The sequence below is a fragment of the Astyanax mexicanus genome, chromosome 3, assembly GCF_023375975.1.
Source record: "Astyanax mexicanus isolate ESR-SI-001 chromosome 3, AstMex3_surface, whole genome shotgun sequence".
Classification (NCBI taxonomy): domain Eukaryota; kingdom Metazoa; phylum Chordata; class Actinopteri; order Characiformes; family Acestrorhamphidae; genus Astyanax; species Astyanax mexicanus.
In genome coordinates, this window is record NC_064410.1 from 59,774,973 (window position 1) to 59,919,151 (window position 144,179).

General features: G+C 38.6%; 2 protein-coding genes and 1 long non-coding RNA gene across 5 annotated transcripts in view; all 3 read left to right on the top strand.

Annotated features, from left to right (window-relative positions):
- Nucleotides 1-13,096: 13,096 nt before the first annotated feature.
- Nucleotides 13,097-102,440, top strand: LOC125799404 (uncharacterized). 2 transcript variants are annotated; one of them, XR_007438297.1, is made up of 2 exons: nt 13,097-13,153; nt 101,676-102,440. It is a non-coding gene; the product is annotated as an uncharacterized LOC125799404 (long non-coding RNA). The 2 variants fall into 2 exon arrangements; XR_007438298.1 differs by lacking the exon at nt 13,097-13,153 and adding an exon at nt 86,772-86,901.
- On the top strand, nt 71,099-98,763 carry gpr146 (G protein-coupled receptor 146). Its single transcript, XM_007240025.4, has 2 exons — nt 71,099-71,404; nt 93,552-98,763. Exon 2 carries the CDS (start codon nt 93,593-93,595, stop codon nt 94,592-94,594), a length of 1,002 nt encoding a protein of 333 aa, XP_007240087.1. The 5' UTR covers nt 71,099-71,404; nt 93,552-93,592; the 3' UTR covers nt 94,595-98,763.
- Nucleotides 102,441-137,760: 35,320 nt separating the features above from the next.
- Nucleotides 137,761-144,179, top strand: part of gper1 (G protein-coupled estrogen receptor 1) — a 9,959-nt gene continuing 3,540 nt past the window's right edge. For both annotated transcript variants that reach the window (XM_007242536.4, XM_007242537.4), the window contains exon 1: nt 137,761-137,975. The gene's annotated coding sequence lies outside the window, so the exon portion shown is untranslated. The remainder of the gene's footprint in view (nt 137,976-144,179) is intronic.

A 144,179-nucleotide genomic window follows, 5' to 3' on the forward strand; every position in this document is an offset into this window, starting at 1 on the left:
TAAGGAGGACGCTGAGGAGGATTAACCCCCGGAAAGCTGCCGGCCCGGACAACATCCCCGGACAGGTGCTAAAAGACTGCGCAGACCAGCTCTCGGACGTCCTGGCCGACATTTTCAACGCGTCCCTCATCCAGGCAGCTGTCCCCACTTGCCTGAAGACCGCCACCATCATCCCGGTCCCCAAGAGCTCCACAGTGACAGGTCTGAATGACTACCGGCCAGTAGCCCTCACTCCGATAGTCACAAAGTGCTTTGAAAGACTGGTTCAGACCCACATCAAAGCCACCATCAACATCACTGTGGATCCACACCAGTATGCATACAGGAAGAACCGATCCACAGAGGATGCCATTTCCTCCGTGGTCCACACTGCCCTCACCCACCTGGAGCAGAAGGATTCCTACGTTCGGATGCTCTTTGTGGACTTCACATCTGCTTTCAACACCATGATTCCTCAGACACTGATAACCAAACTCTCCTCACTTGGACTGAGCTCTTCCCTGTGCAACTGGGTCCTAGACTTCCTGACCAACAGGGCGCAGTCTGTGAGGATTCACAACATCTCCTCCCCCACTATAATCCTCAGCACTGGCTCCCCTCAGGGCTGTGTGCTGAGCCCCCTCCTGTTCACACTGCTCACATATGACTGCTCACCTCTCCATCCAGGCTGTCATATTGTGAAGTTTGCGTACGACACGGCAGTGGTTGGATGCATCACGAACAGAGATGAGTCCAGCTACAGGCAGGAGGTGGAACACCTGGAGGATTGGTGCAGAGAAAACAACCTCTGCATCAATGTAAAAAAGACAAAGGAGATGATTGTGGACTTCAGAAGGGGCAAGCATGCCCACCTCCCCCTGCACATTGGAGGATCTGCGGTGGAAGTGGTTGACAGCTACAGGTACTTGGGTGTGCACCTGACCAGCAACCTCACCTGGAGCAACAACACTTCCACTCTGGTCAGGAAGGCACATCAGCGGCTCTACTTCCTCAGGAGGCTGAGACGAGCTGGACTCGGGAGCGCAGTCCTCTCCTCCTTCTACAGATGTGTGGTGGAGAGCGTCGTGTGCTCCAGCATCAATGTGTGGCATGGAAGCTGCTCTGCTGCAGACAGGAAAGCTCTGCAGAGGGTGGTGAAGGCTGCACAGAGGATTGTTGGAGTCAGCTTCCCCAGCACCACAGACATTTACACCTCCAGGTGCAGGAAAAGGGCCACCTGCATCAGGAAGGATCCCACCCACCCAGCACACGCACTTTTTGTCCCACTCCCCTCAGGCCGGAGGCTGCGGAGCATTAAGTGCAAAACAACAAGACTCAGAAACAGCTTCATTCCGGAAGCTGTAAGACTCTTAAACTCCACTTAACAACACACTGCACTGACACCAAGGACAAATTACTGTTTACTGTTTACCAACATGGTCACTTTACTTGCACTGAGACACTTTATCTCCACTGCTCTAATTCACATTATCATGCTGCTATAGCACACTTGCACTCTGGACTTCATGTTGCTGAACCTTCTACTCTCTATTTATTTTTTTTATTCTTGGGATATTTATCTATCTATTTTGTATATTCTATTTCTTTTATTGTATTCTTTTTTTTATCTATATATCTATTAATAACAGCTCTTTGGGTGTAAAACTGGATCGTGAGATCACAATTTCGTTCCACCTCATGTACCACATGTGATGCGAATGACAATAAAATCTCCTTGAATCCTTGAATCCTTGATGCTGGAGAACAAAACTAAAACTCCTGTGTACTTCAGCAGAGTGTCATTTTTGGGAAAATGTAAGGATTTAACCTTTTTTATTATATTTTGGCTTCTTTATCTTTTATCTAATTCTGTGTTTTTTATGTTTGAAATAGTGGTATATTCATTTACACTTTGGTTTTCTTTCTTACTAAACAAATCTTAATATGTTAAAATGAATGAATGACATTTACTCTAACTTTAATTTGATTGCAGACAGTATGAATCCAATTTATATTCATGTTTAATCTGTTCAGCTTAGTTTCATATATGACTATTTGTTTATTTTGGAGTATTTTAGCCCCTTCAGGAACACAGATGTGGTGAATTGTCAGAGATAATTATCTTCACAGTATCTACAGGATCGTCATCTTATTATCGTGGCCAACATATCGTGATAGTATCGTATCGTGTGATGCCCTGTGATTCCCAGCCCTACACTGCAGTGTTGAAATTCAGTAGTAAACAGTGCTAAAACATGGATAACTGCTGTACATGTGTCAGGATCAGGTTGCCTGCTCTCGGCGTGTGTTATGAGATGTGAAAAACACATTCTGATGGTGTTTTTAGTGGAATAATCCTGGAACCCTTTCATCTGCTCGCTCTGAGCCCTCAGTGCCAGACTGATGTACTTTTCCCTCTCGCCTTCTAAGATCTGCTGAGGAATGCTGCTTAATTTCTAAGTATGCTTACATAAAAGTACAGTTCTGTGCTTATCCAAGAACTCCAGAGAAAACTTCTGATGAGAGGCCAGAGGAGCAGGGCTGCTGCAGGCCAGGGAATTTATGATGAAGCTGGGGAAACCTTTCAGACGTTTTCTCTAAAGCTTTGGAAACACTACAGAACTTTTAAAGTGGGATCAGATTATAAACAGACTGGATATGTTACACTACATAACTGTTTTGTTTTTAGCTGTTTTTACTGAGAGAATCACTACACACTACACGACTGAGCAAGATCCACTACACCACCAGACCCCTGACCCCACCCCTCACCATGCATGTGACTCATGTTACCTAGGAGATTCAGATTCAGCCAACATGGAGGTACACCAGCTTGTTGCAGTCATTGATTGGGGTGTTATTTGAATGTTGAGTAAAGTAGTGGGTTGGGTAATGCGGTGGGTTGTTGGGTAAAGTGGTGGACTGGGTAAATGTCTGGCTTGGGTAAAGTGGGAGAATGTTGGTAAAGTGTTGGGTTGGGTAAAATGTGGGGATGTTGGTGCTGGGTTTGGTAAAGTGGTGGGTTGTTGGGTAAAGTGGTGGGACGTTGGGTCAAGTGCTGGATTGGGTAAAGTGCTGGCTTGGGTAAATGGTGACTTGTTGGGTAAAGTGGTGGGTTGGAAAAGTTCTGGGTCAGGTAAAGTGGAGGGTTTGGTAAAGTGGTGGGTTGTTGGGTAAAATGCTGGATTGGGTAAAGTGATGGATTGGGTAAAGTGGTGGGTTGGGTAAAATGTGGGGATGTTGGTGCTGGGTTTGGTAAAGTGGTGGGTTGGGTAAAGTGGTGTGTTGGGTAAAGTGGTGGGTTGTTGGGTAAAGTGATGGGTCAGGTGAAGTGCTGGTTTGGGTAAAGTGGTTGGTTGTTGGGTAAAGTGCTGGATTGGGTAAATTGATGGATTGAGTAAAGTGGTGGATTGGGTAAAGTGGAAAGTTGGGTAAAGTGGAGGGTTTGGTAAAGTGCTTGGTTGGGTAAAATGCTGGCTTGGGTAAAGTGGAGAGTTGGGTAAAGTAGAGAGTTGGGTAAAGTGGAGGGTTGGGTAAAGTAGAGAGTTGGGTAAAGTGGAGGGTTGGGTAAAGTGCTGGCTTGGGTAAAGTGGAGGGTTAAGTAAAGTGAAGAGTTGGGTAAAGTGGTGGGTTGGGTAAAGTGATGGATTGGGTAAAGTGATGAGTTGGGTAAAATAGAGAGTTGGGTAAAGTGGAGGGTTGGGTAAAGTGGAGGGTTGGGTAAAGTGCTGGCTTGGGTAAAGTGGAGGGTTAAGTAAAGTGAAGAGTTGGGTAAAGTGGTGGGTTGGGTAAAGTGATGGATTGGGTAAAGTGATGAGTTGGGTAAAATAGAGAGTTGGGTAAAGTGGAGGGTTGGGTAAAGGGCTGGGCTGGGTTAAAAAATTAAGGTTTGTGAACCTAAAACATTTCAGTAACCTTGAAATTATCCTCAAGTGCAGTCACAAAGATCATCAAAAAGGTTAAGATGAAACTGGCACTCATCAGGACTGCCCCAGGAAAGGAAGAGAGAAAGAGCGAGAGTTACCAGCCTCAGAAACCACAAGCTAACAGCTCCCCAGATAAGATCACGGACTAAATGCTTTACAGAGTATTTTGGTTTGTTTAAACACTTTTAAGTTATTACATGATTCTTTATGTGTTCCTTCACAGTCTGGATCACTTCACTAATCATTTACTTTGTAGGGAAAAAAAAGAATAAATAAATAACATTGCATGAGAAGGCGGCTCCAAATTGGACTTGTTTTCTTAACCCTATGCTTGTTTCTAGTATATATATCCACAGGCAGATTGAAACACCAGTATTTTATGGAAAACAGAATTCAAATTAACCTGAACTGATCAAGCTGGACTGGAACCATTTACCCTCCAACCCCACCTACAGGATCTGACGGGTTGCGCCCCTGCGCCTGGGCCGTTTCAGAACTAATGGCTCCGAGTGTGTGCTGTGTAAACACGACATGTGATACAGCGGTGGAAGCACATGGAGGTTTTCTTGCATGCTGGTAACGCGATAATGGGTGGTAAAATGTTGTTTGTTTAACTGCCCTCATTTTGGTGCACCACAATGTGCATGCAAGTTCATACAGGAGCGGATTCCTCGTAAAAAGAAAGGAAAGAGCCCGGGTGGGTTAGATGTGATGAGATCCAGAGAGAAGGCAGGGCATAACTGATAACAATCAACACAGAGCGGCAGGAATTCCTACAGCTCTACAACACGCAGCTGTGCTCACAAGTTCACGTACACTCAATTCGGCATTAGAGGGCTTTCAGACAGATGTTACAACATAATGTATATCTTAAATAGATTTTAGGAAATCGACCTTAAAAATATACATTCAAACCACCTAATACAGGTGCATCTAAACAAAAATCAAATACATATATATATTACACACAGAGTGATCTATTTTAAGCGTTTATTCTATTTATTGTTGATTGATGATTATGGCTTACAGCCATTGAAAAAACTCAAAAATCAGCGTCTCAAAAAGAAAATAGAATAAATATACTGTAAAAGCAATTGATACTTTTGGCAGTGTGGGCACTTTGCCAAGTCCTGCTGAAAAATGAAATCCTCATCTCCATTAACGTTGTCAGCAGAGAGTGCTGTAAAATCTTTGGAAATCAAGGGATCAGAGTCTGGAGGAAGAGTGGAGAGACACACAGTCCAAACTGCTCGAGGTCTAGTTTGAAGTTTCCACCAATCAGTGATGGTTTGGATAAAGAGACATGTCATCTGCTGCTGTTGATCCACTGTGTTTTATTATCAAGTCTAAAGTCAGTGCAGTTTTGTTTTCCCACAAAATCTTACAGCACTTCATGCTTCCCTCTGCTACTGACAACTTTTATGGAGATGCAGATTTCATTTTCCAGCAGGACTTGGCACACTGCCAAACACATGTTAGCCACAATGCTAACAGCAGGCTTCACTGGGGTTGATGCATGTTAGCCATAATGCTAGCAGTGGTGCTCAGCAGGGTTGAAGCAACTATGCTAACACTTACCCATTGTTGTTGTAAGTGTTTAGCATCTTTGGACTTTACAACACTATTTTGAGAACACAGAAATCACATAATCCTCCTTTCAAATTGACTTTTTTAATTTTATTTAAATTATTTTTCCATTTTTCTCCCAATTTTAGCTAGGCCAATTGTCCCATCTATTTAGCTCCTGATTATCCTCAGCTGTATCCACCTCCTCCAATACATGTGAAGTCAGACTCCACCTCCTTTTGAACATTGCAGAGTAGCATCACAGCGATAACGCTCGTAGGAAAGCGCAGCGACTCGGTTCTGATATACATCAGCTCACAGACGCAGCCTTGTGCTGATCCACATCACCCTACTATTGATGAGGAGAAAGAGCGCCATCTACTTTACTCACCCCAAAAGAGCAAGGTCAGTTGTGCTCTCTCAGGGCTCTGGCTGCTGATGAGAAGCTGCATGACCAGCAATCTCTCTATCATACTTGCATTATTAGCAGTACTCTTTTGATTCAAAAAACAAGAAAGAAAGAGCAGAAGTGGGTCACTGCAGTAAATCTACACCCCCTGAAGACAGGAAAAAGGATGGAGTTTATTCAGGAGAAATCTGATTCACTCTGACAGCAACAGGTGATGCTGGAGGAGTATATGATAGCCTGCCAAGAGGCAACACCTTTGAATCTGCAGCCAGATGGAGCGATGCCAGGCTTGGGCAATAGTGAAAGATTCCTGGGCAGACGCTCTGCATTGCTTTGTTCTTGAGCTGAAACCAAAAACACATGTCTGGAAATAGACTTTTCCCCTGTCTGGAACATGTCATGCCGTCTTATCTGGAGGATGTCACTGCTGACTGTGGTAAACTTTTTTTTTTTTCATAACCACTGTCTGTCCTGAATGGTTTAATGGCAGCTTTTGTCAACTGATGAGCTAAATAAAATAATTTCCTACACAGCAAAGACTAGACAAAATATTTAAAAACTGTATTTACCAATGTATTTACTCACCCATCTTACAAATTCAGGTTCCAATCACCCCCATGGCAACATACTGTATGTATAAAACCAAGCAGCTGGTCATTTCTCATAAGCTCAGTGAATAAATGAATGAATGAATGAATTAAATTCAACTTATGTAACGCCTTTCAGAAAACCCAAGGACGCTTTACAATTTACATGTTTTATGTACAACCATTTATACTCAGCACTCATTCACACTCATCCGGTAAAAAGCGGCAGCCAATAGCGCACAGCATACTCTCAACCGGAAACCACCGTCCACCTGGAGGACTGCATCGGGCACTACAGCATTTACCCAGGACAGAGTGCCAATCTATATCTGGGCACAAACATACATACATTTGTACATACACACAATCTTATGTACATACCACACACTTTACTCATACACACAGATCAATTTAGAGTATATATATATATATATATATATATTTTTTTTTTTTTTTAGCAATTGAGAGCATCTTATTAACCTGATCTCCATCTTTTTGGACTGTGGGAGGAAACCCACGCAGACACAGGGAGAACATAAAAGCTCTACCCAGATAGGGACTTGAACCCAAGACCCCAGTGCTGGGAGGTGAACGTGCTAGCCACTAAGCCACCCTGTCGCCAGTGAACTCCAGCACTGTGGTACCATGATAGGATGCAGAGTCACTACATCACCTCACACAGATTTAATGGAATCGAGAGTTTACATGGCTAAAACACACTCAATACACACTTAATTAAGAGAATTATAACACGCCTTTTGTGTGTTTCGAGACGCGCAAAGCATACTTTTCCCGTCGTTACAACAGCAAAGACACACTGACAAGCCCTAAATCAAGATGCACAGTGCTTAGTTGACAACTCGCCTATAGATTGCTAAAATAGGGAGACGGGGGGACCTTCACTAGCATGCATAATCAGGGTATAGAGTTACTTTTTACTATAGTTTTAAAAAGAATATATAAAATATAACTTAAAAGTCTTAAAATATAGTTTTAGTGTGTATCTGAAGCAGTGACTAGGCTTGGCACAATAATTACCTCTCATCTATACCTCTCACTATAGCTTCCCCTCACCACTCCTAGGGTGATGTGGATCAGCACAAGGCTGCGTCTGTGAGCTGATGTATCAGAACCGAGTCGCTGAACTTTCCTCCAAGCGTTAGCACTGTGATGCTACTTGGTAATGCTGCATCAGCAGCAGTTCAAAAAGAGGCGGTGGCTGAATTCACATGTGTCGGAGGAGAAAAATCAGAAATAATATTATATTGAATATATTGTCCAAAAAGTAGATGACTGCAGCTCTAGTAGAGACTTCAGTAAAATTCTGAGAACAGTTCTGAGTTGGAGTTAAGAGTTGTTGGTGTTATCTGATCAAGTGGCCCCATGGCGTCTCCAGTCCAGTGGAGCTTGAGGATCTTGAGTGGTGGTGGTGGGGGTTGGAGGGTCTGCATGGTCTATTTCTGCTCCATTAAGACTGCATGCAGAAGGAGGCCCTACAGCCCAGCCCAGCGCCAGTCTGAGGACACCCCCCCCCCCCTCTCAGACGACAACCCCCGCCCCCACCCCCCCCCCCCCCCCCCCCCCAACCCGCCGGAGCTTTTCATCTCGAATCGTGCAAACCAGCACCAACAGCCTGAGGGCCTGAGAACCTGCTCCAAACACAACAACACCAACAACAACAAACACAACAACAACACCGTCTGCTCTGGAACAGGACGAGGGGCTGGGCCTGTGGGGACGAAGGTGATCCAGGTGGGGACACAGGTGTAGACTGGGTTTCGGGGGGGAGGGGGACGCAGTGTTCCTGCCGCCTTTCATACCCTGCCAGAACAGAAACCGGTCCTCCACGACTGGTGAACCAGATCTAAAGAATACATGCAGAGTAACGAGAAGGACGGTAGTTTTTTTTAGACCAAATAAATAAGAATAAACTAATTTTACTTGTTTGTTTATCTGTGTTGCACTGTTTTAAACATTTTGTCACAAAGTACGTTTGGAAAGAGCAAAATAAAAAAGAGTATTTCCTAAAGAAACCGAGACAATTTGAAAAGACAGGACAGTGCAGTACCGATACGGTATATTAATGTGCATAGTGAGGATAAGGTGCAGAGATGTGTAACATACTCTAACATATAGAACATATATAATCACAGCAGTTACTGACGTAGAGAGTTTATACTTTTTGAGAGTAGCAGCAAATATTGCTATTAGGAATAGACACATTTCAGTCTCTGTGTGCTGAGTGCGTGTGTGTGAAGTACAGTCTTTGTGTGTGTGGGGGGGGGGGGGGGTTCAGCTCTGTCTCTGTGTGTTGAGGAGTCTTACTACCTGGTGGAAGAAGAAGCAGTTGCAGAGTCTGGTAGTGGAGGCTCTGTGTGTTGAGGAGTCATACTGCCTGGTAGAAGAAGCTGTTGTAGAGTCCGATAGTGGAGGCTCTGTGTTAAGGAGTCTGACTGCCTGGTAGAAGAAGCTGTTGCAGAGTCTGGTAGTGGAGGCTCTGTGTGTTGGGGAGTCTGACTGTCTGGTGGATAAAGCTGTTGCAGAGTCTGGTAGTGGCGGCTCTGTGTCTTGAGGAGTCTGACTGCCTGGTGAAAAAAGCTGTTGCAGAGTCCGGTAGTGGCGGCTCTGTGTGTTGAGGAGTCTGGCTGCCTGGTGGATGAAGCTGTTACAGTTGCTGAATATAATATAGGATTCGGCCTAAGCCATTTTTGCCAATGTTTCGTTGCCAAGTATAGATCACATTTTGCACACCTTATGCTAAGTTTGAGCTGATCTTGCCATTTCCCAGAGTATTTGATTCAATTTACATGCATATTTCATTAAAAAATCTAATGAAAACTCGTATACAGAAACCAGGAGAAGTGAAATCAGGACGGGGATGTGAAATTGGGAAATTGGGCGCCACACCAGCCAGGAGGTAAGCTATGTTCAGTTCTTCCTCATGGTCCTCGGGGGAGGTGGGGGGCTGTTCTCAGAACAGAAAACAGAGGAACACAGTGGTGTTTTCACAGCGTCGGGTCACTTCAGGTCTAAACACGGTTTGACATCAGGAAGCTGTGGATCAGAGCCGAGCCCACGCACAGCAGAGCCCATTACCCCCATTAATGCCCCCCCTTATGGGCACCCAGACACTGACACCTCTCATTTCCTGTGTATGTAAAACACTAACTCACTAACACTGCGCTTCTACACAGTTTTCCTCACTTACCGTTTTATTATATTAAAGTTTCCCTGGTGAAAATAAAATATACTTAATTGTACTTAAAACATATTGAGAAATGTCTAAGTATGCTGTAAATATATTTAAAATATATTAAAAGTACATTAATATTATGCTTTCATCAAATGTTTGAAAGTAAACTTTGACCATACTTTTTAAAAAGTACAATATAGTGTATTTTAAATAAATAGACTACTATGAAGTACACTTTTAGTTTAATGTAATTTAGAATACATCTTTTCAATTCTTAGTACATTTCTAATATACCCGGTGTATAATATATAGTGATGCAGTTGCAATACTAATTTACTATATATTATAATTTTACTATAAGCATATTTAAAATATATGGGGTTACATACATGAAGTAGTTTAAATGTTTAAATGTTACTTAATATATTTAAAATTGTTCTATTTTAGTACAGTTAAGTACACAATTTAAGTAAGACTTTTGTACTATTTTTATACAATTAAAGTATAATAAGTACAAAAAAGGTTGCTCCATTTTAGCACTCTTTAAATATACTGATTAATAATAATGTGGCTACAAGAACACTTTAGTGCACTATAGCATAATAATGCTTAGTATACTTTAATCTACCTTTTTATTAGGGTTAAGTCTTTGGTTTATGTTTTATTTGATTTTAGTTTACATTTGTATGATTTTGGTTTGTTATATATATATATATTGCTGCTCTCTCACTTCTCATCATTTTTATTACTGTCATGGTTTGTTTTCTTTAGATTCTTATTTTGAATTGAACCAGTTTACTGTATTAATATGTATCTTATTTGTTTTAGATCTTATTTTAATAGTGGTGTCAATCGATTAACAAATGTAATCAGTATGTAAATTTGTTCTTCTTAAGATGCTTAAGTTTTTATAAGGGATATTTTAATGTAAATAAAAAAATGGCTGTAAAAATTGTAAAATGCAATTTTATTTATATTTGTGGTGTTAATAAAAATATTAATATATACTTACTTGTATGTTTGAGGGAAGATAAAGGCGTAACATGTGGCCCTGGATTAAAAAAAATAAAGATAAATTAGATATAGAGGAAACTTTTTTACTTTGTTGTAAAACATCTCAGCTTGGTTGTAAGGATTTCTGAATTAGAACTTAATTTGCTAAATATAAAATAAAAAAATCTTAGAAAGTGTTTGGTATTGCACACATGCTCACAATGGGGGGATGACCATTTAAATGGCCTGGAGTAAATATGTAACAGCCAGTATTCGGTAATGTGTACACTGTCCCTTTAAGAGACTTTTGTGTATGTAAGTAACTTGCATTAAAATAATAATAATAATAATAATAATAATATCGTACTGATTCCAAATGAATTGCTTGTGTTACATAGATTTTTTACGTAGTTATTTTATATCTTTATAATGTTCTGTCTTTTTCTACATATAATATCAATCAATATTAAGAGTATTATCTTGTCTACATTGTAAATGAGGGCCACCATTAATGTACTCTGAGTTTAAATAAAGCTTGCTGTGGTGCTGCTGAGTGTGTGTTTGCTAGGTCGAGTTACTTGACTGTTGCTTGAGTTGCTATGGTGTCCCAAGGGGTTGCTATAATGTAGCTTATAAGTGTTTGCTAGATAGCTGCTATGCTGTAACTAGCTGATTGGTTGTTGTGGTGTTTGCTATGTGTTAAGCCTTCCAATTCCTCTACAGACTTTTCCACCTTCTCACTTCAACTCCAATTCCCAGAATGCACTGCGCAGTCATGTGACACAGCCAGCCAATCAGTAGCAGATTGGCAGATCAGCCTTACCTGTGTTTTGATTCTTTTCAGCTGTTTTCCTTTGTGTATATACTGGTCTGTTTGATCTGATTTTTGCAAAGTATTGTTTGGCTTATTTTGCGATGATCAGTGATGGTTTGGAGAGACATGTCATCTGCTGGTGTTGATCCACTGTGTTTTATTATCAAATCCAAACTCAGTGCAGTTTTGTTTTCCCTCAAAATCTTACAGCACTTTATTCTTTCTTTTGTTAACAACTTTTATGGAGATGCGGCTTTCATTTTCCAGCAGGACTTGGCACACTGCCCACACTGCCAAAAGTACCCACTGGTCTTATATAGAATATAATATTCTACTTTTCTGAGACACATTTTTGGGTTTTTATTGGCTGTAAGCCGTAATCATCAACAATAAAATAAATAAAAACACACTAACTGAAATAAATAAAGGAATAAACTTTTCAATGCTATTCAAATTTTTTTGAGATGCACTAGTATATCCTGTGTACTAGCTCAGGTCCGTAAATAAAAGTTGATTAATTGATTGAAACACTCCAAAACAGAATTGGAAAAAAAAATAAATATAAATGCCAAAAAAGCCAAACCCTCCTCCATGTTCAGTAATAGCAGCTCTGCTTTGGGTTTAATTTCCAAGGAACTGCAGACGAGAGCGTCTCGAGGCTGTTTCAAATAAACAGGGCGAATCAATACACAGCCAGTACATCTATTCTCGTTAGAAGTGCCGAGCTCTCGGCCCGACATGACAATTGGCCAATTTAGCGAGACGTAACAGCAGCACACAACAGGAGCACAGAAGGTAATTGAGTCTGATATCAGGGCCGCGCTGCACCCGGACGACTCAGACTTTATTTTTCTTACTGTGCGCCTCTAACAGCACCTCATTACTCCGGTGGCGGCGTCCGAGGCGTCCGAATAAAGGCCTCCTGTTCCTCCGCCTGCACTACTGTCTGCTGCTCATAATGCACCATAATTATTTTCCTCCATCCCCTCGTTCTGCAGCTGTTTGTTCAAGAGGACAACGCTCCTACCGTGGATTTAAATGGAAAGACATGGATGTAAACAAAATCCGAAAAAGAAAAAAAGAAAGAAAGAAAGAAAGAGAGAGAGGCTACTCCCTTCCTTTCTCTCTCTCTCTCTCTCTCTCTCTCTCTCGCGTCGTCCTTCATCACATAAACTGTTTACCCTACACATACAGTATACGCAGTCTATAACAATAGGCCTACACAAGCCCTGCACTCTAATGATATACTGTTTTAATCACAAGCCACAGCTCTGATTTTGCTTAGCTATTTATAGCTATATGTTTGAGTAAAATTAACATTGTTGTTTTGTTCTATAAACTACAGACATCATTTGTCCCAAATAAATTCCAAATAAAAATATTGTAATTTAAAGCACTTATTTGCAGAAAATGAGAAATGGCTGAAATAACAAAAACCTCAAATAATGCAAAGAAAAAAACAAGTTCATATTCATTAAGTTTTAAGAGCTCAGAAATATTCAATCAATATTTGGTGGAATAACCCTGGTGGTTTTTAATCACAGTTTTGTTCATGCATCTTGGCACCATGTTCTCCTCCTCCAGTCTTACACACTGCTTTTGGATAACTTTATGCCTGCATTCAAGCAGTTCAGTTTGGTTTGATGGCTTGTGATCATCCATCTTCCTCTTGATTATATTCCAGAGGTTTTCAATTTGGTAAAATCAAAGAAACTCATCATTTTTAAAGCCCCACTAGGTAGGATTTCCTTGATTTTTGATCTTTTTTAAAGGAGTAAAATTACAGCTTGAAAGTCACTGCAGCGCTGCATTGAGGTGTAATAGGAGGAATAGCGGTGCTCTCGTGTCTGTGCCGGAGCTCCTCTGAGCTCAAACCAGACTCTGTAAGTTTTCAGAGGCGGCCGGGACCAACGCTCGCGAGAACTGCAACCTGCTTTCCGACCTTTAGTTCTAACAGTTCTACAAGGACTACTGGTTCATTCTTTACAAACTAACATACAGACACTCTGGCAGAAGCTGGAAAGAGACCGAATATGTCTGTGAAAGCCAGAAAACGAGAGAGAAAATAATCCGCCTGAAACATTTATTACACTCTACAACTGTAGGGGGAGCTCACGAGCACAAAATCTCAATCCTACCTAGTGGAGCTTTAAGTGGTCTCATATTTTTCCCAGAGCTGTATATATTCGTCTTTTTGTGTGTCTGAGTAAAAGTATAGTTTGCTTTTACTTTGCATCACATTAAAGATTCTTATCACAGTTAGGCTTAAAGGAGATCTACAGTATTTAGATCAGGGTTGTCCAAACTACGGCCCGCGGGCCATTTGTGGCCCGTTTTCTTTTTTGGAGTGGCCCGCGAGGTATTTTAGAAATAGAATGAAAGTTGGCCCGCTGTTAAGCAGGTTTTTATAATGTGAGATTCAAAGTTTGAACGCTAGGTGTCAGAAAATCGGGCCAAAGAGTCTAAAAGCGGAGAGGGTGCGCATTTCTAGCGCAGAAAAACGGGCCAAAGAGTCTAAAAGCGGAGAGAGTGCGCATTTCTAGCGCAGAAAAACTGGGCAAAGAGTCTAAAAGTTGGCGTAATTAAGGAGTTTAATATTAAGAGACATCATGAAATAAAACATCAATTTGAAAAATCTTAGTTTACACAACACTGTCAAAGATAAAGATCAAAGTAAAAATGGTCTGTAAATGAAATAATCAGGAAAAAGTATTATTTAAAGTGGTATATTTCATTATTTGTTTTATTACAGAGTCTGTGGCCCGTGACTTCAAATATATTTCTCCTTCTGGCCCCCAACAAAACTTTTTGGACACCCCTGACTCAAATCCAGATCTGAAATCCAGAGTCTTGGTCGTTAGTATGTGTGTTTTCTTGTATTTTGTACATTTATTTATGTGAGTTTTGGTGTGGAGGCGGGTGGTTGCAGAAGGGGTACCCACTATATTCACTGCACGCCACTGTCAGACTCATTATAATGTAAACTAGAGAAAAGTACAGGCCTACTTTATATAAAATAATAAACACATGCTCTGTTTGAGGGGAGTGTGTTTGGGTGATATAATATAGGCAGAGTTACAGGAGGACACAGATCATACGACTCCATCAGCGCAGTGCCAGAGCAGCTCAGTGACGTTTGAGTTAAGTTCAGTAGGAGCCGCGAGACCGCAGGGCCTCGTTAAACAGCCAGGCGGAATATACAGGATCTCACAGGGCTTTCTGCTTAGGTGATGATGATGCAGTTAGATGCCATTTGAAACTCCTCAATAGCTGCATGAAGAGAATCTTATTGGCTAATTTTTATTTATGTCACTTTTTTGGCCATTTGTCAGCTTATATCTCTTCTCTTATCTCAATAAATAACAGCAGAAGTGGAAAAAGTACTGAAAAATTGTAATTTAGTAAAAGTACCTTTGCTTTGCTAAAATTCTACTCAAGTAAAAATAAAAGTACCCATCTAAAAATCTAAGTAAAAGTAAAAAGTCCTCAATTTAAAATGTACTTTGAGTAAAAGTTACATAGTTACTTTTAATTATTTGATGTAAAAAAGTACAACAAATCATATATTAAATCGTTTTTAATGAACTATTATTCCACATAATAATTTGGACCTTTCAGGCAGTATTTGTTCAGACCACCCCATAAAACATTTTTAAGAACAAGAGGAATATGATTCTATGATCCATTTTTTTCTTTAATGTTAAAAAGTTAGGGTCATATAGGCGACTATAAACCGTATTTTTATAGTTTTACAGTTCTTTTTTATTTTTTTAACTTGCCATTGCTACGCTTTAACTGCTATTTAGATGTTTTTTTTTTTTTTTTTTTACATTCAAGCAGATTGTTTAATGATAAAAATACTTGTGCTCCGGCACATTTCAGCAATTCAGACAATTGTTTTTTTTTCCAACATTTTTTTTTTTTTACTCAGTAACGGGGAGTTTTACACTGTAGCGGAATAAATTACTTGCGTCAAAATGTACTTAAGTAAAAGTAAAATTACCTATTTTAAAAACTACTTTAAAAAAATTACAAATTACTCATAAAATCTACTCAATTACAGTAATGTCAGTAAATATAATTCATTACTTTCAGTACAGAGAGTTTTTAGTGAACTGGGAAATTCTACTTTTAGCTACAGTGCACAACTATGCTGGAATTATTCACTATAGGAAACACTGAAGCTCAGATCACTGGAGTTACTGAATGTCACGCTTCCCTCTGTCTTCCAAGCCGATTCAGACTCCATTGCCCAGAATTCCACTGACACTCCTGCTCATCATCACATGATACTCACTCGGTCTCAGTCACCTGACTATTGATGGTTTTCACCTGCTTCTCTGTCCATTTATACCCTCCCCTTTGTTCAGTTCATTGCCAAGTTTTGACTAGCCACCTGACTAGCACTACTAGCATTTCTGTCGCTCTTGTTTGATTTTTTTGTGTATGGCCGTTGCTACTCCATTTTTTACTTTGAATTTTTGCGTAGCCCCTGTTTGCTAAGTTGTCTGACCTTGCATTTTATGGTATGTACCTGTTTAGCATTTATCCTGGTCTTGTAATAAAAGCCTCGCTCCTTTCTTAAACCTGCATGTGCCTGACTTCTGATCAGTCCTGACACTAAATCATTTTAAACTTTTAGTTTCTAATCACCATAAGAAAGACTGGGACTGTTTTAAATGAGTTTATTCTCCTTCTTTTTTTTAAATCTTCTTTCTTTTTATTTATTTATTAGTTTATTTGTTTTTTTTAGATTTTTATGACCTTAGTTCATTATTATTTATTTTATATATTTTTTTACATTCTTATAATTTTATTTTATCATTTGCTTTTACAATTATTTTTTTTCCTTTATAATTTCTTTACTTTTTATGTGCTAATTTTTTATGATAATTCTATTTTTTATATATTTATTTTATTCACTTCTATTAAATTCATTTATTTAATATTTGTATTTCTTGTATTATTTTTATTTCAAATTTTTTATATAATTTTTTTCAATCCATTATATACTGTAAATAATAAGCTGCATTGTAAATGAGGATCTCCCTCAATGTATTCCTGAGTGAAAATAAAGGTTGGTTGATTGATAGATTAATTGAATTAACACTTATTTTAAAGAGGACATATTATATATCTTTTTACACAAGTAAAAAGAAAACCACTCTCACATACAGATAAAGATCTCACCAGCTCTGTTCTTAACAGTTTTAGTTTCTTTCAGAATGAGCCATTTAAGGGTTCTGTCACTTTCATGCAAATTAAATCTGTTGATGGCCATGCCCAATGTTTATTGCTAAGCCTTTACCACATGTTAGTGTTAGATAGTTCATGCTTAACTGTGATAAAAGCACAGAACTCATTATCTGAAAGTACTTTGATCTTCCAAACCTGCTACGACTTGCCACGGACAGTAGGTATAGATCCCTCCCTCAGAAGAAGTCTGCTGGCTAATCCTGCTGTGTACTGTCTGAGCTTCTCAATCAAAATGACTGAAATGGCTTTTCTTCAACTAATTGACCAGTGAGGGGTGGAGCCAGGGTGTTTTTTGGTGTTTGGAGTGTTTTTTATATGGGCACAGAAGAGCCAAGTGGAAATACAAAAGCACACAAAAAGTGATTTTTGCGTTTAACATAAAAAGTTCCCAAATGTACTCTTGTTTTGCTAATATTTATCTGTTTAATTGCTAGGAAATATGCTAGAAATAGTGTTCCTGTTGGGTGGAATTTAAACAATATGAGTATGGTGTTAATATGATTTACCCAAAAGAGATTTAAAGCAGTTGAGAGGCCAATGTTACCTTAAAAAGTCATTTACGCGGACGTCATTCTTTTACCAAATTGGTTCTTTATTAAACATTAATGATTCATGTTTAGCATTGCTCAAAAACCCTTTGTAATACAAATTTTATTAAGTGATTTTTAAGTGAATTGGTATTGTAATTGAGTGTAATTGACCATTTCTGTAAGGATTTGATTGCAGCTGGTATTATTAATGCCTAAAACCATCACAAAGGTACTGGTTGATGCTCTAATGCTCCACACTTTACTGCTGGGAATCTTTATTCTTCTCTAGCTGATGCTTGACATTGACTGTAGTGACCTTGTCTGCACGCTCCAGAACATCCCATTATAAAGGCATTGTTTTATTAAAGAGATTATGCCAGCTATGCACCACTGTGTCACTAATGAGGGCAACTTTTTGAATCCTATTTAAGCACTTAAAGTTGGAGTAGTTCCAGTTTAGAGTTTAGTTCCTACAAAACTGATTTACAAAAACATAAGGTCTGCACTGCTTCATTTCATTTATTGACATATTGAAATAAAATTTCAAATTGTGTCCTTTTTTTCTCAGTGAGGTTGTTTGACCCACCCATTTAGCTGCTACTCAGCTGTATGTCCCCCTATCACTATTGATGCCCTAACACAAGGAGGATAAAGACTAGCACACACCTCCTCCGATACAGTTGAGCTGCTGCTGATGCATCATTGCTAACGCTCGGAAGAAAGTGCAGCGACTCGGTTCTGATACATCAGCTCACAGACGCAGCCTTGTGGTGATCCACATCACCCTAGGAGTGATGAGGGGAAAGAGCACCATCTACTGTACCCACCCAGAGAGAGAGAGAGTAAGGCCAGTTGTGCTCTCCCAGGGCTCCAGCAGCTGATGGCAAGCAGCATGACCGGGATTCGAACCAGTGAGCTCCCAATTATAGTGACATTGCTTTAGATTGCTGGACCACTTGGCACTCCCATTTATAAACGTTCTGGTAAAATCAATGTTAGTGTTTAATTTTCTTATTTTTGGGAATGTTACTTTTTCATAATGTTATTGTTCAACTAGCTGGGAATTTTATGTGTGAAATAACATTACCTTCAAGTGTAAAACCACCAGAGCAATTGCAAATGTGTCCTATCTGCTCCATGTGCTTCGTGTTTCACTTGCCCCAAAACCCTCTGTCTGGGTCAGAGCTGGAAGTCTGGAGTCTGGAGTTTTACAGCTGGACACCGCACACCTCTCTCATTGTGTTTGTTGTCAGAGTTAAAGCTTTTTAGTCATTCAGCCCAAAAAAATCTGTGCTTTGGGTGGGGGCGGGGCAGATTACAGCAAAAGTTGGGGTCAAAATTGGTGGTGTAATTAAAGCTGATGTCCGTAAGTTTTGGGATTTGGGGGATTTAGGGCCCTCTCTGGTGAGAATGAGTAATTGCACCGAGCATTAAGATTAATTTTAAACAGGGCGGGTGTTGTGTGGTCTCCTTTCAAAGCAGATGAATCCGATTCCAGATTATGTTCAGCCAGAGAGAGAGAGAGAGAGAGAGAGAGAGAGAGAGAGAGAGAGAGAGAGCTCAGTTAGAAACTTCACTCCTTCGTTTCTCTGTTTTTTCTATGAGTGAATGGAGGAGATACTGAGCTCTGAGTTTCCTCTTCTGAAGCCTCCATTGCTCCACCAGCCACTCGTGTTCAGTAAAACTGAGTTGGATCCTCTTTTAGAGGCTGTACGTGTGACGTAAGTACGTAAAAAGACGTGTGACGTGACCAGAAGAAGAACTCCCGCGAGCCCTGACACTCCAGTTTTTTTGTTTGAATGAATATATATACGGTTTAGCAGGGATGGTCATTTCATCCAGCACACTGGTACCATTAAACATTATATTTTATCCATATTCTTCTCCATTCAGAAATGCTTCTGCTTTCAGTTTAGAAACAAAATAATACGGACTGTCACTTTTTTAATAATAAAAAAAGAATAATGTACTAGTGATTCCAAATTATTTGTGTGCGTTAATGCTTAAACGTTGTCAGCCCTGATATTAATAAATGAAATGAGCAGAAGATTATCAGATAAAACATGAAGAATTTTAGAATATTTTGAGTTTATCTTGTCTTCTATGAAATAAAAGTCAAAGCATATTTTCTTTTCCATGATCTACATATTCCTTCTAAAACCGGGGTTGTAGTTATGTATAAAAACACAAAATGCCGAATCAAGTAATGCAAGACTATCAAGACTATTTCCAGCTAAAGCACATCACTCAGCACATCCCTTTGTAGTTTGTAGTGTTTGGAAATGTTTCACACATGAAATATGTCTGGATATACAGCGAGTAACGTGTAATGAATATCAGTGTGACACTCGTTCCGCTGTAAACAGTGCTGTGAGATCCCAGCTGTGACGCAGATTTCCAGTTGCCCCATGCTGACATAATTGAATTCTGCAGAAATATGCGTACCAGCAGGCTGTGCTGTTTATAAAAGTTAAAGTAAATGTATTTATTTATCTATTTATCTATTTATCAATCAGGCTTTGTTAACCTGAGATTGTCGGTGAAACTGCGGGTCTGTAGGAGTTTGATCGCATGCTCTAAGGTCTAAGCGAGGCTCCTGCAGCCTGTGTGTGCTGTCATGTTGCGCTCAGATCTGGCTCTCATTAAAACACTGAGGCCTGCTGGGTTCCTCTGGGTTCCTCTCCGACTTCCTGGCATACTGCCTACTCCCTGCGGCCTCGCATCCACAGGAGAGCCTGCCAAATACGTCTATGTGTGTGTGCTCGAGTGTGTTTGAGTGTGTTTATGAGTTTCATCTGAACAAAAACCTCCTATGCTATTCAGCTTTGGCAAAAATAATGTTTTCAATAGCTTGCTGTCTGTAGGAAAACAGATGGGGCTTTAGATAATATGAAAGTCTGTTGTGCCGAATGAACCCGTCCCTCTGTGATCAGCTGACGGAGCTCAGGCCTGCTCCAAAAGCCTGGTGGGACCACTGAGCAACATCAAAACTGCACCATCATCGCCTCACAAGACTGTCCTGTGGCAGGGCTTCAGCGCATGGGTTGAGGCTCTTACTGAAGTTAAGTTAACTTAAATGTCCCTTAGATGCTAAAAGTGGACCTTTTTAGATCCTCTTTAGCTCTTTATCTGGACGGGATTCGTTTCTCAGGCGGACCTGGGGTAATGTTCTCTTTTATGGAGGATCCTCTGTGATTTTATTCCCATCCAGACCCACCATGTACAGTACAGGCCAAAGGTTTGTTTGGACACACCATCTCATTTTCAATGCGTTTTCTTTATTTTCATGACTATTTACATATTTACATGTAGATTCTCACTGAAGCATCAAAACTATGAATGAACACATGTGACATAATGACCTGGCCTCCACAGTCACCGGATCTGAACCCAATCCAGATTAAAAGAAGCTCATTGAGAGAATGATGCCAAGAGTGCGCAAAGCAGTAATCAGAGCAAAGGGTGGCTATTTTGAAGAAACTAGAATATAAAACATGTTTTTTTTTTAGTTATTTTACCCTTTTTTGTTAAGTACATAAAACTCCACATGTGTTCATTCATAGTTGTGATGCTTCAGTGAGAATCTACAATGTAAATAGTCATGAAAATTAAGAAAACACATTGAAAAAGAGAAGGTGTGTCCACACTTTTGGCCTGTGCTGTTTGTGTTCTTTGACTTTTGAGAAAAACACAGGCATGGTGGTTCCGGATGGGAATAAAATCACAGAGGATCCTGATAAAACAGATAATTACCCCAGAATCCCCTAAGAAATCCTAATCCTGTCCAGATAGGGCTTAATATGTCGTTTGAATTGAAGGGAAAATCAGAAGCACAGTGTCTAAGTTTTTCTACAGTCATGGTTGACACTAAGCAGACATAGCACACCATGTCGCTCTAGATTTATTACTACAGTTATTATAGTGGTCAGGGCTTTTTTTCCACCCACTGTGGACTGAAAGAGCAGCTTTGTAGCCTCATCCATTCATTATAACTCAATAAACACCAGTGCTTTTTTCACTATCACCACCATTTAACAATAGACAATCTGTCTCATCTGCCTTTCACATGCTCCACACTGCTGCTGTAAGGTATTAGCTATCTTGTTTTTTTTCCGTGAGAGGATCTTCCTGTCTGTGGCTTTTGTTTTCAGTAAATACGGCCTGTCACCACAAGCCACCAGCAGCACTACCGGTGAACTGAAACCCGATCACACCTGCTGACATACCGTGAACAGGGCCGTCTCTCGTGCTCTGTAATGCCTCCATGTGTAACAAAGAAGCAGTGAGTAAAGCCTTTTCCTGCTACACTGATCCTTTCCTGTGTTTCTGCATTGTGTAAAAGCATATGGTGTGCTCTTATTCTTTTATTTTAGAGGTTTATTTTAGCTACTCTGTAAACAAATATACAAATGTGACAGTAGAGTATGACACATATATATGTATATGTAGTGTATAAATAATATATATGATAATAAGATATGCCTGGATCAGATGCAGCACTGCTGCTAGAGTTTTTAAACACTGTTTTTACACCCATGCTCATTGTCCACTCTATTAGACCCTCCAATTTTAGATTCTTCAAACGTTGACCATAAACAGCTATAAAAAAATAACGGAAAGATCAGTGTTACCAAAACATTCCTGTCTACGATTAGTGACTTTTTTTGTCTATTTTTTTGTGTCACAATGTCATGATAAACTGACCAATAAATCATTCTTAAATTTCTTGTTACACTAAATTTAACTAAGATATAAATAAAGACGTTGGTGCTATTCTGGAGCTACAAGGTCAAGAACAAACCAGCAAATATACAGCTCTGGAAAAAAGAGACCACTTCAGTTTCTGAATCAGTTTCTCTGATTTTGCTATTTATAGGTTTATGTTTGAGTAAAATGAACATTGTTGTTTTATTCTATAAACTACAGACAACATTTCTCCCAAATTCCAAATAAAAATATTGTCATTTAGAGCATTTATTTGCAGAAAATGAGAAATGGCTGAAATAACAAAAAAGATGCAGAGCTTTCAGACCTCAAATAATGCAAAGAAAACAAGTTCATATTCATAAAGGTTTAAGAGTTCAGAAATCAATATTTGGTGGAATAACCCTGGTTTTTAATCACCGTTTTTTTCATGCATCTTGGCATCATGTTCTCCTCCACCAGTCTTACACACTGCTTTTGGATAACTTTATGCTGCTTAACTTCTGGTGCAAAGATTCAAGCTTGAGTTTAGTTTGGTTTGATGGTTTGTGATCATCCATCTTCCTCTTGATTATATTCCAGGTGTTTTTAATTTGGTAACATTAAAGAAACTCATCATTTTTAAGTGCTCTAAATTTTTTTTCCAGAGCTGTAAAATTAGCTATACCAACAAACGAATGACACATGAAATTTACCTCAACATATTTTACAGGTATATACATTTCTGTGTGCATTACATTACATTTAGCGGACGCTTTTATTCAAAGTGACTTACAAATAATGATGTGCATTCAGCAATAGAGGACATAGAAGTTCAAGGCAAAAAAAAAAAAAAACATTTTAGACAAGGTCTAAAGGAGGCCAAAGGGAAATAGTGGGATAGAGGAGGAAAAGAGGGGAAGAAGGAAATGAGGTTAGAAGCTGTTTGTTTGTTTAAAGGAAACTGAACTGATGCACTATGAAAGATAGGGGTTGAGTGCAAATCCTAACCACTGTGAACACTGGTAGGTCTAGTAAGCACAATGACAGACTAATAACACAAACAGAACACCGACATGATGTCTGTCACTCACTCGCTCTGTCTTGCACTGGTAGAGCCACCAGCAGAACTACCTGTGACCTGAAACCTGATCCTACCTGCTGACATACTCTGAACAGGGCCATCTCTTACTCTGGTAATGGATCTAATCTCTATCAAAGAGGCAGTGAGTACTTTCCTTAACATAGTTCTTACAGTCCTTTACCCACAAATACGACAGGGGTAGTGCCTTTATATTGTCTGTGTTTGAGGGAAGTCAAACTGATCATTTTAAACTATTAATATCTATTTAAACTATTAAACTATTAATATATTCAATCATTTTAAACTATTAATATCTAACCATCTTCAGACAGCCTGATCCTGTTTTACTTAATCTTATTTATTCTTAACTTTTATTTTTGTTCTTCTTTTAGTTTTATTATTTCCTTTTTTTATTTTGTTTCCTTATTTTATTTTCATTTTAGTTATTTATTATTATTATTATTCTTATAGTTATTATATTATTATTTTTATTATTTTAATTGTTTTGTATTTTTGCTTTTTATCTTATTTAGATTTTCTTTTATTGTTATTACTATTTTTATACTATTATTGCTTTTATTTTTGTTAGTTCAATTATAGTTAGTTTTAGCTCATTTTAACCCATTTTTGTTGTATTAGTTTTACTTTCTTTTTGTCAATTAAACCATACTTAATTATAATCATTAATTTTATTTTTATTTATTTCTTAATTTTTTTTATTATTGTTATTATTATTTTTTTTATCTATTTTTATATTTTATTTACTGATATTTTACAATATATTTTACAAAAATTAAAATCTGTTATGTCAATCCCTGTTTCTGTAAATGCTCGGCTACATTGGAAATGAGGGCTGCCCTCAATGTACATCCGAGTTAAAATAAAGGTTGATTGATGCACTATGAAAGATAGAGGTTGAGTGCAAATCCTCCCCACAGTGAACACTTGTTGGTTTCACATGATGTCTCTCTCTGTCATGCACCAGTACAGCCACCAGCAGGACTACTTGTGACCTGAAACCTGATCCCACCTGCTGACATACTGCCGCGAACAGGGCCGTCTTTTGCACTCTGTAATGTGTAACAAAGAAGCAGTGAATAAAGCCTTTCCTGCTACACTGATGCTTTCCTGTGTTTCTGCGTTGCAACAAAACATATAGTTTGATCGAGCCACGCTTAACTGATCACCCCAGCCAGAGGGCGGAGCTCGAAAGAAAGGATGTTCTCATGAGATAAAATGCAAGATAATTGCATTTGGAAAATTGGCTAATTCTCAGGATTGCACTTGGGTTTATATAAATTGATATCAGATCATTCGAATGATGATTGATTTGAATATAATTTTTTTTTTTTTTTTAACCCTTGTGTGGTGTTCGGGTCTGTGGGACCCGTTTTCATTTTTCATCAAATGATACTAAAAATATATATTTTTTAACTCAAACTCATTGGCATTGGCTCATTTTTTGTGAAAAACATATATCAAAACACATTTTCCATAAACACACACTGTACACCCCCCCCCCCCCACACACACACATTTATATTACATACAGTATGTTTGGCCAAGGGTTAATAAACATTGCTTCAGTTGTAAATTTGAAACTAAACAAATTTTCTACTCATATCTTGAGTTTAATTCATTTTCTTTTACATTTTATTAAAAAACTAATAAAAAAAAGAGTAGCACTTTTTGAAAGAAATGTAACATAAGAAAGGTAAAGGGCAAATATTAACCATGTAAGCTGTTTATATTGCTTGCAATTTAGGTGAAGCGAGCATGTGTAAAGCATGTAATTGCTTAATTTTGCTGAATTAAATACAAGTAACAAAGTAAACGAGTAACAAAAATATGAACACCACACAAGGGTTAATCACAGGCCAATCAGAACTTACTGTAAATCCCGCCCAGAGACTACCTGTGTATTAAAACCTGATCACACCTGCTGACATACAGTACAGGCCAAGAATTTGGATACATCTTGTCTTTTTCAATGCATTTTCTTAATTTTCATGACTATTTACATTGTAGATTCTCACTGAAGCATCAAAACTATGAATGAACACATGTGGAGTTTTATGTACTTAACAAAAAATGTGAAATAACTAAAAACAACATGTTTTATATTCTAGTTTCTTCAAAATAGCCCCCCTTTGCTCTGATTACTGCTTTGCACACTCTTGGAATCATTCTCTCAATGAGCCTCTTTTAAGAGGTGGTCACCTGAAATGAATAGTTTTCCAACAGTCTTGGAAGGAGGAGGAAGGAGTTCCCAGAGGTGTTTATTAGCACTTGTTGCCCCTTTGCCTTCTTCCCTCTGTGCTCCAGCTCACCCCAAACCTGTTTCTGGATTGGGTTCAGGTCCGGTGACTGTGCAGGTGTATCAAATTTTTTGGCCTGTACTGTACAATGAAAAGAGTGCCATCTTTCTCTCTGTAATGCCTCCATGTGTAATTAAGAGGCAGTGAGTAAAGAGTAAAATGCTTTGCTGTGTTTCTGCATTGCGACATCCTGCGTGCTTCATCTCACAGGCTAATAAAAAGGCAACAACATTTGCGAATTACGAAAGCAACATTTTTCCAAAGGCTTACTGCATTCCACATGTCCTTGAGGACTGTTTTGGTTCAGGGGCTTGTTGCGTCATGAATTGATTAAGGGCCAGACCAGGAACAGATGCCAGAGTTTCTCTCATTTCGGATAGCTGCACGTGTGGGTTTGGAACATCTGCTTTCAGGCATTTCATTAGAGCTGTACCCCTCGGCGTGGCCGGCGTCACCCGGGGCACTTAAGGGAGAGTTCATGTTTCCTCGAGAGCCTTCGAGCTGTTTCGGACGGGGCTTTGTGAGGTCCTGCTGTGGAGCTGCTCGGAGAGGGTTGGGGTGGGGGTGGTGGTGGTGGAGGTGGAGGGGGTGGAGGGTCAAATGAGGGCTAGACTGGCACACACTGGACCGTTATGAAACATGTAGACAAGCAGCCGCTTCTGGACGGCCTCCTGCCGCTACGCCGCTAATCCCCTTCATAGATCTGCTCATCCAGGCCAGACAGAGACTCGTCCAGCAGTGCCGGGGCATCTGGCAGAACTGAAGTGTGGAGTAATTTCGGCTTACTCGTGTTTTACTGCCGTGAAATCAAGGGAGAGGCAGAGTCATGTTGAGTAGATCAATACGGGATGAAAGAGGGAAGAAATCAAATAGCAAGACCCCTGTAGTTTTCTCCACACGACCTGAGCTGACCTGAGGCTCTGATCTAAAGAGTTTAGGTCATTTATTTTTTACACTGCATCCAAACAATAGCATCGAAAAGTAGGATAGGTTTAAAGGTCTCACTCCATCGTTTTTTTTTTTTTTATTCATTTTAAAATATTATATAGTCTAGTTATGGTTTCTTCTTTGAATGAATGCCATGTGAGCTGTTTTCTGTGAAAAAATATGGCGTCACATCAATGTCAAAAGACGTGGGCGCAAAAACAACAGGTGGAAAAAAATGAACCAGCATGTTTTTAAATTTTGTGTGTGAATTAACTTCTCGTGAGCACTCGCGAGCAAAAAAAGGGAATCGTGTGCGCTGGTTTTGACAGTTTGGGGGCGGGGTCAGGTCGCCTCCCTCAGCGAATGCTATTGGCTGATATCTATATAGGGTGTGTGACGGACCGCCAACCACAAAGAGTCGGAATAGGACAGGGAATAAAGGACAGCAGGACAGAGTTAGCTAGCTGGCTATGCTAACATCCAAACAACCCGCTCTTCAGCTCTTTGTACCCGGGTTCAGTGCCCGGAATGACCGGCTCTGTCTGCCGGGTTAGCGCCAGGAGCACCAGAGAGCGGGTTGTTTGGATGTTGGCATAGCCAGCTAGCTAACTCTCCTACTGTCAATTCAATTCAATTCAATTCAATTCTTGGCTCGTGGAGGTAGGCAGTCTGTCACAAATCCTGGAGATATCAGCCAATAGCATTCGCTGAGGGAGGCGACCCTGACTCTGCCCCCAAACTGTCAAAACCCCTCCCCTTTCTGAACTTGAGGTAATTTGCATGGGGCGTGAGGAGCACTGTGAATTTGAGAGAGAAAAAAACACCCAAAGAAGAGAATAACGAAGCCTGAGAGCAATATTCTGTTCAGTGCGCACACAATTCACTTTTTTTTGCTCCCGAGTTTCACATTTGTGCTCACAAGAAGTTAATTTACACACACAAACTGTTAAAACACAATTAACCAAAAACTATTAATTTTTCTCACCTGTTATTTTTGCGCCCCCGACTTTTGACATTGATGTGACGCCATAAAAAATGTGCTCCGGTGTTTCTGTATAACCCTGCTTTAGTTCACTGGAATAGTGGTCTCTGAAGAAAGACAGAGAATGCAGAGAACGCCTACCTGCTATCCCCCCACAGTCAATTTTACAGCTCTAAAACTCAAAGGACAAAATGTTTTAAGAGATAAAGCCTTAGTTATAAAGATACAACACTGAGTGCTGGGTAAAGTTAACCCTTAAACTTCACACTTAACATCTGACTGTTTCTCTCTCTTTCTTTCATCTAAACTCTAAACAAATGCTACTAAACTCTTAAGTCACACTCAGTGATTCGATGTTTGATCAGTTTCACCATGTTGAAGCCCCAGAGTTCGCCTTTATATCATAAAATCTTTGACCGGTGTTCTGTCCAGTTATGCTACCTTGTCAAACTGTGCTTCCCTAACAAACATTTAAAGTTGCAGCAAAATGCGAAACCCACCGGAGATCCAATTTAAACCTATAGTTATTTACACAAGATAGCTCATGCTAACTAGCTGGTGTAAACAGAAGCTGTAAGCTTAGCGGTCCTGAGCCAAGGTGGGCGGGGCCATGAATACTACAGTAATTCAGGGGTTGACGTAGACATGGGTGCTTTTCCTGATCGACTCGTTTTTCTGAACATTTTCTCTTTTACTAGCTACTACAGACAATGGAGGTTGAGGAAGAGTTTCATGTACATCATCATAAACAACTCAGAGAGACTTGCTGTATTTCAAAGTACAAAAGAACAAGAAAAAGTGGATTTTAGCGAAAGGGCACCTATTCAGTCCTCATACTATGTCCTTTTTTGGGACTTATATTGGATATATTGGGATATATTGGAACAAGCACCGAAATGCTTCACATTCTTAGAGTATTTTGGGTTTTTTTAACACTTTTAAGTTACTACATGATTCCTTATGTGTTCCTTCATAGTCTGATAGATCACTTCACTATTTATTTACAATGTAGGCAAATAACTGGTACGGTATATTCACATCTGCTCACAATAAAGTCAAGATGATAAAAGCTTATAAAAAAAGGCACATGATTTAATATCTAAACTCATATGGATTCAGAACGATTCCTTTTCTTTCCAGGAAGTATATTCTTTATTACCTATAGAGCATAATACACACACATACACACACACATCACCTTCATTCAGTGATATTTACAGCTTTTTAACTCTCGTTCTCTACTTTACTTGCCAATAAAACATATGGGAGCTATTTGCATTGGGTTTCTGACCCCCCGCTCTCTCTCTCTCTGAGCTTCTTTTTGCGCTGGAGGATCTCCGCAGGCATGTTTGCTGGATGCACTATGTTTTTATGTGTTTTATAGCAGATCCTGGGCTCATGGCTCCAGCAGACTCCAGCAGAATCCCGACCTGCTGCTCCTGAGCTCTTCTGGAGAGCTTTACGCTAGCTGGGTTAAAGCTGCTTCCATAAGGTGAGCCAACAGTGAGCTCCAAACACCAGCAGATCAGACTCACCTTAACTTTCCTTTAATTTCCTAGATGTCTTAGGGCTTTTTCATACCAGCACTAGTATTTAGTCCGGTTAAAACAGACTCTGGTCCGTTTGTCTGGAGAGGGTCGCTCGTAGAGAGAACATCATCTGGTCTTGATTCAACCCAGCTATCAAATATACGCCTTTTATTTGAGCTAAACTGCTGATAAGGCGCAATTTAATCTGATATATTATCAGACATCCCAAGTTGCAAAAATTGATTTCAGGGAGATTACACCCTGAAAAAAAAAGCATGCACACGCACCAAAGGATAACAAAACATTACTTTTTTATTAATTAATTTTACTTTTTTAAAAATTAAGTTTAGAGTATTCAGAGTTTAAATGAGTTTTATCTTTTTCCCTTTTGGAAGGCCCTGCCTCTGCTTTCCTTTTTTTTTTTTTTTTTTTTTTGGAAAAAAAAGCCTTTATTTGACAAAAATTGACAGTTACAATATCACAAAAAATTGTACAACATCAAAAAATTTAATATCATATTACAATATTTATTAATATTGCCTCCGCCATGATCTGCTTTCTCTCAGTCACTGAACAAATCCCGTCCGGGAGGGGGGAAAAACACTGCCCGCCCACACTAAAAACTGATTGGCTGTCTCACAGACTCTTTGCAGAGAACAGGTCAATCAGAACCCTCTCTGTTTTCTCTCTCTCCTTCCCACACTCGTTCTGAATTCCGGGAGATTATATGTGACTCGCGGACATCAGGGAGCCGCTACCGAAATGCGGGAGACTCCCACAGCTTCAGGGAGACTTGGTTTGTCTGTATTATTCAGATAACACTAATTACCACAGCTATGAAGCTGCCTCTGCTGCTCCATGCTGTTTACATGTGTGGTATGTGCAGTTTTCACTGCTCGCAGCTGCACGACTTTCTCACCACAAAAAAAAAAATCTAGATTCGTGTGGACAGGGCCTAAGATACAAGAATTTCAAGTAATTAACTCTTGATGAGTTCAGCAGCACAGCTGTTAACTGAAAGCCTGAATTCCAGGTGACTCTACCTCATAAAGCTGACTGAAAAAAATCCAGCAGAGATGTTCAAAACTGTCTGTATCTAATCAAGAGGAGCTACTTTTTGAAGAATCTAAAATATAAAACATATTCTGGTTTATTTAACGAGTTTACTAAATAATTACATATGTTTTTTCTTCAGAACATTTTAAAACTAGATTGCAGTAATTGCAAGAGTGATTGCGATGCTGATGCGTGGCTGGTCGCTATGGGGTTGCTAAGCAATTGCTAGGTGGTTGCTAGGGCATTGCTTTGTCGGACAGCACTTATATAATGTATAATGTCCAGCATATTTATTTGACCCACAAATAAAACATGAAAGTTTTTAAAGGAGTCGATATATCTCGAAATTTGAGGCCTGAGTTAACCACACAAAAAATGGGTAGAGTTATAAGAATAAAATTCAAGAATAAGACTTAAGAAGACACTGATAAACTCAGAGAAAAATGTAACGAGACACAGATCTATCAGTATCTATACATAGTTATTAAATTTATAAATCATTTTGGGATAAAGATCACACCCCAATCATTTTCTCATTTATCTAATAGCCTATAAAATTCCTCCATACTTTAATTTACTTCCATGATGAATAATGAGCGATTTCACACCAGACACCACCCCGTCTCCTCCCCTTTCTTCCATTACTCCAACTATGAGGGATGCTGGGATCAGACTATGGATTCCAAAACAATTTTGAAGATGTCCAGAACTTCTCCGCCTCCACGTTCCAGCTCATTCCAGGGCGTGGAGTGTATTCACAACCAGAACAATTCTACACTTCTTCTGATCAGACAGAACCACCCAACCCATTATATTCTCTTCTAGCTTTATATAATAGACATAATGGAGCCTGAAGATCCACAAATGCTTGGCCATGCACTCCAATAAATCCTAGAACATACACTACCAGTCAGAAGTACTTAAGATTCTTCTAAGTATCGAATTTATCTTTGAGGACAGATCTGAAGACTCTTGGTGAGATTTTAATCTCAGTGTCTTCATGAGGGAGAGTCACCTGGAATAGTTTTCTCAGCGTCTTGAAGGAAGGAGTTCCTGGAGGTGCTGAACAATAGCTGCTGCTTTTCCTTCATGCTGTGAAGCTCCAGCTCATCCCAATTAAATCACCTCAAATCACCATCTCAGTTCATCAGGTTCAGATCAGGGGACCAGACTTTAGACTTGATAATAAAACACAGTGGATCAACACCAGCAGATGACATGTCTCTCCAAACCATCACTGATCATCAGTAAATTTTACATTTCATTTGTAAATCAAGGGAGCAGAGTCCAAGCTGCTTGAGGTCTAGAGTGAAGTTTCCACCAATCAGTGATGGTTTGTAGAGACATGTCATCTGCTGGTGTTGATCCACTGTGTTTTATTATCAAGTCTAAAGTCAGTGCAGTTTTGTTTTCCCACAAAATCTTACAGCACTTCATGCTTCCCTCTGCTACTGACAACTTTTATGGAGATGTGGATTTCATTTTCCAGCAGGATTTGGCATACTGCCCATGGAGCCAAAAGTACCAATCGGTCTTATATAATATTCTAATTTTCTGAGACACTGATTTTTGGGGTTTTCATTGACTTTGTGTGTAATACATCTATATACAACAGTCAGTTCTGACCTCACAATCTGATTGGTTGAGAAACGTTGCAGAGTAATGGCATATACAAATAGGACAGTTTTGAATCATCACCTCCACCTCCCACTGTGCTGACTCGTCCATTCATTAGTCACCAGGCTAGGCTAAGCTAATGCTAAGCTAAAGCAAGCTATGCTTTACAGTCTTGCAGGCACTGCAACAGGCAGAAATGCTCACATCTACACAATCCTTTACATGAAGACAACTCTGAAAAGTACAGGTTCAGCGTTATTAAAAGGTCGTATTGTTTACCAACCCCCTTAATTCCAAATTGAAATTTCAAGCTAACCTTTATAGTGTTAGCCTGTATAAACCATATGCCATTTTGTAGCTACAGTTCTGATACAGTTCACTTGTTGTGGAACTACTTTTCGGTGGAAGGCACAGTCTGTATTAAAGCAAATTCATTATCATTTTTTGAGGGTCTTTTATTTTCTTTATTCATATTGTAAAAAATCACGGCTGTGATAATCCACTCACCTTAGGCTTGTGCCTACGACCAAAAATGTTTGGTCTTAGGCAATTCTTACATCAACAACAAACAGAATACTAAATAAAATAACATTGCTAAGAAGTGCAGAAGCACTGCACTGTTAAAATAGCAATCCGCCAAAGTCAGAGCACACATGACATGAAATGGCAAGTGACACTCTGATTGGTTTCTTGCACGTTATGCCCAAAACACACCCATGATTAAGAGAATTACTACATGCCTTTGCACATTTTGAGCAGTGCAAGGTGTACTTTTTCTGTCGTTACGATAGCAAAGTCAAACTGATCCTCTCAGCAAGCTCTTGTACGTGTACATGTGCTCAAATATACTGTAAAAAAGAGTTGTAAAGTAAATATTAGCAGATTTATGGGTCTGTTACATCAAGAATCTAATATTAAATGATGAAGGTTTCATGTATTTCTATGTATACATCAAATATATATACTGTGTCTCCAAAGCTCTTGACAGCAGTATGTGGACGAGCATTGTCCTGCTGAAATAGTGTCTACACTGAGGGGCGTGGTGGTCTTGAAATGTGTTCAGGCAAATTTCTGGTGTATTGCTATCTTTCAATGAAAAACACAGGTGCACCGCTGACTGATTACAACCATGCAGCAGTGCACAAACCCAACTTTTACATTAACAATAAACAGAATGCTAAATAAAATAACAATGCTGTTCCCTGCTGTGTTCTGCTGTGTTTCTATTGCTTAAATATAATATATGAGTTTCACATTTTGAACTGAATTACTGAAATAAAGTAACTTTTCAATGATAATGCAATTTTTTTAAAATGCACCTGTATACCATAATACACAGCAGGGGGCTCTTGACCTGTCAACAACTATAAGCAGCACTACTCCCAGCAGCTGAAGCCATTACTCCACCATGATCATTATCACCGTCCTCTTCACCTTCATCCCTGCAGCTCTGGATGTACTGACTGTACCTGGGTCTCATAAAGCATTCAGAGCTGCTTTCAGCCGGTCAGCATTTGCAGCTTTTATGAGGCTGTTCTGGACAGGAGAGGCTGCAGTAATCCGCTCACACCTAATCCAGTTAAGAATTTATTGGGTTAAAGGCGGTTTTATGGTATGAGGTAAAAACCTCTAGGTTTTGTTGATCCTCGCGGCAAGCTCTGGTATGTGTACATGCACTTCAGCAGTGTACATATGCTCAAATATACTGTAAAAAGAGTAGAAAAAAGTAGATTTTTGCAGATTTATGGATCTGCTACATGTAGAATCTAATGTTAAATGATGAAGGTTTCATGTATTTCAAGATACATAAATAAAATACTTAATAAAACAACGTTGCTGTTCCCGTAAATGAGCAGGTCAGTTTCCTTTGCAGCGTTAAAATAGCAATCCGCCAAAGTCAGAGAGCACATGACTCTTAAAGGAAATGGCAAGTGACACACTGATAGGTTTATTGAACGTAATGCCAAAAAAAAAATCCATGATAAAGAGAATTAGTACATGGCTTTGCACATTTTGACCAGTGCAAGGTGTACTTTTCCTGTTGTTATGATAGCAAAAACAAACTGATCCTATCTACTTGTGAAATCAAAGATCAAAGGTTTGTGTGGAGTGTGGGATGCAATTTAACTTGATTTCAGATGTGGGTGTGTGCAGGTAAATTTCTTCCGTATTGCTATCTTGGCAATGAAAAACACAGGTGCTCCACTGACTGAATACTACCTAGACAGATGTCAGCAGTAAGATGTTCATTGCTGTCGCCCATACAAGAAATGCAGCAGTGCACAGACCCAACTTTTACATCAACACTAAACAGAATACTAAATAAAATACCATTGCTGCAAAGCGCAGAAGCACTGCAGCATTAAAATAGCAATCCGCCAAAATCAGAGCGCACATGACTCTTAAAGGAAATGGCAAGTGACACACTAATTGGTTTATTGCACGTTATGCCCAAAATGCACCCTTGATTAAGAGAATTAGTACATGACTTTGCACATTTTAAGCAGCCCAAGGTGTACTTTTCCTGTTGTTACGATAGCTGCCAAGTAAAAACGATCCTGGCAGCAAGCTCTAGTATGTGTAAGTTTCTTGTGCACTTTTATAGTTATTAATGCATCGTTTTAAATGTCAGGACTCTCCAGATTCTACCAGGAATGGGTGGATCTACTTTGAGCTACTGGATAATGATGTAAAAAGCAATATATCAGAGCAAATTATGCTTCGAAGCAGCAGTTGTAAAGAGCGCTGCGCAAAAAGTACAAAATAACTGGATCTCGGAAAGCTGCAGGAGAGCGGAGGTGGGCTATTCAACAAAGGTAAGTACTTTTTTATCATCAATTTTTAACCTTTAAAAAGTAAAAAGCTTTGCTACAGTTGATACTGTAACTTCTACAGAAGTATTTTAAACTCTAGTATCTATACTTTTACCTACAGAGTAATGAATGGAGGTACTTTTTTACACCTTTGGTTATCACTGCAGCCATAATTGGAAGTGGATCTTGAAGTAGAGCCCAATGCTGCTTGGGTTTTTATCCATTTTCCAGGGTTTTTATTCTTCAGGACGAGATTAGAGATTAGACAGAGGTGGCTCACGACAATGGAGAGCCAGGAATCCCGGCCCACTCCAAAACAGGATGTTATTCTTAGACCAAATTGAACATTTGGCTATTTTAAAAATGGACGTAAATTGGCCATCTGGAATCCTCCGGAGGGGAAAGGGAAATATATAGTTTGAGCTACAAAAATACAGTTACGGGGAGCAGCAGAGGTGGATGTTATTGAAAGGTCTGCATTACAGGGTTGACTGCGGGTCAGTCCTCCAGGCTCCAGGTTGTGGAAGTGGAGCTATGAGAGGAAAAGCCTCCAGAGGGAAGGCAGGGCAGTGGACGCTCACTGTTGCCAACCCCTGAGTGTAACGTAGCTCCACTGAGCCAAACATACCCCCAGCCCCTGGACCCGGGTGTGGATACGCGAGTCATCCGGCTGCTTCGCTTACATAAAGAATGCCTCTCTGAAGCCGAGGTTCCTCAGCGGCCAAGTGGGATGACGCACATGTGGATTCGTGCCATTCAGAGGGGCGGGTCTGTGTGCAGTGACATCAGTGTGCAGCGAGAAGCCCAGGGGTGTATGAGGGGATCTTCATGACTTCCAGAGCTTCCAGAACTTTTTGCTGAATTACACCACCAGTACTGAAGAGCAGTTGTTCATTCTTTACTTCTTTTCAGCAGAAACGTATATTATACAGTGGCTTGCAAAACTTTTATACATTTTGTCACCTTACAACCACAAACTTAAATGTATTTTATTGAGATTTTAAGTGACAGACAAACACAAAGTATTGCATAAGTGTGAAGTGGAATGAAAATGATACAGGGTTTTCAATATTTTTATCAAATAAAAATCTGCAGTATTCGGCCCCCTTTATTCTAAAACCCCCTAAATAAAATCCAGTCCAATCAATTGCCAATTAGGTACCAGAGTCCAGCTGTGTGTAATTTAGTCTCAGTATAAATACAGCTGTTCTGTGAAGGCCTCAGTGGTTTGATAAAGAACTCAGCAGACAGCACAGAGATAAAGCTGTGGAGAAGAAGTTTAAAGCAGAGTTAGGTAATAAAAAACATATCTCAAGCTTTGATCATCCCAAGAAGCACTGTTCAACCATCCATCATCCAAAAATAAAAAAAGTATTCTACACCTGCAAACCAACCAAATCATGACCATTTACCCAAATTGACAGATCAAGCAAGGAGAGCACTGGTCACAGAAGCAGCCAAGCATCTGGTCTGAATGCAAAGTGCTATATGGAGAGAAAAAGTAACACTGCTCATCACCCTGAACACACCATTTTCTTCAGCAGGGACAGCTGACTGAGCTTGAGCTGTTTTATAAAGAAGAATGGGGAAAAAAAATCTCAGTCTCTAGATGCGCAAAGCTGGTAGAGACAAACCGCAAAGCACTTACAGGTGTAATTGCATCGATTAATGGCTCTACTAAGTATTGATATAGGGGGGGCTGAACACTTTTGCACATCTCACTTTTCAGATTTTTTTTCAGATTTTCAGGGGCTCTGCTCCCTGCTCTGCTCCCTGCTCTGCTCCCTGCTCTGCTCCCTGCTCTGCTCCCTGCTCTGCTCCCTGCTCTGCTCTCTACTACTCTGGTCTGCTGCTGTGCTGCTCTGCTGCTGAAAGCTTGCTTTAATCTTCAGCTTCTACACTTTTCTCTGTTTTCTTCTCTTTTACTCTCTTCACACTTACTAATCCACTTTTAGTCTGCTTCCTCTTTGCTCTACACACCTATTAATCCACTCTCAGTCTACTTTTATAGACTTTTTCCTCAGGTTTGCTGGATTAGCTGTTTGCTGCTGCAGTTTGTTTGTGTAAGTTTCTAATTTCAACTGAAACAAGGTGAGTGCTTTTTTTCTCCATGGCTTCTGCTCAGGTTTACACCTGTTTAGAGTGTGGCATGTATAGCTTAGAACCCTTATCCACCGATACTGGTAACAATAGTGGTATTTGTACTAAGTGTGAGATAGTTAGCTCCTTGGTGGATAAGGTGAATAAGTTAGAGCTGCACGTCCGGGGTTTAATAAGGGATAGACAGCAGGATTCACTGTTAGCAGCCCCGGGTGTCTCAGGGAGAGTTAGTACCCCCTCGACTCCGGCCTTAGAGCCCTCACAGCGGGGCGAATGGGTAACGTCTCGGCGGCATAGTCGAAAGGCTAAGGCTAATGCTACCGCAAAGGCCACAGCCAGCCCACCTAAACACCACGCTCCCCCAGTTCACGTGTCAAACAGGTTTGCCCCGCTCAGTGAAGCACCAACTGAGGAGCCTGTTAAAGGTACTCTGGTGATAGGAGACTCTATCGTCCGACACGTGAAATTAGCTACTCCTTTAGGGGCACCAGCGGCAACAGTTACTTGTTTACCGGGAGCCAGAGCACCGGACATTAGTGGCAACCTTAGGTTAGGGAATAGGAGATATTCGAGGGTAGTAATTCATGTAGGGGCCAATGATATTCGTCTGCGGCAGTCTGAAGTAACTAAGGCTAATATTAAAGAGGTGATTAAACAGGCCCAGACGCTGTCCGAGGAGGTAATCTGCTCTGGCCCCATCCCAATGAGGCGTGGTGATGAAGCTTACAGCAGGCTTTCTTCGCTGAACCGCTGGATGTCCAAGTGGTGTGCAGAAAATCATGTGGGCTTTATAGATAACTGGCTACACTTTGAGGGCAAGCCTGGTCTTTTAGGTAGGGATGGTGTCCACCCCACGCGGGAGGGTGCTGCCTTACTTTCATGCAGCATAGCTCATAGTCTTTTAGTTAGTCGGCAGAGTAGTATTAGAAGCTGCTGACAATCCAGAGCCGGGACCAGGCCGCAGACAGAGAGGCTTAACCGACCGTCTGCGAGCTGCAAAGAGACGTTACCTAGATACCAATGTATTCAGACTGTGTCTGTCCCCCGAGTCAAACAAAAACATCAAAAAACTAAAACAGTAAATCTAAATAACTTAACTTATATTAAACAATCATATCCAGACTGTAGTACTAACATTTCAAGCCTAAAGATTGGTTTACTTAATATTAGATCTCTAAATTCAAAAGCAGTTCTAGTGAATGAAATGATAACTGATCAGAAATTCGATGTTCTGTGTCTGACAGAAACCTGGATTAGGCCAAATGAATATGTAGCATTAAATGAAGCCGCCCCTGCAGGCTATAATTATATACACAATCCGAGATTGTCCGGTAGAGGAGGTGGGGTCTGCATATTTTTCCAAAGTACCTTAGTTAGCAATCAGAAACACTATGAAAATTTTACTTCTTTTGAGCTTCTTTACACCAGTATAATTAATCCAGTTACAAAAAAGAATGCATTTTCCTTAATTAATATCTACAGACCACCAGGGCCCTATTTAGAATTTTTAAAAGAATTTAGTGATTTTGTCACAGACTTAGCAGTAAGTAATGATAAAGTGATTATAGTTGGAGACTTCAACATTCATTTCGAAAAATTGGATGATCCATTAAAAAAGGCATTCACATCGATTTTAGACTCAGTTGGTATTATTCAAAATATAACAGGACCTACTCATTACTGTAATCATACTCTGGATTTAGTTTTGACCCTGGGTGTGAGCATAGATAACCCGAATATTCGTTCTCAAACCTCCGCAATTTCAGATCATTACCTTATTTCATTTAAATTACATCTTAGTCATAATATACGTACATCCCCTAGCTACTCTGTAAAACGTTCAATTACGCCTTTTACAGCCCAACAATTTACAGATAAGCTTCCAGACTTATCAACTCTAATGTACTCTCCTGTAGACCCAGTAGAACTAGACAAACTAACCGAAGGTTTAGAAAATACCTTTCGCTCTACCTTAGATGTTGTAGCACCCCTTAAACACAAAATAGAGAGACAGAAAAAGCTCACACCGTGGTACAATGATCAAACTCGTACCTTAAAGCAGTTAGTACGAAATTTAGAGCGTAAATATCGATCAACTAAACTGGAAGTGTTTCACTCTGCGTGGAAAGACAGTCTTGTTAAATATAGAAAAGAACTTAATAAAGCCCGCTCAGCGTATCTGGCCTCACAGATCGAGATAAATAAAAATAATCCTAGAGTTCTCTTTAGTGTTATTTCCAAATTAACTAAAAACCAGGCAGGTACTGAACCTCAGATTCCAGCCATTTACACCAGCAACGATTTTATGGACTTCTTCAATAGTAAAATTGAAAACATTCGGGATAAAATTAAACAGATAAATATTACATCCTCTCTGTCATCTGGTCTGGCTGATCTAGAACAAAACTCTGTTACTGAAGTTAGGTTGGAAGTCTTTAACCCACTTCCACAGCTAGAACTAGAGAAAATTATCTCCTCTTCAAACAGCACAACCTGCACACTTGATGCTGTTCCCACAAAATTATTAAAACAGGTACTGCCAGATATAATTAAACCTCTGTTAATGATAGTAAACTCATCGCTCACCCTGGGCCATGTACCCAAAGCCTTTAAAACAGCTGTAATTAAACCTCTGATCAAGAAACCAAATCTTGATCCTAGTGTACTGTCTAACTATAGACCTATTTCAAACTTACCGTTTATTTCTAAGATTTTAGAAAAAGCTGTAGCCCAACAACTTTGCTCTTACCTGCAAAGAAACCAGATCTATGAAAAATTTCAATCTGGATTTAGGCCTTATCATAGCACTGAGACAGCTTTAGTTAGAATAACAAACGATCTACTTATAGCCGCCGACCAAGGCTGTGTTTCCTTACTCGTACTTCTCGATCTGAGCGCAGCCTTTGATACAATAGATCATACTATCCTTTTAGAAAGACTAGAGAACATGGTCGGTGTAACCGGAACTGCCTTAGCATGGTTTAAATCGTACTTAACCGATCGCTATCAGTTTGTGAGGATAAATGATATGTCTTCCAGTTATACCAAGGTAAGATATGGAATTCCACAAGGCTCTATATTAGGACCGTTATTATTTACATTATATATGCTCCCACTGGGCAAAGTTATTAGAAAACATGATGTGAATTTTCATTGTTATGCGGATGACACTCAGCCAAACCTGATGACAGAGTGAGATTAAAGAAAATCGAGGATTGTGTAGAAGATGTAAAATCATGGATGTCGCACAACTTCCTCCTATTAAATAGTGATAAAACAGAAGTTCTCCTATTAGGCCCCAAAGCTGCTAGAAATAAATTATCAGACTTAATGCTAAATCTGGCTGACTTCTCAGCCACCCCTGGTTCAGCAGCTAAAAACCTTGGAGTTATCATAGATTCAGATCTAGCATTCGATAAACACATATCTAATGTTACTAGAACAGCTTTTCTACACCTCCGTAATATTGCCAAGCTAAGAAATGCCCTATCACTGCATGACGCAGAAAAATTAGTACATGCCTTTATTACCTCAAGGCTAGATTATTGTAATGCGCTACTGTCTGGATGTTCCGGCAGTAACTTAAATAAACTTCAGCTAGTTCAAAATGCTGCAGCCAGGGTCCTTACTAAAACGAGAAAATTTGACCATATTAGTCCAGTACTATCAGCACTGCACTGGCTTCCAGTCAAATTCCGCATAGACTATAAAATTCTCCTGTTAACGTATAAAGCCATACACGGGCTCGCTCCTGAGTATTTACAAGACCTCATCTCCTGTTATGAACCACCGCGATTACTCAGATCTCAGGGTGCTGGTTTCTTAGTAGTTCCTAAAATTCAGAGGAGCTCTGCAGGAGGAAGAGCTTTCTCTTATAAAGCGCCTCAACTCTGGAATAATCTCCCCGAATATGTTCGGGACTCAGACACAGTCTCAATCTTTAAGTCTAGACTGAAAACTTACTTGTTTAGTTTAGCTTTTGGTAATTAATGTTTTTCCCTTTAGATAAGGCTGCAGATTCAGGGGTTCATGGACAGAGGAAATTGTGGTAAACTGAGATGCTGGTGCTGTTGTTCTCCCACTGCACACGGTCACTCAGGTTTGTGGACGGTGGAGTGGGTGGATGCTGGTGTTTCAGGGTGCCTCCATGTCTATGTTACCTTCTGGCTCTCTGCCTTTAGTTAGGCTGTTTTGTTCAGTTCTGCCGGAGTCATTTGCCACACTCTGATAATGTTTTAATATTCTCAGTTTTGCATAAATCCAGTCAAAACTAATTCCATCTCTCTGCCTTCCTCCGAGTTACTGACTGCCCACCTGTCTGACCCGATACCGATGTTGGACCCTCAGGCTCTCGCGTCTCCTGTCCGGCCAGACTGATGGAAGTTTCTGAAGTCAGCTCTTCTCCACCACCACCACAGATCAGCTGCTCATCGACCATCTTACTCTCCACTACAGATTACATCCAAGCCATTAGTGGCGCGATTACACTCCTGAGTACATAAAACCTATATGGATGTATAAAAGACTTTTTAAATTTCTATTTAAAAGCCGTTTGACCAGTGGTAGGATGGTCCCCCCTTTAATGTGAGTCTTGGTCCTCCCAAGGTTTCTTCCTCCTCCTGCAGCTCTGAGGGAGTTCTCACTGGGGGTTCTGTATTCTGTATTTTCTATGTGTAATGTTTTGCCTGATTCTTTGTCCTGTAATCATGTTTCTGTAAAGCTGCTTTGTGCCAACACCTGTTGTAAAAAGCGCTATACAAATAAATTTGATTTGATTTGATTTGATATTTGATAAAACTTTTGAAAACCATGTATCATTTTCGTTCCACTTCTCGCTTATGCAATACTTTATGTTTATCTCATAAATACTTTTGCAAGCCACTGTATTGTTGAGATTAGATTCAACTTTACTGTTATTACAATGTTCAAGCCCAAAGCAACGAAATGTTGTTTAGCATGTAACCAGCACTGCAGTGCAATAAACAGAATATAGATAAGTATGGACACATATACCTAATGTACTATAAACATATACTTAAATATATACAAATTAATTTACAGTGATTGGAAATATAATGAACTATGATCTACACTCAGAATAATTAACAGGTTATATTGCAATAGACGGATATTGAGTATTTTCCTTGTTACATATTTCTTTATTTTTTTATTTTTTTGCATTTTTTCATACTTACAGTTTCTAAGATTATCAAACAAACTTTAACATCAGACAAATATAACCTAAGCCTGATTACTGGAAACTGAGGCGAGTGAAACCTGCAGTTCTTCCAAAAATGTTGTTCTTGGTTCTTTTGTGACCTCCTGGATGAGTTGTTCATGCCCTTTTGGAGTCATTTCGGTCGGCCGGTCACTCCTGGGAAGGTTCACCAGTGTTCCGTGTTTTTTCTCCACTAGTGAATAATAATAGTGAATCACTGTGGTTCTCTGGAGTCCCAAAGCTTTAGAAATGAGTTTATAACCTTTTCCAGACTGATAAATGATCAATTTTTCCAGCTACTGTATGCCACAGTCTCCCCAACCCACCATAAAGCAAACACCATAAATCATTCTCCGGGTGACGGGTGATGTCTGCCTACATGACAGGCAGAAGCAGAAACACACACTCGTGAGCAGACACACACCTGCGGCCCCGGCGTGGCAGACGCCAGCTGTGTGATGAGGGTCCCTGAGGGCCACTCAGGCTGGTGATACAGGGTGGCAGGCTCCAGAGATCAAAACAACATATGGAAAAACAAAGTGCCACTAGAAAGTCTACAGTGAAGAAAACGACTGTCTGTTTGCATTCAGTAAGAAAAACAGGCGCAATTTACATATATTTACATATGCATTTGAATGTGTTTACATCTGTAACCACGGGCAGGAGACGGGCGTCTGTGTGGCACCGGCAGGGCGGGAGGAACAGTGGTTATCTAGCACACGCTTGTTTGTTTTTAGTGTTCAATATTTGTTGAGTTATATTAGCCTAAAGGACAGTTACAGCTGCTTTAAAGATGATTTTTCAAGTTCAAAATGTGAAACTCATATAATATATAGATGTATTAAACACACAGAGTGATCTATTTTAAGCATTTATTTATTTTATTGTTGATGATTATTATTAGAATATTATATAAGACCAATTGGTACTTTTGGCAGTGTGGGCAGTGTGCCAAGTCCTGCTGGAAAATGAAATCATCACGCATCTCCATAAAAGTTGTTATCAACAGAGGGAAGCATGAAGTGCTGTAAGATTTTGTGGGAAAACAAAACTGCACTGACTTTAGACTTGATAATAAAACACAGTGGATCAACACCAGCAGATGACATGTCTCTCCAAACCATCACTGATCATCAGTAAATTTTACATTTCATTTGTAAATTAAGGGGCCAGAGTCGAAACGCACAAAAGGCATGAACTAATTCTCTTAATTATCATAGGTGTGGTTAATTTTGGGCGTAACGTGAAATAAACCAATCAGTGTGTCAGTTATCATTCCCTTTAAGAGGCAGGTGAGCTCTGACTTTGGTGGTTCGTATCTTAACAGTGCGGCGCTTTTGTGCGTCTCAGCAGAGACAGATACTGACCTGTGCGTTCACACTGTGAAGATACACCAGCAGCTCATTTAAGGGAACAGTAATGTTATTTTATTCTTTATTCTGTTTATTGTTGAGATAAAAGTTGGATTTGAGCTGGGCGCACCTATAACTTGTCATGATTGACTGTTGTCAGGGTTTTAATCAGTCAGTGGAGCTCCTGTGTTTTTCCACCACCAAAATATATATAGAAACATGCCAGAAATTTACCTGAACACGCCTCACTTCCAGATCACCACACCAAACCATCAGTGTAGATTTATTCCTAAACTCTAATGCTATTTTAACAGCGAGGGTGTAATGCTTGAAAATAGACTGTTTACAGGGTGTAAGATAACAAAGAGCCCCAGGTCTGGGTGACTTTGCTGAATCTAGACCAATAAGAGTCCTTAGGCAAGACCCCTAACACTACACTGTCCAATTTCTGTAATAAGATTAACTGTTTAAGTTGCTCTGGATACGAGCATCAGATAAAAGTCAATAATGTTCTGCATTGTTTGGTCTTGTTGTTTAAAATGAAGTAAAAAACTTATTAATGATGTGTGAGAATTTGAACATTCAATAGATCATCACATACTTTACTGAAGACTAAAACTGAACTAGCTTTTCACTTTATTTGAATTGTTCAATTATAAAGCTCTGGAAAAAATGATGAGTTTCTTTGATTTTACCAGATTAAAAACCTCTGGAATATAATCAAGAGGAAGATGGATGATCACAAGCCATCAAACCACCAAACTGAACTGCTTGAATTTTTGCACCAGGGGTAAAGCAGCATATCGTTATCCAAAAGCAGTGTGTAAAATTGGTGGAGGAGAACATGCAAAAGATGCATGAAAACTGTGGTTGAAAAGGGTTATTTCACCAAATATTGATTTCTGAACTCTTAAAACTTTATGAATATGAAATGTTTTCTTTGAATTATTTGAGGTCTGCATCGTTATTTCAGCCATTTCTCATTTCCTGCAAATAAATGCTCTAAATGACAATATTCTTATTTGGAATTTGGGAGAAATGTTGTCTGATTCAGAAACTGGTGGTCTCTTAATTTTTTCAGCAGTGTATCTGTATATCTGTAGACATTATCCTGAGAAATGACTGGTTTAATGACGGTTATTGTTGGTGTAAAGTACTGTTGGGTAAGATGTTGTTGAGGTTGTACCCGCTGTAGAAGCTCACTAACGTAAAGGAATGACCTCAGTCCACTGAGACTCGGAGGATTGTGAGGTCAGCTGTCTCTGTTTCTCTTTATCCCGTTAGAGGTAGATGAGGAAAAGTGGGCGGGGTCTTACCCCGGGCTGCTCAGCCTGCGGGTCTAATCTACGCCACAGCACTAATGGGCTTATTGTGAGATAGCGGGTCTAAGAGCTTTAGATCCGTGCGAGGAGTGATCTGCCTTTGTGTGCTGCTGGGCGACGGTGGGAGTTGGTGTCGCGGCGCGGCTTATCACAGATCAGGCTTTGTTGGAGAAAGCGTTTGATATTCGCCATCCTGCAACCTTTGCCGTTTCCCCACTCGGGTGAACAAACACAGAGCTGCAGTCAGCGAGAAGCCCATTTTCCTTCCACCAAACAGGAAGCCCAGCAGCGAGCCTCAGAAGGCCCGGGCCGTGTCTGCTCTCAGTCCCTGAGGAAATACCTGCAAGTTCAAATAAAACCCAGCTAAACTCAGACTTTTCCCACCAGCTGAGCAGCGCTTCTAGTAATGTGCCTCGTTTAAGGGTGTGTTCTCAGAGTGTAAACGGTACTGAACTGACAAGAAAAGTAAAAAAAAAGACAAATAATTTAACAGAGAAATGCCAGACGACAGTGTTCAGAGCTCAGAGCAGGGAGTGTGGAAGAGAGCCATTAAGAAGAGTCGACAAATGTTATTGTGTGCCTTGGTCTGATTTTTTGTTTATTTGGTTCAATGGTTGCTTGGTTGCTTGGTTTGTTGGTTGGTTGGTTTGTTGGTTGGGTGGTTGGTTGGTTTGATGGTTATTTGGTTCGATAGTGGGTTGGTTGGTTGGATGGTTGTTTGGTTCAGTGATAGGTTGGTTGGTTGGTTGGTTGGTTGGTTGGTTGGTTTGTTGTTTGGGTGGCTGGTTGGTTGGTTGGTTGGTTTGTTGTTTGGGTGGTTGGTTGGTTGGTTGGTTGGTTGGGTGGTTGTTTGGTTTGTTGGTTGGGTGGTTGGTTGGTTGGTTTGTTGGTTGGGTGGTTGGTTGGTTTGATGGTTATTTGGTTCGATAGTGGGTTGGTTGGTTGGATGGTTGTTTGGTTCAGTGATAGGTTGGTTGGTTGGTTGGTTGGTTGTTTTTTTGTTTGGGTGGTTGGTTGGTTGGTTGGTTTGTTGTTTGGGTGGTTGGTTGGTTGGTTGGTTGGTTGGCTGGTTGGTTGGTTGGTTGGTTGGGTGGTTGTTTGGTTTGTTGGTTGGGTGGTTGGTTGGTTTGTTGGTTTGTTGGTTGGGTGGTTGGTTGGTTCAATGGTTGGTTGGTTTGTTTGATGGTTGGGTGGTTGGTTGGTTTGATAGTTGGGTGGCTCGATTGTTGGGGGTTGGTTGGTTGGATGGATGGTTGGTTTGATCGTTGGTTGGTTGGTTGGTTGGGTGGTTGGTTGGTTTGTTGGTTTGTTGGTTGGGTGGTTGGTTGGTTCAATGGTTGGTTGGTTTGTTTGATGGTTGGGTGGTTGGTTGGTTTGATAGTTGGGTGGCTCGATTGTTGGGGGTTGGTTGGATGGTTGGTTTGTTCGTTGGTTGGTTGGATGGTTGTTTGGTTCAGTGATGGGTTGGTTGGTTGGGCGGTTGGTTGGTTTGTTGGTTTGTTTGATGATTGGGTGGTTGGTTGGTTTGATAGTTGGGTGGCTCAATTGTTGGGGGTTGGTTGGTTGGATGGTTGGTTTGTTCGTTGGTTGGTTGGGTGGCTCGATTGTTGGTTATTTGGTTCAGTGATGGGTTGGTTGGTTGGGTGGTTGGTTTGTTTGATGGTTGGGTGGTTGGTTGGTTTGATAGTTGGGTGGCTCAATTGGTTGGATGGTTGGTTTGTTCGTTGGTTGGATGGTTGTTTGGTTCAGTGATGGGTTGGATGGTTGGTTTGTTGGTAGGGTGGTTGGTTGGTTTGATATTTGGGTGGCTCGATTGTTGGGGGTTGGTTGGTTGGATGGTTGGTTTGTTCGTTGGTTGGTTGGATGGTTGTTTGGTTCAGTGATGGGTTGGTTGGTTGGGTGGTTGGTTGGTTGGTTTGTTGGTTTGTTTGATGGTTGGGTGGTTGGTTGGTTTGATAGTTGGGTGGCTCAATTGTTGGGGGTTGGTTGGTTGGATGGTTGGTTTGTTCGTTGGTTGGTTGGGTGGCTCGATTGTTGGTTATTTGGTTCAGTGATGGGTTGGTTGGTTGGGTGGTTGGTTTGTTTGATGGTTGGGTGGTTGGTTGGTTTGATAGTTGGGTGGCTCAATTGGTTGGATGGTTGGTTTGTTCGTTGGTTGGTTGGATGGTTGTTTGGTTCAGTGATGGGTTGGTTGGTTGGTTTGTTGGTAGGGTGGTTGGTTTGTTTGTTGGTTGGGTGGTTGGTTGGTTCAATGGTTGGTTGGTTTGATAGTTATTTGGTTGCTTTGGTGGTTGGTTGGTTGGTTGGTTGGATGGTTCTTTGGTTCAGTGATGGGTTGGTTGGTTGGTTTGTTGGGTGGTTGGTTGGTTTAATGGTTGGTTTGTTTGATTGTTATTTGGTTCGATAGTGGGTTGGTTGGTTTGTTGGTTGGTTGGTTTGTTCAATGGTTGGGTGGTTGGTTGGTTCGATAGTTGGGTGGCTCGATTGTTGGGTGGTTGGTTGGTTTGATGGTTGGTTGGTTGGTTCAATGGTTGGGTGGTTGGTTGGTTCAATGGTTGGTTGGTTGGTTCGATGGTTGGGTGGTTGGTTGGTTGGGTGGGTGGTTGGTTCGATGGTTGGGTGGTTGGTTGGTTGGTTCAATGGTTGGGTGGTTAGTTAGTTCGATAGTTAGGTGGCTCGATTGTTGGTTGGTTGGTTGGTTGGTTGGTTCTATGGTTGTGTGGTTGTTTGATTGGTTGGTTGTACTCATTTAACAGCCAGTAGCAGTTACACAATACAGCACAGTTGGTTGGTGGGTTGATTGGTTGCTTGATTGGTTGGTTGGTTGTTTTTTTGGTTTGTTGGTTGGATGGATGGATGGATGGATGAATGGATGTTGGTTGGTTGGTTAGTTGGTTGGTTGTACTAATTTAGCAGGCAGCAGCAGTTACACAATACAGCAAAGTAATACAAAGAGTGGAAGAATATATGCCAGAAATCATATCTAAAAATACACAAATATGACTATATATGATGAATAGAAATATGTACAAAATGTATCTTAGACTGGGGTCAGTTTTCTGTCGTGAAAAAAAAATGTTTGACCAATAGTTGCATATATACTGTAAAAACGAGGACATATAGAACAATCATGGGGATGTGGAAACAGGAATTAAAGAGTTTAAAGCTGCACAGTTAAATAAAGATTGTAAACACAGAATGTGTCACCACTGTAGATAATATTTACTCTAGACATTTCCTCCAAATAAAGCAAATTAACCTAAATAAACAATATTAAATATAGTCTACACAATGAAACAAAACCCTGAAGTTTGGTAGAAACCTGGGTCTGAATCTGTAGGTGTGAAAGAGTGTGTTAATCAGGCTGCATGTTTCAGTGAGTGAGAGTTGAGAGAGCGTATTGCAAATGACTGTCATTAGTAGAGACATATGGTGCTATAGTTGGATGGTTCAGTGGTTGGATGGTTATTTGGTTGGTTCAGTGGTTGGTTCGATGGTTGGTTGGTTGTTTGGTTGCTTATTGGGTTGGTTGTTTGGTTCAATGGTTGGTTGTTTGGTTGCTTATTGGGTTGGTTGTTTGGTTCAATGGTTGGTTGGTTGTTTGGTTGCTTATTTGTTCGGTTGGTTGGTTTGGTGGTTGTTTGATTGGTTGGTTGTTTGGTTGGTTGGTTCGATGGTTGAGTGGTTGGTTGGTTTGATGGTTGGGTAGTTGGTTTTTTTAGTGTTTGGTTCAGTGGTTGGGTGGTTGGGTTGGTTGGTTGTACTAATTTAGCAGCCAGTAGCAGTTACACAATATAGCACAGTTGGTTGTTTGGTTGGTTGTTCGGTTGTACTAAGTAGATACTGAAACATATAGGTCAATCAGGGCAGTGAGAAAACAGGAATTGAAGAGTTTAAAGCTGCACAGTTAAATAAAGAATGTGAACACAGAATGTGTCACCACTGTAGATAATATTTACTAACCAAATTAACCTAAATAAACAATATTAAATATAGTCTACACAATGAAACAAAACTCTGAAGTTTGGTAGAAACCCGGGTCTGAGTCTGTAGGTGTGAAAGAGTGTGTTAATCAGGCTGCATGTTTCACTAGGACGGAGTGAGAGTTGAGAGAGCAGATTGGGAAGGACTGTGATTAGTAGAGCCATATGGCGCTGTGATCTTCAGTGTTTAGAGGAAGGTAAGAGCAGGCCAGAGCCTCACTGAACTGCAGCTTCCAGGAATAGAAGAGATCTCAGAGCCTGATTGGGGATGAACAGTGATTTAGTCGACAGACTCCTCCTTCAATCTGCCTCAATCCTTCCCTCTCATTTCTGCCAGACTGAGGCCAAGTACTGCAATCAGCCCTGCACTTCCCCTGCACAAGGAGTTCACCATGAAGAGCACTGTTCATCTGCTCAAATCAGCACGTTTTACAATTACACACAGGAACTTCTGCACCAAAATCATAATTACCTTATGAATATCTTCATACAATATATGGACATAACCTCAATCATATGTGCTGACCTAAAAAACGCCTGTTCTGTTATTTTTTTCTAATATACAGCTCTGAAAAAAATATTTTTTTATTGAAATAAACAGTGTTGTTTTATTCTATAAACTAAAGACAAAGTTTCTCCCAAATTCCAAATAAAAATATTGTCATTTAGAGCATTTATCTGCAGAAAATGAGAAATGGCTGAAACAACAAAAAAAATGCAAATAATGCAAATAATACAAGTTCATATTCATAAAGTTTTAAGAGTTCAGAAATAATCAATATTTTTACATATACATACATATATTGTCATTTAGAGCATTTATTTGCAGAAAATGAGAAATAGCTGAAATAACAAAAAAGATGCAGAGCTTTCAGACCTCAAATAATGCAAAGAAAACAAGTTCATATTCATAAAGGTTTAAGAGTTCAGAAATCAATATTTGGTGGAATAACCCTGTTTTTTTAATCACTGTTTTTTCATGCATCTTGGCATCATGTTCTCCTCCACCAGTCTTACACACTGCTTTTGGATAACTTTATGCTGCTTTACTCCAGCAGTTCAGATTGGCTTGATGGTTTGTGATCATCCAACTTCCTCTAGATTATATTCCAGAGGTTTTTAATTTGATAAAATCAAAGAAACTCATAATTTTTAAGTGCTCTCTTATTTTTTTTTCCAGAGCTGTTTAGGCCCCTTCAAAAATATTGGAACAGTGAGGATGATAAAAATATTTCTGCTGTAGACTGAAAACAATTGACGTACGGATTTCGTAAAAAGCCAGATTCATCATTAGAAAGTTTTTAATGGTCTTTGTGGTGACTGCATTTGAGGATACATTAAAATAATTTTTCTGATTGACTGACTGTCATTTACTTAGTTGAGTAGTTCTTGCTTCTCATAATCTGGATTAGAACATTACTCAAATATTCACTATTCACTGTATACCTGTAACTCTACCTCTTCACTACTTTACTTTAACTGATGCTCTCAAACACATTATGCCTGGTTCACACTTCACGATTTTGGCCCAGCTTTTTGTTGATTGCCCAAAAAACTCTACTCTGAGAGAAATCGGGGATCACTCGGCGCTCGCTCAGTCGCGTAGTGTGAACTAAAGAAAGACGCTCACTAGAGTCGCAGACACCCGGCAAATATTCAACATGTTTAATATCTGACTCAGTCAGCGACTAGGAGTCAGGAGCAGCAGCTCAGTGAGATTACAGAAGGAGAACCACGAGTGCAAGACACATCAGAGCTGTTTATAGAGAATCCGAAAATCCCCCCTTGTTATGTTAGTAAATGCCTATGAATAGGGGTGAATGGAGCTAAAAGCTAAAAACATTTAACTAGTAAAGCATGCCTGTATATTTCAGGTTATCTAAAGAAAACAAGTCTTACACTGTAAAACTCTAGCATTAGCTCTGGCATCACTATTGTAAGCTGATTGGTTGGCAAGCTAATCCAGGAGATGCAGTTAGAGCATGTTTTAAATGTTTATAACTGGCGTTCAAAATGATAAAAAATGATGTCTGCAGTACTGAAAGTTCTGTGTTGAGGACGTAAGTGCATATTTCAGTAAAAAAACTGATCAGACATTTATAAATTTTGATTTTATTTAGTTGCTTTATATGAACCCGTTCATGTTGGACTCACTTTAAGTGTGTATTCTCCTCTATAGAGATTCTCTGGTGTGGCATCACTAGTTTCATGTGTGTTTAGTTCAGGTGTGTTCTCGGGATGAAAGGTGTTTCTGGAGAGCAGCCAGGTGAGTCGGTGATTTCCCACAGTGAGAAATCGTGTAATTTGTGACCCCGTGTCGCTGATCAGTCGTGTAGTGTGAACAGCTCAACAACTGAAGGACTCACGATTACAGCACAACCAGTCGTATAGTGTGAACAGCACAATCACTGAAGACTCAGAAAGTCGTGTAGTGTAAACCTGGAATTAAGAAGCAAGAAATTCAAGTAATTAACTCTTGATGAGTTCAGCACAGCTGTTAACTGAAAGCCTGAATTCCAGGAGACTTTACCTCATAAAACTGAGAAAATCCAGCAGAGATGTGCAAAACTGTCTGAATCCAAGCAAGAGGTGCTACTTTTTTAACAAAATAATTCCATAAGTGTTTCTTAATAGTTTGAATGACTTTCAATGCAGAATATTACAAAAATATGTATATATATATTCTGATAATGACCCACTTATTCTAGTCTCAGGTCATCATTGTAAGTTTTTTAAAAATAAGATTAATAATAAGATTATCAGAAATCCTGCATTCGGCTCTGATAGAAGGAGTGAGTCACAACAGAGCTCTGACCCTGTGATAAAACCTGCATTTCAGCCCAGTGAAGCATCTTCATCTTCAGAGCAGAACTGTCCTCGGTTCATCATGCAGACTCCAACGCCACGTCTACCCGCATGTCTACCCCCAGACTCCAGCCCAGATAACACCTCACACCATTCATTCCTCACTCCGTTCACAGCCTCTACCTTCAGACTGATATCATCACCATGCCTATATACGGCTCAGTATAGCATACCTAAGAACTGATGAGCTCATTTCCTGTGTAAATGAGCTTCAACATGTCGTAGTTTCCTTACTGTAAATACAGGAGAAGAAGCTCTTTTCTGAGAAAGTGAAAGAGAGTTAGGGGCTGGATCTTCTCAGAAACATAATAAGAGCATGTTTGTACCTGTACTCATGATAGTTACACTTTTATACTCTTAAAATTCAAGGTGCTTAAAATTCAGGGTGCTTAAAATTCAGGGTTATGTGGGCCGATGGCTGTATCAGACATCCCAAGTTGCAAAAGTTGATTTCAGGGAGGTAACCTACCCCCAAACCCCCCCCCCCCCCCCCCCCCACCCTCCCAACCAAAAAAAAAAAAAAAAAAAAAAAAAAAATTGCACACAAACAAAAGGATAACGAAACTTTACTTTTATACTAATTAATTGCTTTTTTTAATTAAATTTAGAGTTTTATCTTTTTTCTTTTTGGAAGGCCCGGCCTCTGCTTAATATTACAAAAAACATCAAAAACATTTCATATCAAATTACAATAATTATTAATATTGCGTCCGCCATGATCTGCTTTCTCTCACTCACTGAACAAATCCCGTCCGGGAGGGGGGAAAAACACTGCCCGCCCACACTAAAAACTGATTGGCTGTCTCACAGACTCTTTGCAGAGAACAGGCCAATCAGAACCCTCTCTGTTTTCTCTCGCTCCTTCCCACACGCGATTAGAGTGTGGCACTCGTTCTGAATTCCGGGAGATTATATGTGACTCGCGGGCATCAGGGAGCCACTACCGAAATGCGGGAGACTCCCACAGCATCAGGGAGTCTGGCTGTATTATACTCCACAACTGGAGTGTTGGTACATGTGACCAATTGCTGTATTATACTTAGCAATCGGGGTGTGACAGAACAAACAAATTATTTTCCAGTCCTGTTCTGTCTCTCCTCACATATTATTCAGCTATTTTTGCAGTTAATACTAATTCCCCCTTTAAAAGTTATCATTTTGCTAGCTTTGGACATTTCACATATTTTACAGTTTAAATGTATGCTACTGGGACACACATTTCTGTTTTAATAGCTGCCGGTACAATTTTTGCATTCATACACTCACCTGTACCCTCTTCCTGGTCTGGCAAAGGGCCCTATCATTGTTTTAGCTGCCCTTATATAGGGCCTGAGCAAAATCGGGGCATACTCACTGGGCCCATTTTGAGCCATACCATTTTTGAGGGGGTTCTATGGTGTTAAAAATATTTTAATTATTCTTTTCTTATTTTCATGTTTATTTCATTGGATAGTGGCCTATGGAATGCATTATGATTATTTTGAGAATGTATTTTTTCCATTGTCTGTTTATTTGATTTATTGTTTGTTTTGTTTATAATTTTATCCCCCTGCAATGGAAAATATGTTGGTTGTGGCTGGGTTGGGTAGACCAGTGGTGGCCTATTTAAGGCCTCATTTCATGTTGGTTAGAGGATGGTTAAGGTTGAGATTTGGTACGGTTGGTTGTCGCATGAACCAATGTACGACTTAAGGAATATGTTGATTCCTTCCGTACATTTTTGTTTTTGGTATTTTGCCATTTTTGTGGACACTTGCACTGGATGTGCTACTGCAGTTGCCATCATTTCTTTTTCCTATAACCCACAACCTTTTTCGGCACAACTACCCTCACCAACAAGTAAAGTGTGACACGGGGTAATGGTATACCTTATGTGACTCAGGCCAATTGCTGTATTGCACTCGGCAAACAGAATGGCAGCACATGTCACTCAGGCTGATTGCTGTATTAAAAACTCAGCAAGTGGGGTGTTGGCACATGCCACTCGGACCAATTTCTTATTATATTTGGCAACCAGGGTGTTGGCATATGTGGCTCGGGCCGATTTCTGTATTATATTCAGCAAACGGGGTGCTGTTCTGTGGTTTTCTATCCTGTGGGATCCTGAGCATTGAAGAACAGGGTGAAAGGAGGATGATAATGCAGACTGCAGAAGAAATAAAGGTGGTATTAATGTTTTGGCTCGACAATCTGCAGTTGAATAACAGTACAACACTGTTTGTTCAGTTAACAGTAGATTCGTGTTTGTCTGGCTGAACCTGTAGCAGCTATAGTGAAGAATGTGTGATGAGATTAATGATTAAGGTACACCCATAAAAAACAGAGGAGAGGAAGACAACACACCCATTACATCACCTGATCCTGAGCCAGAGGAGGACCTTTAATGAGTAATGCACTTTATTAAGTCATGAAGATCCATCTCCTCCCTTCAGACAGGTTTATAACTAATATATATATATATATATATTCTCAAAATCGAAGAGCTAAGAAACGGTGAAGAACTCTTTTAAAGTTTTAAAGAAAGTCCAGAACCTGTACCCTCTGCTTCCAGAGCCATGCCTTAATAATGTGTGCAGCATGTGGTTTAGCATTGTAGGCAGCATATATACTGCCTAGCAACACCTTAGCAACCACCTGTAATTCACCAAGAGTTCCAACACTCCGGTTGGCCCAAGCCACATGTGCCAACACCCCGGTTGAAGAGTTTAATACAGCAATCAGCCAAAGTCACATGTGCTACCATCCTGGTTTTCAAATGTAACACAGCAATCGGCCCAAGTCATGCATGCCAGCACCCCGGTCGCCGAGTATAATACACCAATTGGCCCCGAGTTACATGTGCCAACACTGTGGTTGCAGATTATAATACAGCAGTTGGCTCAAGTCACATGTGCTAACCCCTTGGTTGCCAAGCAGTGTTGTGCCAGTTCACAGCTTTTCTTTTTTTCTTTTCTGAACTAGTTCAAGTTCAGTTCATACATGCTCAAAGTGAACAGTTCACGTTCAAAGTTCACAATTTTAATTCTGAACTAGATCAAAGATCAGTTCATTTTACTTTTTTGGTGAGATATTTAAATAAATACTTTTTTTCACACTACAAGCTAGAAATCACTATACGTTCTTTGAAACGGCTCATTGTAGACATTTGCTCATGACACTGCAACTGTGGGTTTCTTACCAGGTGATGAAAATGTTCATAAGGAGAATCGGTGTCTGTCTCCGTGCATCACTTCCACTAGACATTTTTTTTTTTAATTGCAGCGCTTTCTCTCACTCCCGTCATTGGTCTCTCTCTCTGTATCTCTGTATCTCTCTCTCTCTCTCTCGCCCTCCGCGCTCTCGTCGTTGGTCTCTCTCTCGCCCTCGCGCTCCGCGCTCTCGTCGGCCTCTCTCTGTATCTCTCTGTACATCTCTCTCTCTCACCCTCCGCGCTCTCGTCGTTGGTCTCTCTCTCTCTCTCTCTCTCTCTCTCTCTCACACGCTCCGCGCTCTCATTGTTGGTCTCTCTCTCGCCCTCGCCCTCCGCGCTCTTGTCGGTCTCTCTCTCTGTCTCTCTCTCTCTCTCTCTCTCTGTATCTCTCTGTACATCTCTCTCTCTCGCCCTCGCACTCCGCTCTCGTCGGTCTCTCTCTCTCTGTATCTCTCTCTCTCTCTCGCTCTCACGCTCCGCACTCTCTTCGTTGGTCTCTCGCTCTCACTCGCGCTCTGCGCTCTCTCTCTCTCTCTCTCGCCCTTGCGCTCCGCGCTCTCTTCGTTGGTCTCTCGCTCTCACTCGCGCTCTGCGCTCTCTCTCTCTCTCTCGCCCTTGCGCTCCGCTCTCTCTCTCTCTCTCCCTCTCACGCTCCGCGCTCTCTCTCTCTTTCTCCGTGCTCTCGTCATTGGTCTCTCTCTCTCTCTGTCTCTCTCTCTCTCTCTCTCTATCTCTCTATCTCTCCACGCTCTCTAGCCAACGTTCATTTACAGTGATGTCTGCCGTTCATGATACATAATGTGAACTAATTCACGTTCAAGTTCTTTATTAAAAATGTGTTGGGTTCAGTTCAACGTTCACGAAAAAATGAGCGTGTTCAATGAACGCGTTCCTTTGAACTCGTTCACGCACAACACTGTTGCCAAGTACAATACAGCAATTGTCCTTGGGCAGACCTTTCCTGGTTTCTGGGGCTTGATGGTCTGGAAATATTCTGTCCCAGTCATCTACAATGTCACAGTTTGGTTCTTGTCAGAGTGTCTTGTCTATTTTTCCGGCTTTAACACATCAAATTTACCAACTGAGTTTACTAGTTTACTCACAGATTATAAACTGATAATTTAAACAGTATTATCAGTGTCCTTTACCTCATTTTCAGTAGTTTTAATGTTATGCTATGTATGTATATTTATAGCTAGATTTCTACAGTATCTGTCTAGCGTTAAACTTGTCAGACTTGCCTCAGAAGCTCAGAACTCTTTCTAAGAAAGCAGCTCAGGCCCAGATCTGAGCCGGTGCAGAGCGGGACTCCCTCAGGGCTGGATCAGCTCAGCCACACTTCTCTCAGATGATTCCAGAGAAAGCGTGTATAATTGGTCACACGTGGCTGCTGAATGAGCACATTATCTATGATCACTCCTCCAGAGTTCACTCTGAAATATACAGATCAGCAGCCCTGCCTGACTCTGAGTAAGCACTGACCTACAGGACCTCTAAATTACAGGATATACAGAACGCCAGGGTGCCGGGACTTTATGCTTTAGTGCCAACGGTGCAGGAGCTTACACTGATTAATTGTTTAAAGACTGAGATCAGTCAATGTGTTCTGGGTTTATACACAGACTAAAATCTGATATATGGCCATATATGCATATATTCCGTTGCTGCACACATTCACTGTGGCATTGTTTTATTAAGCTTTTGCAACGTCACAAGATTTATTTAAATCCAGTGTTGCATTAATTAATTTTTCACCAAGATCTTGCAGCAGCATTGATGATGGTAGAGTCTGACCACTGCACAAAGCAGCTCTTCTCCATCCAGCACATCCCAAAGATTCTCAATGAGGTTAAGGTCTGGACTCTGTGGTGAACTCTCTCTCAATCCATGTGTGAAAATGATGATCTCATGCTCCCTGAACCCTGAACTCTTTCACAATTCCAGACCCATGAATCCTGACATTGTTATCTTGGAATATGGCCGTGTGTATCATCAGTGAAGAAAAAAATGATCCAATGATCCAGGAATAACCTGGTCTATATTCAGTATATTCAGGTAGTCAGCTGACCTCATTCTTTCAGCACATACTGTTGCTGAACCTAAACCTGCAGACCAACTGCAGCATCAACCAACCAACCCCACATCATTTACTTACTTACATATAGATGACATCTTTTTTTTTTTTTGGCCAGGCAGTGTAGTATATAATATAAACGATTGGGCATATATTTCAAATTATATGTACCTATACATATACTGTATTTAAGGATCATATATTGAACACAAATGCAATATGAATGGATCTTGCAGAGAACTATATGTCTAATATGTCTTAGCCCCTGTTAATGAATGCATTTAGTTACACTTTACATGGCACCAATGCACCAATTCACGTTTAGCATGTGTCTCGTCCCTGTAGAGAACTACTGCCTATAGAATAGGACTACCTACAGAAGAAGGAAAGCATTCACGTATTGGCACCATACCTAATGCCATACCTAGGCTATAGAGGGGTATAAAGCCCCTAGCATTGAGCTGTGGAGCAGTGGAGCTGTGTTCTCTGGAATAATGGAACTCCATCCAGTACCTGAAGATCATCAAGATGTTTGTTGGTAAATGTGAAACGGGTGGTTGTATTTCTTTTTTGGAATCTATGGGAGAATCTTGGAATTCTCCCATAGAGACCATTTTCACCCTTTTTTCACCTCTTTATTCTTATTATTGAATCATTTACTCTGACCTTAACTGAGGCTTTAGTGAGATCCTGCAGTTTTTAAATGTTGTTCTGGGTTCTTTTGGGACCTCCTGGATGAGTTGTTCATGCCCTTTTGGAGTAATTTCGGTCGGTCGGTCACTCCTGGGAAGGTTCACCAGTGTACCATGTTTTTTCTCCATTAGTGAATAATAGCTCTCACTATTCTCTGGTTCTCTGGAGTCTCAGAGCTTTAAAAATGACTGTATAACCTTTTCCAGACTGATAGATGGTTAGTAACTTTGTTTTCTCATCTGTTTTTGAATTTCTTCAGATCGGGGTCTAATAATAATGTGATGATTTTTGAGATCTTTTATCTGCTTCATGTTGTCAGACAGGTTCTTTTTAAGTGATTTCTTGATTCTACAGGTCTGGCAGTAATCAGGCCTGGTTGTGGTCAGTAGTGAAATTTAACTCAGCTCCACAAAAAAAGTGTTTAAATACTTTTTCATGCCACCAGAGGTGGAAAAAGTACTGACAAATTGTAATTAAGTGAAAGTACATTAACTTTGCTAAAATTCTACTCAAGTAAAAGTAAAAGTACCCATCTAAAAATCTACTCGAGTAAAAGTAAAAAAGTACTCAATTTAAAATTTACTATGAGTAAAAGATACATAGTTGCTTTTAATTATTTGATGTAAAAAAGTAAAAACAAATAATAAATTAAATCATTTTTAATGAACTATTTTTTCACATAATAATTTAAACCTTTCAGGCAGTATTTGTTCAGACCACCCAATAAAACATTTTTAGTGGCATAGGTTTCTATGATCCATTTTTTTTTACTGTTAAAAAGTTATGGTCATGAAGTAATTGGGAGTTTTTCAATGTAGCAAAGTAAATTACTTGTGTCAAAATGTACTTGAGTAAAAGTAAAATGACCTATTTTAAAAACTACTTTAAAAATTACAAATTACTCATAAAATTTACTCAAAGTACAATGTGAGCCAATAGGAACACTGACCTGAAGTGAATAAACTAACAGAGCAGACTTTTTAGGCGGTTCTTGGCTAATCATGGCTTATCAGTGATTAGCAAATACTTTATATTGTAATTATATAATTTTATATTTCAGCTGCTTTAAAAGCTGTGTAAACTGTTATTAAACTCAGTTTGAGTTAGCTGTAGCTGTGCTCCATATTTAAGCATGAAGTTGCTTTGTGCCTCAGCGTATGAAGTGTTGCTATTATTGCCTTTCATGTCCACAATGAAGCCGCAGTGACTCAAACACACCTTTGTGTCTATAGAAAGGGCTTCAGTACGACAGGATTTATGTGACAAAACACACTTTAAAGTTGAGCCTCCTTAAATCCCAGCCCGGCCACCCTACCTAGCAATCCTGCCAAGTAATTACAGGGCGCGAGAACGGTATAGAGCAGGTTGGAAACTCAAGGAAGTCCAACAAAGAGTCTATTTAGAAGATACTGTACCTTCAGAAGCGCTCTGAAGATCGACAGTAGTAATTAGCCCGGTGTTGTGATGGGTTTCTGGAGTGGAGGTCTGGGTAACTGATAACTGTACTGATGCTTCAAACACTGGAACACTGTTCTGGTTCTTCTGCACAGTTCTATTGTCCATTCTAAACTCATAGATTGAGTAGATTGAATGTGACCAGAGGTGGAAGGTAACGAATTACATTTACTCAAATTACTGTAATTGAGTAGATTTTATGAGTAATTTGTCATTTTTAAAATAGGTAATTTTACTTTTACATCAAGTACATTTTGACACAAGTGATTTACTTTGCTACTTTGGAAAGTTCTTCGTTACTGAGTAAAAAATAAAATGCTGGGGGGAAAAAAACTGTCTGAATTAAAACAAATTGAGTTTTGTTCTCCATGGCAGCGCAGCTGAACTTTTCCATGCAGTGTTTATTACGGTTAGTGGGAGAGACGCTGTGTGAATCAGCTGTGCTCGGGGGAACCGGTGTTCTGTCGAGTTATGCTACCCATCGATATGTGCTTCTTTACAGCACTGCGCATGCTCCAAACAAAATTGTTTTTGTATGTGTTTATGTTTTTCATGATATTTGCTTTAGTTTTTATTGGGAACATTAAACAATCTGCTTGGGTGTAAAAAAAAAAAAAACATGTAAATAGCAGTCAAAGCATAGCAATGGCAAGTTAAAAAATAATGAATTGTAAAACTATAAAAATACGGTTTATAGTAACATATATGACCATAACTTTTTAACAGTAAAGAAAAAAAATGAATCATAGAAAGCTATTCCACTTGTTCTTTAAAATGTTTTATGGGCAGGTCTGAAAGGTCTGAAAGGTCCAAATTATTATTTGGAATAATAGTTCATTAAAAAGATTTGTGCTTTCTTTACATCAAATAAAAGTAACTATGTAACTTTTACTCATAGTAAATTTTAAATTGAGTACTTTTTTACTTTTACTCGAGTAGATTTTTAGATGGGTACTTTTACTTTTACTTGAGAAGAATTTTAGCAAAGCAAAGGTACTTTTACTTAATTAGAATTTTTCAGTACTTTTTCCACCTCTGTATGTGACAATATTTATTGTTTAGTTACAATATCGCCTATTATAGCTAATGCATAGAATACAAACCCATTCTCAAAAACATACATGTATCTGCAGTTGCATTCAGAAGCAGGTGTGGAAAATGCAATGTTTTTCAGAGTGAATATAAAAGTTATTGGCTTTTAGCAGTCTATTTGCATACTGTGTGTGTGTCCCAGTTTCTGACACTCCCCATCAATGTGTAGTCCTTCCCCCCCAGGCTAAACAAGTAGATTATATATTATGATTAACTGCCTGCTCTCTATTTTACATTACATTACATTACATTACATTTGGCAGACGCTTTTGTCCAAAGCGACTTACAATAGTCAAGTACAATGTAAAATAAGTTTAAAGGTAAAAACAACTTTGGATAGGGATAAAAGGAGGTCAAAGGGGAATAATAGGATAGAGGAGTGAAGGAGGGGAAGAAGGAAATGAGGTTAGAAGTAGTTAGTGTGTTAGAGGTGTTAGGAGAGTAAGAGCTCTTTGAAGAGCTCTGTCTTCAGGAGTTTCTTAAAGATAGTGAGAGATTCTCCTGATCTGGTAGTAGAAGGTAGTTAGTTAGAGGTGTTAGGAGAGTAAGTGCTCTTTGAAGAGCTCTGTCTTCAGGAGTTTATTAAAGATAGTGAGAGATTCTCCGGATCTGGTAGTAGAAGGTAGTTAGTTAGAGGTGTTAGGAGAGTAAGTGCTCTTTGAAGAGCTCTGTCTTCAGGAGTCTCTTAAAGATAGCGAGAGATTCTCCTGATCTGGTAGTGGAAGGTAGTTTGTTCCACCATTGGGGAACTCTGTATGAGAACAGTCTGGATTGCTTTGTGTGAGTGTTTGTTTGGCAAAGCGAGGCGACGTTCATTGGAGGAGCGCAGCGGCCGGGAGGTAGCGTAAGCCTTCAGGAGCGAGTGCAGGTAGGAAGGAGCCTGTTCTGTCATCACCTTGTAGGCGATTGTAAGAGCTTTGAATTTGATGCGAGCATCAACTGGTAGCCAATGGAGCTCAATGAGCAGCGGAGTGACATGTGCCCGTTTTGGCTGGTGTCTATGTTGTAGGCTGTAAGAGCAAGCATCAGTGTCTGAGCTGCTAACTCTGTTTACTCTACAGCATTTTCTTTCTCTGTCTTCGTTTATTAATATTTAAAATCTATATTTTACTGAAATGAAGTTCAAAAGCAGACTACTTTACTCATCTGACCATAATGCATAATTGCATTGCTATTCAGAATTAAGATAAAAGTAATGGGGAACAGTACATTATTAAATACTTAGACTGATGTGGAAACTATTGGTGATATTTATTGAGCTACGCATGCAAAAGCATGCTCCAACATGCCAGAGGTCTCAGCATGTACAGAGTTGTAGAGGTTCCTAATAGAGTCCTGTAATAATCCATACCATGCAGCTCCAATAAATGAATCAAATAAATTATTATCTCTAAATACATTTATCGTATATTTAGTATCTCAAAAAAGTGGTAGTATTACAAAGTAATGACTTAGTATCTCTAAATACAGTGATGGTATTTCAAGATAAATATTTTGGATCTCAAAATAAAGTGATACTATCTCAAAATAAAATGGCACTCAAAGTAATGACTTAGTATCTCTGAATAAAGTGATGGTACTTCAAGAAAATTACATTACATTACATTTGGCAGACGCTTTTGTCCAAAGCGACTTACAATAGTCAAGTACAATGTAAAATAAGTTTAAAGGTAAAACATCTTTGGATAGGGATAAAAGGAGGACAAAGGGGAATAATAGGATAGAGGAGTGAAGGAGAGGAAGAAGGAAATGAGGTTAGAAGTAGTTAGTGTGTTAGAGGTGTTAAGAGAGTAGGTGCTCTTTGAAGAGCTCTGTCTTCAGGAGTCTCTTAAAGATAGCGAGAGATTCTCCTGATCTGGTAGTAGAAGGTAGTTTGTTCCACCATTGGGGAACTCTGTATGAGAACAGTCTGGATTGCTTTGTGTGAATGTTTGGTAAAGCGAGGCGACGTTCATTGGAGGAGCGCAGCGGCCGGGAGGTAGCGTAAGCCTTCAGGAGCGAGTGCAGGTAGGAAGGAGCTGTTCTGTCATCACCTTGTAGGTGATTGTAAGAGTTTTGAATTTGATGCGAGCATCAACTGGTAGCCAATGGAGCTCAATGAGCAGCGGAGTGACATGTGCCCGTTTTGGTTGGTTGAAGACCAGACGTGCTGCTGCGTTCTGGATCATCTGGAGTGGTTTTACTACACAGGCCGGGAGGCCAGTTAGCAGGGCATTGCAGTAGTCAAGGCGTGAGATGACGACCGCTTGCACCAGGAGTTGGGTGGCCTGTTGCGTCAAGAACGGTCTAATTTTTCGGATGTTATAAAATTACAAAGTATCTTAAAAAGGTGATAGTACTGTATCTCAAAATAAAGTGGTAGGATCTTATATTTTTGACTTAGTATCTCACAATAAAGTGGAAGTATGTCAAATGTATTACTTAGTATCTCAAAATAAAGTGATATTATCTCAACATAAAATAGTATTATCTCAAAGTAATGACCTAGCATCTCAAAATAATGACTTAGTGTCACTAAATCAAGTGGTATTATCACAAAGTTATGATTTACAGTCTAGTGTTTAAAATAATTACTTAGTATCTTAAAACAATGAATTAGTATTTAACAATAATTGAGTACTGCCTCCACACAATGATATTATCTAAAGATAATTACTTAGTATCTCAAAATAAAGTGGTAGTATCTCAAATGTATAATTTAGTATCTCAAAATTTATCTCATATTTATGATTTATTATCTCAAAATAAAGTGGTAGTATCTCAAATGTATAACTTAGTATCTCACAATTTATCTCATATTTATGATTTATTATCTCAAAATAAAGTGGTAGTATCTCAAATGTATAACTTAGTATCTCAAAATAAAGTGGTAGTATCTCAAATTTATGATTTATTATCTCAAAATAAAGTGAGATTATCCCAAAATTAAATAATATATTGTGAAATAATGACGTATAATAATAAAAAAAAATGTCTTAGTGTCACTTAATCAAGTGGTATTATCAGGTTATGATTTACAGTCCAGTGTTTAAAATAATTATTTAGTTACGTAAAACAATTAATTAGTATTTAACAATAATTGAGTACTGCCTTCACATAATGATATTATCTAAAGATAATTACTTAGTATCTCAAAATTAAGCGATAGTATCTCAACATAAAATAGTAAAATCTTAAAAGTAATGACTTAGCGTTTCTAAATAAAGTGGTATTACTTTATATACTGATATATGCTAAGTCTTAATAAAGGATGGGGGAGGGTGTACTGGGTAAACTGGGTAAGCTGCTGTATCTAAAGGCCCTGAATTTGGCTGCACGTGTCTGGCTGCTGAAGCACACTGTGTTAAAAGTATATATGTGCTTTATTACAGTGCGTGCTTTTTCATAAGCACAACAGATGGCATTGTTTTATAGCGTACGAGGAGGACGGCCTCGCCCTTCAGAATATGAGAAATGGTGTTAGCCATTAGCGGAAAGAGCTACTGCTGAACAGTAGTCATCAAGAAACCACAACCACTGGATAATCACCTCGAGGGAGCCCCACAGAGTCAAAGCATACTTTATATCAGCCTGGCTTTTTTCTTCTCTACGCCCCCAACCACACTGCAGCCATTCTTCTCCTGCTGAAGAGCAGAGGAACCCTGTTCAGAGAGACATTCTCCTACATGTTAGAGCTTTAGAATCAATCCAGGACACATTCAGCTACACTGTGAAACGATAATTACGCTGTGAGATGGTTTTAAATAACGACTGTGCTACAATGAATATGAAAAAAAAACAATATATATATTTATATATATATATATATATCAACCTTTGTTTTCACTCGGAAAAAAAACATTAAGGGTGACCCTCATTTCCAATGTTGCCTAGCATTTACAACATCAAAGGGATTGAGCACATTTAATAATAATAATAATTTAGAAATAATAAGAAATAAAATATTAAAAAATAATAAAAAAATAAAAGAAGTACCAATTTTAAATCAACATTTAATAAAAAAAATATATATGTAAAACAAAAAATTCTAAAATACCCTAAAAAACTAATTTGACACGTAAAAAGTAAAAAAAAATGTATCCAATATAAAATAAGTAAATAGATAATAGTAAAAGTTAAGTAAAATATTCAAAATGATAAGTGATTAAATGAATAATAGAACCAAGAACAAGAATGAAAATATAAAACATAAAAAATAAAAGTAATAAATAAACAAAAAAAAAAATGTTTTATTTTATATATATATATATAATTTAATTAAGTTGTTCTAAATCAAGTAAACAGACAAAAAAAGCTGTATCCCAATTGAGCATCCCTAGTGAAAAGAAAGTAGATTAAAGTATACTAAGCATTATTATATACTATAGTGCACTAAAGTGTTCTTGTAGCCACATTATTATTAATCAGTATATTTAAAGAGTGCTGAAATACTTTAATTGTATAAAAATAGTACAAAAGTCTTACTTAAATTGTGCTAGGTGTACTTAACTGTACTAAAATGTAACTATTTTAAATAAACTTAAGTAACATTAAAACATTTAAACTACTTCATGTATGTAACTCCATGTTTTAAATATGCTTACAGTAAAATTACTGTAAATACATTTAATGAGTCTACTTTCTTTCTTTAAATTAACTTACAATTTAGAACTTAACTCACTAACACTTTTCACAATGAGCTTCTGCTACTGTACAGTGGGTGCATTGTGTGCCAGTGGTGCAGCATTAGTGCAGGAGTGTTGTGTAATGTTCAGCACTAGGGCGCTGAAGCTTTATCGACACGCAGGTTTGTATTGGTTTTTTAAATAAATCCATGGCTCTGGTCCAAATAGAGCACGCAGGCTGGTAATTACAGGCATTGCCTCGTTACAGAGCGTGGCTCTGGGTCAGGGCTTGGAAATGTGGGTCATAAACAGAGGAGTATTTACAGCTGCTCCCACTTCTGTAATCCTTAATCTTCTTAGAAAACTAAACTCACTCCGATTCAGTTGCCGCACAGGACCTGACGTGAGTTCGGGCCAAAACACCACGACCGAATGCGTTCTGCAACGGAAAAAGCGCTGAAACGAGGTCTAAAAATAGATGCACTGTGTAGGAAAGTCAATAAGAGGTCTTATGATATAGAACAGGAACTTGCATTCGGCCCCCTTGAACTTTTTTGAACTTTGAAGCCACATTTCAGGCTTCAAACATAAATATATGAAATTGTATTTTTTGGTGAAGAGTCAACAACAAGTGGAACTAAATTTATGGAATATTTTAAACTTTTTTTAGAAATAAAAAACATAAAAGTGGGGCGTGCAATAGTATTCAGCCCCTATACTTTACTTCAGTGCAGCAAACTCACTCTAGAAGTTCCAGAATTCAGCAGCCAGAGTTCTGACTAGGAGTAAAAGAAGGGAGCACATCACCCCCATCCTTAAATCCCTACACTGGATACCAGTATGTTACAGAATAGACTTTAAGCTACTATTACTGGTCTATAAATGTCTTAATGGTGCTTAAAGGACCTTTATCTGATGTGCTCCAGCAGTATGAGCCGAGCAGAACTCTCAGATCATCAGGAACTGCTCAGTTAGAGCCGCCTAAAGTAAAAACTAAGCATGGAGAGGCAGCGTTTAGCATTTAGCTGCTACACTGCTCTTAAATGGAACCAGTTAACAGAGAGCATTAGAAGATCACCAACACTAAACACTTTTAAATCCAGACTGAAAACCTACATGTTTGATAAGGCCTTTAGCTCAGCTTAAAACACTGCAGCTCCGCCCACTTTTATTCTGTAACGGCCCTTTTATATCATGTTTTATTCATGCTTTATTCTTATTTTATTTTTATGTCCAATTCCTTGTTGTTCTTTTACATGTTTTTAATTTGACTTCTCTTTGTTTTAATCATGTTTGAATCAATCTTGCTTTATTCTTATTTTAGTTTTTTTTATTTGACTTTTTTTTTGTGTATTTTCTAATTTGTAAAGCACTTTGAATGACCGTTGTGTATGAAAGGTTCTATATAAATAAACTTGCCTTGCCTTGCCTTCTGAATGATCCTCCGAATGTTGACCTAAATCCACCTGTGTGTAATCAAGTCTCCGTATAAATGCACCTGCTCTGTGATCAGAGTCTCAGAGTTCTGTTTAAAGCTATGCAGAGAGCATCATGAAGACCAAGGAAAAACACACCAGGCAGGTCTGAGATACTGTTGTGGAGAAGCTTAAATCCAGTTTTGGATACAAAAAGATTTCCCAAGATCTAAACTCAATCTCAAGGAGCTTTGTGTGCAAGAGATCATATTGAAATTTAAAATCATCATTGAATCAGTATCAGACCACTGCAAATCTACTAACCAAGACCCGGCCATCCCTCTAAACTTTCAGCTCAAACAAGACTAAGAAAACTGATCAGAGATGCAGCCAAGAGGCCCATGATCACTCTGGATGAACTGCAGAGATCTACAGCTGAGCTGGAACAATCTGCCGACAGGGCTTAACTATAAGTCGTGCAGCAAACATGTGGAAGAAGGTGCTCTGGTCAGATGAGACCAAAGTTGAACTTTTTCTGATGTTCACAAACCAACGCCCTCCATCCAACCTCACTGAGCTCCAGCTGTTTTGCAAAGAAGAATGGGCAAACATTTCAACCTCAAACGACTTGCAGCAGTAATCGTAGCAAAAGGAAGCGCTACAAAGTATTGACGCAAAGGGGCTGAATAATATTGCACACCCCACTTTTTTTTTAGTTTTTTATTTCTAAAAAAAGTTAAAAATATCCAACAAATTTCGTTCCACTTCAGGATTGTGTCCCACTTGTTGTGGATTCTTCCCAAAAAAATTACAATTTCGTATCTTTATGTTTAAAGCCTGAAATGTGGTAAAAGGTTGAAAAGTTCAAGGGGGCTGAATACTTTTGCAAGGCAGTGAAGATAGCAGCTCCTTCCGAAACTGTGAGTGTGATTGCAGTGCTCATTCATGGCTGGTTGCTATGGTGTTGATAAGCGGTTGCTAGGTGGTTAATGGATGAGAACTATCTTTTTTATGATGTTTTAATTAGTATAAAAAGTACCTGTCAAACGTTTGGACACACTCTTCTCATTCAGTGTGTTTTATATATTTTAATGATTTTATATTGTAAATTTAACATTAAAGTCTATATTAGAGCTATACAGGAACACATTTATCTAATGTATCTGTGAACAAACAAACCAGAATATACATACATTTAGAGTACCAAGTTTATATTTAAGGACTGATCTACACACTCCTGGTATTTTAATCTCAGTGTCTTTATGAGGTAGAGTCACCTGGAATTCAGGCTTTCAGTTAACAGCTGTGCTGAACTCGTCAACAGTTAACTACTTGAATTTCTTGTCTCTTAATAAAGTGTTTGAGAGCATCAGTTGAGAAAAATCAGAAAAATGTTAAGAACTTCAAAAGTGCAGTCGCTAAAAGACCATCAAAAACATGATGATGAAAGTGAGATACAATGCTTTAGTATCTCAAATTAATGACTTAGTATCTCAAAGTAATGCTTTTATATAAATTAAATTAGCTATTGATAAAGAAACGTAATTCTTTAGTATCTCAAAGTAAAAATATGACTTGGTATCTCAAAACAATTCTTTAGTATCTCAAAATAATGACTTAGTATCTCAAAACATTGCTTTAATATCTATTAAATTAGCTTTTGAGAAATAACTATCATTATTAATTAATTACTCAGTATCTCAAAGTAATGCTTTAGTATCTTAATTTAATGACAATGCTTTAAAATCTATTAAATTAAATATTGAGAAATAAATCTTAAAGTAATCTCAAAGTATTTCTGTAGTATCTTAAAGTATCTCGAAGTAAGTCATTTTGAGGAAGAAATCTCAAAGTAACTCTTTAATATCTTAAAGTATCTCAAAGTAATTAAATATTGAGAAAGAAATCGCAAAGTAATTATTTAGTATCTCAAAGTAATTATTTAGTATCTCAAATTAATGACTTAGTATCTCAAAGTAATGCTTTTATATGGCACTCATCAGGACCACCCCGGGAAAGAAAGAGCAAGAGTTTTCTCACTAATTTTCTCACTACTACTCACCATAGTACAGTCCCACAACCCCACACTGCACCCTGCCCCTGTCTCACTACTACTCACCATACTACAGTCCCACAACCCCACACTGCACCCTGCCCCTGTCTCACTACTACTCACCATACTACAGTCCCACAACCCCACACTGCACCCTGCCCCTGTCTCACTACTACTCACCATACTACAGTCCCACAACCCCACACTGCACCCTGTCCCTGTCTCACTACTACTCACCATACTACAGTCCCACAACCCCACACTGCACCCTGCCCCTGTCTCACTACTACTCACCATACTACAGTCCCACAACCCCACACTGCACCCTGCCCCTGTCTCACTACTACTCACTATACTACAGTCCCACAACCCCACACTGCACCCTGCCCCTGTCTCACTACTACTCACTATACTACAGTCCCACAACCCCACACTGCACCCTGTCCCTGTCTCACTACTACTCACCATACTACAGTCCCACAACCCCACACTGCACCCTGTCCCTGTCTCACTACTACTCACCATACTACAGTCCCACAACCCCACACTGCACCCTGCCCCTGTCTCACTACTACTCACCATACTACAGTCCCACAACCCCACACTGCACCCTGCCCCTGTCTCACTACTACTCACCATACTACAGTCCCACAACCCCACACTGCACCCTGCCCCTGTCTCACTACTACTCACCATACTACAGTCCCACAACCCCACACTGCACCCTGTCCCTGTCTCACTACTACTCACTATACTACAGTCCCACAACCCCACACTGCACCCTGTCCCTGTCTCACTACTACTCACCATACTACAGTCCCACAACCCCACACTGCACCCTGCCCCTGTCTCACTACTACTCACCATACTACAGTCCCACAACCCCACACTGCACCCTGCCCCTGTCTCACTACTACTCACCATACTACAGTCCCACAACCCCACACTGCACCCTGTCCCTGTCTCACTACTACTCACCATACTACAGTCCCACAACCCCACACGTAATTTGTTTAGTATCTCAAATTAATGACTTAGTATCTCAAAGTAATGCTTTTATATAAATTAAATTAGCTATTGATAAAGAAACGTAATTCTTTAGTATCTCAAAGTAAAAATATGACTGGATGATCTTATCCTGTTTTACAGGATAAGATCATCAGAGTTACCAGCCGTAGAAACTACAAGTTAACAGCTCCCCAGATGAGAGCACTTAAATGAGTATGTTCAGTACTTTAGTACTTTAGTCATTTACAATGTAGGAAAAAAAACAGATATAATAATAACATTAAATGAGAAGGTGTGTCAATATATATGTATTTTTATTTCAATTATTAATAACAATGTCTGGATATAATTAATATGTAAAAGTTAATTGTGCTTTGGAAGTGAGTAACTGCTTTTTTTTGATGCTGTTATATTATCACTGTATTAGTGATATAAAATGATGTCATACTTATGAACGCCAAAGCCAGTCCCATGCATTCTGGCATGTCAGTGTACATTAGGCTAAACAGTGAGGATTTCCCACTCACTTGTTAGACTGTATGACTGTATGTCCACTCATATCCTGTTACATAATAATCTATCATAAACAGAGCTCCAGCTGCAGCTCCACAAATACTGTACATCCCCTGCTGCACTCATAATACCATCAGACCACATTACAACCAGACATACTATAAACCAATCAGCCACAACATTAAAACACTCAAACCTGTCCAAGAGTGGATTTATTACGCAGCGACATTTACATCAACAATAAACAGAATACAGAATAAAACAACATTATTCTTTCCGTAAATGAGCTGCATCTCAAAACAACGCTTTAATATTTATTGAATTAGCTATTGAAAAAGACATCTCAATGTAAAGCTTTAGTATCTCAAAGCAATGATTTAATATGAGTAATGGTTTAGTCTCTGAAAGTAATGGTTTAGAATCTGAAAGTAATGGTTTAGAATCTGAAAGTAATTGTTTAGTTTCTGAAAGTAATGGTTTAGAATCTGAAAGTGAGGGTTTAGAATCTGAAAGTAATGGTTTAGTATCTGAAAGTAATGGTTTAGAATTTGAAAGTAATGATTTAGTATCTGAAAGTAATGGTTTAGAATTTGAAAGTAAGGGTTTAGTATCTGAAATTAATTATTTAGTATTTGAAAGTAAGGGTTTAGTATCTGAAAGTAATGATCTAGTCTCTAAAAGTAAAGATTTGATATCTGAGAGTAATTCTTTAGTATCTGAAAGTAATGGTTTAGAATCTGAAAGTAATGGTTTAGTATCTGAAATTAATTATTTAATATTTGAAAGTAATGGTTTAGTATCTAAATGTAATTATTTAGTATCTGAGAGTAATTCTTTAGTATTCTAAAGTAATTATTTAGTATCTGAGAGTAATTCTTTAGTATTTACAAGTAATTCTTTATTATTTCAAAGTAATTCTTTAGTATTCTTAAGTAATTATTTAGTATCTGAGAGTAGTAGTAGTAGAGTAGTAGTAGTAGAGACTGTAGTATGGTGAGTAGTAGTGAGACAGGGACAGGGTGCAGTGTGGGGTTGTGGGACTGTAGTATGGTGAGTAGTAGTGAGACAGGGGCAGGGTGCAGTGTGGGTCTGTGGGACTGTAGTATGGTGAGTAGCAGTGAGACAGGGGCAGGGTGCAGTGTGGGGTTGTGGGACTGTAGTATGGTGAGTAGTAGTGAGACAGGGGCAGGGTGCAGTGTGGGGTTGTGGGACTGTAGTATGGTGAGTAGTAGTGAGACAGGGGCAGGGTGCAGTGTGGGGTTGTGGGACTGTAGTATGGTGAGTAGTAGTGAGACAGGGGCAGGGTGCAGTGTGGGGTTGTGGGACTGTAGTATGGTGAGTAGTAGTGAGACAGGGACAGGGTGCAGTGTGGGGTTGTGGGACTGTAGTATAGTGAGTAGTAGTGAGACAGGGACAGGGTGCAGTGTGGGGTTGTGGGACTGTACTATGGTGAGTAGTAGTGAGACAGGGGCAGGGTGCAGTGTGGGGTTGTGGGACTGTAGTATGGTGAGTAGTAGTGAGACAGGGACAGGGTGCAGTGTGGGGTTGTGGGACTGTAGTATGGTGAGTAGTAGTGAGACAGGGGCAGGGTGCAGTGTGGGGTTGTGGGACTGTAGTATGGTGAGTAGTAGTGAGACAGGGACAGGGTGCAGTGTGGGGTTGTGGGACTGTAGTATGGTGAGTAGCAGTGAGGTGTTTTTGTGCAGAGGCTGTACTGTTCTCTCTCTCTCTCTGTCTCTCTCTCTCTCTCTCTCTCTCTCTCTCTCTCTCTCTCTCTCTCTCTCTCTCTATCTCTCTCTCTCTCTCACCCCTCCCTCCCCGCCCCTCTCGACCAATCAGAGAGCCGCAGCCCAGGCGGGCCTCATGGGCCGTGCTTTGTGTGTGTGTGTGTGTGTGTGAGTGAGCGGTGGGGGAGGGTCACGTGTGTACACAGTGTAGAGTTCAGCAGCAGTGGAAGGGCTGATCTGTAGTAAAGCCTGTTCTCCTACTGCAGCGGAGCTCCCTGCCTCTCCTCCCCGCTCTCTACCTCTCTACTCCCGGGCTTCACTCCGCCGCCCTCCGCCGCCCCGGACCCGGAGCCCGCGCTGCCCCGCGCCGCTGGGGGATAATATCGGAGCGCCGCTTGGGGGAGAAATGTCAGTGGAAATACAGCAGAACCTGATGCCTCCGTAGATCCGAGCCGCTGCCAGAAACCTCGCTCCTCTGGTGAGAAACTAAAGCTCTTTATCCACTTTACTCTGTTCTCACTATTTAACCTGCTGTATACCTGCGATTTAAAAGCTTTTACTGACCTTAAAACTTAAAAAAAAAGTTTAAACTTAGTTTAAAACAAGACCAGACCAAACTGAGACCAGACTATCTAACCTATCTATCTATCCTTTACCCAGAACAGCCCATAAACACAGACCACCAGCACTCCACACACTCACAACACACTGATCACACTGCAGCAGATCACACTCACTCACTTACACTACTACTATATACATATATACAGGGTTTACCTACAGTCTACCTGTATTATAAGTGACCTACAACCTGCCTATAGATTTCCTAACTAGTTTACCTTTACTTTACTTATAGTTCGCCTATAGTTTTCTTATAAAGTTAGTTTACCTACATTTTAGCTAAGTGGCTTTCCTATAGTTTACCTAACTATTTAACCTATAGATTATCTGTAATTTACCTATAGTATGCCTAACTATTTAGCCTACAGGTTACCCAACGCTTTTACCTGTAAATTACCTTACTATATTACATAGTTTACCTATAGTTTACCTAAATATTTAACATACATGTTACCTAACTATTTTACCTATAGTTTACTTTTAGTTCACCTAACTATTTAATCTATAGATTATCAGTAAATTACCTATAGTTCACCTATTTCACCTATAGTTTACTTAACTTTTACCTATTGATTACCTAACTTTACCTAACTGTAGTTTACCTAAATAGTTTAGCTATAGTTTAGCTATAGTTTACCTATTTTACCTAACTAGTTTACCTAAATATTAAACCAATAGATTATCTCTTCATTACCTATAGTTTACCTTTAGTTTACCTAACTAGTTTACCTAACTATTTTACCTAACTAGTTTACCTGTAATTTACCTAACTAGTTTACCTATAGTTTACCTAACTATTTTACTTAAATAGTTTACCTATAGTTTAACTAATTAACCTATCGATTATCTTTAAATTACGTACAGTTAACCTATTTTTCCTATTGATTACCTAACAAATTTACCTATAGTTTATCATTAGTTTACATAACTATTTTACCTGACTAGTTTACCTACAGTTTACCTAACGATTTACCCAGAGTTGACCTAAATAGTTTACCTATACTTTATCTACAGTTTACCTATAATATACACTACTAGTTTACCTATAGTGTACCCATATTTTACCTATGTTTTACCTATAGTTTATCTACTGGGGTATCTAGTCTCTCTGTATCAGTATCTGCATCAGCCCAGAATTCCCTCATCAGTTCATCCCTAAAAATGAAGAAAGAATGAAACAAGGATAAATAAATATTGAAATAAATAAATAAATCACTCACCTGTCTGGTCTGGAAGTCAGCTCTCTCAGCATTAGCCTACTTTTGGAAAGCCGGTGGCAACTGTGTAGCAGGACTACACAAACAAGTTCGGCCTCAAAACAGGTGAACAGGCTTAGTCCTTAAAATAATAAGATAATAATATGTAAAAAATAACGTGCTAGCATTTTAAAATAAAAAAAAATCGTACTATTTAAAAATGCTGTTTATCAGCCCTCTAGTGCACTTTAAAGAAGCCATTAGTAACTAATAACACAACGCTACACAAACAGGTTTACCTGAAAGCAGGTTAACAGGTTTAGTGGTGATCTGGACACTAAGCAGTGCTTAGCCTGAGGAATGGGTTCACAGGGTCAGTTTGGGTGTTTAGAAATGGAATATCCAGTTTGAGTCGTTGATTTTTGGCAGAAAATTGGTGAAGGTTGACTTTGGCAGAAATGTGGGGAAGGGCGATGTCTATCTGTGTTACAGAGAAAACAGCCTGAACATTATTATAAATATAAACTTGTTCTTCATGGCTTGTCTGGATGTCTAAATTAAAGGTTAAATATAAATTATGCTTACTTTCATTACACTCATTGTGTTTATGGGCTGTATAATCCTTTAAAATAAGTATATAAATAAATAAATAAATAAATAAAACGTTCACCTGTCTGCTCTCAGCATTAGCCTACTTTTGAGAACCCACTGGCAGCATGTGACACAAAACTACACAAAATCATCACAAAATCTGCCTCTAAACAGGTGAACAGGTTCTGTCCTGACTTTAAATCTTGAGATATCGATGAAAGATTTATGAGATACATTAGGATAAAATAAAATCTCAGTGAGTATCTCAGAATAGTGACACAATATCTTACCATAAAGAATTTTCGGTACCACTTTAAAATAAGACTACCTTTATAAAGGGTTTATAAATGGTTTACAATGTGTTTATTATTGGTTATTAATTAGGTTGTAAATGCCTTAAACATCATTAATAATCAGTTATAACACAGACGTAGAAAGGGTGAACCCACAGCCATCTATATTGTTGCCCTTTCTACGTATGTGTTATAACTGATTATTAATGATTTTTAAGGCATTTACAACCTAATTAGTAACCATTAATAAACGAATTGTAAACCATTTATAAACCCTTTATAAAGGTAGTCTTATTTTAAAGTACTACCAAATAATTATCTAAAAATAATGATGTGTCAAGTATGAAATTGTGTCTCAAAATAATGAGATAATGAGTAACTTAAAATGAGATAATATCAAATAATTTAAAATAAACGGTCTAATGACTCAATACTACACAAACAGGTTTGGCCTCAAAACAGTTGAACAGGTATAGTCCTGCTGATAATGAGATAGTATCTCATAAATAACGGCGTAGTAACTTAAAATGAGATAATATCAAATAATTTAAGCTAATAATTAGACAGTTAGAGTCATTATCTCATTTGTAAAAAATGTACATGTGCATCTTAAAAATAGAATATCATTGAAAAGTTACTTTATTTCAGTAATTCAGTTAAAAATATAAAACTCCTATATTATATAGATGTATTAAACACACAGAGTGATCTATTTTAAGTGTTTATTTCTTTATAAGTGTTTATTTCTTTGCTTACAGCCAATGAAAACCCAAAAATCAGTGTCTTAGAAAATTAGAATATTATATAAGATCAATTGGTACTTTTGTACAGCAGTGTGGGCAGTGTGCCAAGTCCTGCTGGAAAATGAAATCTGCATCTCCATAAAAGTTGTCAGTAGCAGAGGGAAGCATGAAGTGCAGTAAGATTTTGTGAGAAAACAAAACTGCACTGACTTTAGACTTGGACTTTCCAAATTTCCAAAATTTACTGATGATCAGTGATGGTTTGGAGGAGAGACATGTCATCTGCTGGTGTTGATCCACTGTGTTTTATTATCAAGTCTAAAGTCAGTGCAGTTTTGTTTTCCCACAAAATCTTACAGCACTTCATGCTTCTTCCCTCTGCTACTGACAACTTTTATGGTGATGCAGAGATTTGGAGATTTCATTTTCCAGCAGGATTTGGCACATTGCCAACACTGTGTACCAAAAGTACCAATTGATCTTATATAATATTCTAATTTTCTAAAACACTGATTACTGGGTTTTTTTTGGCTGTAAGTCAAAAATAAAAGAAATAAACGCTTAAAATAGATCATTCTGTGTGTTTAATACATATTTATAAGTCTATATGAGTTTCACATTTTGAACTGAATTACTGAAGTTACTGAAGTAATTTATAATTATAGTGGTCTGTAATGTTGACCTCCTGCTACACCTAGGCTCTGCCATCAGGTGCAGTCGGGCAGGTGAGTGATCCAGGTTGGCACGGGATCAGGTGTGTGATCAGTGGTGAGTGTGTAAGTAGGTAAATAGGTGTTTTTGTTATGGGAGTAGGCACTTTATTTGAGATGGTGTTTCAGAGTTAATGGGTATCAGTTGTGGGTCTGAGTCTGATCTAGGAGAAAGTGGTGTATCAGATATCTGATGGAAAACAAACTTTAATCCAATCTTGTAACAAATCTAGACTTTGAAATAGCGGCGAGTAGATTTAACACAATAGCGTATTTATAGATGTTGAAGCTTATATTTGCTTTATAGTTGGTTTTAATAATGGTAATATATAGTAATTTATATTTATATGTATATTTTATATTAGGGGTGTGCCATATCGTATCGTACACGATAATATCACCAACACTTTTGAATATCGTGAACGATATAATACCCTAAAAATATGGTGCCTTATCACCCACCCCTAATTATCACATCAGAGTACTACATTTTTATTGTTTTTAGCAAAAGAATAATTAAAACTGTTCTCATTTCCCATTATATATCTACTAGAGACAGATTATACTATATCTGTCCAGTATCATTTATTTTACTTTAATCCTGGATATATGGAGATATTTGGAGTGCATTATTATTAGTATCATGACTGATCATTCTGGATCATTGGCTTCTGTTACAAATCTGATCAAATTCCTATATTTTTTAATATCTCAGTTAGGGGTGTGATGTAAATCGTATGCAATAATAAAATAAAGTTTTCATTTTGTTGCAGTAGTGTATTCTTGAAAAAAAATCATTAATTTATATCGCCAAGAGTATCGTTATCGTAAAAATACCATGAAATATCGTGATATTGTTTTAGGGCTATATCGCCCACCCCTATTTTATATGCATATTACAATGAAAAAAAAATAAGAAAACCTGCATAGAACACCCACTAGATCAGTTGAAGAAAATATATTTCACTAATTTTGGTTGAGAACCTCAGAAAGTACACAGCAGGATTAGCCAGCAGACTTTGTTTGAGGGAGGGATCTGTACCTACTGTTTGTGGCAAGTCGTGGTAGATGAGGTAGATGTAAGTACTTTCAAATAATGAGTTTTGTGCTTCTATCACAGTTAAGCATGAACTAGCTTGTTTGTGTTTTGTCATTTAGCAAAAGCTTACAAAAAAAGCTAATGTGTGGTAAACACTCAGCGTAAATATGGGGGTGTGGCCAACAACAGCTTTAATTTGCATTAAAGTGACAGAGCCCTTAAATGGCTCATTCTGAAAGGGACAGAAACTGATAAAAGTAGAGCTGGTGAGATCTTTATCTTTATGTTTAAGTGATTTTGTGCAAAGAACTTAATAAGCATGTTTTGTTGTGTAGCCTATAGGCCCATTCTAACTTGTGTAAAAAGAGGTATAATACTGTATGTTCTCTTTAAAGCATTTAGCATTTATTAAATATTCCTTATAATCTTTCTCATTTGCATTATAACTATGTCTGTATTGAGTTTAGTTGGTGATGATCTATTTTTATCTCCTGTAATTGAGTTAATCGTGTGTATAGTACACATCTTCAAGCTAAGATTAGATTAAAATGAGTGTACAAAGGGAGTAGTTAGATCAAGGTGAAGCAATAAAGAGTCACATGGTACACATGGAAACAGTGCTCATCTTAATCATATTAAGCGTGTTGTTTCATTTAAAAAAAGAAAATATACCTCCATTAATACTGTATACTATAACCTATAACCTCATGTAGCTACTTTTAGTTGCACCCATTGCTGACACAGATGTGCAAATGCACAAACAAACATAGAAATAGCCAATAGAATAGGACTCTCAGCAAGGTCTTTATTAAATATATAAGATTCCTCATATTCCTCAATATTGTCATAATATTCATAAATGCCATGTTGTTACTGACTTCTTTATATATTAGCTAGCGTCTCTGTAGGAGTGGCACTAAAATAATATCTCAATATTTCAGGGTATTTTTTGCAATAAAAATATTCTTTACGATATGTTAATGAATTTGTGGTTGAGAACCTCCGACAGTACACAGCAGGATTAGACAGCAGACTTCGTCTGACAGAGGAATCTGTACCAGTTTTCCGAGGCAGGTCAGCAGTTTATTTTTGCAATAACAATATTCTATATATATACTATAGCAACAAAATAAATGATAATGTTTTATAGTATAACGGTTTAAACAAAGCTTTGTTTATTTTGTAAATATGGATATTTGTAATTGTTCCAAATATTATTATTAGATGACATTTCTGTCATATTAAGACGGAAATTATTGCAATAAAAGATAGTATTGTTATCTAAAGCCACTGATGTATTGTTATATTAGAGTATAATAGCATATTAATGTAGATGTAGTGTAGATCAGTTGAAGAAACACCATTTCAGTCATTTTGGTTGAGAGCCTCAGAGAGTACACAGTAGGATCAGCCAGCAGACTTCGTTTGAGGGAGGGATCTGTACCTACTACTGTCCATGGCAAATCAACAGGGAATTTTGGCAATAACGATATTCTTGATGATGTATAAATTAATTCATTTAAAAATATACTACAGCAACAAAATAAATCTTAGTTTTTAAAGTATAATAGTTTTAAACATTCAGTCGATTAGAAATCTGGATTTTTTTTTTTTTTAAATAATACTATACAATAAAAAATATATTATTGTCATCGAAAGCCACTGATGTATTGTTATCTTAGAATATAATAGCATATTAATGCACTTACACGTTCTTTTAAAGAGAACTTAAGGAGAATTTTTTTAAAAATATTTTTTAAATATTCATCAGACATTAGAATTGGAATTTAAATATGTTTAAATATCCTAAATAAATAAAACATAGATCAAATCAATATACTGTTTTTAAACAAGACAAACTTGCTTATTTACATTAATGGGCTTAATCTCCTTGTTTCACAAAGTCAATATGCAAAATTGAGGTCAGCAGAAATGTTCAGATATCATACAATAAATCGATAACATGATTATCGTGACAGGCCTGAACACTCCTATATTGTACTGCTGTCTCTGTTGGTCTTTTTAAATCTCATATCTCTGCAGTATTTTTTTTATTATTCAGAAATACTGTATAATAGTTGATATATTTCTGCCTGGTTTGAGCTGATATTTTGAGTTCTCGTTATTTTGCTGTAATTGAGGATTCACCCGTATCTCTGTCTGCTGTTTAATTGAGCTGTATCTTCTAAAAGCTGCCAGACTTCAGAGAACCCGAGGCAGCGTCCTGCTCGTTGTGCTGGTTTCCTGTCGTAGCGTTTGAAGGCAGATGAAGATGATAGCGTTCAGTGTGTGTTATGACTGTGTGCAGGTTTTCCCCACACCCATCATCCTCAGACCCGCCTGAAGCCAGAATATAACAACATGTAAAGATACTGTAGATACACTATGTGGAAAAACCTGTTAATTTAGTGTTTCTTACAAAATTAAGATTATATAAAAGAGTTTATGCTGCTTTTGTGGAAGTAAAGTGCCTTAACTATCAAGAAAAGAGCATTGTTGTGAGGATTTGATTGCATTTAAACTAGTGCTGGGCAGTATAGCCAAAAATGTATATCTCACTCTATTTATTTAAGATTCTGGTGGTTTCATGGTATATCACTGTATTTTTATTATTTAATTTAATTTATTATATATATATATATATATATATATATATTTTTGCATGACTGCATGGCTTTAATATAAGTTGGTGAGTTACTATACTGTTAGGAATACATATAACATAAAAAAACACTAAGACTTTAAATTAAGGCTTTAAGAGTTAATTAAGAGTAGGCCTGGGCGATATGGCTCTAAAATAATATCACGATATTTCAGGGTATTTTTGCGATAACGATATACTTGGCGATATAGGAAAACTAAAATAATTTATTCATTTCAGGAATATAGTATAATAGTATAACAGTATAATCATAATGAGGCAAAATAAATAATATAGCATAAAATAATATAACGCAGCAAATAATATTGCAGAATATTTAGTGCATGCATATAAACTGCAAACTAAAACAATTATACAATAAATACACCTAAAGCTTCACAGTAAATAATAGACTACTTTTAAGACAGAAATGCCCTATTATCACGATATGGACTTTTAATATCATGATATTTCTGTGTCACGATATATTGTATACGATATAATATTGCCTACCCCTAATTAAGAGTTTAACAGTTTATTTTTCCCACAAAATTAAACAATAAATGAAGAAATCATACTTCATTATTAAGAATATAAAAAATAGACCTTAAAAAGAGATACGACAACAACTTTAACACGGCTTCCTTTACAAAACTAAATATTTTACTCTATAAACAGACCTAAATACTCAATATTGAAGTATTCAAAGATATATTTCTCAAAAGCTCTATTGCACAAGTAAAACACGCGTTTATTATCAATGTACAATATCTTATTATTGAAGCCATTAGAGGTGTTAACGTATTAAAATTAGCCACAGTTCCCTTCTTTCTCCAGTTAACACATACAACCATTACAATTATCCTTCAAGCTACAGTATTCATATATTTAAAAGGGTTATAGTTACTGCTCTTGACGTTTATTTGTACCTCGTATCCAGAGTTTTAGGGAGTTTTTCGAGAAAATATTTGCTGTTTGCTGTTGTTTTTCTATTTTACTTGAATAAAAACACAAATACAGTGAGGAACAGCAGCAGGAGCTCCTCAGATAAAGTGCTGTTCTCATTTCTCTCCAGGCAGGACAGGTCATTTGACCCCACAGTGCTGAGCTACCAATACTTTAGTATGTTAGCATGCTATGCTAACTGACTAGCACTAACTAGTGAGCTGTATCTGCCTCTTTTCTATTTCAGACATTATAAGAATAAGAATAAGAATATCTAAATACAATGGGTAAAATTGAGTTCAGTTACAGGTGCATCTCAAAAAATGTGAATATCATTTGTAAAGTTACTTTATTTCAGTAATTTTGTTTAAAATGTGAAACTCATATATTATATAGATGTTTTACACAAACAGAGTGATCTATTTTAAGCGTTTATTTCTTTTATTGTTAATGATTGTTATGACTTACAGCCAATGAAAACCCCAAAATCAGTGTCTCAGAAATTTTTTATATTATATTCTAACAAGACCAGTTGGTTCTTTTGGCAGTGTGGGCAGTGTGACAAGTCCTGCTGGAAAATGAAATCTGCATCTCAGGTGATCTCAGGTTTACATCACTGCTGACAACAATGCAGATTTCATTTTCCAGCAGGACTTGGCACACTGCCCACACTGCCTAAGGTACCAATTGTTCTTCTATAATATAAAAACAAAAAATCTGAGACACTGATGTTTGTTGGGGTTTTTCATTGGCTGTAAGCCGTAATCATCAACAATAAAAATACATCTATATAATATATGAGCTTCATATATTCATTTTGAACTGAATTACTGAAATAAAGTAACTCTTCAGTGATATGTTAATTTTATTTTTAAGATGCACCTGTATGAGTGTACTTATGATAATTTGATGACGTGTTTATTGAGACAGTCCTGCTGTCACCTATTACTCACTGTGCTCACTGTGTTCCTAACACGACTTTTCCCTTGTAACCTTTGAGCCCCGTTCCCCCTGTCCGCTCTGAGGTGGGTTTTATCTGTTGACCGTTAGCTGAGCTGTTTCCTCACGTTGTCAGTAAAAGGATGACGAGACAGAAGCTGGCAGGACGTCATGCAGGACGGCTGAGGTCGGCGCTGAGTCCAGCTGATCCACTGAGCCTTATATAACTCATATCAAATTCCCTCAGTCAGTTGTAAACATTTCTGTGTGCTGATCTTTTCACTGGGGCATTTCTCTCTATCACACACACACACACACACACACACACACACACATATATATATATATATATATATATATATATATATATATATATATATATATATATATTAAAAGCAGGAGCAGTCTTTATTTTCTATTGAGCGCAATTGTATTTCTTCTTTTTTTTTTTTTTTTTAATAAGCACCACCCAGCCAACAGTTTCTGCTTTGGTAGAACATTGGGCATGTAGGAGATATAGTAAAATATTATACAATGTCAATATGATAAGATATGAAAAGACATTTTCCCAATACACAAACCGTCGCTGTCCAATGAAAAACACTCCAAAACAGCAACTTTACAGGAGAGAGAAAAAACCTTGTCAACTTTCAATGGAAGTCAATGTAAAAAAAAAATATTTCAGGTCATTTTGGAGCGTTTCTATTCGTCTGTTCATCAAGAAATTTTGGCACAGTGTGAGGGACAGTTTTTCTGTTCAAATTATGTAGTAAATTAAAAATCGACAAAAATAGAGAGATAAGTGTTTTTTATTGGACAGCGATTAAATAATAATTAATTTTAGTTATAAATTCTCCTATTCTATAAATTATTACACTCCCTGTATTACAATCAGGGAATTTGTATCTACTGACCAGGTGTAAACAGGCTTGTATGGACTACCAAAGTGATTTGGAGAAACACATAATCTAAATACTATACAAGTTCATCTGTTAAGCATGGTGGAGGTGGTGTCATTGCTTGGGCTTGGGCATGGCTGCTTCTGGAACTTGCTCGTAATCTTAATCTTTATTAATGATGACCGTGTGATGATTGCAGGAGCACAATGATCTAATCAGAAGTCTACAAAAAAAAGAAACATTTTATCTGTGTATTTGTATAGAAATGCATTTAATCTGAACAGGAGGTCTGATCATGCAACAAGACAATGACTCACAGTACTTTAAACAGTCTAAACAACAAAGGACTCTACCAGGGACGAAAGGGGACTGTCTCTGATTGGCTACATCTTTAGGTCACTGAATTGACATTTTTTCGGTCAGGGTAACTAATTTTGCGTGGTTTATGTGTTTTTTCTACATTGTAAATGAATAGTGAAATGATTCAGAGTATGAAGGAACACAAGTAATCATTTAGTAACTTACTGTAACAAAATACTCTGTGAAGAAGCATTTAGGAGCTCTTATTTGGGGATATGTTAAACTTGCGTTTGTTTCTGAGGCTGGAAACTCTCTTTCTCTTTCTTTCTTGGGGCGGTCCTGATAAGTGCCAGTTTCATCATTACATTTTTGATGGTCTTTGCGGTGACAGCATTTGAGGCTACTTCCAAAGTTCTTGAAATGTTTCTGATTCACTGACCTTCTTTTCTTTATTTCTTCATTTTTTTTTCTTTACTTAGTTGAGTAGTTTTTGCTTTTCATAATGTGGATAAGACCATTACTCAAGTAATTAACTCTTGATGGGTTCAGCACAGCTGTTAACTGAAAGCCTGAATGCCAGGTGACTCTACCTCATAAAGCTGTGATTTTTTTCTGTGATTTTATTCCCGTCCGGAACGACCATGTACGTGTTTTAAAACAATCATAGGCTGAATGACCACCTACTGTTATTCGCTGAACTCTTTTTTTTTTTGTGGTCCTCCAGTAATTTTACTCCTGTCCGGATCCACATCTCTGAGTTTCGCCTCCTCGCGTTTAATAAAATAGCTATTTGTCCACTGCCGCGCACCATAATTACACTTTGGGGTGAAAATGGAGGAGCTACTGAACGTGATGTCATGTGACCGAGAAAGCCAAAAAAACTAAACTCACTGGTCCTCCTGTTTTTTTTTAATTGCAGTAGAGTAGAAGTGTGAAATATTTTAGTACCACTTTAAAATAAGACTGCCTTTATAAAGGGTTTATAAATGGTTTACAATTAGTTTATTAATGGTTACTAATTAGGTTGTAAATGCCTTAAAAATCATTAATAATCAGTTATAACACATATGTAGAAAGGGCAACAATGACCTGTTGTTTGCCAAATAGTGAACTATATTACACAGCCGTCTATATTGTTGCCCTTTCTACGTATGTGTTATAACTGATTATTAATGATTTTTAAGGCATTTACAACCTAATTAGTAACCATTAATAAACTAATTGTAAACCATTTATAAACCCTTTATAAAGGTAGTCTTATTTTAAAGTGGTACCAATATTTTTTACAGACGTCCCCCTCAGAAACTAATCTCGTCCAGACAGGGCTATATTCTTGATTTATATGTTTTTCTTCATAGTTTGGATGATTTTAGTAATTAATCTACAATACAGAACATTTTAAAATAATGCCCAGAATTCCCATATCAGTGCATTCCTCTCCTGTATTGCTGCATGGTGTAGTTGAGCAGCAGTGCATGGACCTCCCTGTACTTTACTGTTCAGCATAAATCCTCCTGGCGTGCAAACACACACACACATACAGCTCACCTCGCTCTGCTCTGCCTATTCGGGGAAATTTGCTGTACATTCCAGCGTGGATTCAGTGAGGGGCGTGGCCTGGCCTTATCGCTGCCTGGCCTCCCGCCGGCGGCGAGCCGTGCAGACTCAGCGCTGTGAGCGTCAGACCGGCTCAGCGTCACTCCCCCAGCATCACAGCTCTCTCTCATGTGAACATGGAGCTCATAAACATGAGCACTGACTCCAGTTCAGCAGGATTTCCCCCCTAAAGTGTTCCTCAGAATTTCTTCTAGTGGTAAATACAAACCAAAAATAAAAAAAAATAAGAGAGCACTTAAAATTTATGAGTTTCTTTGATTTTACCAAATTGAAAATCTCTGGAATATAATCAAGAGGAAGATGGATGATCACAAGCCATCAAACCACCAAACTGAACTGCTTGATTTTTTGCACCAGGAGTAAAGCAGCATAAAGTTATCCAAAAGCAGTGTGTAAGACTGGTGGAGGAGAACATGATGCCAAGATGCATGAAAAAAGCTGTGATTAAAAACCACCAGGGTTATTCCTATAAATATTGATTTCTGAACTCTTAAAACTTTAGGAATATGAACTTGTTTTCTTTGCATTATTTAAGGTCTGAAAGCTCTGCATCTTTTTTGTTATTTGAGCCATTTCTCATTCCCTGCAAATAAACCGTGAAGTCTGCCACCTCCTTTTTTTCCAACTGCTGCTGATGCATCATTGCCGAGTAGCATCACAGCGCGCTCTAAGGAAAGAGCGCCATCTACCCACCCAGAGAGAGCAAGGCTAATTGTGCTGTCTCAGAGCTCCGGCAGCTGATAGCAAGCTGCATGACCGGGTTTTACACCAGCGATCTTCCAATCACAGTAGGAGCGCTTTAGACCGCTGGACCACTTGGAGCCCAAGATCCCTGTTTTGTTTTTTTGTTATTTTTCTAAATAAAACAGTCTCCACTGTGATCGGGAGATCACTAATTCGAATCCCAGTCATGCAGCTTGCCATCAGCTGCCGGAGACCAGAGAGAGCACAATAAGCGCCTTGCTGTCTCTGGGTGGATACAGTAGATGGCGCTCTTCCCCCTCATCACACCTAGGGTGATGTGGATCAGCACAAGGCTGCGTCTGTGAGCTGGTGTATCAGAACCGAGTCGCTGCGCTTTCCTCCGAGCGTTAGCACTGTGATGCTACTCGATATTGCTGTACTTCACATGTATCAGAGGAGGCATGTGCTAGTCTTTACCCTCCTGGTGTTGTGGCATCACTAGTGATGGGGGATATACAGCTGAGAAGCTGCTGAATGGGTGGGAGAAGTGGCCTAGCTAAAATTCTAGCTATATATATATATATGCTTTATGCTGATATTGACTGATGAATCACTAAGTAGTAAAAACGTTTGAGGCCAAGTTTATAAGTTTATGTTATTTGTTGTATGGTGAGCTTTATTCTCATGTAGAAAGTCACTAGTTTTTTGAGCAACATACTACAAAACTACCTATTGTATCAGTGTTTTTCAGCATTGTTGCTGCAGACAGGCCAGTACAATACCCTCTTTTTCCATAGCCGTGCCTTTGTAATGTGTGTATTATACGTGTATAATTATACTGCTGCTGCTTTGTTATGGCTGGTGTTTTTGTAATGTAAACTTTGGCATTGTTGCCAGGTTACATGTGTATGTGTATGTTGTGAAATAAAGCTTAAAGAAAAAAGCTTAAAGAGCTACGGTTAGAGTACTGTTATCATTTCTTTGCAACATTTTATATATATGCATCTCAAAAAATTAGAATATCATTAAAAAGTTACTTTATTTAAGTAATTCAGTGCAAAATGTGAAACTCTTATATATTATATATTATTTAGGTGTATTAAACACACAGAGTGATCTATTTTAAGTGTTTATTTATTTTATTGTTTATGATTATGGCTTACAGCCAATGAAAACCCCATAAATCAGTGTCTCAGAAAATTAGAATATTATATAAGACCAATTGTTACTTTTGGCAGTGTGGGCAGTGTGCCAAGTCCTGCTGGAAAATGAAATCTGCATCTCCATAAAAGTTGTCAGTAGCAGAGGGAAGCATGAAGTGCTGTAAGATTCTGTGGGAAAACAAAACTGCACTGACTTTAGACTTGATAATAAAACACAGTGGATCAACACCAGCAGATGACATGTCTCTCCAAACCATCACTGATTGGTGGAAACTTCACACTAGACCTCGAGCAGTTTGGACTGTGTGTCTCTCCACTCTTCCTCCAGACTCTGCTCCCTTGATTTACTTTAAATGAAATGTAAAATTTACTGATGATCAGTGATGGTTTGGAGAGAAATGCTGATCATCTGCTGGTGTTGATCCACTGTGTTTTATTATCAAGTCTAAACTCAGTGCAGTTTTGTTTTCCCACAAAATCTTACAGCACTTCATGCTTCTCTCTGCTGCTGACAACTTTTATGGAGTTTTCATTGGCTGTAAGCCATAATCATCAACAATTAATGAAATAAACACTTAAAATAGATCGCTCTGTGTTTAATACATCTATATAATATATGAAGTCTAATTTTCTGATTTTTGCACTAGTATATAGTTGTAAATGCATACCCTGTTATGCAATAGAGATGTTTACACCTGTCCTCGGGAGCTTGCATGGTCAGACCTTTCCTGGGGTAATCCTACACTCCTTCTCCCTCCAATCCATCCATCCGTTCCTCCCTCCGTCTCTCACTCTCTCACTCATCACCATGAGATCAGGATTCCAGAACTAGCAGTCAGTCACTAACACCATCATTCCCAGAGCAGACCCTCACCAGGACTCGCTTCCCTCCAAACACTCAGGGTTGTGATGGTCTGTTAATACAGCAGGTTAATGCTGAAGTTAGTATGAGTTCAGGTCCTGGTATGACCGCCGGTAGAGATCTGTTTGAAGTGCTCTGTGAGCGTTTATGAGGTGTGAAGGGTGAAGCAGTACCGTAGCCGCTGGGAGGAGACTCGTGTAGAAGCTGTTTAGTAGCGTTTGTCTTGAGGCCAAAACTGCTCCTCTGTATCTGAGTTACGTAATAAGAGGAATGCTCACTGTGCTGCTGTGCATCTGTTCAAATGTTTCATCTGATGTTTTATTAGTAACTTATTTAACTGACTATTTATAGGTTTATGTTTGAGTAAAATGAACATTGTTGTTTTATTCTATAAACTACAGACAACATTTCTCCCAAATTCCAAATACAAATATTGTCATTTAGAGCATTTATTTACAGAAAATGAGAAATGGCTGAAATAACAAAAAAAAAACAAGTTCATATTCATAAAGTTTTAAGAGTTCAGAAATCCATATTTGGTGGAATAACCCTGGTGGTTTTTAATCACCGTTTTTAACATGAATCTTGGCATCATATTCTCCTCCACCAGCCTTACACACTGCTTTTGGATAACTTTATGCTGCTTTACTCCAGGTGCAAAAATTCAACCTGTTCAGTTTGGTGGTTTGATGGCTTGTGATCATCCATCTTCCTCTTGATTATATTCCAGAGGTTTTCAATTTGGTAAAATCAAAGAAACTCATCATTTTTATGCGATCTCTTATTTTTTTTTCCAGAGCTGTATTTCATTAAATTTTTCCCAAAGCCAAGACCAACACAATATGACTGATGTCTAAAATGTGCTTCCCGTTTAGTTTTGTATCAGATGTTGAGGGAGGTGGGGCAGGAAGCGTGCACACAGCAGCTTTATTGGAGGGAATCCAATATTCATAGCCGTTCAGGAAGGCAGGGGTCGAAACACAGGCAGGAAAACTGGTGTACGGAACCAAAACCCATGATAAAAACTCCAGGAACGGTAAAAAAACAACCAGAATCAGGGAAACAGGCTCGGAAACATCAGCAGGAACCAAGTACGTTCTGAACGGGCTGTGAATTGGCAGGAATGGTGATACATCTTTCACAAATAAAGGAGCTATAATTCACTAAAATTTGACATCTAATATAAAAAAACAACGCTCAACAAACTGCAGAGTTTAGTTTATTCTGTGAAGAAGCGTTTAGGTGCTCTTATCTGGGGAGCTGTTTGTTAACTTGTGGTTTCTGAGGCTGGTAACTCTGATAAACTTATCCTGTACAACAGAAAAAAACTCTTGCTCTTCCTTTTCTTTGGGCAGTCCTGATGAGTGCCAGTTTCATCATTATAATCTTTTCGTGGTCTTCGCAGTGACTGCACTTGAGGATACTTTCAAATTTCTTAAAATTCTTCCTTTTTTCAGATTGACTGACCTTCATTTCTTTTTAAAGTCATTTTTTTCTGTATTTAGTTGAGTATTTCTTGCTTCTCATAATCTGGATTAGAACATTACTCAAATATTCACTATTCACTGTATACCTGTAACTCTGCCTCTACACTACTTTACTTTAACTGATGCTCTCAAACACTTTATTAAGAGACAAGAAATTCAAGTAATTAACTCTTGATGAGTTCAGCACAGCTGTTAACTGAAAGCCTGAATTCCAGGTGACTCTACCTCATAAAGCTGACTGAGAAAATCCATCAGAGATGGTCTAAAATATAAAATATATTCTGGTTTGTTTAACACTTTTTTGTTTACTAAATATTTCCATGTGTTTAGATTTAAGATTTATATGGGTTGTAGTTATAAATCTATATGTATGATTATGTTCTGATTGGCTGTACTGTACTGTGCCCTATTTAAACACATCACTCCTTATAACTTCAGTGTAAATGTTCAAGCTAAATGCACAGCTTTTCTATCTGTTACAGATTACAAATTCACAAAGATGTACCGTAGTGTTTGGACTATAAGGCGCACTATTAGTGAAATTCTTTTTTTCTGGTCTATTTTTAATACATAAGGTGCAACGGATTATAAGGTGCATTAAACGACACTATTAAGGATGCCTACATTAAAGGGAGCAAGAGTGTCGCCATGTTTCCCTTCTAATGGGGAAGCGCCTAAGGAAACAAAACTGTTAAAATTCTTTAAAAAAAACAAACATTTTCTTAAAAAAAAAAGAAACAAGTTAAACGAGTGCTGGATGTTAATCTACACAAATTTCTCTCCTGAAAACTGTTTATTTGGGTGAGTAAAGCTCTTCTGTTTACTTACAGTAAGAAGCTTAGATTTCCAATATTTTGTGGAAAGGAGTTTTGAGTGAAGTTTTTCCAGCACTAAGGCTGGGTGCAGCAGCATTAGCATTAGCCGCTAACCGCAGCTGCTAACTGCTAGACTGAGGAACTCTTGAGTGTTCCGGTAATTCAGGGCACTATTATCTAGTGGTTAATCCCATGTAGCTTGTTTTAACATGGCGAACACACAGAATGCAGTCTAATATACGCACCTCTGAATGGGGAAAGAGCTAGCGCTGTGGTTAGCGGCTAATGCTAATACTAATGCTGCTGCACCTAGCCTTAGTGCTGGAGAAACTTCACTGAAAACTCTTATAACCCTTATAATGCTGTACTTCTAATAAAATAAAATACTTTAAGAAATGAAGGTCGGTCAATCCGAAAAAGTGCAGTCCAAAAAAGGCACATTGTCGATTTTTGGAAAAATTAAAGGATTTTTGATCCACCTTTGATCCATATTTATTTATGACATCATAAAGAAAACAGTTAATTCTAATTATAATGTTTTGCATCTTAGTTCCTAAAAATGGTCAATAATACATTTTAAAGCCCTTTATAAAGACTTTTGTGCTTAATACGTCTTCAGATTGCGCATTTTTGCCTTTAAAACACTGAATTAAATTTGCCGTGTCGTTTTTTTTTTCTCCTGTTATATCTGAGCGAGTGCGTGTCCCGCAGCAGTGTTAGTTAGAGATGATAATAATGTGATGTGAGTGTAAGTTGTGGACTGAAAGGCGGGTTATGTAAGCGTGTGTTTTAATGAGCGGGAGGCTGCAGGATGTGTCCGGGCTGCTGCAGTAGATCTCACTGTGCGCCCGGGCGAGGGGGCGGGCGAGCGGGTAACCCCTCAGACCCGCTCCACTCTGACCCCATCCCCCCCCCCCCCCCCATCACGTTTCACCCCATAAATTCACGCGGGCTTCCGCTCGGCTGCAGACGGGGGGCGTCATTCTGCGCTCAGGCTGCTGTGAACTTCACTACCTGTCAGGAGGAGCCGCTGAGGTCAAACAGAGGTCAGATAACTAAATCTACACGGAGCAGAACTAACGGCATCACCGGCACACGCCCAATCAGCACTGGAGTTTCCATCCAACATGTTTTAACACATTTCGAAAATATGCTTCCAAAAACCTGAATAAAGAAACTGAAAATTAGAAGAAAACACACCTTAAATTCAGTGTTTTTCATTCCTTTAAAATGTTCTGCATTGCAGATTAATACTTAAATCATTAAAGTGATGAAGAAAAACATATGGTATTATTTAGTCAACAAAAAAGTCTTAAACAAACCAGAATATCAGAGTTTAGAGCCTCAGAAACCGCAAGTTAACAGCTCCCCAGATAAGATCCACATCCAGGTTTCACAGAGCATTTTGGTTGGATGAGGTGTTGAGGTGGAAAAATCTGAATATCACTAAGGCCAACATGGAAACAGGGTTTATCAAACAAAATGTACTCCCTATACTACCCTATACTCCCTCTAGCACTCTATCATACCCAATACTACCCTATACACTGTATACTTCCCATTTGTCTCTAGCATCCATATACTACCAAATACTAAATTACTCTACCCTATACTCTCTCTAGCACCCTATCATACTCAATACTACTTTATACTCCCTATACTACTCAATAGTACCCTATACTCCCTCTATCATCCATATACTACCCAGTGCTACCTTATACTACCCTATAGTCTCTCTAGCACCCTATCGTACCAATACTACCCTATACACTTTATACTACCCTATACTACACATTACTACCCTATACTCCCTCTATCATCCATATACTACCCAGTGCTACCTTATACTACCCTATAGTCTCTCTAGCACCCTATCGTACCAATACTACCCTATACACTTTATACTACCCTATACTACACATTACTACCCTATACTCCCTCTATCATCCATATACTACCCAGTGCTACCTTATACTACCCTATAGTCTCTCTAGCACCCTACCGTACCCAATACTACCCTATAGTCTCTCTAGCACCCTATCATACCCAATACTACTTTATACTCCCTATACTACTCAATAGTACCCTATACTCCCTCTATCATCCATATACTACCCAGTGCTACCTTAGACTACCCTATAGTCTCTCTAGCACCCTATCATACCCAATACTACCCTATACACTTTATACTCCCTATACTACCTAATACTACCCTATACTCCCTCTATCATCCATATACTACCCAGTGCTACCTTATACTACCCTACAGTCTCTCTAGCACCCTACCGTACCCAATACTACCCTATAGTCTCTCTAGCACCCTATCATACCCAATACTACCCTATACACTTTATACTCCCTATACTACCTAATACTACCCTATACTCTTTCTAGCATCCATATACTACCAATACTACATGAGACTACCATATACTACCCTATACACTTTATACTACCCTATCCTACAGTATACTGCACTATACTCCTAAATTCAGTGTTTTTCATTACTTCAAAATGTTCTGTATCGTAGATTAATACTAAACTAATCCAAGCAATAAAGAAAAAACATGGAATTATTTAGTAAACAAAAAAGTCTTGAACAAACCAGAATATCAGTTTAGATCAGTTTAGAGCCTCAGAAACTGGAAGTTAACAGCTCCCCAGATAAGATCCACATACAGTCTTCACATAGTATTTTGGTTGGATGAGGCGTTGAGGTGGAAAAATCTGAATATCACTAAGGCCAACTTGTATAAAAGAGACATGGAAACAGGGTTTAGCTACCTCTAGCATCCATATGCTACCAAATACTAAATTACACTACCCTATACTACCCTATACACTTTATACTACCCTATACTAGAGTATACTGCACTATACTCCTAAATTCAGTGTTTTTCATTACTTCAAAATGTTCTGTATCGTAGATTCAGTGTTATACTCCCTCTAGCAACCTATTATACCCGATACTACCCTATATGTCCTATACTACCCTATATACTTTATACTCCCTATACTACATTATACTCCCTCCTCCACCCTATCATACCAAATACTATCCTATACTCTCTATGCTACCTTAAACTACCCTATACACTTCATACTCCCTATACTTTATAGCACACTATCATACCCAATACTACTTTATACTCCCTATGCTACCCTATACTACACTTTATACCCCCTATACTATCCTATACCATTCTATACTCCCTATACTACCATATACTGCCCTATACTTCCTCTAGCACCCTATCATACCTAATACTACCCTATACTGCCCTATATCACCACATGTACCATCCACCACCTATACTATCCTATGCATCCTATACTGTCCTATACTCCTCATAGTACCATATGTTGCCATTTCCCCTTTAAACCACCCTATACTTTATATGCTTTTTACTTCCCTATACTAATGAACTAATATAAATGCTCCAAAAGGACTTGGAATAAAATATTTTTACATTGACTTCCTTTGAAAGGAAAGTTTTCCAAGGATTTAGAGGAATAGATCAGTAAGAATAAGATAAGTAAAGATGATGTATGTTAGATGTATGTTTTTCTTCTCTCTCTGAACTGAGAGCAGTGGACTCTCAGCGCCGGGTGTTGAGAGCTGCTGTTCGTGCTGGGCTTTGTTGGGCAGTGAGGTTCAGTGGAGTGGAATTAACGGAGTTACTGTGGGCAGAACGGTGCGGCGTGTCCGGGCTGTTTATGTGTGAGTGGCTTCATTAACACGCTCTTCTGATTCAGAGAAAAGCTGAACGAGTTCCAGACTAAACAGAGTAAAGATCTGATCACAGAAACACTCAGCTGTTCTCAGATAGAGAGTCTAAGATCTGTTTAAAAACAGCTAAACATAAACTCACACATGATTTTATCCCTGCTGACTTTCAGTGAGGCACATGAACATGAAATATATATATAGCTTTGAACTGATGAAGATATCAGTAATAATGTTTATCATTTTTAACCTAAAGCTAGCTCTGTGTGGGATTAAGGAGCACATGCATCTGTCAACTTTATAATATGCAACATGAAGAACTGTATTTGCACAAGTTGGGGCTAAACTGACCAAACCATCTAAATGTCCATTGGAAATTTTAAAAAGTTGCCTTGTGGGTAGAACTCGACAGTAGATATTGAGATCCTCTAATCAATAAATTAGTTAATTAATGAGACAAACCATTAGTTAAAATATAAAGTGTATTTCATTGATTCTAAAGGTCTGTTCCCACCCTATTACCTAGTACATTTAATAAAATGTCATATTTTACATATAACCAGTTCTTACCCAATTTCTAGAACACAATAAGTCTAACAACACTGTATATCGAGCATAGCATCAGTACTTAAACTAGTGCTTAGCAAGGGCTGCAGCTAATGTTAATGGTGCTCCAGCAGTGCTAGCCAGGGTTAGCAGCAGGCTATATTTTATATATTATATTATTTTTGAATAGTTTTGTATTAGTGCTTTTTAAACTTGATTCTTATTTCTTAATTAAGCCAAGTTTTATAATATTTTTTAAATTTTATTCTTATTCTATTTTCATTTTTATGTAGTTTTTTTATATTTTATTTACTGTCATTTAAAAAATAATATATATATATATTTTATCCTGTCAATCCCTGTTTTTGTAAATGCTCGGCTACATGATTGATTGATTGATTGATTGATTGATTGATTGATTGATTGATTGATTGATATAGGACGATAATACTAACCTCTGAACCTACTAACTTCACTACCCTTATAACACTGTACTTCAGCGGAGTGGCTTTACTGCTCTTTAATACCTAAGACTGTTGATTTTTGGAAAAATTCAAGGATTTTAAGTTCACCTTATAGTGCGGAAACAAATACAGTACTCAAAGTCTAATGAGAAAGTTCCATTGCTGAGATTGGTATACCCATGCCTGGGGGAGCACCTGTCTTTCCTGCATTTTGTCATTTTAGCTATAATTGCTTTTACTATAATTTTATCTGTTTAGAAAGTAAGAAAACTTAAAAATCTCAAAAAAAAATAAAAATAAATAAAAGTACTAATGCATTATTTATGTCTTATGTCTCCTGCAGCTGATTCCCTGAGCCGGAGCTGACCGGAGGAGGCCTGAGCGATGTGGAGCTGCATGGGCTACAACGACACGGCGGGCGGCACCAACCTGGCGCTGTGCCAGGACCTGGGCCTGGTCCTGTCCATCCTGTCCCTGTTTTACCTCTTCGTCTGCTTCCCGGTGGGCCTGTGCTACAATGCCCTGCTGGTGGTGGTCAACCTGTCCAACAAGGTCTCCATGACCATGCCGGACGTCTACTTTGTGAACATGGCCATCGCCGGGCTGGTGCTGAACCTGGTGGCCCCGGTGGAGCTGCTGGGGCCGGACTTCACGCGCTGGCCGGCGTGGCGCTACAACGACGAGGTCTACATCACCCTGCTTATCCTCTTCAACGTGTCCTCGCTGGTGATCATGTACTCCACCACCCTGCTGAGCCTGGACTACTACATCGAGCGGGCGCTGCCGCGCACCTACATGTCCAGCGTCTACAACACCAAGCACGTGTGCGGCTTCATCTGGGGCGGCGCCGTGCTCACCAGCTTCTCCTCGCTGCTGTTCTACGTGTGCAACCACGTGTCCACCAAGATCATCGAGTGCTCCGAGATGCAGAACAAGGGGGCGGCCGACGCCATCATGATGTTCATCGGGTACGTGGTGCCGGCCGTCGCCGTGCTCTACGCCTTCGCGCTCATCCTGCGCATCCGCAAGGAGGCCACGCCGCTGGACCAGGACTCGGGCAGGCTGGACCCTTGCATCCACCGGCTGCTGCTGGCCTGCGTCTGCGTGCAGTTCGCGCTCTGGACGCCGTACTACGTCACGCTGCTGGTGCTGACGGTGACCGACGTGCCGGGAAAGTGGTACAGCTCGCGGCAGGTCGCCGCCTACATGTTCCTGCGGGGAGTTTCCCAGCTGCTGGCCTTTTCTAGCAGCTTCGCCATGCCGCTCATGTACCGGCAGATGAACAAGAACTTCTCCCACAAGCTCCAGCGGCTGCTCAAGAGGCTGAACTGCGGCGAGCAGTCCTGCCCTCACGAACGCTCGGCCGTGCAGCAGGTGATTACGTGAGATTACCGGGATTTACCAGGTTGTACCATGGTTGTACGGAAACTGTTCCCTCTGCTGCCCCTCTTCGGCACTTGCTGTGAAACCCACAGACCCCTGGAATGTGTCTGGATGTTGTGAAACTGTGGAAGCCTCTGGTAAAACGGTCAGTGTGACTCTTTAAACCAGGTTTTGAACCAGTCACCTCTTTAACCAGGTGACCGACGGTTGGACCGTCTGTGGTCGTCTGTTGCCATCTGACATCGTCTGTCATCGCCGTCTGTCGTCTGTCGCTACGGAAAACAAGAAAACAAGGATGACCAAGAAGCAAACCACTAAGTGCTCTAAGTGCTCTGAGTTTTTGCGTGAGCTAAAAGTCGCTAGCTAAATTCTAGAATTCTGGAAAGACGCCAGAAGGAAAAAAAATCTCGTAACTATTTCAGCTGCCCATGTTCTTTTTACAAGGGAAACTTGAAGATACTGATGGATCTAATGTATCTAATGAAACATGGTAGCAGTAGGCCTGTCACGATAATTCAGTTTAAAAGATATTAATGTTAATATTGATATTCGTGTCCAAGAGATGATGATATTATTGAAATTTTAAGACTGTTTTTTTAATTAATTTAACTGCCACTTTATTTTAATGCCACTGAAATGATGATAATATAGACTAATTATAATAAAAATAACAATTATTATTTCTGTTACTGATAAAAGCATGGATGCATTTATTATCTATTAGTTTAAATCTGCATGCAGCAAGAAATTACTTTACCACCTCACAAGTTCAAACCAGAAGCATTGTTACAATTTTGCATTCAAATATTCCAAGTTTATTCATTTATGTTACATAAATTGAATTCCAATAATCCAAATTCCAACACTCAAAATGTACAAATTATACAGATTTATGTTTTTCCGCAACACATTTTACCACCTCAGAAGTTCAAAACCTCAAATGTATGAGTTGTTCATTGATTCAAATGCTTATTACTAGGGCTGCACGATATTGGAAAATATTGGAAAAAAAATTACATCGCAAATGTATTTTTTTCGAAGATATATATCTCGATATTAAACAATATCACAGGGCCGATGACGTCATCAGCCCCGCCCCCAACCGCGCACTGTCTCGCATCCGGACCAATCAAGAGCTGAGTCTGAGTCAGCGCCGAGCTCAACTCAAAACCCGAGGAAAATAGCAAAACAACAGTAATCGGCCCTTTAATCAGGCATTTAAATGGCTTTTTAAAAGGTAAATAAGAGCGTTTTCAGTTGTTCTGGGATTAAAAGCGTAAATTCAGCTTTTAATGTGGAGTCCATGTGGTTACCCCTTGTGCTTCTCAGGCAGCAGAAGCGTGTCACTCACACAGACACAGAGACAGCGCTGTGTATCTAGTTCTTGTGTCAAGAATCAAAACATTGACAATGCTTAAATATATCGATATATCGTGCAGGCCTATTAATTACTGTTTTTAATCTCTAAAGAATACTATTATCACAATGTAATTTATTTGTACAATTTCCAAAATGCCATGGTTCAACCTTATTGGATGAAATTGAGGTCAGCAAAAATAATTGAGATCAAAATAATGACAATGTATTGTCTGTTTATCAATAGTGTGATTATCATGACTGGCCTACATGGTTGCAGTAGACGGTTACTGATATATAACAGTTATTACACAGTTATAACACAGTTATAACAGCATTCTAATGTTTTACCAATGTTACTGACCAACCCAAACATCATACAGCTCATCGTTAGCTTGAGTGCTCTAGTTTCGACCCCAGGCGTTGGCACGGTGCCAGCCTAAATACCTGAGATTAACATGCGCCAGCGGGCATTACTGGAGAATGCGCTATCAGTGTAGAAAACACCCTGAGATATCTCACTCAGACTGATAACAGTGTGTGTGTGTAGGGGTGTGTTCTGCTATTCTGTTATGGCAGGCTGAACTACACTCGCTCCACTGCTGAGATATATATTATATATATATATTATATATATTATATAGATGTATTACATACACACACAGAGTGATCTATTTTAAGCCTTTTTTTCTTTTATTGTTGATGATTATGGCTTCCAGCCAATGAAAACCCAAAAATCAGTGTCTCAGAAAATTATAGAATATTATATAAGAACAATTGGTACTTTTGTACAGCAGTGTGGGCAGTGTGCCAAGTCCTGCTGGAAAATGAAATCCGCATCTCCATAAATGTTTTCAGCAGAGGGAAACTTAAAGTGTATAAATACAGCTCTGGAAAAAATGAAGAGTCCACTTCAGTTTCTGAATCAGTTTCTCTGATTTTGCTATTTATAGGTTTATGTTTGAGTAAAATGAACATTGTTGTTTTATTCTATAAACTACAAACAACATTTGTCTTCATATTCATAAAGTTTTAAGAGTTCAGAAATCAATATTTGGTAGAATAACCCTGTTTTTTAATCACAGTTTTTAATCATGCATCTTGGCATCATGTTCTCCTCCACCAGTCTTACACACTGCTTTTGGATAACTTTATGCTGCTTTACTCCTGGTGCAAAAATTCAAGCAGTTCAGTTTGGTGGTTTGATGGCTTGTGATCATCCATCTTCCTCTTGATTATATTCCAGAGGTTTTTAATTTGGTAAAATCAAAGAAACTCATCATTTTTAAGTGGTCTTCTTTGTTTTCTAGAGCTGTATATACACTACATACTATATGGATAAAACTCTTGCGACATGTTAATTTAAAGATTTTATCCTGCTTTTCTTGGTGAAACTGTCTGAACTGTTTAAGAAAAGCTTTCTACTCAAATTTGGAGAATTTGATTGCATTCAGAAACATTATTTAATCACCACAAAGACCTTATAGCTGGCTGCTGCGCTTGCGCAGATCTCCTTATTGATGGGGAAACTTCAGCTCTAATGTGTAGCATCTTCCACGCCTCAGCTCGCAGTGCAAGCAGCAAGCTGATTGGCTCTTTTTGTTGAGCATTTGTACATAGAGAGTATATACAAGAGTATAGTGTATACAGATAAAAAGATTTATGATCTCGAGACTTTAGCTAATCAAGCTAATAGGGGTGGGAATCGATTACTATCTCACGATTCGATTCGATTCCGATTTTGGGGGCCACGATTCGATTCAAAATCGATTTTTGATTCAAAACGATTTGAATTATAAATATTTCTGCTTCTGGCTTATGAATCGTATTGAAAAAAAACCCTCCATAATATACACTGGTCCTGGAGCAAGTAATGTGTTACAAAAACAATAAAATGTGCAGGAATGTGGGTCCTCAGTGACAGAGGAATCACTGGGATATCACAATGACGTTAATGAACAATAAATACATAAATAAATAACACTGCTTTATTACCAGGCTACTAGCGGTGGTGTGTAGGTGACGCTGCTGGGCTGATGTGATGATAGCAGTGGAGCGCTAAAGTTCAGGAGCAGCTGCTGATTAACTAGTTAATTTAAGGTGGTTGTATTTAAATTAATTCATATTGTCCATTCCTTAATTCCTCTGTGATGAGGAGCTGAAATTAGCTCTGATTAGCTTATTGTTATTTTTCCGTTCCGCCTTAAATGCTGCAGCCCGCTGCCACCTGTAGCGTTATTTAAGGTGGAACTGGAAAGTTAGCTAGTTAGCTAGCTAACAGTTACTGAAACTAACTACTAGCGATCTTTTTTATGCTTGTTATGAAGCATTCTGCCATAAAACATTGAAACTACACGTTAATCTAATGTAATATAGTGCTTGTTCTGCCATCTTACCGGTGATTCTCAAACACCTACGCTCTGTGTGTGTCTGGAAGATCTCCAAAGGGACAAGCGCTATCCCCAGGGTTGCCAGGTCCAACAAAAATACCCAGCCCAAAATCAGTCTAAAACCCGCCCCTCAGAATCGATTTTGGGACATTTTAAATCGATTCTGAATCGTAGTAAATGAGAATCAAGATTCTTATGTGAATCGATTTTTTGGCACACCTCTACAAGCTAAGCTATGGTGTAAAATGAATGGTATAAAATAGCTGGAAGCAGATATTTAATAATAGCAGCTACATAAGTGTAGGCCTGTCATAATAATTACTACAATATACTATTCATGAAATAATATATGATAATAAGCAATACACTATGTTATTATTGTGATTTTAAGACTATATTTAATTTTATGCCACTGATATAATGGTACATTGTGTATAAAAAAAATAATAATAATAATAATTAATGTAATAAGTTGTTGGTATTGGAATATTAAAAAAAATACAGAATAATTTATATTAGAAAATGTTTTTTTTTTCCCAATATATTTTTCATAAATATATTTAAATTATACTTTGTAAGAATTTTTTTTAAATATTGAAATATTTAATTTCTGCTGTGGTCAAATAAAATATTAAAAACTTTTATACAAATGTGCAAAAAAAAATTAAATGTGTTTTAATATCCCACGTAAGCTTAAATACATTTTAAATACAATATGTTTTGCAATGAAGTTTAAAGGGCTTTTTCCAATAAATGTGCTTTGCTTTTCTGGTTACATAATCGAAATTAGCAATATCTTGGTCAACAAAATTATTGAGGTTCATATATTCATACTTTGTCATATATTATATATTGAACAATATATTGATGATGTAATTATCGTGACAGGCCTACCTAAACGTTACTGTAATCGTTTTCCAGGTGCCTGAGGACACTTGTAGAAAGAAGGTGGAGTTAGAAAAGCTCCTTAAGCTACTTCCTCAGCAATTTCCATATTCACACACGGGTTTTACAAATATATATATATATAAATATATGTAGAAATATATATTTTATTGTATTTTATTTTCAGAAACTACAGAAACAGAGCTACAGTGATAAATGTTATCTGGTGGTCCTCAAAAGTTCATTTCCTTTGACCTGTTCATGAGTTAGAAAGGTAAATACTGTACAGATCATTCGAGACGAGCTGCTGGAAATCCCATAATAAGTTAATGGTTATTTAACCTGATCAAAGTCCCTCAGAGTGTCTCATTGATTACGGTCAAACCTTTTAAAAAGCAAATATAAAAGATCAGCTCGATTAGCTTGAGTAGACTGAGTTTTATATGTAGAATTTTGGTGGTAAAGATGAAAAAAGTGAAAAAAATAAATTAATTAATTAAATAAATAGAAAATAAATATTCTGGTTTGTCAAAAACAACAAAAAAGGTCATTTTACTTTTAACCTCAACATCCAGACGTCTTTCTCTACTGTGCATGAATAAATACACAACCCCAAATCAGAACAAAAACAAAATGAATGGGACAGAATGGAATAAAATGTAATATATATATTAATATATAAAAAAAAAATTCATGTTTTTTTTTCTGCTTATTTTTATTTAATTTTTTTTAATAATACACATCCATTCCAAACAAAGTAAAGGGACAGTAAATCTGCCAAATCTAAAAAATATACCCTTTTTTTGTAATTTTGCCATTTTTTCTCACTACAAGGTCTCATTCCATCGTTTTTTTCATTCATTTTAACATGTCTGGTTGTGTCTCTAGTATGAATAAATGCTCCGGTGATCCGGTATAACGCTGCTTTAATCCAGTGGAGGAGTGGGTGGGGGAGAAACGATAGGATTTTGGCTCTTGCTCATGAATATTCATACATGCAAACACATTGCCTCAGATTGGTTAAAAGCACTGCAACACCAGCAAGACAAACAACAGTTAGAAATGTTTAAAAATGTTTTAAAGACATTTTTACATTAATAACAGTCTTTGCAGTGTCACATGGTACTTAACAACATGTGTAATAATGCCCTGCTAAGTGCAGTTCAGCCACTGACCTACTCTTAGAGTCTCTTTAAAATACGCAAAATCCACTGGAGATCCTATTTAAACCTGTAGTTACTTAAACACACAGGTGGATAGTCCAAGTCCAGAAAGTAAAAATCCACCGCATAATTTAGGTACTAAATGATAAAATGTTTCAGTTGTTTATTTTATATTTTTGCCTCAAAAAAAGGAAAGATATGGAATATTGTTTCTTAGGTCTGACCACAATATACTATAAGTCGGCGGAGTTTCTGGACATGGTGATCATAAGGCTTGTGTTGTGTACAGTAGTAAAGTTGTAGTAAAGTGGTATTAGTGAATATAGTAACTCTGTATTGTATTGTAGAGAAGTGGGCGGAGCTTCTTCTGGTCATGGTGATCATAAGGCTTGTGTTGTGTACAGTAGTAAAGTTGTAGTAAAGTGGTATTAGTGAATATATAGTAACTCTATTGTAGTAGAGAAGTGGGCGGAGCTTCTGGACACTAAAAACTTACGCTTTACACAATGAAACTCCTCCCCATTCCTAATGAATGGTTTAGTGATATTATGGGATGTAGGGATGGGATGGTCTTTCTTTGAGGAACATTGTTTTAACCATAATTTCAATCATTTTTTTCACATATTTGTTACAAATTGGAGATTCTCTGCCCATCTTCACATCTTCCCTCCTCAGAACATGATTATATGATAATCACCTATTATCACCTATAATCACCTGTTTGAAATTCGTCCCAACTTTGTTTGGAAAGTGCTCCAGGTTTAAAATGCAGGAATGGATGTATATTAATAAGTAAAATTAAATTGAGCAGATAAAATATGAAATATATTGAATTTAGGACTGGATGATATGATATGGTCAAAATATACAACTCTGGAAAAAATGAAGAGAGCGCTTCAGTTTCTGAATCAGTTTCTCTGATTTTGCTATTTATAGGTTTATGTTTGAGTAAAATGAACATTTTTGTTTTATTCTATAAACTATACTATACAACTATTTCTCCTAAATTCCAAATATAAATATTGTCATTTAGAGCATTTATTTGCAGAAATAAATGATGAGAAATGGCTGAAATAACAAAAAAGATGCAGAGTTCAGAAATCAATATTTGGTGGAATAACCCTGGTGGTTTTTTCATGCATTTTGGCATCATGTTCTCCTCCACCAGTCTTACACACTGCTTTTGGATAACTTTATGCTGCTTTACTCCTGGTGCAGAAATTTAAGCAGTTCAGTTTGGTGGTTTGATGGCTTGTGATCATCCATCTTCCTCTTGATTATATAACAGAGATTTTCAATTTGGTAAAATCAAAGAAACTCATCATTTTTAAGTGGACTCTTATTTTATTCCAGAGCTGTATATCGTGATATGTGTATATGATTTTTGCCATATTGTCCAGCCCTAAAAATTACTTTACTTGGGTTCACACTGTCTGTAATCAAATAAAATAATTTATTATATTCTGATTTGGGGTTGTACAGAAATACACACACACATTACCTCCTCTATCAGATTTAAAACAGAAGCACTTTTTCAGCATCAGGACTCCACAGGAAAACGACCTGCTTGCGTAATAATGTTCAGCTGTGTTTTAAAAAAAAAAAAAAATCATATTCTCATCTTCTTGGTCGTGAGCCAGTCGGCTTTTATTAAAATGGAATATATTTTTGAAAGAACATACTGTATGTGTATTCGGGGGGTGTGGTGGGGGGGAGGGGGAGGGACTACCGTGTAAAATCCACTTACGTAAGCAGAGGAAGGAATGTATTTAAGTCATAAAGAGGATTACTAAAACGAAACGGTCAACCTTTTATGAAAGAAACAGCGACCCCAGCGCTGCGGTCAGCGTGTTCTACGCCAGTATAAATGTGTATAATAGCGAGTATGTGTATATATTGTATGTCAGAAAGATTTACTGGAATAGATAACTTGCCGTTTCAGAACTACAGTATTATTTTCTCAGAGATTTATTTAGTTACTGTTGTGTCAGCAATCATGTCCCATACTGAGTCAAAGATTTATTCAATAAACTAACATTAATATTAATATTAAAACCCTGTCTCTGCGTTTTAATGTCTTTATGTCTGAATATGTTAAACGAACAAAATACTCTGTGCAGAAGCATTTAGTTGCTCTTATCTGGGGTGCTGGGGTAACTCTGATGAGCTTATCCAGTACAACAGAGGAAACTCTTGCTCTTCCTTTCCTGGAGCAGTCCTGATCAGTGCCAGTTTCACCATCTTAATGTTTTTGATGGTCTTCTTTGCGACAGCGCTGGATGATACTTTCAAAGTTCTTGAAGTTCTTGGGCGTATCTTAAATCAGGGGAGACCAAACCATTTGTGGCCTGTTTCCTTTTTTGGAATTTCCCGCAAGGTATTTAAAAAAAAAAAATTAAAGTTGGCCCACTTTTTAAGCATATTAATACGTTTTTTTTAATGTAAGATTCAAAGTTTGAACTCTAGGTGTCGCTATGACATAAACCTATTTTAAAACTCTCCTCATCTCCTTTCCTTCCTTCATTACGACTACGTTCATGTTCCTGAGCTTTGGGGAGAACATGGCAACTCCAAAGAAACGGAAAATAGACAGCGAATGCAGAAGATTTCAGGCTCGTTGGAAAAATTACTATTTTTTCACTGTTTTTTGAGTTCAGAGGGAAGTGTGTATGTGTTAAATATGTCAGAAATAAGTTGCCGTAATGAAGGAGTATAATAATATTAAGAGACATTATGAAACAAAACATCATGATGTGTAAATGATAGTAATCAAGAAAATGTATTATTATAAGTAATATACAGGGTTTGGAGAATGAAACTGAAACACCTGGTTTTAGAGGACAATAATTGATTGTGGTGACGGACAGTTCTGGTGGAAACAGGAGAGTTGAGGTGCACATTGAATTCTGCGTGATTTGATCAGTCGTGGTTTTATGTTTTTTTGGATACAATCCGGGTTAGCACCCGAACATCCCTTTCAGACAGCTTCCTCTTACAGCATCCACAGTTAATCCTGTTGGATGTGGTTGGTCCTTCTTGGTGGTATGCTGACATTACCCTGGATACCATGGCTCTTGATGCATCACAAAGACTTGCTGTCTTGGTCACAGATGCTCCAGCAAGACGTGCACCAACAATGTGTCCTCTTTTGAACTCTGGTATGTCCCCCATAATGTTATAGTGTGCATTGCAGTATTTTGAGCAGAACTGAGCTCTTACCCTGCTAATTGAACCTTCACACTCTTCACACTCTTACTGGTGCAATAATGTGCAATTAATGAAGATTGGCCACCAGACTGCTCCAATTTAACCATGAAACCTCCCACACTAAAATGAGACAGATGTTTCAGTTGCATTGTCCAACCCCTGTATTTCATTATTTATTTTATTACAGAGTCTGTGGCCCGTGACTGCACATATATTTTCTCAGTCAGCTTTATGAGGTAGAGTCACCTGGAATTCAGGCTTTCAGTTAACAGCTGTGCTGAACTCATCAAGAGTTAATTACTTGAATTTCTTGTCTCTTAATAAAGTGTTTGAGAGCATCAGTTAAAGTAAAGTAGTGAAGAGGTAGAGTTACAGGTATACAGTGAATAGTGAATATTTGAGTAATGTTCTAATCCAGATTATGAGAAGAAAGAACTGCTTAACTTAATAAAGAAAAATGTTTAAGCAAAAATGAAGTAATTTAAAAGTATCCTCAAGCTAGGCAGTGTAGTTATCAAATTAACAACAAATGTGCAAAAAACGTGTTAAGTAAGTAGTATTCAGCCTTTGGCCTAACGCAGGGGTGTCCAAACTACGGCCCGCGGGCCATTTGTGGCCCGTTTCCTTTTTTGGAGCGGCCCGCAAGGTATTTTAGAAATAGAATGACAGTTGGCCCGCTGTTAAGCAGGTTTTTATTCTATTCTATTATATGTGAGATTCAAAGTTTGAACGCTAGGTGTCAGAAACGGGGTAAAAGAGTCTAAAAGTGGAGAGAGTGTGCATTTCTAGCGCAGAAAAACGGGGTAAAAGAGTCTAAAAGCGGAGAGGGTGCGCATTTCTAGCGCAGAAAAACAGGGCAAAAGAGTCTAAAAGCGGAGAGGGTGCGCATTTCTAGCGCAGAAAAACGGGGCAAAAGAGTCTAAAAGCGGAGAGGGTGCGCATTTCTAGCGCAGAAAAACGGGCAAAAGAGTTTAAAAGCGGAGAGAGTGCGCATTTCTAGCGCAGAAAAACGGGCCAAAGAGTCTAAAAGCGGAGAGAGTGCGCACTTCTAGCGCAGAAAAACGGGCAAAAGAGTTTAAAAGCGGAGAGAGTGCGCACTTCTAGCGCAGAAAAACGGGCAAAAGAGTTTAAAAGCGGAGAGAGTGCGCACTTCTAGCGCAGAAAAACGGGGCAAAAGAGTCTAAAAGCGGAGAGAGTGCGCACTTCTAGCGCAGAAAAACGGGCAAAAGAGTTTAAAAGCAGAGAGAGTGCGCATTTCTAGCGCAGAAAAACGGGCCAAAGAGTCTAAAAGCGGAGAGAGTGCGCACTTCTAGCGCAGAAAAACGGGCAAAAGAGTTTAAAAGCGGAGAGAGTGCGCACTTCTAGCGCAGAAAAACGGGCAAAAGAGTTTAAAAGCGGAGAGAGTGCGCACTTCTAGCGCAGAAAAACGGGGCAAAAGAGTCTAAAAGCGGAGAGAGTGCGCATTTCTAGCGCAGAAAAACGGGGCAAAAGAGTCTAAAAGCGGAGAGAGTGCGCATTTCTAGCGCAGAAAAACGGGGCAAAAGAGTCTAAAAGCAGAGAGAGTGCGCATTTCTAGCGCAGAAAAACAGGGCAAAAGAGTCTAATAGCAGAGAGAGTGCGCATTTCTAGCGCAGAAAAACGGCCTAAGAGTCTAAAAGCAGAGAGAGTGCGCATTTCTAGCGCAGAAAAACGGCCTAAGAGTCTAAAAGCAGAGAGAGTGCGCATTTCTAGCGCAAAAAAACGGGGTAAAAGAGTCTAAAAGCGGAGAGGGTGCGCATTTCTAGCGCAGAAAAACGGGCCAAAGAGTCTAAAAGTTGCCGTAATTAAGGAGTTTAATATTAAGAGACATCATGAAATAAAACATCAATTTGAAAAATCTTAGTTTACACAACACTGTTAAAGATAAAGATAGAAAGTGAAGTAAAATGGTCTGTAAATGAAATAATCAGGAAAATGTATTATTTAAAGTGGTATATTTATTATTTGTTTTATTACAGAGTCTGTGGCCCGTGACTTCAAATATATTTCTCCTTCTGGCCCCCAACAAAAAAAGTTTGGACACCTAACACCTGGCCTAACGTGTAATTTGGGACCCAGTACCAGTTCCTATTCAAGTGTATTGTGAGAATCCTGAATCTACAGCAAAACAAGCGTGTGGTTTATGTAACACATGAAGAAGCCTATTTTTCTAGTTCTGTGAAAGCTGCCAGACAGTGCCAGCTCTCCGGAGCAGAAACCACAACCCAGCACTCGCTGGCATCCTCTCAGCCCCGGCAGCGTCTGCAGAGACCAGGAGACCACAGACAGCAGATTCTGAGCCATTTCTGTTTTACACAGCAGAACCTCCTCAGCTGCAGGAATGTGAGTATATAGGTCAAATATAGGGGGTTATATTTTACTCACAATATGAACAAATTACTGTGTGAAACATTTTTGGAAATGTATATATACTGTACATTTCTTAAGACAGCCACGTGCCATAATAAAGGGTTCTGTGGAATGTAGGGCATTTGTTTTTAAAAGGATGTCCTCTATTATATTTTAATGTTTAAGGATGTATATACAGGGGTTGGAGAATGAAACTGAAACACCTGGTTTTAGAGCACAATAATTTATCGTGGTGACGGACAGTTCTGGTGGAAACAGGAGAGTTGAGGTGTACATTGAATTCTGCCGTGATTTGATCAGTCGTGGTTTTATGTTTTTTTTGGATACAATCCGGGTTAGCACCCGAACATCCCTTTCAGACAGCTTCCTCTTACAGCGTCCACAGTTAATCCTGTTGGATGTGGTTGGTCCTTCTTGGTGGTATGCTGACATTACCCTGGATACCGTGGCTCTTGATGCATCACAAAGACTTGCTGTCTTGGTCACAGATGCGCCAGCAAGACGTGCACCAACAATTTGTCCTCTTTTGAGCAGAACTGTGCTCTTACCCTGCTAATTGAACCTTCACACTCTTACTGCTCTTACTGGTGCAATGTGCAGTTAATGAAGATTGAAAACCAGACTGCTCCAATTTAGCCATAATAAGCAGTAATTACACTAAAATGACGGCAGGTGTTTCAGTTTTATTGTCCAAGATGAGTGGTGAGATAAATTTTAAAATCGCCAGCGTCCTGTCATTACTTGCCCACCACGCTCCGCAAAACCAGCAAGCTGATTGGCTGTTTCTCCGGAGAGGAATTTGATTGTGTGCCCCCTCTAGTGCAGCGTCCCTGTGTTTTTAAAAGGATGTTCTCCATTATATTTTAATGTTTAAAGATGTAAGTGCACATAGCTGGGCTCTTTTATTTCTTAATGCGTCAGTATACAAAGACATTGTGGACAATTCCATGTTTCCAACTTTGTGGGAACAGTTTGGGGACTAATCAATCCTTCAAATTCCAGCATGACTGCTCACCAGTCCACAAAGCATGGTCCATAAAGACATGGATGATTTAGTGAGTTTGGTGGGGAAGAACTTGACTGGCCTGATCTCAACCTGATGTTCTATAATGGGATCAATTCATTATAGTAGAGACTGTGAGAATAGACCTTCTCATCCAACATCAGTGTCTGACCTCACTAAAGACTGATAAAAAATTCTCATAAACACACTCCTAAACCTGATAGAAAGCGAATGCTTTAGGCCATTCAGTGTAGCTTTACATTTAGGGTTTTTTTACATAGTAAAAAAACTTACACAAAGTTAATGGCATAATATCCAGTGTAATTAGAGGCAAGAAAACTTGATATGGGCTTCTAGAACGCCTTTTTCTTAATAATATAAAAAATATATATTATTAACAAACATACTTCCAACAAAATAATATTAAATTCCATCAATATAACACAAAACAAAAAACAAAAACAGCGAATGTTTATCAAATAATCTAATAGATATGTTTATAAAAAAATAAATTATCAAAATTAAAATCCACAATTTTGTCCCTTTTTATCTTCTTAAAAATTGATTCTACAAATAAGAAATTTAGAAAGATGAATATCTAAAGATGGACAAGTTGAATATTGATGAATCTCTGTATTTGTAATAAAGTCATTTATGATTTGCACTGAGAATTATCCATCATTTGAATACTTTTAATGAATAAAAACACATATTTGAAATATATTAGAGAATCTGAAGTTTCTGAAATACAGGGGTTGTAGTACAATGAAACAGAAACACCTGTCATAATTTTTAGTGTGGGAGGTTTCATGGCTAAATTGGAGCAGCCTGGTGGTCAATCTTCATTAATTGCACATTATTGCACCAGTAAGAGCAGTAAGAGTGTGAAGGTTCAATTAGCAGGGTAAGAGCACAGTTCTGCTCTAAATATTGCAATTCACACTGTAACATTATGGGTGACATACCAGAGTTCAAAAGAGGACAAATTGTTGGTGCACGTCTTGCTGGCACATCTGTGACCAAGACAGCAAGTCTTTGTGATGCATCAAGAGCCACGGTATCCAGGGTAATGTCAGCATACCACCAAGAAGAACCAACCACATCCAACAGGATTAACTGTGGACGCTGTAAGAGTCTGAAGCTGTCTGAAAGGGATGTTCGGGTGCTAACCCGGATTGTAAAAAACCAGGTGTTTCAGTTTCATTGTCCAACCCCTGTTTAAGAAGGACAAAGGACGTTGTTTTTTTTGGTTGGTTGCTTGTTTTATAGTGTGTGTTTATATGTGTGTGTGCAGTATGTCAGTTAAAGTGGGCGTGGGCGGGGAGGCCTACTTCACCCCATGGCTGGAAACACTGCGGGTACTCTCTCTCTCTGTGGAGTGCCTGTAGAGCCCGCAAAACCACGCCACTCCAGTCCTGAAAGCGAAGAGCATTCCAGGCATTCTAAACATTGTTTTGACTTCCGAACGCCTACCCGCAACGCCGCGTCTCTCTGCGACACAGAGACCCATACTGTCAGATAACAGGGTACAATGGAGCCTTGGTGGCGGTGAGGGTGCAGGAATGTGCAGGGAGCTCAGCGCTGTTCCGCTGAACAAACACACCACAGTTACTACATCACTCAGAGAGTAAAGATGGCCGAGGGGTATAGAGACACTATTGTTTATTTATTTGATCTCTGCATCGCCTCTCTGTATTGTTTATTCAGAGTTATAATTACTTTAGAGGGGATGAAATGTAAGCTTATCCAAATAAAGTCAGCGCTGGAGAAAGAGACACTTTTTTTTTTAGTCTACTGGGGACAATAAATAAAAAAAGCCACTTCAGAGGCTTCTGTCGAGATGTTTAGACTCACGACATGTTTATACAGTATATTTATTATAAGCACAAACCATAAACTGTGTATAGCTGGACAGAGCATCGTCTCTCAAAAGTGACGCCACCACAGGTCGGGTGCCCCCTGCTGTTCGGTTGCAGAAAGCTGTGTAACTCCACCCATCCCCATAGGTTTCAATGGCAAAACAGCCAACTTTCAATCACGTTTTTTTTTTCCCAATATACTGTAATTCTACCTTCATTATTTAAATGCAGCAGCTAGTGTAACCTCTGCTTATATTGTTACATTTTTTTATATCCCCACAGAATTTGTTTTTTAAAACGTTATTCAGCTCTATTCAAAAAGGTGTGGTTATTGGTGTGTAAAAGGGCTGGGTTACACCTATAGCCAGGGCGGGACCATAGACTGTGTATAGCTCTGTGGATGCAGCCCTCAGGGGCGGGGTTATTCAAATGAGTGGGCTGTCTCTCTACAGTCTTACAGTCTTTCTCCCTCCTCTGGTCTCTACTGCGCTCTACAGACTCGGGTTTCAGGATCGCCAACATAGAGGAAGATTTTGGCTTCATTTTCATTGAACGAATGGGAATGGCGCCACGGCTTCCATCTTTTTTTACAGTCTCTGGCACAGACAACAAAGCATCTCTTAAAACTGAAGCCACCACAGGTCTAGTGCCTCTGCTGGTTGGTTGCAGTATGATGCATAGCTTAACCCATAATTAGGGGTGTCAATAAATTAAATTAATAACTAATCAGATCCAAATTAGGGATAGTGAGAGTTAGTTATGAGATTTATATCTACAGCTCTGGAAAAAAAATTAAGAGAGCACTTAAGTTTCTGAATCAGTTTCTCTGATTTTGCTATTTATAGGTTTATGTTTGAGTAAAATGAACATTGCTGTTTTATTCAATAGACTACTGGCACCATTTCCCAACATTTTTCCCTAATTCCAAATAAAAATATTGTCATTTAGAGAATTTATTTGCATTAAATGAAAGAGGCTCAAAATAACGAAAAAGATGCAGAGCTTTCAGACCTCAAATAATGCAAAGAAAAAAACAAGTTCATATTCATAAACAAGTTTTAAGAGTTCAGAAATCAATATTTGGTGGAATAATCCTGATGGTTTTTAATCATAGGGTTTTTTTTTCATGCATCTTGGCATCATGTTCTTCTCCACCAGTCTTACACACTGCTTTTGGATAACTTTATGCTGCTTTACTCCTGGTGCAAAAATTCAAGCAGTTCAGTTTGGTGGTTTGATGGCTTGTGATCATCCATCTTCCTCTTGATTATATTCCAGAGATTTTCAATTTGGTAAAATTAAGGAAAAACATAGTCATTAAGTGGTCTCTTATTTTTTTATTATATATATATTTTTTTTTACATGTCCAACAATTCCAGTACTAATAAGGATACATTTAACTCCCAGAAATCAGTTATTAGACATTATTCTACTACATCATCATAATATCATTCATTTCTGTACAACTGAAGGGAACTGAATTACATCATCAGTGATCTCTGCAGTCATTGGTTCAGACTGATGAGCTCATCACCCACACCTGAATACCACTGAAGACTCCGCCCACCTGTCCTTACCTGAACACTGTGTGTACTAAACACTGAGGAACATGAAGAGCTCTGACAGCGCTGCTGCTGAACACCGCCGCTACATCTGGAAATAATATGATAATGGAGAGGAATGGAGTTGTTGCTATGGCTGCAGTTTCCCGCTGACAGCACACTGAGACCCAGATCTGGAGCTACATCAACTTTATATATAAAACTCATTACTACACTATATACCCTCACATTATATCAGATATAGATACAGATTTTACAGGAGAGAGATGAAAGAGTTATATTTTGGACATTTTCGAGAACTTTTATTGGAGAATTATTAAAGCTCACCTTCCGTCGTTTTTTCTTTCATTTTAAAATGTCTAGTTGTGGTCTCTAGTATGAATGAATGACATGTGAGCCGTTTTTGTAAAAAAAAAAAGTGCTCAGGTGTCTCTGTATAGCTCTTTTTTAATGGACTGTTTTAGGGGTGTGTCCAAAATGACCGGATTCCAGCTTTGCTCATGAATATTCATACATGCAAACAGCATGCAAATATCTCTCCTCTGATTGGCTAGGAGCACTGCGACGCCCCTCCACCGCTCTGCCGCTCACTGCCTCCCACCTCCTAACTGATGAGCGGTGATGTTGCGTCGCTTCAGCTCCGCCTCTGGGAGTTTCTCGAGCCAAGGTGGGCTGGTCTGTGAGTTTCTGCCTACGTAGGCAGAAAGATAATTCAAAATTCACCCGTTTTTCCGAGGGGGGGAGGGGGGATTTCTTTGCTTAGCTCCTGCAGACAATGGGGGCTGCAAAACAGTTTAATGTGCAGGTGTACACATTCAACTCGGAGAGACCTACTGTATTCCACAAAAAACAAGAAAAATTGGATTTTCACGGAAGGTGAGCTTTAATACCAAACTATTGATACCAAATTATTAATATTTGGTAGCATATTTTAAAAGGTTCCTTCTCTAAACAGCAGTTTTAAGATATTTCCACAGGTGTTTAATCGGATTTAGATCCACTGTCCAGCGTTTTATTTCCATCCATCTCTACGTGCTTTTTGAACCACAGCTCTAGAAGAAATGAAGAGAGCACTTCAGTTTCTGAATCAGTTTCTCTAATTTTGCTATTTATAGGTTTATGTTTGATTAAAATGAACATTGTTGTTTTATTCTATAAACTACAGACAACATTTCTCCCAAATTCCAAATAAAAATATTGTCATTTAGAGCATTTATTTGCAGAAAATTAGAAATGGCTGAAATAACAAAAAAAGATGCAGAGCTTTCAGACCTCAAATAATGCAAAGAAAACAAACAAGTTCATATTCATAAAGTTTTAAGAGTTCAGAAATCATCAATATTTGGTGAAATAACCCTGGTTTTGGTTTTTAACCACAGTTTTCCATGCATCTTGGCATCATGTTCTCCTCCACCAGTCTTACACACTGCTTTTGGATAACTTTGTGCTAATCCCTCCTGGTGCAGAAATTCAAGCAGTTCAGTTTGGTTTGATGGCTTGTGATCATCCATCTTCTTCTTGATTTTATTCCATCATTAAGTGGTCTCTTAATTTTTTTCCAGAGCTGTATGTTTGGGGTCATTGTCTTGCCGGAAGGCCCAAGACCTAGGATGCAATCCCAGGTTTCTAACACGGAAAGATAATCAAAATCCTTGGAAATCTCCAGAAATCTAATGATGCCTTGCACATTGTCAATGCACCTGCATTCCATTTAACAATTAAACAGATTAGAATAATGTGCTTTACCACAAAGTTCTATCTTGGTCTCATCTGTCCACAAGATGTTTTCCCAGAGGAATTTTTGCAAGCTGTAGTCTAGCTTCTTTATGTTTCTTTGTCAGCAGTGGAGTCATCCTGGCTCTCCTCCATATATATATATATATATTTTTCTTATTTTTCTCATTTTCTCCCCAATTTACATGGCCAATTACCCAACCCACTCATTAGGACTCCCCCTATCACTAATAATGCCACAACACATCAAGAGGGTGAAGACCAGCACACGCCTCCTTCGATACATGTGAATCCAGCCACCGCTTATGCAGCATTGCCGAGTAGCATCACAGTGCACTCGGAGGAAAGCGCAGCGACTCGGTTCTGATACATCAGCTCACAGACGCAGCCTTGTGCTGATCCACATCACCCTAGGAGTGACAAGGAGAAAGAGCGCCATCTACTGTACCCCCCCAGAGAGAGAGCAAGGCCAATTGTGCTCTCTCAGGGCTTCGGCAACTGATGGCAAGCTGCATGACCGGGATTCGAACCAGCGATCTCCTGATCATATTTTTATTTTATTTGAATATCGACGGACAGTTTGTACTGACACTGATGCACCCTGAGCCTGCAAGACAGCTTGGATTTCTTGGATTTCTTTGGAACTCGATTAGTGCTGATTATCCACCATCTGGATTATCCTGGGTTGCAACTTTTCATGATTTTAAAAGTTTTATTTGAAATCAACTTTACCTTTTTTCAGTTTTTGTTGTAATGTTTCCAGTACACAAAAGAAAATTAAAAAATATAAGAGAGCACTTAAAAATTATGATTTTCTTTTATTTAACCAAATTGAAAACCTCAATATCTGGAATATAATCACAAGCCATCAAACCAAACTGAACTGCTTAAATTTTTGCACCAGGAGTAAGGACATAAGGTATCCAAAAGCAGTGTGTAAGACTGGTGGAGGAGAACATGATGCCAAGATGCATGAAAAAAACTGTAATTAAAAACCAGGGTTATTCCACCAAATATTGATTTCTGGACTCTTTAAACTTTATGAATATGAACTTGTTTTCTTGGCATTATTTGAGGTCTGAAAGCTCTGCATCATTGTTGTCATTTCAGCCATTTTTATTTTTTTGCTAATAAATGCTCTAAATGACAATATTTTTATTTAGAATTTGGGAGAAATGTTGTCTGTAGTTTATAGAATAAAACAACAATGTTCATTTCACTCAAATATAAACCTATAAATAGCAAAAATCAAAGAAACTGATGTGTGTATATGTGTAGTGATGTGATTGGTGTGGTGCAGTGGATAACACCACATGTATTGTTATAGAGTGTTCTCAGGCTCTTAGTTGTTCTTGGGTCTAATTTCAGAACCAGTCTAATACACTGCTGTTCTAGAGAGGGAGAGAGAGAGAGAGAGAGAGGGAGTGGGATCAGGGGCGAGCGAGAAGACAAGACCACCAGGGTTGTGGGTGGGTTTGCTGGTAAATGTTTCTGCTGTTTGAACTGGCCTCCACTCAGATTTCTCAACTAACTGAGAACAAAAATTCACTCCACGTCCAAATACAGTACCTGGACAAAAGTAATGGGACACCTGCTGACTCAGACATTGTTTCTTCTAAAATTAACAGCATGAAAATTTTAAAAAGCCTATCTTTTATACTCCTCTAGCCACACTCTGCATTAGAGACCTATTCTATTGGCAATATTTCTCTACAGAAACTAGACAATCCATGTGTGTGTGCATTTATAAGGTGTTATCGTGTGAGTAAGGCACTAATCAGCATGCTCATAGCAAGGCAGTGTGAATTATGGGAGTAGGTGTGAGGTCTGATAGTGGGTTCAGATGGATGGGACCTTCCATTTCTAATGTTGTGCAGATATTTAACATTAAAAGAAAACATCTACATTTAAATTATCCTAGTATCATAGGATTGGCCTGTTTTGACTTTTTTTGGTTTGTTTTGACGTAGCTTGGTTTGGATTTGGCTTGTTTTTTTTTAGTTGGCTTGCCTTGGTTTTGCTTGGGTTGTTTTGGTTTGGTTTAGTTTGGTTTGTCTTGTTTTGACTTGCTTTGGTTTTGCTTGGCTTGTTTTGGTTGGGTTTGGTCTGGTTTAGTTTGGTTGGTTTTGGATTGCCTTGACCTGTTTTTGTTTGGTTTGAGTTGGCTTGCTTTGACTTGTTTTGACTTGGCTTGGGTTGACTTGTCTTAGATTGTTTTGGCTTGACTTGGCTTGGTTTGACTTGGTTTACCTTGGCTTGTTTTAACTTGGCTTGGCTTGGTTTGAATTGGCTTGGCTTGGTTTGAATTGGCTTGTTTTGACTTAACTTGGCTTGGCTTGGTTTGACTGATCTTGGCTTGGCTTGGGTTGGTTTGACTTGGCTTGGCTTGTTTTGACTTGGCTTGGCTTGACTGGTCTTAGATTGGTTTGGCTTGTCTTGGTTTTGCTTGGCTTGTCTTGGTTGGGTTTGGTCTGGTCTGGTTTAATTTGGTTGGGTTTGGATTGCCTCTATTTTTTTGTTTGGTTTTGCTTGTTTTAACTTGGTTTGTCTTGGCTTGGCCTGTTTTGGTTCAGTTTAAATCAGTTCGGATTGAATGAGTTTAACTTGGTTTCTTTGGTTTTGATTCTGGCTAGATTAGTCCATGCTGTCAAACAAGCAACTTGAGGAGAAATCACATCTACATTCAATGCAGGAGACCACGCCCCCATGTCCAATAGGTCAATGCATGGTTCTTTAGCTTCCATGAGACGTGGCAAAGGTCATGTGACACAGTATTTTTACTGTCACATGTAAAAATGTCTGGTATGTCAGTCTATAGTGTAAGTCAAAGCAACAGCAGGTCTTTTAACAGCGCTCTGAGGTCCTACTTCAACATTGCGAGGTCTACCATTGAGATTTAGAATTCCACAGCTATGTCTGCAGAATGTAAACAGGATTGTGGAGCGTGGAGGCCTCAGCCCGGAGCCGTTTGACCTGATTTCAGGCCTGTCAAGTGCATGTGATCGGCCTACTGTTTTACGACAGCGACTTACTCCACGAGACACGGAGCCGGAGCCAAGTGCTCTCCATACTTTTCCACCAGAGCAGTTCTGCAGCACATTAAAGCAGACTTCCCCACGCCCGACCCACAAGCATGCAGAAAAGATCTAGACTGGAGCAGATGGCGGGAACCCAACCTTCCGACTGCGAGCTGCCAGAGCCGCTCAGTGTTTTCCCAGTTTGCAAATGTACCAGAGAATTGGGAACAGAATAACAGCGAAAGGCCGAAGTCAGCAGAATACGGAGAAGAACCAAGGCCAGGGTAGTACTCGCGGGGAGCGTGCCTGGCCTGGCGGTGTTCGAGGCTGTATAGTGGTGTTTTGGTTGGTTCTGTGGGGCGTGAGCTCTTTACATGGGGCTGTCGAGCGACGGCAGATGAGAATATCTCTCACACCTCCCTACAAAATGCTCCCAGTGGTCCTGCAGACCGCCGCCTCAGAACTCACACATCGCTCGTGAGATTCACACTCGCAGATCTGAGCGGACATAGGCCATGAAAATACACATGAACTCAGACTGACTCGGACGGCCCTGACCCGCCTCTTTATGGGTCTGATTGTTTCTACAGATCCAATGAACTGAAGAGGAGGCCTGATCTGAGGCTTAAAGTTGTCTACAGGACGGGAAACATCCTCTACTGGGATCTGAAGTTTTTTTTTTTTTTCGCTTTCTAGGAACACTTGTTCTAGGAAGGACACTCTCAATCCAGGCCTGAAGGACACTGAACCTGTTCAGATCGTAGTTTTTTATCTGTATTTGATGACATTTCTAAAAAAACGTGAAAAAAGACCCTTATAAAAAAAAGATAAATCCAGCTTTAGACACTAGAACTCCTGAGATGCTGAAGAAGATGAAACCGAAACTTCATGTGAAGCTCTGCTCTTTGGTAAGTCTTTAGTGCTGATCTTAAGAAAGTTATTTTAGAAGCATGTTTCAAACTGTTCAGACAAATGTCAGATATGGGTCAGTGTAAAATAGAGTGTAAACAGTGTAAAATAACCATGGATTTGGTCTGATTGCAGATCTGATTGTTTCTACAGATCCAATGAACTGAAGAGGAGGCCTGATCTGAGGCTTAAAGTTGTCTACAGGACGGGAAACATCCTCTACTGGGATCTGAAGCTTGTTTTATTTCGCTTTCTAGGAACACTTGTTCTAGGAAGGACATTCTCAATCCAGGCCTGAAGGACACTGAGCCTGTTCAGATCTTTGTTTTTTATCTGTATTTGATGAAATTTCTTAAGAAACGTGAAAAAAGACCCTTATAAAAACAAGATAAATCCAGCTTCAGACACTGGAACTCCTTGATAGCTCCTGTGATGCTGAACAAAATGAAACCGAAACTTTATGTGAAGCTCTGCTCTTTTGCGAGTCTTTAGTGCCGATCTTAAGGAAGTTATTTTAGAAGCATGTTTCGAACTGTTCAGACAAATGTCAGATATGGGTCAGTGAAAATAGAGATTTTAAACAATCTAAATAACCTTAGATTTGCTCTGATTATGGATCTGATTGTTTTTACAGATCCAATGAACTGAAGAGGAGGCCTGATCTGAGGATTAAAGTTGTCTACAGGACGGGAAACATCCTCTACTGGAATCTGAAGTTTGTTTTATTTTGCTTTCTAGTAATACTTGTTCTAAGAACGCTGAATATATGTTCAGAATATATCACCTTCCATCTAAACCCACCCATTTTTCTTGTGAGCAAAATTATTGGAACAGATAAACTTAATAAGACTTAACATCTTAAGAAGACTTAATATTTAGTTGCAAATCCTTTTGTGACCCAATGAGATCACTAACCTTAAGCATTAGTAATAACAGAAAGGCTATTAATTAATCTATCAATCCTCATGAAGAGTTACAGTACAGTATATCCGTATAAGCTGTTAGATATCCATCATCGTTAGGTGCAGCTCCGGCGTGAACAGCGTGTCAGAGATCACAGCTAACTGTTTTCTTTGGCTGAGCTGCCGGTGTCTCAGTGGCAGCTGTGTGATGGAGGAAGCCGGTGGGGTGCCAGGCGGACGGTTCTATTGGAAAGACAGCTGTGGTAACACCACCCTCCCCCGACACACACAGCCACACACCAGTGCACATCCATACCGCCGGCACTCACAGGTGCAGGGAGGTGTCACCACGGACTGAAGAGCCGGTGACCTGTGACCCGGCACCAGCTGAAGACTCTGACAGAGGCCCTCAGTGGCGGGCAGGTCTCTTTTCTCCTGTAATTTACTGAAAGCGCTAACATGCTAGCTTCACACTGGAGGACTGGTGCTTGGGTAGTTGTAGCAAATAAAAGAAAAAAATGATTCAGTTCCTACCTCTACAACTATATACCGTATCTTTCGCACTATAAGGTGCACCATATTATAAGGCGCATTTTAAGAGACATTATAAGTAACTTCTTATTCAGCTGGTCTCGCTGCTCGGTGGTGTTGGGGGGGGTTTAGCTAATTAAGTTAAGTAAAGCTAAGCTAAGTAAACAAAACGGTAATAAAAAGAATTTCTTCTAAAGTCTCTTTTAAATTTCTCTCCTGTTTATTTGGGTGAGTAAAGTGCTTCCGTTTATTTACAGTAAGCTTAGATTCACGAATTTCTCCAGCACTAAGGCTGGGGCTTTAGCATTAACGGCTAATCATTAGCGGTTAGCAGCTAATTCCACCCAACAGTGCTACACTGAGGATCCCTGAGTGTTTTCGGTAAGCCAGGGTGATATTACCTAGTGGTTCGTCCCACATAACTTGTTTTAACATGGTAAATATGGTATAGTCTGATATATACTGCTCTGAACAGTAAAAGACCTAGCACGGTAGTGCTCCAGTAGTGCTAGCTGGGGCTAGGAGCAGGATACAGACCAATAATACTCACTTCTCCATGACAAAAGAGCTAGCACTGCAGTTAGAGGGTAATGCTAAAGCTGCTCCATCAGTGCTATCCAGGGTTAGCAGGCTACAGGCTGATAAAACTCATCTCTGAACAGTAAAAGAGCTAGCTTGGTTAGCTAGTAATGCTAATGCTGCTCCAGCAGTGCTAGCTGAGGTTAGCAGCAGCCTACACGCCGATAATACTCACCTCTGATCTGTGAAAGAGCTAGCACGGTTAGCGGGCAATGCTAATGCTGCTCCAGCAGTGCTAGCCCAGGGTTAGGAGCACGCTACAGGCTGATAAAACTCATCTCTAAAAAGTCAAAGAGCTAGCATGGTTAGAGAATAATGCTAATGCTGCTCCAGCAGTGCTATCCAGGATTAGAAGCAGGCTAGAGCCCAATAATACTCACCTCTGAACTGTGAAAGAGCTAGTGCAGTTACCAGGTAATGCTAATGCCGCACCAACAGTGCTAGCCGGGGGTTAGGAGCAGGCTACAGGCTGATAAAACTCATCTCTGAACAGTAAAAGAGCTAGCATGGTTAGCTAGTAATGCTAATGCTGCTCCAGCAGTGCTAGCTGAGGTTAGCAGCAGCCTACACGCCGATAATACTCACCTCTGAACTGTGAAAGAGCTTGCACGGTTAGCGAGTAATGCTAATGCCACTCTAGCAGTGCTAGCCGGGGGTTAGGAGCAGGCTAAAGGCTGATAAAACTCATCTCTGAACAGTAAAAGAGCTAGCATGGTTAGCTAGTAATGCTAATGCTGCTCCAGCAGTGCTAGCTGAGGTTAGCAGCAGCCTACACGCCAATAATACTCACCTCTGAACTGTGAAAGAGCTTGCACGGTTAGCGAGTAATGCTAATGCCACTCTAGCAGTGCTAGCCGGGGGTTAGGAGCAGGCTAAAGGCTGATAAAACTCATCTCTGAACAGTAAAAGAGCTAGCATGGTTAGCTAGTAATGCTAATGCTGCTCCAGCAGTGCTAGCCGGAGTTAGGAGCAGGCTACAGTCCAAAAATACTCACCTCTGAACTGTGTAAGAGCTAGGGCAGTTAGCGGGTAATGCTAATGCCAATGCCGCTCCAGCAGTGCTAGCCGGGGATTAGGAGCAGGTTACAGGCTGATAAAACTCATCTCTGAACAGTAAAAGAGCTAGCATGGTTAGCTAGTAATGCTAATGCTGCTCCAGCAGTGCTAGCTGAGGTAAGCAGCAGCCTACACGCCGATAATACTCACCTCTGAACTGTGAAAGAGCTAGCACGGTTAGCGAGTAATGCTAATGCCACTCTAGCAGTGCTAGCCGGGGGTTAGGATCAGGCTAAAGGCTGATAAAACTCATCTCTGAACAGTAAAAGAGCTAGCATGCTTAGCTAGTAATGCTAATGCTGCTCCAGCAGTGCTAGCTGAGGTAAGCAGCAGCCTACACGCCGATAACACTCACCTCTGAACAGTAAAAGAGCTAGCATGCTTAGCTAGTAATGCTAATGCTGCTCCAGCAGTGCTAGCCGGAGTTAGGAGCAGGCTACAGTCCAAAAATACTCACCTCTGAACTGTGTAAGAGCTAGGGCAGTTAGCGGGTAATGCTAATGCCGCTCCAGCAGTGCTAGCCGGGGGTTAGGAGCAGGCTACAGGCTGATAAAACTCATCTCTGAACAGTAAATGAGCTAGCATGGTTAGCTAGTAATGCTAATGCTGCTCCAGCAGTGCTAGCTGAGGTTAGCAGCAGCCTACAGGCCGATAATACTCAACTCTGAACAGTAAAAGAGCTAGCACATCAAGCGGGTAATGCTAATGCCGCTCCAGCAGTGCTAGCCAGAGTTAGGAGAAGGCTACAGGCTGATAAAACGCATTTCTCTGAACAGTAAAAGAGCTAGCATGGTTAGCGGGTAATGCTAATGCTGCTCCAGCAGTGCTAGCCTGGCTTATAGGAGCAGGCTATAGGCCTATAATACTCACCTCTGAACAGCAAAATACCTATCACAGTTAATTTTATGATTCCTACTAAATATTTTTTTTATCTTATTTGTTTAATATCTTATTTTAAAATTAGATCTTAAGGACCACCCTCAATGAAGGGGACAAACACTTTTTCACGCCACTGTTTTTAATTTAGTTGAATTTAGTATAGTTGAAACTGAATTCCGGGTTGTATTTTAAGCTTTCTGCATGTTTTCAGAGATACAGCTCTGGAAAAAAAATTAAAGGCCATTTAAAAATGATGAGTTTATTTGATTTTACCAATTTGAAAACCTCTGGAATATAATCAAGAGGAAGATGGATGATCACAAGCTGATCATCAAACCAAACTGAACTGCTTGAATTTCTGCACCAGGAGTAAAGCAGCATAACGTTATCCAAAAGCAGTGTGTAAGACTGGTGGAGGAGAGAACATGATGCCAAGATGCATGAAAAAAAACTGTGATTAAAAACCACCAGGGTTATTCCACCAGATATTGATTTCTGAACTCTTAAAACTTTATGAATATGAACTTTAAGGTCTGAAAGCTCTGCATATTTTTGGTTATTTCAGCCATTTCTCATTTTCTGTAAATAAATGCTCTAAATGACTTAAAATATTTGTATTTGGAATTTGGGAGAAATATTGTCTGTAGTTTATAGAATAAAACAATAATGTTCATTTTACTCAAACATAAACCTATAAATAGAAAAATCAGAGAAACTCAAGCAGTCTCTTCATTTTTTTTCCAGAGCTGTAAGTCATCAATTACTGATACTTGTACGCCACCTGGTGGTCATGTGGACGTGGTGCAGGAGCCCAAAGTTTGGTTATTTTTGTAGAACAAGGCGTTTTTCTGGAATTTCTTCTTCTCATAACCATCCGGCCGAAAGCACAAACAGAGCGCATCACTGTGTTTCCTCTCTTCTGCTCTGTTCCAGGAGCTGCTTTGGAACATTTTGATCCCAGAGTTTCACCATTCTGACACCTCTGGCCTTCTTCCCACAGCGGCTCGGGCCCGGTCGGATCAGCACCAGCGGGTGACCCGGGTGACCCCGGGCCGGAGCCACAGCAGCAGCAGGAAGAAGAAAAGAAGAAGAAGCTTCTGGAATCAGCGAGAGCTGCTCGCGTTCCTGTACAGCGCAGGTTCTGGATCCAGTCACTGTCAGCCGGGCCGCAGGGTTCTGGTTCAGACTGCAGGTTATAGAGGGACTCAGAGGGTATGTTAACACGGTACCTTTAATCTGGGTGTCAGAGATGCTTCCTGTGTTGTCGGTTCTGTTCTGTATATGGATTCTGTCACTCTGCTCAGGCTGCGGAGCCTCAGCTGAGATTTAGATACAGAGGCCGTGTCCAGATCATCATCTCAAATCTTCACTTTCTGAATCAGTTCTGATTTTGCTATTTATAGGTTTATGTTTGAGTAAAATGAACATTGTAGTTTTATTCTTTAAACTACAGAAAACATTTCTCCCAAATTCCAAATAAAAATATCATCATTCAGAGCATTTATTTGCAGAAAATGAGAAATGTTTTTCATGCATCTTGGCATCATGTTCTCCTCCACCAGTCTTACACACTGCTTTTGGATAACTTTATGCTGCTTTACTCCTGGTGCAAAAAAACAAGCAGTTCAGTTTGGTGGTTTGATGGCTTGTGATCATCCATCTTCCTCTTGATTATATTCCAGAGGTTTTCAATTTGGTAAAATCAAAGAAACCCATAATTTTTAAGTGCTCTCTTATATTTTCCAGTGCTGTATGTTAAAGCTATACAGGAATCACACTTGTTCTTTTTGTTGTAATTACACTACTCTCACAGACTTGCCAGGTATAGTAGGTACAGATCCCTCCCTCAGACAAAGTCTACTGTCTAATCCTGCTGTGTACTGTCCAAATTTTTCAATCAGCTGACTGAATTGTCAGATCTTCAACTGATCTATTGGGTGAGGCTCTTGTGTGCCTGGTGGTTTCTTTGGTCCATATGTGGGCAGTGTGCCAACTCCTGCTGAAAAATGAAATCCAGCAAATGACATGACTCTTCAAACCATCACTGACCATCAGTAAATATTACATTTCATTTAATCAAAATCTGTTTTGTTTTCCCACAAAATCTTACAGCACTTCATGCTTCCCTCTGCTACTGACAACTTTTATAGAGATGCGGATTTCATTTTCCAGCAGGATTTGGCACACTACCCACACTGCCAAAAGTAACAATTGATCTTATATAATATTCTAATTTTCTGAAACACTGATTTTTGAGTTTTCATTGTCTGTAAGCCAAAATCATTAACAATAAAAAATAAACATTTAAAATAGATCACACTGTGTGTTTAATACAGCTATATAATATATGAGTTTCACACTTTGAACCGAATTACTGAAATAAAGTAACTTTTTAATGATATTCTAATTGTTTGAGATTTTTTGAGCCTGTAATTTTCTCTTTAGCACGTGGCTCTGTTTTGCTGTTGTCTTGTCTCCGCCCCTAGCCCCACCCTGTCATTAGTGTTATTTAGTTACCCCGCCCCCTCGTTATCTTTCCCAGGTGTTCCTTGTATCCCTGGCTCTACTTATACCTGATGTTTTGTTTGCTCTGGTTTGGATGGTCAAGCTCAGTTGTTTTATTAGATTACTGTATTGTCCCGGTGTTTCTTTTTAAAGAGGCACTAAACCCCTCTGATTTTAGCTGACTCTACCCCCCAGCTCAAATGTGAAAAATGCTAAAAAAAAAAAAAAAAAATGAGGGGAGTAGTTTGGGACGGACACTGGGTGATGTATGGGTTTAGGAGCAGGGCAATAGGGAGTGCTGCAAAGGTGGAAATGACCACGATAAAAGCGTTTTTTTTTTAAAGAATACTTCCAATGAAAACCCAAATAATCAGAATGTTATACAAGACCAATTGGTACTTTTGGCAGTGTTGGCAGTGTGCCAAGTCCTGCTGGAAAATGAAATCTGCATTTCCATAAAACTTGTCAGCAAAGGGAAACATGAAGTGCTGTAAGATTTTGTGGGAAAACTAAATGTTTTATTGAACACTGTATCCTATAATTTATATAATTTTTATTTTCCTAATTGTAATTAAAGAGCATTAAAATACATTTAACTGTTATATTAAGGTAATATCTAAATCTATATATATAAAAAAAATACCAATGTAGTAATTTAATTTAATTTCTAAAAAGATATATATGATACACTGTACCTTAAGTGAACTACTGTAACAGTTGTTTTCAACACACTTTGCTAAAAATCTACAAAAATATATTTGAAAATAAGAATTTTAGAAGTATACTAAATTACATTAAACAAAAAGTGTAATTCATACTAGTCTATTTTTTTTAAATACACTATATTGTACTTTTTAAAAAGTAAAACATTTGATGAAAGCATATGTTTTAAGTACAATTAAGGGTCTACAGTGATTAATGCTCAAATTGATCTGTAATTGATGGATGGTTTTGTCGACAGCGACTCCTGCGTTCTGATCTGCATGAGCTTTCGCGCACGCGCAGACAGAGCCGGAGACCTGCGCGACAGCGGCTAACGCGGTGTTGCCAGGCAGCGGCCCGCGGGCTGTTCCTAATGGCGCGAGCTGAGTTCTGGGAACAGCTCGGACTCGGGGACAGTCAGCGGCGGATCTGATTTGTCTGATCTCACCGAGCGCGAGTTTCCCATCTAACCAATCATATTAAATCAGTTCATTTCACCAAGCGCCCCGCGCCCACTCTACCGCCCCTCCCCGCTCGCCACAGTCAGTCCCTGGCAGTGCCAGTCAGCGGGCATCATAATGACCAGCTCCATGGAGACTCCTCACCGCTGGCATACATACAAATATACGATAAATTAAATTAAATTAAGCTCCTCGAGGAACGAGATTGAGTCTGCTGCCGTAAACGAAGCCAAGAATCACCTCCTGTCCCTCTATTTATTTATTTAAACACACAATTACAGCAGATCACTTTCTAGCATCACATTATTTAGTCAACATGTCTGCCTGAGCATCATAAATGCTTTAAATCCAAATGTGAGAAAGCAAACGAGGGGATAAATGATAAAAAAAAAATACAACTTTTATATAAATGAACGAACCAGGAGAGAGAATATCACAAAATCAAAGGAGAACTAAAAGTGGGAATGCAACATACAGCTCTGGAAAAAATAAGAGACCACTGATCTAGCTATTTATAGATTTATGTTTGAGTAAAATAAACTACAGGCAGAATTTCTCCCAAATTCCAAATAAAAATATTGTAATTTAGAGCATTTATAAACGAGAAAAAGATGCAGAGCTTTCAGACCTCAAATAATGCAAAGAAATTAAGTTCATATTCATAAAGTTTTAAGAGTTCAGAAATCAATATTTGGTAGAATAACCCTGTTTTTTTTTTTTTTGTACATGGACATTCACTACACATCCCATACCTGCACTACTGCTACACTCGCACTGCATTACTCACTTTAATTGCCTATAAAACTGTGAACTTTAAGAACTTTATGCACACTCGTTCACTTCACCAGCCATAAGCTATTATTATACCATATATGCACTACTGTTATATACGGGTTCTCTTTATACTCGAACTGTTATTCCATCTTAATCACCCCCCCATCACTTTTGCACTATTGTCTTCTGTCTTACGCATGTCTATATCTGTGTCCTTGTTATTTTGTACATATATTGTCTCCCATTCTTTTACATTATATATTTTTTTCTGTACTTGCTGTAATTTTTGGGAAGGAGAGGAACGTTATTTCAATTCTCTGTACGTCCTGTACATATGCAGTATTGACAAATAATAAAACTTGACTTGACTTTTAATCGCATTTTTTTTTTTTTCATGCATCTTGGCACCATGTTCTCCTCCGCCAGTCTTACACACTGCTTTTGGATAACTTTATGCTGCTTTACTCCTGGTGCAAAAATTAAAGCAGTTCAGTTTGGTGGTTTGATGGTTTGTGATCATCCATCTTCCTCTTGATTATATTCCAGACGTTTTCAATTTGGTAAAATCAAAGAAACTCATCATTTTTAAGTGGTCCCTTATTTTTTTCCAGAGCTGTATAGATCATATTCTGGTTTCTTTAATGCTTTTTGGTTTAATAAATAATTATATATGTTTTTCCTCATAGTTTGAATGACTTTAGTATTAATCTACAGTGCAAAACATTGGAACAGGTGTGTCTAAACTTCTAACAGATACTGCATATTGAAAATTATACAACAGTTAGTTCTGACCTCACAATCTGGTTGAGAAGTGATCTAGCCGTGCTGATATTTGTGATAACATCACGGCCTTCTCACACTAAACCTGTACTAAGCCGCGACACGCTCGCCCGCAGCGCTGACTCGTCTTTTGCGGAAAAAAGAAGAAAATCGCTTGGTTAATGCCGTCTTACAGCCAGAACGCTAACCAGCCAGGCTAGGCTAAGCTACGCTAAGCTAATGCTGAGCTAAAGCAAGCTACGCTAACCTAACCACAGTCCAGCCGGCTAGCTAAAACCAACACCACCCAGCAAAACAAGCAGAAATGCTCAAAAATGTGCAGCTTTCACCTGAAGACGACTCCGCGGAGCAGGAGAGGAGAGTATTAGCTTTATTTCACGCTCCTAACGTTACCATATTCGTTTATTCCCAATTTTGATTTCAAGCTAACTTTTGTGGTGTTAGTCTGTATGAACCATACACCGTTTTGTAGTTAAGTTTCAGTTCTGTTACAGTTGTGGTGGAACTACTTTTTGGCGGAAGGCACAGTCCATATTAAAGCATATTCATTCTGAATTTCTAAAAGTTCTTCGATTTATTTTCTTTATTCATTTTGTAAAAATAAACTGTTGTATAAAAGCAATAGAACACTCGAGGTCGTGTGTTATCACGAATAACATCACATACATAATATAACACACTCCCTCTTGTGTTCTATTGCTTAAATAAAGATTATAGGGCCATTTAATCATATAATAAAGTCTAGTATCAGACAGGAGATGTTAGATATTAGAGTTCAGGTAATCTCCTTCAGGTCAGGAGTCAGTGAGGACAGTGTTAATGTGTCCTGTTCTCCAGAGAGCACATGAAGCACATTGTTTTTTTATATATATATATAAGCTGCAGTAATATTGCATTACTGGCTCTCCTCCTTCCTCGGGGTCCGTGAGAGGCTGAGGGAGAAAACGGTGAGATAGAGGGAAGCAGCAGCCAGCAGATGTCCATCTGTAAACACCAGCACCTCTGCTCTGTGTAGGGGTTTAAAACCTGTACTCTGGATTACTCAGAAACTGATTACAGGTGATTACTGTATGCCTGGGTATGAGCACAATAATTTATTGTGGTGACGGACAGTTCTGGTGGAAACAGGAGAGTTGAGGTGCACATTGAATTCTGCCGTGATTTGTTCAGCCGTGGTTTTATGTTTTTTGGATACAATCCGGGATACAATCCGTTAGCACCCGAACATCCCTTTCAGACAGCTTCCTCTTACAGCATCCACAGTTAATCCTGTTGGATGTGGTTGGTCCTTCTTGGTGGTATGCTGACATTACCCTGGATACCGTGGCTCTTGATGCATCACAAAGACTTGCTGTCTTGGTCACAGATGCTCCAGCAAGACGTGCACCAACAATTTGTCCTCTTTTGAACTCTGGTATGTCCCCCATAATGTTATAGTGTGCATTGCAATATTTAGAGCAGAACTGTGCTCTTACCCTGCTAATTGAACCTTCACACTCTTCACGCTCTTACTGGTGCAATGTGCAATTAATGAAGATTGAACACCAGGCTGCTCCAATTTAGCCATGAAACCTCCCACACTAAAATGACGACAGGTGTTCAGTTTCATTGTCCAACCCCTGTACATGTACATAGTGTATACATGGATAGAACAACAAACAAAGGACAGGAAAAAAAATAAATAATATATATATATATATATATATACATATGTATATGTGTGTGGAGCACCTGTGTTTTGCTTCCCTTGCTACTCTATAGAAAGACTTTCCCTTGGTGAGAGATTGTGGAAAAGTAAAGTAAAATAAATTTTTATATTGGGACACTGTCACATCAAAAATCAAATTTAGAAAAACTAGAAAATTAACTGTTGCATTGCACTACTTTAAACTATTATTAAAGACAATATTACATATTATATATATATATATATATATATATATATATATATATATATATATATATATATATATATATATATATACCTCCTGGCTGCATTCATATACACTCAAACACACTGGCGCTCCTGCACTTCTTCCAGAAATCGCACCAATTCTCCCAGAACACTGTAACTGCAGTTACAGATACTTTAGTTTTCACATCTTTATTTAGTTTTATTTTAATTTGTGTTGGAACAACTTAAAAAAGCAGATAAAACTCTGTAATCTGATATCATTCCTCACAGAACTCCAGAAATGAGCTGGCTAAAATACTGGCACCCACAGATTGATATTTGGAGATATAGGATTTAGGATACAATATTTGAGATCAGTCACTTCCAGCTAATGGGGGTGAGTTTCTTACTGTTTTCTATTGTATTTCATTTATTTTGTCCTTTTATTTATTCTATCTTCTTTTTTTTACTTCTTTTTTTATATCCGTCACTTGATTCTTTATAATCTTGGTGTTGTTTTAGCTTCTTCTTAATTTTTTTAAATCCTTAATTTCTTTCTTTGTATTAATATTTTATTATTCTAATTATTTATTTTTTATTTTATTGCTTTACATTTTGCATCCTGTCCATTTATGCTTTCATTCTGAATTATTTTATTTTTATTCTTTATAATTAAATCATATATTGTTTGCTAGTTTTTCTAATGCTCTTACTGATTAATTTTTACTGTTTTGTTTATAAAGTTCCTTATTTTATCTTAACCAGATTAAATATTTGATTTTGATTTTAATTTTAATTTATTTTTCAGTCCCTTTAAGTTGTAAATGCTCGGCTGCATTAAACAAAATAAGGGTTATTCTTTATTAATTACTGAGTGAAAATTAAGATTGATTGATTGATTGATTGATTGATTGATTGACACAGCAGATATGAACAGACACTAAGCCACTAACTTAAACTATATTCTACAGAATATAAAGCTTATTTAATCAAAATACAGAACAGAATGATCAAAATCAGCCACTGAATAAAACACTGATTCACACAAATCTGCCCCTAAAATATGATGAGTCACAGAACAAACTGCTGAGCTGCTTCTGAATGATAAAAGAGATGGAAAAGCAATTTTGCAGCAGAAATGCATGTTTATAGTTATATAAATACACTAATAAACACAAGTAATTAGTGTTGCAGTAAATAAAATTCATCCTGGTGCCTCGAAACTCTTTCTGTTTGGTCTTTTCTGAGTAAAGTGTTTATGTGGAGCAGCGGTGAGATGTTCTTCTCCAGACCATGAGGAGAAATAGACGTGAATAATTATAATGAATAATTATAATGAATTGAACAATATGTTTTGACAGGTGGGGATGGGAGGATGGTGTAGTTCATTAGCATGCTGAGATTTGATTGGTGATGCCGGTGATTAGGAAAATGAAACAGCTGTGTTTCCAATGAGAAACATGTCTACAGTGGCTGTGTCCCAATTGCATTAAATGGACCACTTTTTGGTAAATCACTTACTATAAGAGCAAAAATAAGCTTTGTATGAGACCTGATGATATTTATATACATTTATATGGGTCTGATAAATAATTATTTGTTTAAATGTGGAAAAGTATAATTGTTTTGTAATAATTGTAGTTGAACAATGAAAAAAAAAAAAAAAGTATCTCCAAAACAGCAACTTTACAGGAGAGAGAAAAAAAGCTTCTAAATCTCCAATTAAAGTCATAGTAAAAATAACGTTTTTTTTTCAGGTCATTTTGAAGAGTTTCTATTGGTCCATTCATCAAGAAATGTAGGCACACTATAAGGGACAGTTTGTCTGTTCAAATTATGAATTAAACTAAAAATCGACGAAAATTGAGGTACTTGTTTTTCATTGGACAGTGAGGTTTTAAGAGGTAGACTAACAGTAGGTATACTTCTGAGCTACGAAACACAATGTTGTTATTATACTAGAGACAACTAGACATTTTAAAATTAATAAAAAAAAACGATGGAATGAGACCTTTAAACAGCCATGTAAAAATAGTAGAGACATTTTAAGTAGTCTAACAGTCTCTCATCAGGAGGGACACTACCCAAACTAACCCCAGAGAGCATTTTTATAGGGAAGCACTTCCATGCCAGTTTAAAATCCAGACTTTTACATATTCACTTTTTTTTTTACAATTTTGTAACAGTACATTGTATGTCAATAATTATTATACACAGTTAGTTCCGAACTCAAAATCTGATTGGTTGAGAAGCGTATGCAAAGTAACGCAGTATACACACAAGACATTTTTGAATCAACTCCTCCACTAGCAGCATTAGCTTAGCATAGGCTAAGCTCGTCTTTTGTGGAAAAAAGAGAAAGAAAATCCATCAGTTACATCGGCTGCAGTCTGATAGACAGAACTGTAACCCCAAGCCAGGCTAGGCTAGGCTAGGCTAAGCTCAGCTAATGCTAAGCTAAAGCAAGCTACGCTAACCTAACAACAATCCAGCCAGCTAGCTAACCAACACCACCCAGCAAACAGGCAGAAATGCTCACAAACGCACAGCTTTCACATAAAAAAACTGACTGAAGTAAAAATAGATATATAATTATAATATAAAAGAGTGGGAGACACTATATGTTCAATACAGCAAGACACAATAAACATACGTAAGACAATAGTGCAATATTGATGGTGATTGAGATGGAATGACAGTAAAAATAGTAAATAACAGTAGTGCAAATACGGTATATGGTATATAGCTTAAGGCTGGTAAAGTGAATGGGTGCGTAAGTCCTTAAAGTTCACAGTTTAATTAAGTGGAATTAAAGTGCGTATTGACAGTGCAAGTATATCAGTAGTGCAGGTGTTGTGTAGTGCAAGTCCGTTTGGAAGGGACCAGTACTTTGTGCATTGTAGTGCAGAGTTTCAGTACTTTATTAGTGGGGGGTCAGGATGCTGAGTGAGTGTGTGCTTGGGGCAGGATTGGGATGGGGGGTAGAGCAGGAAGAGAGTTCAGCATCCTCACAGCCTGATGGATGGGGCTGTCTCGCAGTCTGCTGGTCCTCGCCCCGAGACTCCTCAGTCTCCTCCCTGATGGCAGCAGGCTGAAGAAGCTGTGTAGTGGGTGAGAGGGATCTCCTGCCAGACGGAGGGCTTTCCGTGTGAGGCGGGAGCTGTACAAGTCCTGAAGGGAGGGGAGAGAGGTGCCAACAATCTTCTCAGCTGCTCTCACGATGCGCTGGAGGGTCCTGCGGCAGGATGCTGTGGAGGCCCCGTACCACACGGTGAAACAGCTGGTCAGTATGCTCTCGATGGCCCCTCTGTAGAAGGTGGTCATGATGGGGGTGGGGGCTCCAGCTCTTCTCAGCTTGCGGAGAAAGTAGAGATGCTGATTTGCCTTCCTGGCCAGTGACGCTGAGTTGGTGCTCCAGGAGAGGTCCTCTGTGACGTGCACACCCAGGAACTTGGTGCTGCTCACCCTCTCCACAGCAGTTCCGTTGATGAACAGAGGGGTGTGCAGTGTGTGAGTTCTCCTGAAGTCCACAACAATCTCCTTGGTCTTCTCTGTGTTCAGAGAGAGATTGTTGTGTTTGCACCAGGAGGCCAGGCGGCTCACCTCGCTCCTGTAGTGTGACTCATCGTTGTTGCTGATGAGACCCACCACCGTCGTGAACAGAGTGAACAGAAGGGGGCTCAGCACACATCCTTGGGGAGCCCCTGTGTTCAGTGTGGTGATGCTGGATGTGCTGCTGCCAACCCGCACTGCCTGTGGTCTTCCAGTCAGGAAGTCTAACAGCCAGTTGCACAGTGAAGTGCTCAGCCCCAGACTGTCCAGTTTGTGTATGAGCTGTTGGGGGACGATTGTGTTGAATGCTGAGCTGAAGTCAACAAACAGCATTCTGACGTAGGTGTTCTTCTTGTCTAGGTGTGTGAGGGCTGAGTGGAGAACAGTGGAGATGGCATCATCGGTCGAGCGATTTGACCGATAAGCAAACTGGTAGGGGTCCAGGGAGGGGGGGAGCAAAGACTTGATGTGATGCATGACTAGTCGTTCGAAGCACTTCATGAGGATGGGGGTGAGTGCAACTGGACGATAGTCATTGAAACAGGATGGCGATGCCTTCTTTGGGACAGGGATGATGGTGGTGGCTTTGAAGCATGTGGGAACCACCGCCTGACTCAGAGAGGTGTTATAAATGTCAGTATAAACCTCTGCGAGTTCCCAGGCACAGTCTCTCAGCACATGGCCAGGAATGTTGTCAGGCCCAGGAGCTTTCCGAGCATTGATCCTGCTGAATGCTCTCCTCACACTGTCTGGGGACAGCGTCAGCACCTGGTCACCAGGAGGAAGGATGGATTTCTGGGCGGGTGTGTTGTTGAGTGGCTCGAACCTTGCGAAGAACCCATTCAGGTCGTTCAGCAGAGATGTGTCACTGTCGCAGGTCTGTGGATGTGGTTTATAGCCTGTGATAGACTGGATACCCTGCCACAGGTTCTGTGTGTCTCTGCTGTCACTGAAGTGTTGGGAAATCTTCTTTGAGTACAGCCTCTTAGCTTTCCTGATCCCGCGGGACAGGTTGGCCCTGGCTGATCTCAGGCCTGCCTGGTCACCTGTTCTGAAGGCTGCATTTCTAGCCTTCAGGAGCTTGTGGACCTCTCCTGTCAGCCATGGTTTCTGATTCGCTCGAACAGGTTACATCATCAGTGCACTTGGTGATGTAGGCAGAGACAGTTTCTGTGTACTCCTGAATGTCTGTGGAGTTGTTGTGGGTGGCAGCCTCTCTGAACATATTCCAGTCTGTTGTGCTGAAACAGTCCTGAAGTGCCTCTGAGGAACTCTCTGGCCATACTCGTACCTGCTTAAGAACTGGTTTGGTGACTTTAACCAGTGGTCTGTAAGCTGGCATTAGCATAATGGTGAGGTGATCAGAGGCTCCCAGGTGTCTTCTGAGTTGACTGAAGTAAGCGGATATAATCCAGTTTATTGTCCAGAGAGCGCACATTGGCCAAAAGTACGGTGGGGATAGCTGGCTTGTGTGGGCTAGCCGCTAGCCTCGCTCGGATACCCCCGCACTTACCCCGTTTCTGCCTTCTCGCCTGCCGCCTGTGGCGCTTCCATTGTGGGCAAGCTGCAGCAGTGGGGGTCGGTGGGGGTGCGGGTGTCCGGAGCACGCCGCAGACTCGCAGTTCTTCTCGGAGTCCGCGGTTTAACTCCAAAAGTGAGTTTCTGCCGACTCCAAGCAGAAACTCACGGCTGTAGGTGCGTTTCAGGACGTGAACGCACGGCAAAGACGTACAAAAACACTGCGACTTACGAGACAAAAAAACACAAAAACGCTGTTTCCTCGGGGGGAGAGAAGCCGCAGCGTGTGCACGCGCCGCCATCTTGTGCGTGTGTGATTAAATTAAAGTGTCTTTATCTTTAAAACAGCAGATAATGGACAGTAAAGCTGCTTCTTTCCTCCTGGATGGAGGGATTATAAGACGAATGCTATGACACGCGTAATTCAGTTTTGTGGATGGAGGTGGCTTCCATTTACCTCACTGCACCTCTCCGCTCTGAGTGTCTCAACTAGAGCTCCAGGGCTTCTAACCACATTTCCACTGAATGTTCTACACTGAATAGGATGTTCAATAAGAGTTCAGTGAGCTTGGGCTGTGTTCTTTCAGCTGCAGCAGACTGATAGCGCTTTTCCACTGATGTGGAACCAGCATCGTTCTGGTTTTCGATCCTAATTTTAAACCGGTTTGCCTCGTTTCCACCAATAAAAGTAGGTTCCAGAACCAGAAACATTCGTTTCTGAACAGAAGAATACTAGAATAATCTCTGTTCACCGCCGCTCTGCAACACACTGATGTTGATGACGTATTCTGTTACGTAATGATGGAAAAGCATCTTTAGGTGGAAAAGCGCTCTGAGAGGTAGTGCACAGAATGACAGAATTATAGAAAACATATTGGGCTACGTTCACATTACCAAGCTAAAGTGACTCAAAGTAGATTTTTTTGCTCAATGTTCAATTTAATTCAATTTTATTCAATTCAATCTTTATGGTCATTCAGCAACACCAGGTAGTGAGGACTGATGGGCTGAGATTAGACTCCTTAGACCTCTTTATCCTCCACAAGAATTGCAGGCGCAGATGAGATGTGTAAGGACCAGGCGAGATTTGCCATGTGAACCCCCCCCCCCCCCCCCCCCCCAAAAAAAAAAAAAACATTCAGATCAGTGGACATATACGTGGACAATTTCCCTCCATCAGTTCATCAGTATTCATACTTTTGTTCTTCTCCCTATTTTTAGTATCTAGGTTAGGTTTTTAACCTAGCGTTAGCTACTTAACGCTATAGCTAACTAGTTAACTAGGTTAGCGAACTCAGGTTAGCTAAATTAAGTAGCTTGTTTGGTAAAACTTGAGGAGGGGCGGGGTTTGGGCAGTTACAGGCCCCGCCTCCCACCTCTGCAGCGCCAGTTCTAGCTACAATTTGCCTCTACTGCTCAAGCCCACGCAAGATGGCAGCTTCCATTTCGGACATATTTTGGCTTCAAAACACCATAAGAGTGAGAGTGAATAGGGACGTCCTGTCCATACTTATATACAGTCTATTAGGGGCGTGCCATATCGTATCGTGCGCAATAATATCGGCAAAATTGTTCAATATCGTGTACGATATTATACCCTGAAATATCGTGCCATATCACCCACCCCTATTTATCATATCAGGGTCTTCTTTTTCGTTGGTTTTAGCAAACGAAAAATTCACACTGTTTTCATTTCCCATTATATATCTACTAGAGACAGATTATATCTCTCCAGTATACTTTATTTTACTTTAATCCTGGATATGTGGAGATATTTGGAGAGCATTATTAGTATTATTAGTAGTATCATGACATTCTGGATCATTGACTTCTGTTACAAATTAATGTTACTGATTAATTTCTTGTATTTTTTTATATCTCAGTTAGGGGTGTGCCATATCATATTGTATGCAATAAGAACATTTAATATTTATTTTGGTGCAGTAGTGTATTCTTGAAATCTTTTTTTTTTAAATCAGTATATCATCATATCGCCAAGAGTATCGTTATCGCGAAAATACCATAAAATATTGTGATATTATTTTAGGGCCATATCGCCCACCCCTACAGTCTATGGTTTTTGCCTTGTGTAAATTTCACAGCTTTAAACCGGCCCTACGGTCTAACTGCAGCTCATGAAGCCAGAGGAGATCATCAGGTCAAATCCCAGCAAGAGCTCAGAACTGTTCTGTTCTCAAACCCGTTCTCCCAGTTCTGTGAGATCATGTAATATCTCACAATACTCTAACCTGCAGATGGGAACAGGGAGTAAACAGGTTAAGGGGTGGAGCCACAGAATAAACATCTTATATAGTATTTAATCGATTTCTGTCTAAACTTGATGAAAGTTGAGTTAACCCAAAAATTAAATTGCTGTTATCTGGACTCTGGACTGCCTGTAAATGTGGTACAGCGTCGGTCTCAGGTATCTTCTGCTCACAGGTGTATGTTTGTAATATTCCAGCTGCTCGTGAGGTTGATTATTACACTGTGGATTTGTTGATTTAACTCAGTCATGGCTGAAGGCTCGTGTTTCTGGGCTGTTTAACTGTCTGCGACGTGGCCTTGTTAAAAAAAAACCCTCGTTAAGCAGTATCGCTTTCCCTGCACTCACTGTTCACTGTAAGCACAGACTCCCCAAATATTTACTGAAGCTATTCATAGTCAAAAAAAAAAAAAAAAAATTGAATAAAAGGCGATATTTCACATTAGTAAAGACACATGGTGATAAAGTTAAAATTATTTCGATTATTCATAATATCAATGACTTTATTGCAGTTATTCGGTTCAAAATGTGAAACTCATATAATATGTAGATGTATTAAACACAGAGTGATATATTTTAAGCGTTTATTTCTTTTATTGTTGATGATTATGGCTTACAGCCAATGAAAACCCAAATACCAGTGTCTCAGAAAATTAGAATATTATATAAGACCAATTGGTACTTTTGGCAGTGTGGGCAGTGTACCAATTCCTGCTGGAAAATGAAGTCCACATCTCCATAAACGTTGTCATCAGAGGGAAGCATAAATAAAACAATCAGTTTGCCAGTTGTCATTCCCTTTAAGAAGCAGGTGAGCTCTGATTTTGGCGCATTCATATTTATTAATATTTATATTACACACAGTGCTTTTGCATGGCTGAGATAGGATTGGGCATTTGGCTGGTGACTGTTGTCAGGGTTTTAATCAGTCAGTGGAGCTCCTGTGTTTTCCACCACCAAAATATATAGAAACACACCAGAAATTTACCTGAACACACCTCACTTCCAGACCACCACACCTATCAGTGTAGATTTATTCCTAAACTCTAACACTATTTTAACAGCATGGACGCAAGGTGTGAAAATAGACTGTTGACTGGGTGTAAGATAGCAACAAGCATTGCAATGCTCCTTACACAGGTTGTATAATAGGACCTTTAGACTGTATATGTGTACAGCTCTGAAACAAAAAAAGAGACTACTTAAAAATGATGAGTTTCTTTGATTTTACCAAATAAAAAACCTCTATATCCATATAATCAAGAGGAAGATGGATGATCACAAGCCATCAAACCACCAAGCTGAACTGCTTGAATTTTTACACCAGGAGTAAAGCAGCATAAAGTTATCCAAAAGCAGTGTGTAAGACTGGTGGAGGAGAACATGAAGCCAAGATGCATGAAAAAAACTGTGATTAAAAACCAGGGTTATTCCACCAAATATTGATTTCTAAACTCTCTTTTCTATTATTTCAGAAATTTCTCATTTTCTGCAAATAAATGCTCTAAATGACAATATTTTTATTTAAAATTTGGGAGAAATGTTGTCTGTAGTTTATAGAATAAAACATATTAATTTTACTCAAACATAAACCTATAAATAGCTAAATCAGAGCTGTATCTGTAAATATGTTGCACTGACTTGTTTGGTGAAAAATTCAATATTACATGTATAATGTGCAGTTGTTTAGACAGAAATCTGGTAACATGAATGACGAATGACGTATTTGAAGCTATTTGGTGTAAATGATTGAATTTGATAATGCTGTATGTAGTTTTGGTATGGCAGCGCTTCATCTTGCAGGATATATACAGTACTGTGCAAATGTTTTAGGCACCTGTGGGAATTTCAGTAAAGAAAAGCTTCTTATCTGTGCAGTAAGTGTTTATTAGCTCAGTAAAACACATTACAGCATTCTCCTCCTCCTCCTCATCTGAGTTTAATAGAGTTTAATTTCTAGTTCTCATCATATTAATCAACAGCTGCTTTGGTAAATTGGTGAATTTGGTAAATCAGGTGAGCTGCTGACGGAACTGAACATATATATACACACATGCTGGCTGAGGAGCATCCAGGAGAAATCTGATATCTCTACACTTTATTCTTCAATTTGGCTCACAGGATATAACATACTTATAGTTAAAAATGAGAATTCCTTGTTGCGTTTTACTGTATGTACAGTACAGGCCAAAAGTTTGGACACACCTCCTCATTCAATGCGTTTTCTTTATTTTTATGACTATTTCCATTGTAGATTCTCACTGAAGCATCAAAACTATGAATGAACACATGTGGAGTTTTATGTACTTAACAAAAAAAATGAGCTGAACCTCCACAGTCACCGGACCTGAACCCAATCCAGATACAGGTTTGGGGTGAGCTGGAGCACAGAGTGAAGAAGACAAAGAGCCAACAAGTGCTAATAAACACCTCTGGGAACTCCTTCCTCCTTCAAGACTGTTGGAAAACTTTTCATTTCAGGTGGCCACCTCTTGAAGCTCATTGAGAGAATGATGCCAAGAGTGTGCAAAGCAGTAATCAGAGCAAAGGGTGGCTATTTTGAAGAAACTACAATATAAAACGTTTTTTTTTTTTTTTTTTTTTTTTTTTTTTGTTAAGTGCATAAAACTCCACATGTGTTCATTCATAGTTTTGATGCTTCAGTAAGAATCTACAATTTTAATAGTAGAGAAGGTGTGTTCAAACTTTTGGCCTGTATGTATGTTTATTTGCAAATGTTCAACTCATATGTGGTGCTCATATTGCTAAGATAAATGGATTATTGTAATTTGCTTTGGTGCCTAAAACATTTGCACAGTACTTCATGAGGTACAGTATTTTGCAGTTTGGCTGTTGGGTGGTTTAAATTTGGTGAATTAAGTATTAATTATAAGTATTAAGTATTAATAATATTAAGTATTTTTGATAAAAACAGCCTAGTTTACACAATAGTTTTTTAGCAATTGGAAAAAAAACTGTAACACCACGATGCTCTCAGGAATGCAGCTTTCTGAGAAAAGACCCACGACGGTCACCAGACCCGCCGCACAGGAGCACAAGCGGAGAGGACAAGCGCCCCGGGGGCACGAGGAGCAGGGGCACGTACCTGAGAGCACCATCAAAACCCAGGAGGCGTGTCCGCAGTCACCTGTACCGGCCCAATGTCACTCGGGTCAGTGAGTTCCTGCTGAGGCTGGAGGCTGAGGAGGAGAGGAGGGAGGGATGGAGGGAGGAGGAAGAGGAAGAGGAGGAGGGAGGGTGGGAGTGGCGGGTGCAGAGTGAGAGAGTGACAGTGGAAGGCAGCTGAGGGAGCGGCAGCAGCAGGGATGGTAGGCGGCTGCTGGTTCTGTTCAGTTCTGAGGCAGCAGGGGTCCGACAGCAGGGGGCGCAGCGGGAGCCGGTCCTGCCACTGGGATTACACAGCCCTGCCACCTCTCTGACTCCAGCACCGGAGTGCTGCCAGCCGGCACAGCCGCCAGCCGGCACAGCCACCAGCCCAGCCGTCCTTTAAAGTAAGTGCAGCTCACTCAGGGGTTCTGGCTCGGTTCTGAGGTTTCTATAGGTTCTAGTAGTCCTGTGGAAGAGGATTGTATAGCTGTGGGTAAAATAGTTTTAAAATTAACTTTAATTTAATAGAGAATTAAATAATGCATTATAATGCAATTTCATTTTGTTTGGACTCATATTATTGGTATATAAATTAGCTTAAATAATAATAATATTATTCAAATAATATTCTTTATTAGCATAATTTACATGCATGGAAAAATCCTATATTTCACATGCTTTCAGATATTATTAGAACATTTTCTAAACTATTTTAAATGAGAAATAAACTCCTATTTTACACTATGTAGTACTTACTTTATTTAAAATTGGCTTCAATTAAGTGAAAAAAAACATTATAACAGTTCACTTTTAATATATTTTGCCTAATTGTATACAATTAAACTAAAATTTAGTGTTTATATGACCTGTGTCGTGGTAAAGATTGTACATTATTATTAATGTCATTTTAATAGCATTTTAATAGGACTCATCAATCACAGTTTTTGCTCTGTGGCAGTTTTGGTTCAGTTTGGAAAAGCAACATATATATATATATATATATATTTTAGAATTTTTAAATAATTATTTAGTAGTTAAATTACATTAGATTGTACACACTCTAAAGAGTAAAGAGTAACAATAAAAATAAAATAAAAATGATTAAGTAAGTATAAGATCAAATAAATTAAATTAATAATATGCAAGACAGACCACAAAAATCATGGAGAAAAAGAACAAAAAAATCAAATAAAACAAAAACAGAATTGCATTTGGATGGAATAGGAAATCTTGTAATCTTGTAGATTTTTTATTATTATTATTATTATTATTATTATTATTATTATTATTATTATTATTGCTGTAAAATGTACCAATGTAAAGGTACTTTTTAGTAATTCAGAAATGTTTATTTTTTCTGTGTATATTAAATCCAGTATATATCACAAAAAATAAAAGCAATTATAATGTATAAATATGTAAAAGAGGAAATCAATGATATGCAAGACAGACAACTCAAACCATGGAGAAAAAGTTTTTTATTATTATTTTAAAATATTCTGTATTGTAGATTATTACTTAAGTCGTCCAAACTGGAAAAAAATCATAGAGATAAAACAACAGAGTAAAAAAAAAATAATGGATTTTATTGGAATTATTAGAATTATTATTATGAGTATTATATTATAATATATTATAATTATTATAATAATAATAATTGGATTATTATTATTATTAATAATAATAATAATAATAATAATAATAATTACTGGATTATTGTTATTATTATTATTATTATTATTAATATTAATAATAATAATAATAATAATAATAATAATCATAATAATATTAATAATAATAATAATAATAATAATAATTACTGTATTATTATTATTATTATTATTATTATTAATATTAATAATAATAATAATAATAATAATAATAATAATAATAATAATAATAATAATAATTACTGGATTATTGTTATTATTATTATTATTATTAATATTAATAATATTAGTAATAATATTAATAATAATAATAATAATAATAATAATAATCATAATCATAATCATAATAATAATAATAATTACTGTATTATTATTATTATTATTATTAATATTAATATTAATAATAATAATAATAATTACTGGAAACTGTAGCAAGCTAAAGTTTTTTTTTATTTTTTAATCAGGAATGTTTTTTTTAACGCTGATTTTTCAGTGTATTTTATTATCTGAGGCATCCTGGTGTTCAGTAAACCCCTGTTACAGTGTGTGTGTTAGTGTTTATTACAGCAGTACAGTGTTAGTGATTTATGTGTATCTGAGCTGATATTTTATTATATATTGTGTAGAGAGTCTGTAAGAGTCTGAGTGAAGATAAAAGTGTGATTCTGATAATCTGCAGCTCTTATCTTCCTTTTCTGCTTAATGTTCACTAATCTGAGTGCAAACGTGAAGCTAAACCCCGGGCTTAAGTGTGAAACTGTGATTTCTACACATTTCTATACAGATAATTCTACTCAAACCTCTACATGCAGGCTGTGTGTATCTGGATCTGAACAGCCTTTTGTCTGATTGGAGCTGGGTGTGTGTATTGGCAGGGCTGGTGGGTTATAGTTATATATGTGTGTGTGTGAGTTTTATGAGAATGGTGTTAATATTTCACAGCTTTTTGCAGTAAAGAAGGAGAAGATTAAAGGGATTTCATTGCTAGAGGTCAAAGTTCTCTCAGCCACAGCTTGTTTACCTCATTTTCAGTAGGCCAATGCTTGTGCATCTTTTTATCTTCTTATATAGCTCTGAAAAAATTAAGAGAGCACTTCAGTTCCTGAATCAGTTTCTCTGATTTTGCTATTTATAGGTTTATGTTTGAATAAAATTAACATTGTTGTTTTATTCTATAAACTACAGACAACATTTCTCCCAAATTCCAAATAAAAATATTTAAGTCATTTAGAGCATTTATTTGCAGAAAATGAGAAATGACTGAAATAACAAAAAAATACAGAGCTTTCAGATTCATAGAGTTTTAAAAATTCAAAAATCACTATTTGGTGGAATAACCCTGGTTTTTAGTTACAGTTTTTTTTTTCATGCATCTTGGCATCATGCTCCCCTCCACCAGTCTTACACACTGCTTTTGGATAACTTTATGCTGCTTTACTCCTGGTGCAAGAATTCAAGCAGTTCAGTTTGGTTTGATGGCTTGTGATCATCCATCTTCCTCTTGATTATATTCCAGAGGTTTTTAATTTGGAAAAATCAAAGAAACTCATCATTTTGTATATAAAGTACTTGTCAAGTACAAGTTTGGACACACCAGACTATAAAGGAACGCATAAGGAATCATGTAACTTGTGGTTTCTGAGGCTGATGTAACTCTGATGAACCTATCCAGTGCAACAGAGCTCCTGATGAGGGCCAGTTTCATCATCATAATGTTTTCGATGGACTTTGCAGTGACTGCATTTGAGGAAACTTTAAAAAAAAAAGTCCTTAAAATGTTTCGGATTGACTGAACTTCATTTTTTTCTTTATTTTGTTCAGTAGTTGTTGCTTCTCATAATCTGGATTAGAACATTACTCAAATATTCACTATTCACTGTATACCTGTAACTCTACCTCTTCACTACTTTACTTTAACTGATGCTCTCAAACACTTTATTAAGAGACAAGAAATTCAAGTAATTAACTCTTGATGAGTTCAGCACAATCTGATGAGTATTTTTTAGATTAGTCGATTAATCAACGATTATTTCTGCCATGTCCTTAATCTCTAAAAATGATAGAATCAGCTGATCCTAAAGCTGAGATTTAAAAGGCATTTAAATGTTTGGATGTTGTTTAAAAAGTGGAAAGTACTGATTATTTAGTGAGTAAATATGTAATCTGTTTTGTTTAAGCACTTTTGGAGACAATAAATTGAGTGTAAACTGTGTGATTGATTAATTTACCCATCTCCCATTGCGCTTCTTTCCCCAGCACTTTGTGTAATAACTAGTGCCGTAACTAATTAATGATAAGTCAACAATGAAATGTGTAGTCGACACATTTTAATAATCGACATTGTCGATTATATCGACTAATCATTTCAGCCCTAATATATAACAGAGAACAGTATTTTTGTTAGTCATGCTGAAAACAAACTATAATAATGGTGGGACATTCCAGGATTTTGGTACATTTCAGGGGTGGTCTCTTCTGAAAATTTGATCTTCAATTTGATCATTTTTAGTCATATATTTATTAAATACAGGTAATAGACTATCAAAAAGTTTGATTTGTCAAGCTCAGGTATCAAAGCAGTTTTTTTATTAGATTATGCAATATATTTGGTAAATTACAGTAACAGGGTTGCGAGTAACAGGGTTGCAAATCTAGGCTAAGTTGAGGTTTACCCCAGGAACAGATGCTAACTGTAAAATTTAGCTATGTAAACAAGATCAAGATCAAACATGGTTATATAAGTATATAAAGTAAATTTTGACTCTACTCATTATTAGTCTTATAATATGAGTAACAGGGTTGCGTTCACTGAGTGACACACACAACTTGGACAAAAACATATTTGGAAAAAAATCTTAAAAAATTGTTAGAGCACTTACTCTTAGTCTTGCCATGTGGGCAGAAAATGTCCTTGTGATGTCACTTCCTTTGTGCCAGTAGACAAATATTCTTTCTTTTTCTCTTTCTCTGCAGGTAAAATTCCTTATGGTAACAGGGTTGAGCGCATGTTGTGGGACACGGCTTAATAGCATAAAAACTGTAACATGCAAAACAATGTAGACCAAAGAAGTTGTTTTCATAAGTAAAGGATTATTTATTATTTTAATTGTTAAATTTGCCAAAGGAGTTGGTCACCCAATGAGTGGGACAAGAGAAAACGGCCATTTTTTGAGGTGGTCCAAAGGTATTCAGTCTTTTGAATAATATCTAAGGAGCTTATTTTTCCACCATATTTTACAGTTTGTCTCATAACAAGTACATTGTTCACAAAAAATATTCCAAAAATATATTTTGGATACGTACATTTGAAATTGAAGTGGTGGGACAGGAAATGTACCAAAATCCTGGAATGTCCCTTGTAACTCCGTACATACGGTGTGAACTGCAGTAGGTGAAGAAAATATTTCTATACATACATTACATACCTACAAATTTTGTTGTATTTAAAAGGGTATACATGCTTTGTATTAACGTCACCGACCTTTAAATAGTCTTAAAATGACAATAATATTGTTTATCGCAATAATTTCCGAGCTGATATATCGTCTACAAAGAAAATGCTATCGTGACAGGCCTAAATGAAGGATAAAAATAAGTATACAGAGAAACCACTGTGCTAAGTTTGGACAAAGAGTCCATCTTTTTTATATTGGTGTCTTCAAAACAGTGAACGAGAACGAGAGGTGGGTGTGTCCAAACTTTTGACTGGTACTGTACTGCTGGCTTTAGCAGAAGGTGTGTGTCTGGGTTGTCTCTGGATTTAAAGCCTCCTCTTCAATGCATCTGTTTAAGTCTTTTCCTTGAATTTTAACAACCTGCAGAGCTACTTCCTCACTTACAGAGCGGCTTGCAGCAGGTGCCCAAATCAAAAACTGCTTTTTTTGTTTGTTTGTTTGTTTGTTTGTTTGTCTTTTGGTGTTACTTTATTAGCACATTTTTTTATTTATTTTTTAAATATATATATATATATATATATATATATATATATATATATATATATATATATATATATATATATATATATATATATATATATATAAATGTATGTTTTTTATGTATTTTTATTATTTTTTTCCAATAATAGTTCATAATGCCTTATACACGTGCCTGTAATTTGGAATGCATTTTTTTATATATATGTATAGCCATGTTCATAATGCTTTATGAGTGTGTTATGTGTTGTGAGTATGTTTATAGAGTCTTATAGACATGACATTTAAAGATGTTGTCATAGCTATTGTTTAAGATATAAAGATAGAGTTATTGAAGCAATATATAAAATAAAATGTATATAAAATACTGTTTATGGTTCAATATATATATATATATATATATATATATATATATATATATATATATATATATATATATATATATATATATATATATATATATATATATTCAGAAGTTCTGTTATTTTGGAACCACTAATTTACTAATGTACTTAATTACTACTAGTTTGTTATTAAAATGTAAAAATACTGTAAATAAAGTATAAGGTAACATTTTATATGAATGTAATGTCTATGTAGACTCCTAGGTATTTGGGATTACTAGGACCTAAGAAGTATAAAAACTAAACTTTGTCCTTGTACAGGAAGTCATTTTTGAAAAAAACAAAACAAAACAAGAACAAAAAAAAAAAACAGTGTCCTCATGTGGGGACGGTGGTTTATTTTAACATTTAAAAAAGACCCTTTCCATTTTCAATCAGAAGGACAAGATTAGTGCAACAGCTAAATGTTAGCTTTCTACAAAAGTAGAATAAACTTATTTCACACATAAAAGTGGAGGATAATTTTTACCTAGCCCATGTTTCTGTCTGCAATGGCTGCAAAAACCTTTGACTGGGCTTCCCGCCAATTGGTTTTCAACCAATTTAGTGTAATGTTGTCATGTTGTGACCACTAGATAGTACGGGCAGTGTCTCCATATGAG

What these genes read in the sequence shown, in the direction of transcription:
- gpr146 (XM_007240025.4), top strand. Translation starts at nt 93,593, where the DNA reads ATGTGGAGCTGCATGGGCTACAACGACACGGCGGGCGGCACCAACCTG.